We start from the raw sequence: 135,588 nt of genomic DNA on the forward strand, positions 1-135,588 counted from the left end.
AACTCACCCTGTGGTCAACACAACCTCACCATCTTACCAACATTTGGGCCTGTCTGCCCCCAATTCTTCACATGCTTCAGCTGCAAACCTCTCCTCTGTCCTATCATGTTCTAATCCCAAAGCAGGGCCAAAATTAGACCCAAACCATTCGTGTTGCTGTAGATTTATTAGCCAGTGATAGAAACCCAGCTGGACCCATACAGAACACATATGTAACTGGCACACATCTGGAGGAAACCTCCCACCCCTCGCCCCCTCCCCTGGCACTCAGAGCAGTTCATTCCCAGAGCTGGCCCACTGTGAGCTGTCTCGGTGGATCTGCCCCTCTGGGCCCCCTCTCCTGAGGCATGGCAGGACATGAAAATGTTGACCAGAGGGCAACAGAAAGTCTAGGACTGATTCTCCCCTCCTGCAGAGAGAGGTCTGGGGCCAAGGAAGCATCCTATGCATTATGAAGGACATCTTTCACCCTTGCACCCATAGGCTTCCCCAAATCCAAGAATTCCCCACATACTTTCATCTCTAGGAAATTCCTGGAGGTTTTTGGACAAAGCCAGATTTCTGAATGTCAGATGACGGGGCATTTATAAGGCTAAGGGCCAACAGTCATTCCTTCAACACACATCTAGAAAGGACCAACTATGTGAAAGTTCATGCTGGGCACTGGGTAGGGTAGAGAGTTTAGCATCTGGTCAGAAGCTTGGCAGGTAGGCTGATGATCCAACCTTGATCTACATGGACCACACCTCCTTTCCTCTGGGGGAAGCTGTGTGTAGACTCTCTCCTGGGTAGAGGGATCTGACTTTAAGGCTGTTCCCCTGCAGAGTGAGAGGCAATCAGACCCAAGCAGAATTGTGGGTCCTTCCTCCATTAGGACACACAGGCCAAGATGGCAGATGAGACACATGGTTGTTTCTAGACCCCAAAGTAAATTCAATCCCAAACAGAGGATTTGGGGGTGGGAAGGGGGGAGTTTGGAGGAATCCCCATGGGTCATGTTGATCCTCATGAGAGGCCACAAGAAGTGAGGTCTTTCTTCTTGGGAGGCCAACAAGAATCAAGTCTGAGAACCAAATGGGTTGCAAGTGAGATATGAACACTTCTAGGGAAAAGGCTTCTGAGAGAGACAGTCCCCCTCAATGTGCTATCTGGAACCTTGGGGTCTCTTGATGCTTCTTGTTCAGCACCGGCCCATGCCCCACCCCAGGGGGAGAGGATGAGGGGGACCGGCTCAGGGCACCATGCGCCACCACTTGAAGGAGAAGGGCTGCCGGCGCACGTTGGTGCCGCAGTGCACCTCCCCGTGCAGCGTGTGGTACGGCGTGAAGTCGTCGATGAAGGTGCAGTGGAGGCCCAGCGGCTCCAGCAGGGACCGCACCTTCTCCTCCAGGCAGCACTGGCCATCGATGATGGGTCCGAAGGGCTTGGGGATGCCCAGGTGCTTCCCCAGCACCAGCATGTTCACCTGCAAAGAAGCGGGGTCCCAGCTCAGGGGCAGCACTTCATCATCAGGTCCGCCTCAACACCTGCACCACACCTGGCAGGACCTGCGTCCGTCTTGCGGGCAGCCCCGAAAACAGCTCCTCATACTTGCACGCAGGGGGAGAGGCACCTGGGCTGGTGAGACTCTAGCCAGCTGTGCCATCCCATGGGAGCAACCACAGAGCTCCTAGGGGCAGCTAATTTCTCTGGTGACACCCTCCTTACGGGCGGACTCTGGTGGCTGCCATGTTTGTGCGGCAGAATCCCAACTTCCTCGGTTGTAGTTGATTGGACCAGCGCAGACATCTGACCCAAGCTGGACCAAGCAGATTCTCTCTCCCTGCAGTATTGGAAGTTGACAGAGTGGGCCGGTCCAGTGGATCTCTGCCTGTGTCTGTACGTGTGGGGGGTGATGCTGCATTAAACCTCCTGCTCGGGCTAAGCTGGCTGGGGTGGCCCTGTTTTCTGCAAACACTGGAGGCACTTACATAACTGCAGATCCGCCTTAAAATGCAGGAAGGAAATCGAGTTTTGCAAATGGGGAAATCAAGGAGGACAAAAGGTTAGCCAGACAGGGGATGGGAAATGGGGGGATGAAGCAATGGTGGGTGTGGACAGGCCCCCTGTAAGGCTCTGATGATGGGCGAGTTGAGTTCCTCTGCCGGGTGGAGGTGAAGAGGGGCTGGAGGAGGGGAAGGGTGGGGAGGAGAGTTGGGTCATCTACAGTAGTGCTACTCAAAGTGTAGTCCTCCGAGAGCAGCCTCTGCACCACCTGCTGAATCAGAACCCATGGGATGGGGCCCCAGCAGTCCAGATGTTCCGGAGGCAAAGCCCTCAGGCCTCAACCAAAGGCCACCTCTTCCACGAAGCCTTCGTGGATCTCCAGGCCTACCTCTCAGGCTGGAAGTGCTTTGTCCCACCTCTCAACTAGCACATGACTTTATTATACGAAAGAGACCCTTGAGTGGGACACACCCTAAGGGAGGTGAAGAGAGTTTCCCTCCCACTAGATTAGAGTGGAAACTCCTTGAAAGCAGGGAGCAGCCTTAATCGTTTCTCTGACAGTGTACCCTGAATATATGGGGGATGGGTGAACAGCTATGAGCTGGGACAGAGGGAGCACAAGGGGTGTCTGAGCTCCCAGCTGATACTGCGTGCTGTGCACACATGACCTTATGTGGTCATTGCTTCACTCCACAAATATCAAGTGGGTCCCTGGGGGAAGGGAAGGGCCCTTCCCTGATGGCCCTTGAGTAAGGGGCTTGGCCAATGAGCCTTCTGTAGTGACCAGGACAGTCAGCCAACTAGAAGCCCATCTGCTGGCCATCATGGGACCCCTGATTCTCTCTGCCACCCCCACCAGCCACCACAATCCCAAACATGGCAGTGACCAAACGTCTTGCCCTGCTAGGGAGCAAAAGCTTGGAGCCTAATTTGATGAAACAGATTTAAGTCACGAAAGGTGGCCTCACCAAGTCAGGGAAGAAGGCCACCGCCTTTCTCCTCTCAGTCTTGAAGAGCTGGGGGATGTCGATGATGTCCTGCTCAGTCAAGCCCAGCTCCCGCTTCAGCACCTCCCGGTTCCAGTCGATGCAGCTCTAGGGGGGTGGGTTGAGTTGGAGAGACCTTTCCAGTGGATTTTGGGGGGATCCAGGAGGTCATGTCTAGTTAAGGAGACAGGCTGCCCAACTGCCCATGGGCCAACTCTCCACACAAACCTTACCTCTGTGTCCCTTTGTCAAAACACACCTGTTCTGGGTCCCACCTCTCACAGTCCTATACCACTAACCGGGCTAGTTCCAGAGTGTTCCACAACATTCTGTTTTTGTGAGTGTTCCAGAATGTTCCATCTTTCACCCTCTTCCCTTCTTCACATCCTTCACGCCTTAGGGGGCTCTCCTTCAGTCTCATGGTTTAAAACACCATCTACACACAGACAACTCCCACATTTCTATTTCCCAACTGCTTTGTAGACCCACCCTCTTTCCTGATCTCAGATTTGCACATACAACCACCACTTTGCCTCTTCACCTGGATGGCTAATTGGCACATCAGATATAACATGTCCAAAGACAAACTCTTTGTTTCTACACGCGCCCCCCCACCTCCCCGCCCCGCCAGGGTCCTTCAGCTCTATGAACGCAGCTAGCTGCTCGAGCCTAAAGCCTTGCTGTGGGGCCCGTGCCTCCTTCCCTCTCACTTCACACCCATCTTCAGCAAGTGCCGTGGGCTCTACCTCTAAAACATATCCCCAGTCTGAATTTCTTCCCACCACCTCCACTGCTCCCACCTGGTGGACAACCATCCCCTGCCCACGCCCCAGCCTGGTTGACAACTTCCTAACCAGTCTCCTTGCTTCTTCTGCTTCCATGCCCTGTGGCAGCCAGCATCACATTCCTCGTGGACCTCCAGCTATGGGGATAGACTCGACCAAGGGCCTTGCTGCCTGGCTCTGGTTCTGAAATCCCAGGGCCACACCTCCCACCAGTTGCTAAGAGCCAACGGTGAGTGCAACAAGGATACTAAGGCAGACCTATGGCCATCTTTGGCTTGCGGAATCTCCCACAGCCTTGCTGAACCTGTCTGAGACTGCATGATGGTATGGGATGCTTCCCTCAGCCTTCCTTCCCTCTCGCCCACTGAGGGTCCGCTCTCCCAGTACCCTCCAGCTCCCTTCCTCTTCCTCACAGCTTCCCTGATGGGGCGTGCGCACTGGACTGGGAGTCTGGAGCCCTACCTTCTAGTCCCTTCTCTTCTGGACCTCAGTTTCCCTGGAGTGAAGTGAGGCATGGGTTCAGGTGCCTCTAACTTTCACTCATCTGAGCGTTTACACACACTGACTCCTTTAATCTTCTCCACTTTATAGACAGAGACACAGAGGCAGAGGGAGGCCAAGTGTCTCTCTCAAGGTCACACACCTAGTGGGTGGTAGGGCTGGGATTTGAACCCAGCCTGCCGGGGCCCAGCACCCACAGGCTTAACCCCCTCACCTCAGCTCCAAGGTGTTGCCCCTCCTGATCAAGAACCTTCGCTGGCTCCCCATCACAGCCTGAGTTTACTCTTGACCTCCTAAGGCTCCCCTGTGAAAATGCCTTCCCCTCAGACATGTCTCCTTGTCCTTGGTTCCCAGGCACTGTCCCTAATAGGATCCCTTCATGTTTAACTCTGTCTTGGCATTTACTTCTTAGATGACAGCATGCTGGGTATTCTGTTTGCCCTTCTGGACCCTCCGTATACCTCCTCCTCTGCTCTGTGCCTTGGGAGCCTGGTCCTTGGGAATCAGGGGCTCCTGTGCCCACTGACTTCTGGCCAGGTGCAGCCAATGGGGCACTGCCAGGAGGTGGGGGGGTAGCAGAGTGCAGTTTGGGTATTTATTCCTATAGCTCCTTCACTGCCAAGTTACTGTGGGCTGGCCAGGAAGGTCACAGCTCCTGTCTCCAAGCCCTCTTTCCATGGTGACCTGTCCAGGTTCCAGTAACATGTCCCCTCCAGTAACATGTCAGGTCTAGGGATGGTAACGACTCCCCTCTCCCTAACCTTACTGCACAGCCCCCTGTTGATTTCCTCAGATCCTGCCTGCGCCTTTGTAAATATTCCCTCGATTAAACTATTCCAGTTATCCAGCTTGAGGTCCCACGTGTTTCTTGCCGGGGCCTAATGTCACTACCCCCACCCCCTGCTATGAAATATTGATATATTCTCAACACAGCCGCAGAGCGATCCTTTCAGAGAATAAATCAGATCGGGTCCCCCCTCTGCCCACCTCCCCTAGTGGCCTCCAGTGTCAAAGTCCTTGCAATGCCCTCCATCACTTGATGGCCCAGCCTCCCCTCACCTCCCCAGAACCCCCTGGCTCGTCCTCAAATATCCCATGCCCCTTCATTCTACCTCAGGGCCATCGTCTGTGCTCTTCCCTCTGCCTGGATGTATGTCCTCCTCACATGCACACGGCTTACCCCTCATTTCTCCTGGATCAGAGGAGGGGTTGGAGCCTCTCTGTCTGGGCCACTTCCAGCCTGGGCTTTCACGGACCCCGAGCCTCAGACTCCGTCCCCATCGCCGTCCCCAGCCATGCCCACCTTCCCCTCACAGCCCATGGCCTGTACCTGCACGAACTTATTGTAACTGATGAGGTTTACGTTGGAGAGGACCTGGTTGATGGAGACAGTGTTGACTGGCTTATCCCCTGTGAGGGAGAGAGAGACGTTAGAGGAGGGGCAGGAACAACACCAGAGGTGAGGGTCACCACCGGCTCTGGGAGGCAGCCAGGCAGAGGTCAAGTTCACAGCTACTGGTCTTGTGAGTCAGTAGCTCTCTGGCCTTTCTAGACATGGCGTAGGCACCACCCAGCAGAGCTCGGCCTGGCCATGGCGCAAGCCTGGGGGTGGGAGGGGAGGGACGGACGGGTGGCTGAGCACCACACACCTTAGACCTCTATTTGAGTGCATTGGAAGTGGGGTGATGCTTTTCACTGGAAGCATCTGCCCCTTCTAGGACACTGGCTGCTGATCCCTCTTCTTTCCAGCTAGCGGTGGTAATGGGGCTGGTTCACCCACCCGTCCATCAGCCCTGATGGACACCACTGGATCCTGTCCCTGCCCTCCACGAGGGGACTGCATGGCCAAGGGGCTCCCTGGAAGCCTGTTTCCGATGGGCTGGACCGGGAAAGGGAGGTTAGGCTCATAGTCCTCACAGCTGCCGGCAAGCTCTTGCCAGGGGCAGGCCCTGAGTTCGGTTCTCCCCATTCAACACCTCATTTAACCTCCCTGTAACCCCACAAGGTGTGCATTCTCACCCTATTTTACGGACGGGCACATTCAGGCTCAGGGAGGCAAAAAGATTCACCTAGGACCTTACAGCTGGGAAACAGGGGGCTTGTGATTCAAACCCAAGCCCAGTGTTCACAAAGGGCTGCAAACCTTGACCAAGGGGTAAGACAGGGCTCCCTGGACTCACGTGCCCATCTGCAGGCTCGGCATCCCCTCCGCCCCAGCTGGGGTCAGCCAGCTGGGGTCTAGTTCCAGCTCCATCGTGTTCTTGCTGAGCCCTCTGGGCCAGTGACTCGCCCGACTTCCCTGTGTTCTTGGGTATGTAGGGGAGAGGAGAGTAAGTGGGGCCTGGCACACCGTGTCACTAGTGAGATATGCTGGCCTCCCCACGCACGTGGCTGCTTGTGGCCTGACAGCTGTGATTCCCACATTCTCCTTCCCAGCTGGGCGGCGAGAAAACCCACTCAGCCTGTTCCTGGGTCTTGTTCACTGTCAGTGTGGTCCTTCCAGGAAAGGTGACAATGGCTTTCCTTCCACCTGGTACATAACATCTGTATTTGAGGCTTTTTCAGGTTTGCTCTGGACCCAGAGGGTGTTTAGCCACAGTCCTTACGGGAGCAAGGGGGTTGGGAAGACTGTATTTCTTACACCTTACAGCTGGGGCTCCAGGGTGGTGCCGGGAAGGGGGTGAGGATCGTAAATGGGGAGAAAGGGACTGCAAAGTTCTACTTCAGAACTTCTGAGTTCTGCAGAAGCTTTTCCCTTGGAGGTCTGGTCCAGGACATTATTTACCTCCCGTGAGGCCAAGAAAAGCTGCGATCCCAGCAGCCAAAGGTTTTTGGCCTGAGAGCACCAGGGTCCCTGTCAGAGAGGACCAGACCTCTCGGATTCACAGTCTTGGTGGGGACGGGAAGGGAGCCATTCCAGCAAGCTTGCCCCGCACGCCCCCCCCCCCCCAGCTCCAGGCACAATGGCTCTCAGAATACCTTCCAAGCAAAATGAGAATGTGGGACCCTTTGTTCAAAGAGCGGGAAACAAAAAGTATCACTAAAGGTACTAAAATGTAAGGTTTGTTCTTTCCTCCATGGTCTCTCTCCTGCCCTGTCCTGTTTGCCCTGTCCTGTTGGTTTTTTACTTGCTATTTGATGTCATGCTCCCTCGGTCATGGGACACCGGCATAGTGAGCACAGACCCCCGCAGCGCTGGGAGCCCCAGCTGAAACTTGACGCGTGCGCACAGCCCACCGGCTGCCAGGCGTCCCAGCCCACGAGCCGCGGGACCCACGTCGAGCCAGACGTCTCCCCTTCCCCCAGGCCCGCCATCCCGAGCCCATGGCAAACAGGCCGACTCCTCCGGGTACTGCGGCCTCCACACAGCGGGGTGCTAGCTGCTTGGATCGGGGGTGGGCGAGAGGCTCACCCCTTGTGAGCCGCCCACCGCCAGTCCAGGACAAGGACAGTTAATGTCAGGTGCCCCCCCCCGAGATGCTGAGAGGTACACAGGCCTCCCCACGTCCAGGCTCCTGCTGCCACAATCACTGCCTGGGGGGGGCAGAGAAAGGAGGCCCCGCCAGCCCCCACTGCCCATGGCTGAGGCCCCAGGGAATGAGGGGTGTACAGGGGATCTCATCCCCGGGAGGCAGCAAGAGGATTCACTCACGAAGCACAAATGGTTAAGAATTTCAAGACGGTGATAGCAGAGCATTAAACTTCCTGAGGTGAGGGCCCTGTCTGAGGATACTGGTCACGGGCCCATGCAGCTCGCCACGTCTCTGCCCCAGCCACTGGTGGGCAGTGGGGGCTGGTGGGGCAAGGCGTGCAGCGGCAGTGAGGCTCTTGAGTTTGGGGGGACCACCCTGCTATATAGACTTCATGATCCCTCTCTCAAGCCATGATGCATCCTGCTTTAGGGGAGGGGGCAGGAAAGCTGGGGTGAGGGACACAGCGGGGGTACCCACCAACAACCCCTTTGAACAGGAGGGCACTGCCGTGGCCCCACTTCTGCTTTGCCTGGAAGAGCTTGAAGCAGGCGCTAGGGCTGGCCAGGAGCATCCGGAAGCCCTGTGTGGAGAGGGCAGACCCGCCTGAGCTCCCTGGCCCCAGCACGGCCCCCCTGGAGCTCATCCTCTGACCCAGACCCCGGGGACAGGCATGTCACCGCTGTCCTTACCTTCCCATCGGGGGCAGGGACGAAGCTCAGAAACTCATCCACGTGGCCCACGGCCAGCCAGTCCACAAAGAGCTCCACGGGGGGCTGCACCCTCTGCGCATAGAGGAAGTCCCGCACCACCTGGGTGACCCGGCGGCCGCTGGACCTGGGGTTAAAAGAATTTCTTAGCTTAAAAAAGTCCATGCAGAAATGGAATAACAAGAGTTCAAGATTTCTGCAGTATCTGATTTTTTTAAACAACAAAAAAACATGCACTGTGTCTTTTAAATTCTGCTCACGCTGAGCTCTTGAGCAGATGCAGGACAGCTCAATCCCACCTGGTCAGTGACCCCCAGGTCTTGCCATCCAGGCAAATGCTCAGAGCTGCCCTCGGACCCATCCTCACATTCTCCAAGAGACTGATTCACCACCCTATTCCATCCCTGGGGCCAGGCGGCTCTTCTTGGAGTTTAACTTGTGTCTCTCTTCCTGTGGCCTCACCTTCTGTACATCAGTGGGGAGAGAGGTGGACAAGATCACCCCCAAGGGGCCGCACAGCCCCAGCATTTTATGCTCATGAACTCAAGCCCCATTCTTCTTTGGCCTTCTGCATAGTATCTAATGGCGTGACCCAAACTTCCTCTTTCTTTAAGTAGGATCCATACCCAGCATGGAGCCCAACGTAGGGCTTGAACTTGGGACCCTGGGATCAAGACCTGAGCTGAGATCAAGAGTCAGACGCTTAACTGACTGAGCCACCCAGGCACCTTGAACTTCCTCTTTCTGTGGGATCGCGTGTTGAGGGCAGTTAGCTCCCTCCAAAGCCCCTTGATTCACCTGTTTTTTGACTGCAAGTCTGTCCTAACTGCTTTGTTGAATTTGGTTGGCTCAAAGTCTTGGTCTATTCCACAGCATAAAACCATAACTATATAATTCCTTTTCTTTTGCATCAGTATCTCGTGTCACATGTTGAACAAATAATCTGTTATTGTGTGTGTGTGCGTGTGTGCGTGCGTGTGTGTGCGTGTGTGTGTGTTATGACATCTCATTTTTCATGTCCTATACCTTCCTTCTCCTGTTGTCAGGAAAACATTTCATAGTAGTCATTTACATCATAGTAAGAACAAGCTCTTGAAATGTAATTGCTCTAGGGCTGTTGAGACTTGAAGCTTTTTCCTCTAGAACTATTAATTAATAGTATGTTATTAGCAATATCATTTCTTTTTGGAATCAGAAGACCTTAGTCACGATTTTGCATTCTGTGTGACCTGTACCAGGTCACTCACCCTCTCTGGGCTCACTTGTGAAATGGAAAGGCGGGACTGAATGATTGATCTCTTAGGTCTCTGCTGACTTTGGCCTTCTCAAACTCATCAAGGTAAGCATGGACAGTGTCTGGTGATCAGCGCACTGCCTCCCCTCACCCCATCTAGAACTAGGAATTTATCACTCCTCACTGGTTCTCTCCCAGGAGTGGAATTGTCCCTCACCACCACCACCCCAGCCACCATCACCACCTTCCACCCCAGGAACACCTCTCCCTGCTCCTTTCTCACCCAGGCAGGTTGCCCCCGATGAGGATCCTCCCCAAGGGGTACTCTTTCCCATTGGCCACCACTGGGGGGCTGACCTCCAGGTTCCCAAAGGAGTCCAGGCCACTCACAGAGCTGTCTTGTGGTTCCCGAGTCACATAGCCGAAATCTGGACCCTGGCAAGGGAAACTGAGTCAGGCTAGGGGTGGGGGTCACCAGAAAGAACTTGAACCAACTTGCTGGGCTCTGAGTTCCTTAAGGATGGGGCAGGAGTGGCTGCCCATTCTTCAGATGGAAATACTGAGTCAAAGACAGGGATATGACCTATTCAATATTTCACGCATGCATAGAGGCCAAAGTAGGGAAATACACAGGCACTCTGGCCCTGCTGCCACATTAGAGCTCCATGGTCACAGGGAGACAGTGGAAAGGGCCCTGGTTGCCTATACTCCCCATTAGACATGGAGCCCGAGGCTATGGCCCCCACCCCTTACCCTCCGAACAGCCTTCCTGCCAAGTGCAGCCCAAGGGCAAGTATCTGGCTGTTCTAGAGTAGCCTGTTCCTGGGGACCAAGGGACTGAGGATGGAGCCTCAGTCTTTCCACCCTGAAAAAGGGGAGAGCTCCCCAGGGCCATCTCTTAAAAGGAACTCAATCAACATTGAGGCCCAGGTGAGAGCTCCTACCACCTCTGGTGGGGGGCGGGGGGCGGTGGTTGGAAGGGCCTCACGGTCTCTACAGTACCAAGGGAGTCTCCCCTCTCTCTTCTAGGAGGTCCCCAACCACCATCTTCACAGTATTCCTTATTACCAATATTAACCTCAGCTAACAGTGCTGTGGGCTCCCTCTGCCCAGTACAGAGAAGCCTCACAAACACTTGTGAGGCCAGGGCTATGATATCATTTTTGCTGATGAAGAAACTGAGGCTCAGAGAGGGCAGGTGACTCAGGCCAGGTCACACAGCATCTGAATAACAGCCGGGTGGTTCTGATTCCAAAGCCTGTGTTCTTAACAGCGGCACTGCCCCGCCCCCAAAATCACCCTTACCTAGGGCTGCCAAATTTAGAAAATAAAAATACAGGATGCATAGTTAACTTTGAATTTCAGATAAACCACAAATATATTTTTAGTATAACTGTGTCCCGTGCAAGGCTTGGAACATACTTATACCAAACAGTTCCTCATTGCCGATCTGAAATTCAAATGTAACTAGGCATCTCCCATGTTCTATCTGGTCACTCCTGTCCCTAGAACATGGTCCCCGTGCTGCGCCCTAGACTCTACACCCTGGTGGGGCTTCAGGAAACGTTCCTCGGCCCTCAGAGTCAGGCTGCAGCCTGTGGCCCGGACCACTCACCAGGATTCTTTTGTAAGGGAAATCCTGCAGTTCCCCATTCCGGGGGGAGTCAAAGACCACCGGGAAGGTCTTGTGTGGGGCCTGAACATAGCCCAGCTCCATCTCGTCCTGCGAATGAGAGAGACAGCCTGTGGAAAATCAACACTTGTTTGTCACTGAGCGCTTTGGGCAAGACTGTTCTTGGGGGTTCTTTGTCTCAGGCCTGCTTTGCCCTTTGGGGTGAAGAAGGCAGGGGTTCATGATGCTTGCTGGCTGGAGGAGGGGCTGGAGGCTCAGAGAGGGGGCGCTCTTGCCTAAGGTCACACAGCAAGACAGGTGGGGAATGAACGAGAACATGGACGTGACCCTGGGTGGGTCCCCATGCCAGATCAGGGCAAAGTGGCCACAGAGAGGGGCACAGGGTGGCCTGAGTTGGACAAACAAGTCACTGGACATTAGCCAGCACCTCTGGCCTCCACATGTGGTCATGGACAGGGCTGAGGTGACCAAAGGAGGTATAGGTCTGCCTCCTCAGATCTCTCAACATTTAGCCCAGCTCAATCCTGATCCCTCTGGTCCTGGAGGCAAAGAGGGCCCAGCACCGATGAACTCTATACCCAATGAGAAGCTCACTGTTATGTGCCTGGCCCTGCTCTCAGCCCTTTATAAATAGTAACTCCATGAACCCTCATCACACACACACAGTCATGCAGAGGCACTATGATTACCTACGTTACAGATGAGGAAAGTGAGAAACAGAGAGGTCTAATTGTTCGTCCAAGGACACAGAGCTAGTCAGTGGCACCGCCAGGATCCTCACCCAGCCCATCTTGCTCCAGGGTCCTGCCCCGAACATCTGCTTCATCGGATGAACCGCCAGCCATGAAAGCTTCTCAGCTTGGCATGCACGGTCTCCCACTTCAGCTCCTTCACGGAACCTTGGCCGTGGCCAACAAGAGCCCAAGGCGAGCTTTCTCATGCCTCCCCTCTCAGGGCCTTTGCACATGCTGGTCCTCTGTGAGGCCCACCATCCACTGAGCCCCAGCATGGCCCTTATCATCTCTGTGGCCCTGGGCATGGGCCCCCTGCGAGCACATCGCCTACTTGGTCCTGCCCCGATGCCCTTCCTCCTGGAGGTCTTTATTCATCCCCCAGACAGAGGCGATGCCACCCTCCTCCAAACCCTGCTGGCACGTTGCTGGTAGCCCTACTACATCTTCAACTGCAGGAGCGGGGTGAGGGGGGCTGTTGCAATAATTCACCACACCGGTGTTTCTCAGCCTTGGCACACATGACACTTGGGGCCAGCTAATTCTTTGCTGTGGGGCCACCCTGTGCATTCATTATAGGACGCTTAGCAGCATCCCCACTAGAAGCCAGTAGCACCACCAGCCTCGGGGTGACAGCCAAACCTTTCTCCAGATACTGCCAAATGTCCCTTGGAGGACAAAGTTGCCTTCCGTGGGGAACCACAGGGCCAGGCTGCTGAGGGCAGAGAGTGTGTCCCATACCTCGGCCATTCCCTTCGGGGCCAGCCCCATGCCTAGCCCAGATCCTGTGGGTGAATGTGGGTTAAATCCAGTGTCAGTGTGTGCCTGTGTCTCTAGAAAGTTCTGGAGAGAGGGAGGGAGCTCTAGGTCTAGACTGAGAAAAAAGAGTGTGCTGGGAAGGACAGTCACAGCCCCCAGGTCCTTCTAGATATTCACAGCAACCTCCCCTCCCTGCCCTGGGTCAGGATGGACCAGCCTCTCCCTCCAAGATGCCGTCCTGGCTGGATGCTGCCCAGCGGCCATGGTACCTGGATCCAGCGGTCATTGCGGTTCTCATTCTGCGGGCAGATGGTCAGCTTGCAGCCGGCCTTCGTGGCCAGCTCCGCCACGGCATCCACAAAATATGTGTTGTTCCTCACACTGTGGACAAGCCCAGGGAGTGTGGCTCAGAACAGAGCCAGGTATGGAGACCAGAGGGGCCACCAGGGTCTGAAGGACACCCATGCCCCCCCTCCCACACTCACCGGCACACGTATACCTCCAGGGGCGGTAGGGTGCTGGGCGTCATAATCCAGGGTGCCACACGAAACACCACGGTGTCGGTGAAGATTGGGGACTCAGAGAAATCCTACAGGGGAAGATGGGCAGAAGGACAAGAGCACTGGCCTTGGAGTCCAGAGGCCCGGCTGAGCCCGCTGACATCTCGTTTCTAGAAGGGCAGCAACGGGGTGGTCGAAAGGTCTGGGGTCCTCCACGCTGGTGGTGCCCCTCTCTCCCAGGGAGGGAGCCCTCTCTTACCCTCTTTGCCCCGGCCACCCCTCACCTCGTTGGAGTCGTCCAGCAGGGTGACATGGAAGGAGACGAGCCCCGTGAAGCTGGCATCAGGGAACGAGAGACCCTCCACAAAGAAGCGTTCCTCGTCCCCATGGAAGCGGGGCACCTCGTAGGACACCTTGTCCTGGCCCAGCACGTGCCTGTAGGACTTGCATGAGTCTTCAGGACCTGGGAGGGGATGGGATGGGACGGCTGTGACCCCCAAGTGGGCCCGCAGAGCATGAGGGTGCAAGAGGAGCTGGGCCAACCTCACCAAAACCCCTCAAGACAGACAGGCAGCCCCAGCCTCTGCCCTCCCACCAGTGAAGGAGAGAAGATGCTTGATGCCCAGTGTGGGCAAGGCCAGGGGAAAGGCCCTTCCTTTCTAAGATGGCTGTTCAGACCTGCTGGGGACAACTCGGCAGCATCTCACAAAGTAAGGTCTACTCCTAATGAGCAATCCCGCTTCTAGATGTCTTTGCTGCGAATACACGTACGAGGGTGTTCACTGGCTGTTCATTCATTGAACAAGTATTTACTGAGCACCTGCTCTGCACCTGGGAGGCCTGGTTCTAGGCTCAGGATGCAGCCGTGAGTAATGCCCCTGCCCTCAAGGAAGCTATACTGTGATCAGACCAGAGCACTGCAAACAGCTGCATGCTCAGGGGAGTGGATAAGTTACAGCACACCCGTGCTTTGGGATACCACACCGCGGTGGAAGAGAATGAGGCAGAGCTGCATAAATACAGGAAGGAATGTCAGGTATCATTCAACAGAAGAAAGTGTTTGGAAAGCAGGATATGTGCACACACACGTGCATGCACATTTAATGCATCCAGAGAAAAGTCGGGAAGGACCCGTAGCAAATCGTTAACAGTGAACTCATTTTAAAGAGTCAGGTTTAGGGGTAGGGAGGGGGAACTCTCATTTTTTACCTTATATACTTCTATGTTGTTTGATCTTTTTTTTTTTTAATGTTTTTAAAAGATTTATTTTAGAGAGAGGGCACGTGTGAGTGGGGGTGGGGCAGAGAGCAGAGGGAGAGAGAGAATCCCAAGCAAACTCCCTGCTGAGCGTGGAGCCCAATGTGGGGCTCGATCTCAGGACCCTGAGATCACGACCTGAGCTGAAACCAAGAGTCAGATGCCCAATCCACTGCGCCACCCAGATGCCCCTTGTTTGAGCTTTTTTAAAATGAGCATTTTATCACTTATGTGCATTTGTATCTTTAAGATTTTTTTTATTTATTTATTTGAGACAGAGAGAATGAGAGAGAGAGAGCACATGAGAGGGGGGAGGGTCAGAGGCAGAAGCAGGCTCCCCGCCGAGCGGGGATCCCGATGCGGGACTCGATCCAGGGACTCCAGGATCATGACCTGAGCCGAAGGCAGTCGCTTAACCAACTGAGCCACCCAGGCGCCCCATTTGTATCTTTAAAAGGGATTTTATGTTAGGGGCGCCTGGGTGGCTCAGTCTGTTAAGCATCTGCTCAGGTCACGATTCTGGGGTCCTGGGATCGAGCCCCATATTGGGCTCCCTGCTGGGTGGGAAGCCTGCTTCTCCCTCTCCCACTCCCCCTGCTTGTGTTCCCTCTCTCACTGTGTCTCCCTCTGTCAAATAAATAAATAACATCTTGAAAAAAAAAGGGGATTTTATGTCCTTGCTCATACTATGGTTCTGTGGAGCAATAGTCCGTGGTTTTGGGGGGTGATGCACGCTGAATTCTACAGGGGCACTAAGCCCCATGTCTGGGAGTGGTTTTACAATACTTGAACAAACAACAGATGAAGCAAGAGAAGCAAAACAGTGGTCATTGTTGAATCTGAGTGCCTGGCATACAGGGGTTTGTCACTATTCTCTCTACTTTTGTGTGTGTTTGAAAGTTTTGATAATAAGAATTTCTGAACATTCTTAAAATATATTTTTAAATATATTGTTTAAAGATTTTATTTATTTGAGAGAGAGAGAGAGCACGAGCAGGGGGAGGGGTAGAGGGAGAGGAAGAAGCAGACTCCCCGCTGAGCAGGGAGCCTGACACGGAGATCAATTCCAGGACCCTGAGAAAACGACCTGAGCTGAAGGCAGCCGCTTAACTGACGGAGCCACCCAGGCGCCCCTAGATATATTTTAATTCATCCAATCAAACAGCCTTGGGTCATGGCTGTGCGGGGATGCCAGCCCGCCTGTTTCAGAGTTCCCCCAGCTGACCCTGCTTCCTCTGACCCCCCAGGCAGGCTGGAAGCCAGAGCAGAGCCTGCCCTCCGGCCCAAGATGGGGAAACTGAGGCCCCCCAGCAGTGGGAGCAGGGGGAGGGGATGAGCATGAACTCACCACAGGCGTGGAAGACCCGTGCCCACTTGGCGTCATAGCTGGAAGTGTGGAGGATAAGTTTGTGGTCATCAAAGAGGGCAGCGGGGCCTTGGGTCTTCAGGACCATGACAGACATGTCTTCCAGGTCTGTGGAGCCAGGCAGGGGTGGCAGCTCAGGGGGCCCGCGACACTCCGCGTCTTCTCCTCCTGCCCACCACACCACCCCCCTCTCCAAGGGCAGAGGGCGCCAAGACCCGGGTCTCTGAGCCCCAGCTCTGCCCACCCTGTGAAAACACTGGAAACCGTCAAGAGCAAAGCATAAGGACGTCCGTAAGCGTGTGCCACGTGAATACGTCATACCCTCTCCCGCCTCCACTCCCTCACCTGCCCAGAGCAATGGGAAATACAGAGCAGCCAGCCCCGTGCCTGGGGACAGGTGAGAAGTGTGGGGCCGCACGGGCGGCGTGCTGGGGAGAGTCTGCTCTCAGGGCAAGCGTCACTCTCTGTTGACATCGGGCAGGCCCCTCCCTCCCTGAGCCTCAGCGCTCCCCAATCTGAAACGAGGGACAGATGTGCCCCCTTTCGGAGCAGCTGTGCCCACCCACGCATAAAGCCCCCGGCCCGCACCCCGGGATATTACTGCGGCCTCCCTCACGGGGCTGTTGCATGCAGTGTGGGACTGACTTAGAACATGGGGCGTCCTGAAATGAGTCACGGGTGCCTGGTGGGAGGCTGGATCTGGGGTGCAGATAGGAAGCTTTGGATCTTCCACAGACAGGCTGGGAGGGGTTAGCTGCCAGCCTGAGGCAGGTTTTGAGCAACATCAAAGTGTGTCCAGGAGCTGGAACTTTGGCCCCCGATGCTCCCTTCAATGCTACCTGCAGGGTGGCTGAGTGGTGACCCTGGGCACCCCCTCACCTTGCAGGCAGTGCACATGCCGGTCACGGTTGTCCTGGTCATTGCAGTTCAGATCATCCCTATCGCAGTTCACCAGCAGGATGGCTCCATACCCGCCAGGCCCCCAGACCCAATCCCGCTGCCAATGGCAAAGCATAGCTGGTGATGGGGCTCGGACCCGTCCTGTGCCCCCGCCCAGCAACCTCCTGGCCAGCCTCCTGACCCCGTCTCTTCCTCTTCGCCCTCCCTGTGAGGACAAGTCCACTCTCACGGAAGCACTTCCTGCACCAGATACTGCAGTGGCTCCCGATTGCCCACACCAGCAAGTCGAAACTACACCGAGGTCTCTCATGGCCAACTGCAATGAGTCTCCAGCCAATGTCCTATTTCTCAATGGGCAGCTTCCTGATTATAGATCCATTCCCAGCTCCAGGCCTTGTCTCCCACTCTTCCCTCCACCTGGAATGCCTTCCCTCTTGCATTGCTTTAGAACCTAGCTCAAGTGGACTTCAAAGGAAGTCTTCCTTGCTCATGCAGCCCATCTTGACCTTCTGCTCTGAACTCCCAATGCGTTCAGTGCCACCACAGTTCAGCCCAAAGTTCTTTAAAAGTCTCATACTTGGTAGAGTTCCCCTTTCACCTAGATCAGAAGGTTGGCACACCAGGGCCAGGGGCCACTTCTGGCCCACTGCCTGTTTTTGTAAATAAAGTTTTATTGGAATAGTCACATCCATTGTATTGACCATAGCTCTTTCACACTACAATGGCAGAATTGAATAGTTGCAACAGAAACACTTTGCAATGCCTAAAATATTTACTATCTCACTTTTACAGAAAAAGTTTCCTGACCCCTGACCTAGACTGAAATTCCAGAAGGACTTTTCCCCACAAAGCAAGGCCTAGCCCAGGCCTGGGGATGTATATATTTGATAATTCTTGGTAATAATTTTTCTCCTGGTGAAAGAAGATCCCCAGCCATGCCGGGCTCCCATTTGGCTCTCCTGACCTCAGCAGCAGCTAGGAGGCAGGGGCATTCCTGTAATGTCTTTGCCCCTCTTAACCCAGCCTAGGTCAACTCCAAACTCCATGCCCCTTTCTGGGCCCAGGTTGAATCGCCCTACCTTGTCCACAAAGCTGCTATTCTGCCTGCCCTCACAGTTCAGGTCACAATCCAGAGCAATGTCTGCAAGGGGAGGATAGAGAGTAAGTCATTATGGGGTTCCCAGGAGTCCAGCACAAGTCCAACAATGTACATTTTGCCTCTAACAATGCCTTCTACAGACAGAGCATCTTCAACTTTCTTGCTAAGTGCTCTGCAGGTGTTTGTACCCATGCAAACTCCCACCCACCATCAAGGAGCTCCCCAGTTCCACATCCTTGGCAATGCTGAGTTAAGCATCTTTCCATTTAGGTTCTGATCACTGGGGCTTTCTCTTCTGTGAATTGCTTGTTCATATTTTTTGCCTATTTCCGTTAGTTTGTCTTTTTTTCCTATTGATTGGAGTTCTCCATAACCTTTATGTACTGAGTCAGCCATATACATTGCAAATTTCTTCTCCCAGTTCATATTTTGACTTTTTCTTCCCTTTTTGTTTAAAGTAAGCTCTGTGCCCAATGTGGGGCTTGAACTCATGACCCTGAGATCAAGATTCATTTGCTCTGTGGACTGAGCCAGCCAGGCGGCCCCATAGTTTGACCTTTTACTTGTCCTCTGTTGTATAAAAGTTCTAAAATTTAATACAGTTGAATTTATCATTGCCCTATCTTCAAGTTCACTGATCCTCTCTCTAGCTGTGCCAAGTCTACCAAGACAACCCACTAAGAACATTTTTTTTTTACCTGTTACCATGATTTTTAGTTCTAGCATTTCCATTTGACACCTTATAGTTTTCAGCTCTCTGTTGAAATTCCCCATCTGTTAATTCATGTTATCTACCTTTTCCTTTAATGTACTAATCAATCTGAGTTATAGTGCATGGAATTTATATACAATTTGTGGACAATTGGCACAAAAAACTTAAGGTGGAAAAAGCAAGGTCCAGTTCCAGGCCTAGAGTATGTCTCCCTTTCGCTTACAAAAGGGGAGTATACAGGTATTCCTGTGTCCACCTGCACAAGCATAGTAGATCTCTAGAAGAATGCTAGGCTTGGGGAACTGGAAGTCTTCGGTTGGGAGAAAGGGAGGTTTACTTTTCAATATATACTCCTTTATACCACTTGAATTTTTTAAATGTACGCTTATTTTAATTTTTAAAATAAAATGAATTGATGTTTATAAAAAGACTCTTGTTCCTTGTCATTCCCAACCACCCCCCACCCTTGGCCCAAGCCCTAGCATGACCCCCAACTTACCAACACAGGTGAGGTAGAGCACCGCATAGGCCAGGGGCAGGGGCTCATGGCTGGAGTGGTAGGAAATCTGCACCTGTAGAGAAATGGGGCCAGAGTCAAGCCAGCTGAAGCCAATAGCCCCCACCCCAAAGGACAGGTCTTGGGGGATCTGGCAGGAAAGAGAAAGGGTCTCAGGAATCTCTGTTCACTGCAATTGAGTTTACCAACCCAGCTCCTCCATTAGTCTCTGTGCCATTTATTTTTCCATGCCCTGCTTGGCCCATCTGTAAAATGGGAACAATTTGTGAGGGATTCCCTAGAGACTTGGGTCCCAGGGCTGCCAATGATTACCATGTGATTTGGACAAACCCCTGCTCCCCTTTGGATCTCTGCTTTGCCACTTGTTAAAAAAGGTCTCTTGGCCACAGAGCTTTGCCACTTGACGGGGCAGGGTTTAGGGACCTTCTCTTATCTGTGGGATTCAGCCAGGCCTGGACTTGAGGCCAGCACCTCTGGGTTCTGTGACCTTGGCCAAGGTCCCTCACCTTTCTGACCTGATCTGGTTTCCTCATCTGCAGAACAGAAAACATACAAAACCCTATGGCCCACAGAGGATTTTAGTGCTGCTTAGAAACAATGCATGTACAAGACTGACCCCATGGGCAGGGCCCCAGACACGCTGGCTATTGCTAACAGAGGGCAGAGCTGGTGCTGCTCTGGGGTCCTGTTCCAGATCTACCACTTGTGATATCCTGGGAAGAGTCACTTGTCCTCTCCGGGCCTCAATATCCCCTGCTATAGAGGGATAATAATAGTCCCTACCCCAAAGGGTTGATTGTAGGCTGTGACCATCAAAGAAGGAAGGCGGGTGACATGCTCAGCGCTGTCCTTGGCTACAGCAAGCCCCAGTAGCTGTTAAAGGCTGGGCTGACTGTGACTGATGAGAATACAGTTCAAGGCCCATGGATCAAAGCCCCTTTGGCCCACGGCCCTCCCCTTACATGTTCCCTCTTGATGGGGGTCCCTCAGCTCTGCCAGAAGGCTCAGGATCTTATAGAGGCCATTCACTCCTCAGTGCTGGGAGCCCCTATATCCTGCAATCACTGACACCCAACTGTCAAGCCTGAGCAATGATGCTGGCCTCAGGCATACAGTTACCCGGATCTAGGCCAAAGGTGGGGGAAGGGCAGACACCCCGACCCTCCTCAATCCCTCTGGTCTTTGGCATCCACACAGCCCTGACTTGGCAGGGCACCCAGGAGGGGTCCCTTACTCGCTGGCTGGTCCTCTTGCCCTGTCCCGGGGACTCTGTCCTGAACCTTACCGACTCTGCTACTCACTAGATGGGGTGACTTCGGGTAAGCCACCCCCCTTCTCGTTCTCAGTTTCCTTCTCTGTAAAATGAGTTCATTTACCTGTCCACCTGCGTCACAGAGCTCAGTGGAGGGGCTCATCTCAGACACACGGATGGGAAAAGACGAGGGGGTGATGAAGGGAAACTGCCGCCCAGGTGTCAGCCCGGTCTGTGTAGAATTCTAGCTCTCTAACTCATTGGCTCTGTGGCCTGGACACAGTTACTCTGAACCTTGGTGGCCCCACCTATGGAATGGGGATCAGACCCCGCCTCTCTGAGCTGTTGCGAGGGCTGTATGAGGTCATGGCTGCCCAGGGCGTGGCGTATGATCGGTGGTCCTTAAAAGGTCAGTTTCCTACAACACTGCTCCTGGCATGAAGCGGGAACCTGCCCATACGACAAGGCCTGCTTCCCCTCACCCCTTTAAGGGGGCATCACCTGGGCCAAGCTCCAGGGCCACCCCATTTCGCCCTCTTGTAATGCCCCCTTGCTCTAAGGTCAGAACCCTGCCTACAGCTGGGGCTTGTTAAACTCACCCTTGGTGGCTGAATGAGCAGAGAGGTGAGGAGGGGGAGTTACGTGCCTCTGAGAAGGGAAGGGGGTCAGGGAGAGAGTGGATTAGGAGGTGAGGCACCCAGTACAAGGGGGTCTCCCAGGCACTGGCATCCCCCCATCTCTGCTTTCTGTCCATTCGGAGTGGCAGAGATCACTTAATCAACCCTCAGCCTGCAGAAAAGTGGGGACACCTCCCTTCACTGGGGTCTTGGGAAACAAGAAAAGCAGCAAATGTTGGCTCATGTTCCACCCCACACCAACACCAAGAGGAAAGGTGCTGTGATCACCCGCATTTTACAGATGGGGAAACCGAGGCCCAGAGGGCTGATGTGATTTGCCAGCAGACACACAGTTTATGTCTGTAAGTTGCAGGGCTGGCCGGTTCCGGGAGCGGGTACTTACCCAACATGCTACCCTGCCATCTGGGTAAATAGAGGGTGCCGGACCTTGTGGAGTTAGATCACTGCCCCACAAGCCCCCCCCCCCCCCCCCCCCCCCGCCCAGACCAGGGGACCTGCTCACATGACTGTCATTGAGGTCGTTGCTGGGAGAGTTCATGACCACGATGATCTCCAACCCCGTATCAAAGTGCCACCGCCTGGTGTCCGCGCGCTCCCGGCCCCTCTCCACACTAGGAGAGATGTAGATGTCCACGCCAGGGGTCCCATAGACCTCGAACATCTCTGTGCCCTCAGGTACCGATCTGGGAAGGACAAGAAGCCATGGGAAGTGCTAGAGGGGGGCAATACTTGTTCAGATGCTTGAGCTTTGGCTCAAACTCTTGCTTCCTCCAGGAAGCCTTCCCTGACCACCCCAAGCCTCTCAGATCCCCCACAGCAAGCTCCTGGGAGTGAAGCCTGGACCCTACCCAAATGCATACACAGTCTCACATTCCAAGGTTCTGTGTTTATTAACACTTCCCTTTTGAGTTATTTTAACTCCCCACAAAACTGCAAGCTCTTTGCAAGTTAGGACCCAGTTGAGTGCTTTATAACCCCCTGGTGCCGAGCTGGGCACAAGGAGCTCAGTGGACATCAGCCTGCAAATGGACCCCACTGCAGTTCTGAGCATGGCTTTAAGAAGAGCAGTCTCCCCTCAAAGTCCCAGGGCATCCTTCTTTAGCGGGCGAGATGTTCTTGGGGTCTTCCCTAGGGAGGGGTAGTAAATATTGTGGAGGGCCTACTATGTGCCAGGCGCCTTGTATTTCCCAGCTCCTTTTATTCTTATCAGTCTGCAAAGCAAGTGGTATGTATCATCTCCATCGCAAAGGTGAGAAACTGAGGCTCAGAGAGATCAAGTATCAAGCCCGAGGTCACACGGCATGTGACACAGAGCCCATGCTTCTCTGTGGCACTGCAGTGTCACCTGGGAAACTGGGCCAGATTCAGTCAAACAACCGTGCATTATTTAGACGGTGAAAAAGCCTATGTCATTCAGCCCTGGGACTGCGTTTCCCCATCCCCTCCGGTTAGTCTGGGAGTCATGTTTGAAGTCAGTCTGTTCACACCTCTGATTGTCTGTGGGGTGCCCAGGGTGCCCACTGTGCCCAGAAGCATTCCCAGACTGAGGCAGATACACCCCACTGCTCTTTCCACTGCCCCAGAACCTTCCATCCCACCAGGGAGTTAAAAACAGCCCTGCCCAGGGCAGCCTGATGGGACTTACGGTCAGGAAGTCAGTGGTCAGTGGAATCCCATGTAGGGAGAAGCCACTGTGAGCCAGAGGGACCAGAAGGCTTCCTGGAGGAAGCAGCACACACGTGTGCCTGGGGGATAACAGGAGCTGACATTTGTCGAGCTTTTGCTATATGCCAGTCCTGTGTGCAGTTCTTAGGTCCTATTACATCATGTAACCCTCTCAATAAACCTAGGAGACGCAGACTACCATTGTCTCCCTTTTTACAGATGGGGAAACTGAGATTAATTAAACTGTCCAAGGTCACGGAGCTAGTAAGTGGCAGGACTGGGATCCCAACCCAGGCCTTCTGGTTCCTGAGTCCATATTCTCACCTACCACCTCCCCAAGAGTAATCACAATAATCAGAGCCCCCCAGGTCCCCATCCCCTGCACGCTCACCAGGGCAGGCCTGGCTAAGCCCTTCCAACCAGCATTCATTTCATCCTCCCTGTGGCCCTGGGAGGAGGGGATTATTACTCCCACTTACACATGGGGAAACAGAGGCTCAGGATGGGCAAGAGACTTCCCCAAGGTTGCACAGCAGGCAATTCGACTCCCAGCCCTTTTCCTTTCCCTGCTCCACTTGGAGGAGAGCAGACCTCCTTCAATACACCCTCTTCACTCCTCCACCAGCAGGGTTCTGATACTTCTCAAAGTGGCTTTTTTTTTATAAATAAAGAAATAAGCCAAACCCAAGCGCCACATCATTAGGCGGGTCCCAGTCCTGGGCGTGGCCCTCCCAGGCGTCCTCACCAGCGGGGAGGGGCCGACCCACCTGCTTCTCCTCCCAAGCAGGGCTGCTAGATTTAGCAAACAAAAATAGAGAACACCTAGTTGGACTCGGACTTCAGATAAACAACAAATAATTATTTTAGTCTAAGGATGTCCCATGTGATATTTGGGACATGCTTACACTAAAAATATATATATATATATATTAATTGTTTATCTGGATTTCAAATTTAACTAGGCATCCTGGATTTTATCTGGCAACCCTATTCCCAAAACCTGTAATTTCCAGGGCTGGTGGTGCCCTCTGTCCTGTTGTGCTCTGGGTGTGTGGGCCAGCCCATCATGGGACATAAAGAACCTGGACAGAGAGGTATGCGGGCCCAGTGACAGAGAAAGACAGAGACATGGGGCGCCTGGGTGGCTCAGTCGTTAAGCGTCTGCCTTCGGCTCAGGTCATGATCCCAGAGTCCTGGGATCGAGCCCCGCATCGGGCTCCCTGCTCGGCGGGAGGCCTGCTTCTCCCTCTCCCTCTCCCCCCGCTTGTGTTCCCTCGCTTGCTGTATCGCTCTCTGTCAAATAAATAAATAAAATCTTTAAAAAAAAAAAAAGAAAAGAAAGAAAGAGACAGAGAGAGACAAAGAGATATAGAAAAACCCAGAGAGATGGAGAGCCAGAAAGACACATGGAAATCGACTGGGTATGAAGAGCCCCCCTCCACCCCAGGGAGCACCCTCAGCCCCACTCCCTGAGTTATCTGGCCTCCAGCTCCCCAGGAAGTTTATAAACTTCTCATGAAACTCCCCCCAACCCCAAGTTGCTGCTTGGATCCCGGGTGCCCACGAGCTGGAGGTGAGCAACTTGATGGTCCTCCCGGTATGGAACCCCACCCAGCTCCCCAGCCCCAGCCCCAGCCCCTGCGTTTGGGGTATCTCAGCCCAGTTCCCTTGCATCTCCCTGTTTGGGGCGCCAGGGATCTCTGATGAAGATCCCTTCAGGCCCGGGGGGAAGAAGCCAAGATCTCAGTGGTGCCAGGACCAGAGTCAAGAGTCAGGTTCTAGACTGGGTTGGGTCGCACATTAGACAGGTGACAGTGAATAAATCACCTAGCCTCCCTACAAAGTGGAATGATGACACTCACCTGGTCAACCTCATGGGCAATTGTAAGGCTCAGATGTAATAATGGGAAAGGCTTGGAAAACCACCCAACCAAGATGGGGGAAGGGGGTTCTTCAAGTAAATTAGGAAGCAGGAAATGGGCAGACGGGGGCAGGTTGAGAGGATGGGCTGAGGGGGCTGGGGGCAGCTTCCTGGAGGGAGGCAGGGGAACCAAGGACAAGGAGATACGTCCGAGGGGAAGGCATTTTCATAGGGGAGCCTTAGGAGGTCAAGGGTAAACTCAGGCTGTGATGGGGAGCCAGCGAAGGTTCTTGATCAGGAGGGGCAACACCTTGGAGATGAGGTGAGGGGGTTAAGCCTGTGGGTGCTGGGCCCCGGCAGGCTGGGTTCAAATCCCAGCCCTACCACCCACTAGGTGTGTGACCTTGAGAGAGACACTTGGCCTCCCTCTGCCTCTGTGTCTCTGCTTATAAAGTGGAGAAGATTAAAGGAGACAGTGTGTGTAAACGTTGCAGATGAGTGAAAGTTAGAGGCACCTGAACCCATGCCTCACTTCACTCCAGGGAAACTGAGGCCCAGAAGAGAAGGGACTAGAAGGTAGGGCTCCAGACTCCCGGTCCAGTGCTCATGCCCCATCAGGGAAGCTGTGAGGAAGATCAAAAGGTGGCTGCTGGGAGAAGAGCCTGCATCAGGTACAGGAGGGTCTGGATTTCCCATCCTGTGGAGAGCAGGGGAAGAAGCCAGAGGCTCAGAGTTCAAAGTTTCCTCCAGCCAGGCCACTCTGAGCTGCCAGCATGCTGCTCTAGACCATGCCCCAGCCCTGGGGACTTTGGGCTTTCCCCCACTGAGGCTGTCCATGCACGGGACAGTCCGAGGCCCTTCTCCGCACTGAGCAGCTCTGGCCAGCCTGGGGGCCCAGCTGCTCTGGAGGCCCTACCAGCCTAGATGATGAAGGGGCGTAAAGCATGCTACGGTGACCAACAGTTCTGTTTTGCCGGAGACGGGGTGTGTCCTGGGGTATAGGACTTCCAGTGCTAAAAACCCAGCAGGTCTTGGGCAAACCAGGACAGCTAGGCACCCTCACGGTGGCCAACCTCAGACCTGCCGATTGAAAATGCAGAGTCCAGATCGAGCTGTGCTGCCGGCAGGGTCCCCGGAACCTGTCCTTCAAGCCACACTGATGCCCAGTGACGTCTGAGAGCCATGGCTAAGGGTGGGCTGTCTCCCCAGGCAGCGTGGGAAGGACTCAGGGTGAGCCAAGCCTCTCCTAGGAATCAACACAAGTCAGGTCTTCCTTTATGCTCTGTGTCACCCCTTCAATGGTGAGGATGATGACAGTGACAATGGTGACAAAGTATCCCCACAGCTACACAGTGTCGGTCCTATTATCTCTGCTGTACAGATGAGGGAGCAGGCCCAGAGATGACAGGTGATTTGCCCAGAGTCACACAGCTGGCCAGTGACAGAGCTGGGACTCACAGCCCCCTCTGTCCCCTGCTCCCCTGCAAACCCAAACCCATCCTCTCCTTTCATGGGCTCAGGGCCTTGGCCTCTGGGAAAACGAAACCAGACATTCCAGAGCCGAAAAACTGATGGGAAAGCCCTTTGTAGCTGAAAACAGACAGGTTGACAAGATGACCACCATGGTCCCCACCCACGTGGCCCACGAGGACAGAGCAGACCAAGGCCCAGACAGCTCAGGCTCTGGGTGGCAGTACCGGCTGCCCCTCCCTGTCCATCGAGGTCCCCAGATCCCAAGTCCTCTGGCCTCACCATCACCAGGCTCAGAAGATCACTGTCCCTCCTCAGTCTCACATTCTTTCTGCCCCTGAGAAACGGTGGCCCCATGAACCCTTTTCCTAAAGCCCAGATCATTAGGAGAGTTGATGATGCATCAGCCTCCCAGGGCCCCGTCTGCCCAGGCAGGTCAACATACATGGCACAAGCTGGTGGAGGCAGGCAGAGAGCCCTGCAACCCGCTGGTCTATGCCAGCCTCTTCAGGCCACATGAGGGGAAACTGAGGCCCAGGAAGGAGCAGAAAATGGCTCAAGACGAGATAGAAAAGGACGGCAGAGCTAGGACTAAAACTCAGGGATCCTAGCCCCCAGGTGCCCTCTGCCTTTTCACTCCATTGACCTGCCGCCACTGAGCAAGAGGTGACAGGAGTTGTTGGCCTGTCCAACTAGGGCAGTGGTTTTCAACCCTGGCTGCGCATCCATCCCCAGGGTATGACTCAGCACACCCATGTGTCTCCCTTCCTACCCTTTCCCCCTACAAACCCCTGCTCAGGAAAGCAAAGCCCCCTTACCAAGTCAGGGCTGTCTCCAACTCAACGGAAGGCAAGAAGACAGGGTTTAGTCCATCGCCACAGACAGTGCCCCAGTGGTCTGGTTGGTGTCCTTCCCCCAGAAAACCTGTCCCGACTGCTCAGCTTATGTTAATTTCTCTGTTCTCATCGCCTCCTTCTCCCAGTGGGGTTCAGAGGTTGTGCCCATCTTGTGGATGGCAGGTTTGGGGACACTTGAGGCTGTCCAAAGGGCCAGGACAGAGCCTTAAAATGATGATGATGATGATGATGATGGTGGTGGTGGTGGTGGCAGTTACCATGATGGAATGTCCGCCACGTGCCAGGTATGGCCTATGTGCTCTACACACACACAATCTCATTCAATCCTCCTCAGGGTCCCCTGAAGTGAAGGTCAAAGTGTTTGGGTTGCAGCCTGGCTCCGCCGCTCCTCATGGGCTGTGACATGGGGCAAGCTACTCAACCTCTCTGTTCCTCCGTTTTCTCATCTATAAATGGGGATGATGATAGTTCCCCCCCCATCATAGAATTGTGAGAATTAGTTACTAAACATCAAGGTTTCGGGCGGCACCTGCTATGGAGCAGTCTCTAAATATCATTGCTGATAGGACTGTGTCCATCCCACAGGTGAAGGAACAGACTCCAAGAAGTTAAATGACTTTCCCGAAGTCTGACGGCGGCTAAGTCACGGCGCCAGGACTGAGCCAACACATTCATTCTCTTTTCCCTTGTTGGCCCACAGCGTGAGCACCTAGGATTGCGGAGTCACGACATCTCCAAGCTGGAAGGGACCATAGAGCTAACCCGGTCCCTCTCCCCTCGCAAGACAGGAATCCTTCCACAAAAGGTGAGGTAGTCCAGCCTCTGATAGAACTCTGAAGGGACAGGATTCTCAGAGAGTGGGGACCAGGCGTCCCTGTTCACCATTGTGTCCCCATGCCCGGTCCACACTAGACCCCAAAGAAATACTTGATGAACGTGTGAACGGATGAACTAGCAGCCCCCCCCTCCCCCAAGGTGGTCCGGTCATAGAGGCCCAAGAATCCTTCATTTGAGGGTGCCTGAGGCTCTGCTCTGCACCCTGTGCCTGTCCCCCCAACAGCCTCCTCTGCGAACCCCAACACGGCACATCCATTCACATAACCCCAAGACACTGCTGCCTTTGCCTCTGGTGGCCCCAGTTTGTCCTCCATCCTCTAAGGAAGCTCTGCAGGGGAGGACCCGGCCCTGAGTTTCCTGGGGCAGGTCAAACTGGAAGCACATCTGCCCGACGGGCATGAGGCAGCTGACGCAGGTGAGTCACGGCCATGGGCACGCAGCACTGAAGGAGGGGGTGGCGCCAGGCAGCATGGACACCTTCCTCCCTTGTCACTCCTCCTGGCACAGCCTCCGTGCCCCCTCCTCCAAATCTCCTTCCTACTTCTCACTGCCCACCCACCGTCAACCAGGCTTTAGCTACCAGTGCCTAGCTGGGCTAGGCCTGCTCCAGACTTGGTTCCCTCCCATGACCAGCCCCTCACCTCTTCTTATCTAATGCTCTGGGACCAACCCCATCTCTGCTTCCGACTAAGTTCACTCCAGTTTTTAAAGTCTTAGTCTGGGATACTGGTCCTCAACTGGGAGTGATTTTTTCCCCCCACAGGGCACGTTTGGCAATGTCTGGAGACATTTTTGGCTGTCACAAGTGGGTGTGTGCCACAGGCATCTGGTGAGTAGAAGCCAAGGCTCTGCTCAGCATCTCGCAGTGCACAACCTCCGCAACGGGGAATTATCATCAGTAGTGCTGAGGTTTTGAAACCCGGTCTGAGGAGAGGGTGGGAGACCAGTGACGAGGGTGACGAGGGAATGGTGACACAGTTCTGCCTTCTCTTGTCCCTGTCCCCTGACTACCTGTATCCTCAGCTCAGCCTTGGAGCTGGGTCCCCTGGAGACTCCCCAAAAAGCTAATTAGCCAGCTCCCCAGTGGTTCCCAGAGCCCAGTTCCTAAAACCCTGCCTAAACTCTCCTTTTCTTCCTGGGAGAGAGAGAGAGAGAAGGTGGGGCCTTACCTCCAGCCACTGGCTTTAAGGATATGGTCATGGCACACAATAGGGCCATATCACGTGGGCTCTGAATGGCTGGAGGAAACCGAATCCTTCCTCTTTAAGGGGCAGACAACTAAAAGCATAAGACCCTTGACCATGGGGCGCCTGGGTGGCTCAGTCGTTAAGCGTCTGCCTTCAGCTCAGGTCATGATCCCAGGATCCGGGGATCGAGCCCCACATCGGGATCCCTGCTCCACGGGAAGCCTGCTTCTCCCTCTCCCACTCCCCCTGCTTGTGTTTCCTCTCTCACTGTGTCTCTCTGTCAAATAAATAAATAAAAAATCTTTAAAAAAAAAACAAAAAAAGACCCTTGACCATGAATGGGTTTGAATCCTGGCATTGACACTTAGTTACTGTGTGACCTGAGCAAATGGCTTGCCCTCTCTGTGCCAGTTTCCTCATCCATCAAATGAGATGAAGCTGACAACAAACTTAGCTCATAGGTTGTTGTGAAGGTTAAATTGGAGCGTTAAAGTTCAAGGATTAAATTCAAGAAGCTTGCCACGCTGTTCTTAGAACAGTGTCTGGCACATAGGAAGTGCTACATAAACATAAATGATTTCTAAAGAAATGATTGATGCTCTTCGCAGAGTTCATAAGCTGGGGACCAGGGCTGGGGGTACACACCTCTTTCTATTCTTGTGTACCCAGCCTGCAGGGTCCTCCAGTGTGCCCAAGCCCCCATGACACCAGCACCCTCGAAGGCCCTGGACCAGAGCTCAACCACTGCAAGTCCCCTGGCTTGGGGGAGGGCAACCGGGCCAGGCCTGAGCCCCAAGGAAGCCCTGCACAGCTGGAGACCTCTAGGCCTCTGGCTCTTACCCATAAATGTCCACGAGGGTCTCCACGCCAGCCACACACACAGCGCTGGTGGCATGCTCCAGGGACACACGCACGATCCTCTGCAGTGACATGCTGGCCTTGGTCTGGGCTGGGGCCACCAAACCCAACACTGCCCCGCAGATCCCTTGAGGTGTGGTTTAAAAGACCCCGGCCCCGCCTCTCCAGCCCGGGGTGCTAGCTCATTGGCTCCAGTCCTGGAAGCCCAGCCCCTTCCCAGAGCGGGGAGCTAAGCCAATCATTTGCATATGAACCTGTTGCTCCGCCCCCAGCACGGAGGGAAGTAGGTTCTCCCTCTAAGGGAGCAAGTCCCCACAGGCACCTGGCTGGGGCATCAGGGCTTTGGGGGCGTGGGGGAGGCAAAGATGTGGGGTATTGACCTGGGCGCCTTCCTCACTTTCCACACTCCTCCTCCTCACCCCCTTTCCTGCATTTTCAGAGATGATATAGTTTAGTGGGGAGCTTCTCTACCCTGCTGGGGGAGCTGGTGAAAATGCAGATTCCCAGGTCCCACCTCCAGTCTGATGCAGCCGGTTAGAGGGTGCCGCCTGGCACGTGGATTTTTTTTTATAAGCACCCCAAAGCATTTTGAGAAACTTTGAGAAATACCAGCCTTTCTCTTAAGAGCATGGAGTGTAGAAGCGGGACTGGTTTTAGCCCAGCCTCAACCACATCCTGGCTGTGTGGTTGTGGACGAGCCACTCCATTGCTCTGTGCCTCACGTGGCGCTTCCGAAAATGCTGTTGCAGGGCTTACATGGGACGACGTGGGCAGATCTCTAGTGTGGAGCTCAGCATTATTCTATTACTGGCCTTGTCATTATTATCACATGGCAAAAGCCTGTGAAAGGGGTGGGTGGTTCGAGTTAAACCCTCTCTGGCCAGGAAGAGCTTAGAACATCGGGGTAGGAAGGCTCACTTGTCAGATGGGGAAACTGAGACCAGAGGGGGCGTTCAGCCACCTGAAGCGACGGGAGCAAGGGCTCTGGGGAGAGGGGTCTTGGGCCCGGATCCCGACTCCACCGTGCACCAGCTATGTGGCCTTGGGTGGTTATGTTCCCTCTCTCTGAGCCTTGGTTTTCTCATCTGTAGAAAATGTGGCTAATCACCAGCCCAGCAGAGATAATGGCGGGGACACACCCTACCCAGCCAGCCCCTAAAGGTGCTGAATAGAAGCTTCCTCCCTTCTCTCTGGGGATGCTGCCTGTCTGAGGCAGGTGGGGGACTAGGACCTGTTCCCCAGAGTCCCCAGTGTGTGTACTCCCAGCAGTTCAAGGATCTCAGCAGGACTCTGAGACTGGTGCTCTTCTATCCCAGGGTCTGAGAAGGATGTTCTCAAGGAGAGCTGCTGGGCTGCTGGATTCAATGACAGTCTTTACTTTTTTGGCTAGAAAATGGCTTGATGGCCAGCTCAGCTCTGGGTAAGAGTCAGGACTCAGAAGGAAGCCCCAGATAGTCTCCCTACCTGCTTATGAGCACAGCTGGGGAATCGGTGCAGAAAGTGGGGGCTTCCCCCTGGGCACTGGCCTCCTGTGCTAGGGGCAGGACCAGCTTCCAGCTTAGAGCCCTGCATCTCCCTTTGGAATTAGACCCAGGTCTTCACCTCTCCCTGGTTAATACCAGAAACACATCTGTGGTTCATTCAGCCTAAAGGGTCAACGACTGATAGGCAGCAACTTTTTGCCTTTTAGTCCAGAACAAAAGGTAAAATAAAGTGAATAAGTGAGTGAGTGTCAAAGGGCACAATCCAAGGCAGAACCAGTGTGTAGGATGAGAGGGGTGTTATTTTCAGGCTCCTGAAATCAGAACACTGAGGCTGGGTAACCTGGTAGCTTTAGAGGTAGGAATAAAAGGGAATCATCTGCTGGCCCCGGGCATGAGTCCCACTGGAGAATCTCCTACCTCTGCCAATAGGGCCCAGCCCACCTGCATCTGAGAGATGGAAGAGATAGATAGCCCAGGGAAGGAAGAGGTAGGACCTACCTATCCCCTGATATCCATCTCAGCGGGGCAGAGCTGTGGGTCCGTGCCAGCCATCCTGCTGAATCAGCTGCCTGCCTGCCTGGCACTGGCCCTGGGGGCTCTCCCAGCCAGGTAGGAGCTGCCCACGGCCAGCAGAAGTTGAGCCAAGGAGCTGGGGCATGGTGGGTGGAACTGGAAGGAGGGCCCCCCTCACTCCTCCCCTCCTCCCTACAGCCCAACAAACAGAAGCTAAGGAGGCAGCCACTTGAAGAAATGCATGTTGACATTTTTATTAATCAGGTAGGTGATCAGTCATCCGGAACATCCTCAGAGGGGACATCAGGGCCCTCTGACAACTCTAGCAGCAATTCCAGAGCTTCCCACACTCAGGGCAGCTCTAGATGGCCTGCTCCCCACCCTCCTTATCCCTCTGCAACGCCCATTGCCCTCCCCGCATAGCCTTTCCCTGGGGAATCTCAACACTGGCTGCAGGCCCTTGGCCCCCGAAGAGCTTCCCTTCTCGCCTTGGCTCGGTCTAGGCTGGGTCGTGGTTATGAGCAGAAAGTGCAAAGTTTAGACCAGGGGCTTGCAAATGGGGTCCCCAGAGTCTTCTGGAAGGGGAGAACCCAGATACACAACCCCCGCCATCTTAAACCAGAGCAGTTCTGTTTTGTCTGCTTCAGACGTCCAGTTTCCATGGAAGTTTCTGACTGCCAAGTGTTCCGTGGTTCACAGAGTTTTAACAGTGGCTGGCTGGCCCAGTCGCAGTCTTACCAGGGGCCACTGAAAACCCCACTGGTGGAGGCCGGGGGCTGAGAGCCACCAGGATGGCCCCAGAGGCAGTGGCGGGGAGGGGGCAGGCTGGCTCCCTCATGCCCGTGCCTGCCTGAGGCAGAGACCACCTCTCACCCGGCACTGGCCAAGCCTGCCTGCCCGTGCCCGTCCCGGTGGCCTCACCCGGGGCCGGCCTAAACCAGCCTCCAGCCCCCCTGGCAGGTCTCTTCTCCCCTCTGGGGGGGTGGGGGGGCAGGAGGGGGACAGGCCTGCCACAGGGTTAACTCTACAGGGGAAACCCAGGCTACGTGCAGGGTCTCCGGGCTGCCGAGAGGGACTGGGCGAGCCTTCCCTTCCACTGCCTGCAGGGCCAAGGGGAATAATTAAAGACAATTAAAGGAAATTAAACCCCACCTTCAGAGATAACCTAATGCCCCCCTCCCTCTCCTAACATCTGGGCCCCTGCCCCCTGTGACATCTGGAACGGCCAGCCCCCCCCTTCGCATCCAGAGTCCAAAATCCGAAGTGGGGACACCTAGGACACGGAGGCCAGGCCCCACGGCTCATCCTCAGGCCTCGGCTTCCTCCACCACCCTGGCCTCCTGCCAGCCTGCCTCTGTGTGCCCCCCTGAGGCCTCTCTCTGGCTTCACAGCGTTTGGGGGCCGGAAGCAGCCAGCACTCATAATTAAAGGCTTTCTAACCAGGTAACAAGCACCCTTCTGAGGATGGAGTCAGGTATTACAGGGGTTTTGTTGCTTTTTCTTTTTAAAACAGGCCCTCGGATGCTGGGTTTTCCTGTCCTTATCTGCCTCTATAAATGTGGCTGAGGGGCACCAGGAGGTCACACTTGAGGGTCGCCTGCAGGAGAGGACAGCTGGTAGAGAAAAGAGGCTGCCTCACCTCCCTGCTCCCGCTCTTCTGAGAACCACAGGTGCCCTAGGCCCAGGCCCCCACCCCGGAGCCCAGGCCCTCTGGGCCCCATTCCTGGTGCCGACACGAAAGGAGTATCAGAACAGAGGGGAAGCTACTCAAAGTGGGGCGTCTGCTGTGACCACGCACGGCCGGCCGTGAACAGGTTAAGACTGTTGCCCTTTTCCAGAACCTCTGGGAGTGTCGGGTCAGGAAGAAGGAGGGAGGAGTGAAGACAGTCCTCCTTGGGCCGGGGAGGCCACTCCAGAGGTGAGGGTGTGTGATGCCCACCGCCGTATCCCCGGGCCTGCGGTGGCCAGCACGTTTGCAGGCCCTCGGGAAGAAGCGCCCGAGGCTCCCCTAAGAGGATGGAGGCCGGGTGGAGGTTCCTCGCCCTCACCCTGGCGGGGCTCCCTGGCAGGTGGGAAGAGGGGATGGCGGGTGGAGGCAGGCTCAGGGCACCATGTGCCACCACTTGAAGGAGAAGGGCTTCCGGCGCACATTGGTGCCGCAGTGGATCTCCCCGAGCAGCTTGTGGTAGGACAAATAGTCATCGATGAAGATACAGTGGAGGCCCAACGGCTGCAGCAGGGACCGCACCTTCTCCTCCAGGCAGCAGTGGCCATTGATGATGGGTCCGAAGGGCTTGGGGATGCCCAGGTACTTGCCTAAGACCACCATGTTGACCTGTAGAAGAGAGAAGGCAAGAGGGAAGACTTGCTGCCCCGGGGATGCTCTACACATTTCAGGGGCCCTGTCTGCAGGTCTGTCCCATCCTCGTCAGCATCCCTGGGCCGCTAGGACTGGCACTTGCTCAAAAACTAGGGTCTATGGTGAGAAGAAATGGATTCGTGGTTGGAAGAGAGAATTAATACCAAGTAGGGCTGCCAGGAACATACATGCTCTTTTATATGAATGAAAGTATTCCTCCAATACTTTCTTCCATCTATCAGAATATTGTCATATTCTAACAATTTAGTTAGAGCAAGATTTTGCCATCAGCTGCCAGAAACTTTGTACAACAAATATCTACAAGGTCTATGGTGTGAATGTCCTTATAGGTGTGGTGCCCTTGTGCAGTGCACAGCTTGCTCAACTATCCCTGGAAGCCCCTAATAAGTGTTACGGTTTATTGAACATCCCCTGTCTGCCAGATACATCATCACTAAACCTCACAGCCTCCCTCTGAGTCAGTGGCTGGGGAAGGTTAAATAACATAATCCAGGCCACACAATCAGAGAACAGAGAGACGAGGGTGCCTGGGTGGCTCAGTAGGTTAAGCGTCTGCCTTCGGCTCAGGTCGTGATCCTGGGTTCCTGGGATCGAGTCCCACATTGGGCTCCCTGCTCCTCGGGGAGCCTGCTTCTCCCTCTGCCTCTCTCTCTCTGTCTCTCATGAATAAATAAATAAAAGCTTTAAAAAAAGAGAGCGAGAGAGAGAATGGAGAGACTAAAATTTGACGTGGATCTAACTCATGCCCAAAGTCATGCTCTTTATATCCTACTGGAGTTTGTAGCCCTGCCTCCGCAGTGGGGAGCTGGGGAGTTGGGGGAGGGGGCTAGGAGCCCTTGGGGGCATCTTACTCTCCAGAGGCACTTCTGCTCCCCTGGCTGAGAGCCCTAACCCTGGGGAAGGAAAGTTTCCCCAGGGCAGGGTATGGAAGGGTCTCAGAGAAAACCTCGGCCCCATATTGATGGCCAGAGGAGCTGTCCTTGGTGTTCAAAGGGGACTCTCTGGACCTGCTGTCCTGAGGGTGGTGCTGGGTCATCTCAACGTGGGGTGGACTGCCCCAGACTCCACGCTCTCACATTCTCCATGCTGTGGCCCCTCATCCTCAAGTCTGCCTGCAGGGCCATGCGCTGCTGGGACCAACATGAAGCTGGTGGGTCCTCTGGGGTCAGTCCCATGGCCTTGGCCCTGAGCTACCCCATTGCCCACTAGTGGGCCAGAATGTGCTGGGTGGAAGGGGGGCAGGTGGAGGGACAGAGGGCCGGGAGAGGAGACGAGAACTCAGGAGACTGGAGGCTCTGCATTTGCTGGGTGACTTCAGGCAAGTCAACCACTCTGCTCAGAGGTCCTATTTCCCCAACTGACAAATGAGGGGGTTAAGTGAGTGTTCCCTATGGGGCTCTTCCAGTTAGGACATCCTGGGCTCCTTTAGCGGGGTCTGGACCGAAGCTTAGAGATTCTCACAGAGGGGTGTGTGTTGGGGTGGGGCTTCCAAAAAAGGGCTGGCCAAAGTCATGGGACTTCAGCCAGAACCAGAGCCTGGGTGCCCCTTAGTGCTTCCCTGACCAATATGGCAGCCACTGGCCACATGTGGCTGTTGAAAATTAATTAAATTAGAGTATAAGGTTCATTCCTCAGCCACGCTAGCCACATTTTAAGTGCTCAGTAGCCCATGTGGCTTGGTGACTCCCATGCTGTGCAGACACAGAACATTTCCACCATCCGAGAAAGTTCTAACAGACAGCCCGCCTCAGAACAGTGGTTCTCAGCCAGGGTGATTTTGCCCCCAGGACATTCTGGTTGGCGAGGTGAGAGGAGTGGTACTTACAGGGGCATCTCGTGGGCAGGAGACAGGGATGCTGCAGCCACCCACAAAGCACAGCATGGCCCCCACGACAAAGGATTCAGGCCCAAACATCAGTAGAGCCAAGGTCATGAAGCCCTGCCTTAGAGGTCTCTGCCAGGACCCCTCAGTGAAGCATCAGGTGTGAGTGCAAATCCTGGCAGGGAAGCCCTGCCCCACACACAGGTCCCCAGGCAGGCCCTCAGGATTCACTCCCACCCCTTGGCTTGTCCAGTGACAGGGATGCGAGTGAAAGGCCCCGGGCTGAAAAGGGAAGGTCCCCCATCCTGGGGAGTCCCTCCACAAGCCGCCAACACCCTGTCATCCTTTCCCAAGGTGTTAATGGTTCAGCCAGCGCTGTGCTCATAACATCACCCAGCCCCTCCCAGGGGCCACCCCGGTGAGATCACATCTGGGCATCTGCTTGTCAGCTGCCTGACTTAATGACAGCCGGGGAGGCAGCCACCGCGGGCCCGCCTGCTCGCCCGGGGAGCCACACTGGGGAGCAGCCCGTGGGGGGCCAGGGTGCAGGCCACAGCAGACAGCCAAGGCCCCAAAAAGGAAGCCTGAGACACTGAAACCAAAAGACTCTTCCTTTTTCCACTTGGGAGAAAAAAAAAAAAAAAACGCCCTTAGTTGCGGGGCTGCCCCGTGCAAGGAAGGAGGTTCAGCAGCACCCCAGCCCACATCCATGAGATGCCAGCAGTTCCCCCATCCTTGTAGCAGTAAGAAAATGCCCTCGGGGGGCAAAATCGCCCTGGTTGAGAACCACTGATGGGGATGCTCTATACCTGCACAAAAAGCAAACACGCGCTAAAGAGGTCCACAAGCCCTCCCCACCCCAGTCTCTGTGCCCAGCTGCCCTCGGACGACAGGAAGTGCTTCTCCTCTGGAACCCCAACTGACACCCCCTCCAGACCCTGCCGGGCCCCAGGGACAGGAAATGACCTTCTTCTGCGCTCTCACCATGTCAGGGAAGAAGGCTTCTGCATAGGAGCCCTTCAGGAAGAAGAGCTGGGGGATGTCCACGATGTCCCGCTCGGTCAGGCCCAGCTCCCGCTTCAGCACCTCCCGGTTCCAGTCGATGCATTTCTGGGGGCAGGGGGAGAGGCAGCGGGCGCACCCAGGGAGCCAGGGGGCTCTACCGCTTGCTGAATGCCGACTGCGTGTCAGGCCCTGCGCACAGCCCCCTGCACCCTTGCGCTCCTTTGATCCTCCCAACAGCTGTGGGCCACCGCCACTCCCAGATAGGGAAACTGAGGCTCAAGGGACCTGCCCAAGGGCACAGAGCTAGGAAGCAGCAGAGCTGGGATTTGGACCCAGTTTCTGTTTCCAAAAGTGCCTGCCCCTACAACACACTGCCCCAGCCATGGGGTGACCTGTACCCTTCCCCACCTCTGCAGGTCAAGAGACAGTGCCAGGCTCCACTCAGGAGAAGGGAAGGGCCTCCTCCATTTACTGAGCACAGCTCCGCACAAGGCCCTGCACCCTGCACGAGGTGGGCATTAGCCCTGCCCCTTCCAGAGACCTCTTCCCGCCCCTGCCCCCCCTGTCCTCCTTGTCCGATCCCCTTGACTCCCACCTGCCCTACCCCTCTCCCCCACGGGGCTCCATTTCTCCACCACATGTCTCTCCTCTCACTCTGCTTCCCCAGAAACTCATCCTTTCCTCAGAGCTAGATCTCCCTCATCAGACTGGGAGCTCCCTGAGAGTACTGCTGTGTCTCCTCCATCAGACTGTGGGTTCCCACTGCAGAGGCCCTACCCTACCCACAGGTTTCGGCAGCCCCCAGGACAGTCAGAGGCCCGGGGCTGAGCCCCTGCCCCCTGCCCCAGCAATTCCTGGGGCTCTTTCTCCTGGGAGCTGGGGGACCCCCCCAAGAGTCCTCACCTGTACATAGAGACTGTCCCTCCTGAGACTACGGTCCGCCAGCATCTCATTAATGCTTCTATTCACCTGGTGACTTAACCCTGCGAGGGAACAAAGGCAGGACGGCGGCTCAGGGCGGACTGCCCAGGGCCATCTTGGGCCTGGAGCGGCAGAATCTGGGCCAGGATTTTTCTCCCACCTCAGTGCCAGGGGCTGAAGCTAGGCCCAGACAGAGAAAGCCAGAGACTGGAGACCCCGTGGGACCCAGGCTCTGGCTGCAAGGACATCCCGAGGATGGAGCACAGGCTCCTCGGGAAGGGACTCTTGGCTCAGTGCTGTATAATTACAGGGCAGCTACCATTACTGAACACCCACCATGCTCTGGCACCCTACTAAATTTATGATTAATCTTTAAAACAATGATGGGTGGGTTAATTATCACCCCCAACTCAGAGAAGACGAAACTGAGGCACTGAGCGGTTTGGAACGCAACCTTGATTGGAACCTAGGTCTTGAAGCTCTGCCACATCCCTTCCAGTGCTCCATTTCTCAGGTGAGAACACTGAGATCTACGGTGGAAAGGGAGAGGTAGGTGCTCAAGGCGGCCAGCCAGGCCCTTGGATGGTCTGTCAATTCCCAGAGGCAGGTCCACAGAGGGGGCCTGACCACCCATCTGGCTTCTCACCCACCGCCCCCCCCACTCTTGAGCCCCAAGCCCTGCCGCATCCTGGGGATAGCCCTGGGCCAGGCACTCCTCTCTGAGCTTCTGGGGAAAGGGATAAGGGGGAGGGTACAAGATCAGTAGGGTGCACATTGTTTCCGGTGGCTTTCCTCTCCTGGGATGTGGCCAGGAGCCGCCCACTCTTACTGCGGAGGTCACCCCCTGCGTGTGCCTGGGACAATCCACTGGCCTCTTGGCTTCCCTGCCTGGACCCAATAAAGGGACAGCCTGACAGCTCCCAGGAGAGTGTGTTGGGAGAATTAGTGATGTCCACCTCTGAGCGGAGGGATCTGAGCAAGGCAAAGGGCCTATAAATAGAGCATTAGCCACGAAAGGCATCCCTGGAGCCCAGGGCTGGCAGTGAGAGCGCAGGGTCCCCACAGGGGGACTGGGTCATTGGCACTCACCATCAAACTGGGCGGCCTCCCCATACCCCTCCTCTTTCTTCTCTTGGAATAGTCTGAGGCAAGCGCTGGGGCTCGCCAAGAGCAGCCGGAAGCCCTAGCAGAGGGAGGGAGAATATTTCAGTGGATGGGTTCCCCCTAGATGCAGGAGACCCCAAACTTCAGGAGGGGCCCGAGTTCAGAGGCCAGACCACACGTGGGTCCCACCTACCAGCCACAGAGAACTCTCCGCAATTCCCCTAAACCACCAAGCTGGTTCACACCCCCAGGCCTTTGTCCAAGACATTCTCCGCCTGGATGCCCTTGTCTACCAGGGAACTCAGCCACTGGTCACTGGTCGGCCTCCCTTCCCAGGCTGCTTGCTCTCTGAGCAAGAGGCCCTCCCTGCAAAGCGGTGGAGCTGAGTGGTTAAGATGTTGGTCCCGAGTCCTCTGTCTGGGTTTGAATCTTACCTGTAATTGCCCTTCTGGACCTCAGTTTTCCCATCCGTAAAATGGGGACAATGATAATAGTACCCACCTCATGGAATTGTTGGAAGATTAAATGAATTAAAACACATGCATATCGTAGGTGCTCGCTAAATGTTACCAATTATTATTATCAGTGTCATTCCTGGGTCTAGGCTGAGAGGTTTGGATCAAAGCAAACACCCAGCAAGTGTGAGAATGAGCGTATGAGTAGTGGAGCCAATCAGTACCCTCCTGACCTGAGCTCTGACCTCCTCCAGGAAGCCCCCCCGCCGGTTAACACCATCTGGTTCCCAGAGTGCCCTGACTCCGAGCTCCCTACAGACAAAGGCAGTGAGCTGGTTCCAGGCGGCTTTGCTCTAACCATTCCCATCAGGTTGGGGAGGGGCAGGGGTGGCTCAGGCAGGAGGCGAGGGGACACACCTTTTGGTCAGAGGTGGGCACAAAGCTCAGGAACTCATCCACGTGGCCCACAGAGAGCCAATCGGAGTAGAGCTCCACGGGCGCCTGCACCTGCTGGGCCTTCAGGAAGTCCCGTACGACCTTGGCCATTCGCCTCCCACCGGACCTGGCCCAGGAGGGAGAGAACAGGGTCACTTCATGCCTACTGTCAGCTGGCATCCCGCCCCTGTCCAAGCCTCATGACATTCCTCTGAATGGGTCTCCTTTTGTCCCCACTTCCGGGCCCCAGCCCCCAGTTACCTCTAGGAACTCACTGTCCATCCTGACTATCACCCCAAGGAGTCCATCCCCTCCTCACGCAAAGCATCCTCCCCCAGACCGGGAAGGCCCTGCTTGCTCCTCCTCGCTAAAAAGAGTCAAACAAGAGAGCTCCACTTGCCAAAGGGAACTAAAGACCCTCACCTCACATCCCGGGACTCAGAGAGGTTAAATCTCCACCGAAGATGCCTAGCCTCAGGTTCCAAATATGACCAAGAGCTGGCCAGCCCCTCCCTCAGCCCAGTGTTTCCCGAAGTGTGGGGCCTGGACCACCTGGGAGTCAGACTCTTGTGGGGGCAGGTGCTTGTTTAAACACAGGGCTCCTGGGCCCTGACCTCCTCCACATCTCAGAGTCTTTGAGAACGTGGCACCTCTGAAGATGTGGGATCTGCATTTCAACAAGCGCCTCGGCTGCTTCGTGCGCCAGAGAACCACTGCCCCAGTCACCTCGTGCTCAACACGGACTGTCTAATCCTCAGCAGGTCCTAAAATGAGCTCTGGGCATTTTCAAACCACCCCATACTAGCAGAGGGAGGGGCTGAGGTGGCCCAAACTAGGGAGCAGGTCTCGGGAGCTGGAGTCCCAGAGCTGTGGGAGGAGACATTACCATAAGCTGCCTGTGCCTGTGGGGATTTCGACGCTGTCTCAGGCATGGCCATGGCCCCATTTCACAGATGGGGCAGCTGAGGCCTAGCAAGTTCAATGCGGGGGGACTTGTCCAAAGTCAGAACGATGTCTTATATACTCTGGGCACTTTCCACCTTTCCCTTGCATGGGTAACCATGTGCAAACACACACACAGAGAGAAAGAGACTTCTTTTTTCAATATGTTATACAAAAAAGAGATCACATTTCTTGACCTTCCTTGCCTGGCTTAAGGATGTATCAGGGACAAGCTCCCCAGCCTGCATCGAATCTGGTGCTTCTACCTTAAGCAGAACACAATCCAGCCCTTCCCTCCTCCTCTTCTGCCACCATCTGGCCCACACACCTCCCTCATCTATAATTCTAATGGCAGGGGCCCCTGGGTGGCTTAGTCAGTTAAACCTCTGCCTTCAGCTCAGGTCATGATCCCAGAGTCCTGGGATCAGTGGGCTCCCTGCTCAGCAGGAAGTCTGCTTTTCACTTTGCCCCTCCCCCCGCTCTCTCTCTCAAATAAATAAATAAAATCTTAAAAAAGAAAGAAAAAGAGAGAGAGAAAGAGGGAGGGAGAAAGAGAGAAAGAGAAAGAAAGAAAGAAAGAAAGAAAGAAAGAAAGAAAGAAAGAAAGAAAGAAAGAAAGAAAGAGAGAGAGAAAGAGAGAAAGAAAAAGAAAGAGAGAGAAAGAAAGAAAAGGAGGGAGGGAGGGAAGGAAGGCAGGAAGGAAGAAAGCAAGAAAGCAAAAGAAAGCAAGAAAGCAAGAAAGGAAGGAAGGAAAAGAAAGAAAGAGAAAGAAAGAAAGGAAGGAAGGAAGGAAGGAAGGAAGGAAGGAATGAAGGAAGGAAAAGAAAGAAAGAGAAAGAAAGAAAGAAAGAAAGAAAGAAAAAGAAAAGGAATTCTAGTGGCTTGCCTCTTTCCCTGGTCTCTCTGCTTTCACCCTTGCTCCCCTGCAGTCTAACCAGACGGAGGTTTTTAAATATGTCAGATCACCTCCCTCCTCCAGACAAAACCCTCCCACCACCCCTGTCTCCCTCGCTGTACATGCAAAGTCCGCACCACAATGACCCGCATAGCCCCTACCAATCCTGACAACTCCCTCCTTCCACTCTCCTCTTCATCTGCTCAGTTCTGGCCATGCTGGCATCCTGCTGCCCCTTGAACATACCAGGTACAGTCCTGCCTCAGGACCTTTGCACATGCTGTTCTCTGTACCAAGAATTATTGCCCACTCCCCATCTCCCCATGGCTCACTTCCATCTTCAGATTTAACTCAAATGTCATCTTCTTTCTCTATGAGGCCTTTGAACAATCCCTCAATCCTCTTCCCAGATTTATGTTTCTTTACAGCATTTGGTACTATTTGGCATACTTGCTATCTCGTGTATTGCCTGGCATCCCACCAGAATGTAAGCTCCAGGAGGGCTGAGATTTTGTCCACGTTCACTTCTGGGCTCCTAGCACCTCTTACATACCAGATGCTCAAAAACCATTTGTGAATGATATGCTTTTGAACAGCCGTGTAATAGTCCATGGTCTCTACCACTCAAATATGCCGTAGACTCAACAAGCAATGATAAATGACAACACTGATTTGATCTGGGGGATAGGACTGTGGAAAATATTTTTCTTGTATTTCTGTTATTTTATGACAGTGCTGGCAATTTAAAAAGACTTCCTAAAGTGAGATCCTAAAGTGGAGAAGAGCGAGACCCCAGAACATGTTCATGAGCAGAATCAGGAACACGTGAGGTTGAGGAAGGGGCCCCGCCAGCCCAAGCCAGCCTGGGAAGCATCAGACCTGTGCTGGGAGGCACATCAAAACCACCACCAGGGGGCAGAATTGCTTAAAGATGATTTTTAAATATGGGGCGCAGAGCGGGGAGAACCCAAGCAGAGAATGGACAGGACACTTACTGAGCACCTAGCATGTGCCTGCCTGAGGCTCCTAATACTAAGTATCTTGCTTAATGTCCACGATTCCCCTATGATGTACGTACAAATAACAGGCGCTGGTCATGATCTGAACTCTGCCCTGCTAAGCTCTGACCATCCCCGACCGTGCCCCTCCTTGCTCACTCAGCTCCAGCTCATGGACCTCCTTGCTGCTCCTCTAATGTCTCCAACACACTCCTGCCTCAGGGCCTTTGCACTGACCATTTCCACTCCTTTGCACGTTTTCTTCCCAAATACCCACATCTTCAACTCCCTCATTTCCTTCAGGGCCTTGTTTAACTGTCAGCTTCTCCCCAGGGTTTCCTTTATCTAACACCCTATATTATCTACTTATGTATTAGTTTTGCTTATTGTCTGTTTCTCCCTGCTAGAATGAATATAGGTTGGCTGTTTGTTCACTGCTGAGGTCAGAAAGAAGCCAAGACAGGAACACAGGACCTCAGCCTGAGTGTTAAATTTTAGTTTGGGGTCCAAGGGGGAGATCTGGATTCTGACTCTACTGCTAACTTGCTGTGTGATCCTGGGCAGTAGCTGTACCTCTCTGAGCCTCAGGGACCCCTTCTGTTTACCAAGGACCTTGCTCCTGGTTATCTATACAATGGTCAGTGGACTGGGTCACAGCTGCACTGGAGGTCCCCACCTTCCTATCCCCAGGCCTTGCTCTGAACCTGGGAGCTTCCAGAACATTTCTTTTATCCAGGGTCGCAGACCTGGCATATGGGAAGTCTCAATAAATATTTACAGAGTCAGGTAAATGAATGCATAAATGAGTGCACTCCCTTCCCCTTTCTGAGCCTCAGCTTCCTCATCTGTGAAATGGGGATAATCATCATCCCAACCTCATAGGGCTGTTTCTAAGAATTACATGAGGCTTGGGCGCCTGGGTGGCTCAGTTGGTTAAGCGACTGCCTTCGGCTCAGGTCATGATCCTGGAGTCCCAGGATCGAGTCCCGCATCGGGCTCCCTGCTCGGCGGGGAGTCTGCTTCTCCCTCTGACCCTCCTCCCTCTCATGCTCTCTGTCTCTCATTCTCTCTGTCTCAAATAAATAAATAAAAAATCTTTAAAAAAAGAAAAAAGAATTACATGAGGCTAATCCTTAAATTAAATGAGGGTAAATCCTTATGTTCGTGGCACATAGTAGGTGGTTAATAACTTTTGTCCAATGAGTTCCAACCTGCTTCATAGGAGACCCACTGCTGGGGGCCCAGCTAAACAATACTTAAACATTCAGAAGACAGTTAACATGAATTCTTTATCCCCACTAGTGCTGATTATATAGCTAGCACAGAGATTTTTAATAGACCCATTTCACAGACAGGAAACTGAGGCATGGAGTATAAAATAATTTGTTCATTTCATAATGTATCTGTTGCGTACTGATATATCCCTAGCATCTTCAGCCATGCCTGGCACATAGTAGGCATAAAATAAATAGCTTCAAATGAGTTAATTGAGCGCCTACTATGTGCCAGGCACTATAGTAAGTGCTGCTTAGGTGGTATACCCCAAAACACATGACTAGTATATGGCAGAGGTAGGACTCAAACCCAAGCCCATCTGTGCTCCCAAGCCTGTGCTCCTTCCTCCTGGGTCCCTCCCTGAAGCACAGGTGCACTACCCGGAGGCCCCCAGGTCCTTCCGTCTCCGGGGCTGTGGGCGAAATCAGGTCCCCGAGTAGTGTCGGAGCGTGAGTCACCAGCTAGGTGAGCGCTCCTTTCGCTCTAGCCAACCTCAGCCCCGGGCATCCAGCTACGTGCCTGGGGTTGGTGCCAGGAAACCTCGCCTCGCCCGATCCACAACCTCAAGGTTGCCAGGGTCACCACTCGAGGCTGGGTGACCTTCCTATGACTGCCCGGCTGCTCTAGATGTCAGTCAGGCCTTGGGGTTTTCACCTGGTTTCCAGGCCACCCCCACACACAAAGGAGAAGGTGGCCTCTGGTGCCCTTGGCGGGCTTAATCTCCAGACAGGAAGCCAAGGACCCTGCCAGGATCCCTGGATGGCGCACCCCATTCTTCGGTTGCCTGCAGGCAGGGTGGGGACCCACTCAGCAGGATTTAGCAGATACTGTCACCTGTCTAAGCACTAACCCCTATATACCTTGTTTCCTGCCTGATGACAGCTGTCCAGGGTGGGACCCACCAAGTCACCTCTGCCACCCTGGTGTCCTGCCCAGCCACTCATTCACCGGTAGCCACCTGGTGACCCCTGGGCCCTTTAAGCTGTTGCTAGAACAGCAGCTATTCTGACCTACTGGGAGAGGTCACCAGGTCCATCTCCTGCCTCTGCGCCACATCGTGCATCACCTCCCCGACAATTCTCATGTTTCAAAAGAAGCTGGAAATCTGGCTTTTTATGTCAGGCCTCCCCTTATATATGTAGTTGGTGACTAATGAAGCTCATGAGATACTAGGCAGGCCCAAAGACCGTGGGTTTCTAGTTCATGAGTTTTCTCCAAAGAGAAATGAGACTTTAAATCTAAGTTTCTAGGGGCGCCTGGATGGCTCAGTCGTTAAGCGTCTGCCTTCGGCTCAGGTCATGATCCCAGGGTCCTGGGATCGAGCCCCGCATCGGGCTCCTTGCTCCACGGGGAGCCTGCTTCTCCCTCTCCCACTCCCCCTGCTTGTCTCTCTCTGTCAAATAAATAAATAAAATCTTTAAAAATAATAATAATAAATCTAAGTTTCTAGGACTCAAAGTCTTTGACTCCAGGACCACGAGCAGGAATGAAGACCGCTTCTCAGACTGGAGACCTGTGTTTGGGGTGAGGGAGGGTGCATGCTGCAGGGATCCCCACGCCCTCCCGCCTCCAGCCAGGCCTCTCACTTGGGGAAGCTGCTGCCGATGAGGATCCGGCCCAGGGGATACTCCTTGCCGCCCACTGTGACGGGCGGGCTGACATCCAGGTTGCCGAAAGAGTCAAGGCTGGAGGCACCAGCGGACAGGATCTCCCGGGTTACATATCCAAAGTCGGGACCCTAGGGGAGGACCAGCAAGCCCCCCCACCCCAGAAGGAGGGGTCAGTTAGGACAGGAAGTGACACCTCTTGGGCGGGGAGGTGGGGGGATGCAATTAAAGTCCAAGTCTGCAACAGGACGATAACAAGAAAATCCCCAAATGCTGGGAAATCAGGCAATACACTTCTGAAGAATCCTTAGGTCAAAGAAGAAATCCAAGTGGAAACTAGACAATATTTTGAAGTGTAAGGTGATAAGCATGCAGCCCACCAGAACTTGTGGGGTGCTCTCGAGGCTCCGGCTAGGAACGGCTGTAGCTCTGAACACACGTATTAGGAAGAGAGAGGGTTGAAAAATCTTGCTTCCATTCCCAGCTAGGAAAAGAACAGCAAATTAGACACAGGGCAAGTGGAAGGGAGGACAGAGTAAAGATGAGAGCAGAGATGAACAGGGAACGCCCCGGCCAGGTCAGGCCCAGGCTTGGGGTCAGGCCCTTGGTTGATGCGGACTCACCCTGCAGGCTCACTGTCACCTGCACTGGGACCTGGCCCCGGCCTCTCCAGGCTGAGGTAAATGCCCTGCTCCGCGTTCCCGTGAGCTCCCAGACTTCCCCCTCCCAGCCCCGACCTGGACGCGGGCACTGTCCCTGCGCCGGGGCTGTGGGAGCTGGGAACCAGGCAGAGATGGTGAGCTGTAGGCCTCAGGCCCACCTCCAAAGGCAGTTCAGTACAGTGGTAGGGCTGTGTGGACAGTCCCTCTGGTTTTACCTCTTGGTGCCCCTAGCTGCTTGGCCTAGGGTAAGTTACTTCACCTCTCTGAGCCTCCGGAAAGAGGGGCTGAACACAGCAGCTATCCACAGGACTGTGGATTCGAGAAGTGACTGTGCAAAACTAGGGCCGGGTGCCTAGAACACAGCACATGCGTGCTGGGACTGCTCTTGTCCCCATCCTGTGCGTGAGAGGCAGCATGGGGCCTGGCCCGCAGCAGGTGTTCAGAAAACATTTGTTACTTGAAAACAGGCCCCACCTCATAAAGGCAAGAGTCATGAGGGCTCACTAACGGCGCGTTCCCCCACGATGCAGTTTGGTCTCCCCAGGGCTGACCCTTCTGTTGACTTCCACCCACATGGGAGAGAAGGGCTCCCCAGGAGGACTTTACTGGCCTGCACTTCCCAGAACAGGGGGGATTTGCATGTTGTTTGCATGTCATTTGCATGTTCTATCCCAACTCCCCATTTCCCCACCATTTGTGTCCTTTAGCCCCCCTAAAGGATAAGGACCAGGACCAGCGAAATCCTATAGGAGGAGCCCCCCAAGGGACCTCCACTCCACCCTTTGCCACATACCAGGATCCGCTTATAGGGGAAATGCTTCAGACCTCTGTTTCGGGGAGAGTCAAAGACCACTGGGAAAGACTTGTGAGGGGCCTCGGTGTAGCCAAACTCCATCTCATCCTAGGAGGGGAAAAGAAGAGATCACAGTGGTGTCCCCAAGTGTGATTTTCCAAACGGGGTGATCCCCTCATACCTGGACCAGGGTGGGGCCACAGATGCTCCCTAAGACCTGGGTGTGCATGGGTCAGGGTTACAGGTGAGGCCTCTTGGGACCCCAACTGGGAGAGGACTCTCTCTGGGACCCAAGCATGTGGGGGAAACGGGAGAGACTAGGATGATAGGGGCAGTGGGAACGTGTTTCCCTAAGCTGCCTGTGCCTCGCCCCCCCGCCACCCCGACCGAGTCCTGGCTTTTCTTGGGAGGCCAGGCTGCTTAGGAACCTGTGCAGGACCCATTTCCCAAAGTCAGGGTAAAGGATGGGGACCCAGGCGTCCTGGGCCACCCTCCTTGCTCCTGCGCCCACCTGGATCCAGCGGTCATTTCGATTTTCAATCTGAGGGCAGATGATCAGCTTGCAGTTGGTTTTCAATGCTAGGTCAGACATGTCTTCCAGAAATTTCTTATTTGGGCCGTGAGAGTCTGCCACACTGCAAAACACAGGGACAGGGGAACATAATAGTGACCTCTGACTACCTTGGTCCCGTCCACCAGCGACCCCACTCCTGTGACCACCAGCTGCTTCACCAGAGCCTAGCCTCGCTGCCCAGACTCGATCCGAGCTGTCCCACAGGCAGGACATGGTAGAGGCAGGGACACTGACGCCGGAGCCAGTGATCACAGCCGGGGCCTCAGCTGCTCAGCACAGGATGGGGCCAACCAGCCCAAGCCAGCCTGCTGCTCTCCCCTGTCCAGCCTGCACCCATGGGTGACCTCAACGCACCCGTCCAGGGAGTGAGGGCCCAACGGCGGACACAGTTTTCTGCTCCTATCTCTACCAGTCCAGAGATGGTGGAGTTCCTGCAGGAGGGGTGAGGCCTCACCTGCATGCATACAGCTCCAGGGGGGGCTGGGTGTTGGGGGTCATGATCCAGGGGGCCATGCGGAAGGCCACGGTGTCTGTGAAGAGGGGCACCTCAGGCAGGGTCTGGGGGGGAAATGAGGACTAAGTGGGCCCTGCAGGGAGCCCCATCAGGCCTCAAGTTCCCCCAGTCCCCCCGCCTGCCCAGCCCCAGAGACTCCAAACTGGTCCCCCAAACCCTCAGCTGCCACCCCAGCCCCCAACACTGTACATACCTCCCTGTCCACCAGGCTGACACTGAGGGAGACCAGCCCCAAGAAATCAACGTCAGGGAAGGTGAGTCCCTCCACAAAGAAGCTGATCTTCCGCTCCCCCTGCTGCCGCTTAACTTCGTAGGACAGGTGCCCAGGCCCCAGCACCTGCTTGTAGTCTTTCAGGGAATTCCCGCCTAGGGGAAACCAGAGTCAAGGGCCGGCGCTGGGACGAGGGATGGCAGGGAGGAAACCAGAGTCCAGGGATCTGGGGCAGAGCCACCCTCGTTTTAGATCTGCTGGGGCTCCCCTCAAGCCCCACTGCATGCAAGCTGTGTGATCCTGGCTCAGTGACTCAGTGTCTCTCAGATAAAGAGATAAAAGCAGCCCGCACAAAAGGCGGAAAATACCCAAACGTCCATCAACGGACGAATGGATAAACAAACTGTGGTTCGTCCATATAATGGAACATTTTCCACCCGTCAAAAGGAATGAGGTGCTGACACATGCTACAATGTGGATGAACCTTGAAAATCATTCGCGAACTGACACAGAAGACTACATATTGCATGATTCCATTTACAGGGAAGTATCCAACACAGGTAAATCCATAGGGACAGAAAGATTACGGGATACCTAGGATTGGGGGGTGGGGGGAGAGGGTTTGTGGAGTGGCCGGTGATGCATACAAGGTTTTACGTGGGGGTGAGGAAACGGTCTTGCAACTAGATAGAGGTGGTGGTTGCAGAGCATCATCAAGGAAGAACTAAGTGCCGGGGAGCTGTCCACTTTCAAATGGTTAATTTCCTATTATGTGAATTTCACCTCAATTTCTTTTTTAAAGCGCCTGGCCTGTAGTATTTCTGCGCTGCCCCCTTCCCTTCTGCCCTGAGGCTTGTCTGGGAAAGGTCACCCTGGCACACTCTCATTCCGTGCGAAAGGTTATCCGTTCACTGATTGAGACTTTGCTTACGTTCTGGCGTCCCAGTAAGTGTTTCCAAGCGGGGCTCTGTGCCTAAATTTACGCCAGTAAGTTACCTGGCTCCTGCCAGGTTTAAGTGGCCAGAACAAGTTCTGGGTCAGTTTGAACAGAAGAAGGTAAGGGGGGAAGAAACAAAGGGGCAGGAAAAGCCTCTTTCTATTTATAAAAACGAGTAAAGGCAGCTCAGGGTTAAGGATGGGTATATTTTCTTTAAGCCACAGATTTTGATATATAAAATCTGAACATAAGAGTTCTAAGGGCTGGCCTGGGCCTCAGCTTTGCTAGTTCTTGCTCCCACCTCACCCAGTCTGGACAGAGCCGGGGGTGCATCCAGAGCTCATCCCATGCTGCCTGACTGGGATGGGGCGGGGGGGCAGGCAGTGGAAAGAGGAGGGGTTTGGTGCTTAAGAGATCTGGGCTTGAATGCCTGTTCCACTCTCCGTTGGTTGTGTGACTTAGAGACAGTGGATTCCTGCATCTGAACCTCAGTGGCCTCCTCTATAAAATGGGACTCGTTTTCGAACCTCCTTCTTAGGTAGTATGCTGTGAGCGGCTGGGGTGGCTGTTCATCAGAGGTAGAGGGAGGTATAGAAGATGCTGGAGGGGAGGGGGGGATATGTATAAGAGAAAAAAGAGTTTGGGAAGCAGAGAATGAGCAGAGCAGGGAGGAAAGCGGCCCCAGCAGGCCACTCACCCCTAGCACAGAAGACCCCCACTCGTTTGGAATCCGAGAAGGGCACGTTCAGGACCAGCTTGTGGCTGTCGAAGAGCTTGTCTGGGCCGTCACAGCTCAGTACCATGGGGGACATGTCCTGTAGGTCTGCAGAGAATGGCGCCCTTGAGACAGCCCTCCCTGCACCCCGCTGACAGTCAACCCCCCCCACTTCCCCCAGCCTCTACTGCCCCAGGCCACTGCCCTGGACATCCCCACGTACCCCTCTGTCACATACCATCCAGTGATGCCAGCTGGCTGTTGGTGAGGTCAGGCCCTCTGGATGTGACACTGTCCCGGTCACAGTTCACCAGTAGGACGGCCCCATAGCCCTCGGGGCCCCAGCGCCAGGTTTTCTGTGGCAAAACAAGAGGCTTTGGGGTCAGTGGGACCCAGAGGGCTGGAAAGGGGCTCTGGAGCTGGCTAGGCTGGCTGCTTTGTTAACATGGAGACTTCTGTTTTCTGGGTTTGCTTCAAGATCTAAAGAGGGATCATAGATTTGGGGACTGGAGTTCCAGGTCTCTAGACCCAGAATCCACCCCGCACTTGTGCAGTGAACAACCTATGCAGCCATACATGGTGGCCCCACCCAGGCATGGCACTGGAGGAGGAAGGGTGGTATCACTCCTTCAAGAGGAAGGGTGTTCCAGAAACAACCTTCACCAACCCACTGAGCTTTGGCCCTGCTTGGGGGACAGAGGTTTTGCCTGTCAACCCTGCCAGCCTAGGGTGGCCAGGAGAGTGTCACCTTGTCGCCGTGGCTCCTCTTCACCTTGCCCGTGCGATGCGTGTCGACATCAAGGGAGAGGTCTGTAAAGGAGTGGAGAGGGGCACCAGAGGCTCACCCAGTCCCGCCTCCATGCCCATGATGTCCAGGCTGAGGCGAGCTTCGCCCACGAGACCCAGGAAGACCCGTCCTGGGGACCACACCCAATGCCCGGGAGGCCATGCGGCCGCCCCCTGTGGTCTGGATGTTGGAGGGACCCGGTCTCCGGCTCGTGAATTTATTGCCCATCTATGTGTGCTGAATTGCTAGCTCTTGGTGGCCCTTGGGAACGAGCTGAGGCTCTAGGTGCTGGTTCCACTGTTGTCAGAGCCAGCGGCCAGGGCTCTGGCTGAAGGCGGCTCGCGGATCTCTGAGGTTTAGCGAGGAATCCTGGAGTTCCAGTGGTGTGACAGGTGGGCCTCCGGAGGAAGGAGGCCTAAGGTGGGTCTAGCTGTCGGCCATGGGCCGTGCAGTTTCTAGATTCTGGTGGCCCTAAGTATTGCTGGGTCTCCATCCCTGACTGAACTAAAGGCCTCTGAAGAAGTTCCTCGAGGTGGAAGAAGATGGCCATGGGCCTTGCACTCAGGGGTTCCCCTAAGACCTTCAAGAGGCAACATGGAGGGGCGGGGGGGTATACGGGGAGCCAGGGAGGTGGTACTTACCAACGCCAGTGAGGTAGAGCACGCTGTGGCCCAGGGCGCCGCCCTCATGCCCCCCGAAGTAGGACACCTTCACCTGTGGGGACATCATTAGCCCTAAGCCAGCACGACCACCCCTGAGAGATGGCAGTGGCAGGGGGCGTGGGGGCACACCCCGACAGTCCTGCTTCAAGGCAGGGGAGGCCTGGCCATCCCGAGGTGCTCCCCGCTGCAGAAGGTCCAAGATTCCCGGGCTCCTGGCTTGGACTCAGAGCTGCCTTCCCCAGCTAGAGAGGCTGTGGATGCCTCCCAGGCTCCAGGGCCGGGCTGAGGAGCAAGGAGGGCTGAGTAGGGTGGGGCGGGTCCCAGAGGGAGCAGCTGGACCCTCAGGAATCCATGGAGATGTCAGAGAGGAGGAATGAGGGGAGGGACGGCTGACGCCATTGACATCAGCCAGTTACTCAGCCTCTGTTTCTTCTTCTGTAAAATGGGAATAATGACCACACGCCCCCACCCCCACTCCCATTAAAAACCAATGGTCACAGAGCTTTTCCCATGGTCCCGAACCCATGCCAAGGGCTCTACCCAGGCCATCTCAGTGAGCTCCCAGGATGGCCCCAGGAGACCAGGCCTATTCCCAGTGAGGCCACTCCCGGCCCTCCCTGCAGGCATGCAGCTAGTGAGCCGGGGAGGTGGGGTTTGAATCCATGGCAGGCTCCAGGACCCCCGCTCTCAATAGCTAAACAGTCTCTGCTTCTCCCCTGTCGGGGGAGAAAGGGCCATGTCAGTGAACCAGTGGGTCACTGTGTGTGTGGTGGGCGTCTGGGGGTGAGTGATGAGGGGGCTGTCCAGGAAAGAGAAGTCTTTCTCCTTCCTTAGATATGAGGACAGGTGCACATCCCGGTGGACACCTGCATCTCTGTGCATGCGCGCATGCGTGTGCACGGCCGCCGCTACAGGGTCCTGCCCGCTACGGGGCTTGTTTGGGGGTCTGTGCGGAGGTTGAACACAGGCGTTCACGTGAGGGTGCCTGTGAACTGAGGGGGTGAGTAGGCAGGCTGTGTTTATGGGGGGACTCATTCGTGTGTGTATGGGTGACGTTGCAGCCTTGGGGTGCGCGTGCGTGTCCGGGGTGTCTGCAGCTTCAAGATGTGCTGTGTGGACGCTGCTCTCAGAGCCTCGTGGGGTTTGGCGGCGCAGGGGTGATGTGATGGGGTTATGCTTGCGTGCAGGGGGTGGGAGACGTGGCCCCTGACTGTGGGGACGTGGCCTCTTACCTTGAGATCATGTAAGTCCTTACTGGCTGCATCCACGGATACGGTCACCTCCACATTGGTGCCCAGGGGCCAGCGGGACTTGCCTGTGGGCACTGTCACTCGAGCTGGGTCGTAGACCATGAAAACCTCCACTCCGGAGCTCCCAGAGACCCCGAAGGTCTCGGCCCCCTTGGGCACATCACTGACAGGAAGGAGAGAGGCAAGTCTCCAGGGGGCTCAGGAGAGAGACCACGGCGGGGTAGCGGGTGGGGGCTGCCAAGCCACACAAACAGCACCCCTAACAGCTGGACTGGGGAGCGGCAGGGGACTGCCACTGGCCAGGAGCCCAGCCCGACTGGGCGCCAGGCAGCCTGGGCTCCGTCCCAGCTCTCCACTGATTCCCACGTGACCCACCCTGGGCACCTCGTCTTGTCCTCTGGCCTCAGCCTCCCTATCTGTAACATGGGGCTTTACTCTAGTGGCAGGGCCCTTTCGGCGGACTCCGTGCAGAACCTAGGACCTAAGACAGACACAGGGGAGCGGGGTATGGGGCCAAACCATAGCATTTAACACCCCCCCTCTAACAGCGGTCCCCGAGGCTCCAGAGAGCAAAGACAGCAAACCCCTGGATAACCTCCGACCCCCACACCAAGGCTCCCCATTCTGATACCTCCAAATTCTCCAATCCAATAGGAAACCCACTTGGTCATCCACCTCTCACCACCTCCACCGTCACCACATGATTGCTGGGCAGCCTCCTCACTGGTCTCTGCAGACCCACCTGTGCCCCCCCCACCCCGCCCGTCTGTTCTGCACACGACACACTAAAGCAGATTGTGTTGTTCCTTTGCCCAAAAGTAGCAGTACCCGTTACACTCAGTAAAAGGCAGTCCTCACAGCGGCTTACAAGGCCCCCTGTGATCTGCCCCCTGCCACCTCCCTGACCTCTCCTCCCCATGATGCTCCCCCTCGCCCACTCTGCTCCCACCACACTGACCTTCCTGCTGTTCCATGAAGCTGCCCGTCTGTCGTGCCTCAGGGCCTTTGCACTGGCTGTTCCCTCTGCATAGAATGCTCTTCCCCCAGGTGTCCACAAGGCTCATTCACTTACCCTCTTCAAGGCTCTGCTTAAATGTCACCTTCTCAGTGAGCCCCCATCACCCCATTTAATGCTGCACCTTGCCCCGACCGTCTCCCCCTCCTCCCTATCCCTCTCACTCTGCTCTGAGAGCTAGGCCCCCCCATGTGGAGCCCATACCCTAGAGGGGAAGTTGTGTCAGTGTTTCTCCCTCCCCTGCATGTCAGGGCTCTCCCCTGCTGTTCCCCAGGACAGAGCCATCAGCCTCAAGGTCACCACTTAAGGTCAAGTCCACTTACTAGACATCCACCTGACTGCAAAGATGCTGGGCCAGAGGGGTCCTTTGATGTATCCTCCGGCCTCTATCCTTTCCTGGACCCCTGAGAACCCACCCAGATACTAAACCCTCTGGAGAAACCAGACACCCCTCCACAGCCCCCACCACGGTCACCTGTGCCCATCAAACTGCCCCCAGTGACAATGGTTGACGGTGGTCATAGTTACAACCCCAAGTCCTACTCAGTGCTTGGCTCTCTGATGCTCGGCAAGGCAGTTTTCACTCTCCTCACTTTACAGACGCGGCTGGGGTGGAGAAGGGCCCTGGGGCCCTGCAGGCTGCCGACAAGACCCACCCGTGCCACCCCACCCTCGTGGCCCCACATCCCCGTGAGCCGTGGTACCTTCAGGAAGCCCCATCCTGCATGCCCTTCATCCTTGTTTAATCAGTTACCATAGGAACCCAGGTACCCCAGACACTCATCCTCTAATCAGACCCCATCTCCCATCCGCCCCCGCTCCCAGATAATCCCACGCACCATCACCCGCCCGGTGGCCTCAATCACATCTCAGACTGTGTCCCTGACCTTCACACTACCACAGAAACCTGTTCCCCGCAGTGGGCAGGGCCCCCCCCCCGCAGCCCTCTCAATGGTGGCCACTCCCCTCCCCCACTCCCCCTACCCCCGGGCCCAGAGGTGGGCAGGGGTCCTGCGTGCTCCTCCCCTGTCATTGCCACATCATTGTCGCTCTGCCCCCATTCCTGGAGGGGGTCAGCTCCTGCCACTCCCCTGCATTGCTGCCCCCGCTTACTATCTCAGCAGCCCCGTGGGTGATGGGCCAGCACCCTGGCGCCTCAGCGCCTGACCTCCTCTTCCAGCGAGCCTGGCCCCCGCCCTCAGCCACCCGCGCCCCGGGCAGACCCCGGACTTTGTCATTACCAAGAACTGCACCCACCACACACTCCCCTATCCACAGCCCGCCGATACCACCAGCTAACCAGCCAGCTCACTTCTCTGACGCGCCAACCCCATCAAGCCCCCAGCGCCACCAGGACCCATAGCCACTGAGGGTGGAGACCTCTCTAGCCCCTCTGGGCAGCCCTGGCCCCTCCTGGTCACAGGCTCAGAGTCCCCAGCCCGCCTCACAGTCACTCCCTGGCACCGCTCAACATTTCTGCACACCTTCCCCTCCCTCAGACTGCCTAAGCACCGCCCCAGCCCCCAGAAAGCCCCCTCCCTCCTCCCCACTCTGCCCCTGCACACCCTGAGGCTGACTGCGTCCCACTCAGATTCCCGCCCGCCGACCTTAGATGACCCTTGCCAATGCCCGCAGCCTGACAACATTTCTGGGGGCTGGAGAGCCTGGGAGGGAGGGGCTAGGGTATCAGGCCCGTCTTGGGGCTCCGTCTCCTGGGCCCTGGGGTCAGGTCTTTGGTCTCAAGCCTGCCCATAAGGGCTCCAGCTCTGAGCCCCAAGGGGCATCTGACCCAGATGATCAGCTGTCCTCCTTGAAACACTTCCCGCTTGGCCTCTGGGACACCCAGCTCTCCTCTCCTCCCCAGGCTGCTCCTTGCTGCCCTGCCCTCCTAACCGCAGAGCGCCCCGGGCGGCGGGCTGGCCCCCATTAACCACCAGCAGTTGTCGGGGGAGGGCACAGTTAAGCTGATTATTAGTTTTACTGATACCAATGATGTGTAGCGCACAACATACTAACAAGAGTACAATATATGTTACTCCTCATCATAAAATTACTATAAATCCCCCCAGTTCTTACAGAATGCCTCTCGAAACCACAGCCAAACCATGCTGGCCATTCAACCACAACTCCACAAATGGAGTTGCATCCCAGTCTGCTCATTCTTTCCCCCCAAAATTTGTCGTCATGAAATTTGATGCGTGACGTAAACGCGGACTGATACTTTCATTTGTGTTCAAGGATAAAATGAAAGCGAAGCCGTGGAGATAAACCTCACTCCATCGGTGATATGAGCAACTTCTTTGCTGAGCCAGCTAATGCTGGATGAACACTTCCCTCACTTTTTGTGCTAATCACAACGTAACATACTTCTAAATTTAATCTGTGTTCGTCTCCTTTTTCTTCATCAATAAAACAATAAATGGGAGTCCTGATTGTAGACTTTGCCAATTTCCATGGTCTAGAGACTTCCACCAATGGCCAATTTCAAGTTACCAGTGAAACATCATTGAACTCAGAGTTGCAAAGAAATACAATAGCACCCCGTATATAACTATTTCTACCATACAGAGGTGAATGATCATGGAGCATAGATCTTGGTAGAGTGTAATAAAATAGTAAGGAAGCGGTGCATTCTGATTATTATCTTTTTTTTTCAATATAATTTATTTACTTGTAAGCGTATAGAGTTTAATTTTAAATACTGTCATGGCGGGATACCTGGGTGGCACAGTCAGTTGAGTGACCGACTCTTGATTTTGGCTCAGGTTGTGATCTCGGGATCATGAGATTGAGCCCTGCATAGGGCTCTGCATTCAGTACAGAGTCTGCTTGAGACTCTCTCCCCCTCTGCCCCTTCCCCTTACATGCACGTGCATGCGCATGTTCTCTTTCTCTCTCTTAAAAATAAATGAATAATTTTTTAAATAAAAAATTTAATAAATACTATCATGGCTGTGTTTGGCAATAGGCTCATAAACTTCCTAAAAAATGGACAATCAGGTCCTCCTGCAGAAGGACCCTACTATACTGCTAAAAATGTGTCCTATTCACCTCTCTCCCAGACTTCTCCAAAGGAATTCACAGCCTTTAACCAGGTGAATGTACACTGGGGAAAAGGAAATAATCAGACTTTTCCAGCTTTATTGGACACTGGCTCCGAACTGAGGCTAATTTCAGGAGATCCACATGTCATGTCCACCTGTGAGTCAGAGTAGAGGATTTTAGTGGTCAGGTAACCAATGGGTTTAGCTCAGGTCCGGCTCCCAGTGGGTTCAGTGGATCTCCGAACCCATTCTGTGGCTTCCCCCACCCCCTCAGTTTCAGAATGCATAATTGGAATAGCACTCAGCAATAGGCAGGCATTCCTATGAGTGTGTCCCTGCCGGCTCCTACCCACCTGGCCCCAGGGCTTGGTGCTCAGTCCTCTTGTCTGGTGACACTCACCCCCTTGATGATCTCCACCTGCCACACTGATATGCTTAGAACCCCTACTTTCTATCTCCAGACCCTGATAGCTAATTGCTTTTTGAACATCTCCCTTGGGTGTCTAACAGGCACTTTAAATTTAATGTGTCCATATATACTCATAAAGGGAACAATCTAACAAGAAGATATAACAATTGTAAATATTTATGCACCCAACATGGGAGCACCCAAATACATAAAGCAGCTAATAACAAACATAAAGGAAGTAATTGGTGGTAATACAATAATTGTATGGAACTTTAACATCCCACTTACACCAATGGATAGATCATCCAAACAGAAAATCAACAAGGAAACAGTGGCTTTGAATGACACATTGGGCCAGATGGATATAAAAGACATATTCAGAACATTCCATCCTAAGACAGCAGAATATACATTCTTTTCAAGTGCACACAGAACATTCTCCAGAACAGATCACATGTTAGGCCACAAAACAAGTTTCAACAAATTCAAAAAGATTGAAGTCATACCATGCATCTTTTCTGACTACAACACTAGGAAACTGGAAGTCAACCACAAGAAAAAATCTGGAAAGAACACAGATACATGGAGGTTAAATAACATGCTACTAAACAATGAATGTTTCAATTAATGAAACAAGAAATCAAAGAGGAAGTAAAAAGGAAATGGAGACAAATGAAAATGAAAATGGTCCAAAATCTTTGGGATGCAGCAAAAGTTGTTTTAAGAGGGAAGTTTATGTCCATATAGGCCTAGCTCAAAAAGCAAGAAAATCTCAAACAACCTAACCTTACACCTAAAGGAGCTAAAAAAAAGAACAACAAACAAAACTCAAAACCAGTAGAAGGAAGGAAATGATAAAGATCAGAGCAGAAATAAATGAAATAGAAACTAAAAAAAAAAAAAAAAACAGAACAGATCAATGAAACCAGGAGCTGGTTCTTGAAAAAGATCAACAAAATTGATAAACCTCTAGCCAGACCCAGAGAGAGAGAGAGAGAGAGAGGACTCAAATAAACAAAATCAGAAACGAAAGAGGAGAAATAACAACAGACTCAACAGAAATACAAAGAAGTGTAAGAGAATAATATGAAAAATCACATGCCAACAAATTGGACAACCTAGAAGAAATGGATAAATTCCTAGAAACATATAAGCTACCAAAGCTGAATCAGAAAGAAATAGAAAACTTGAACAGACTGATTACCAGCAATAAAATTGTATCAGTAATAAAAAAAACTCCCAAAAAACAAAAGTCCAGGACCAGATGACTCCACAGATGAATTCTACCAAATATTTAAAGAAGAGTTAATACCTATTCTTCTCAAACTATTCCAAAAAGAAGAAGAGGAAAGCTTCCAAATTAATTCTATGAGGCCAGCATGACCCTGATACCAAAACCAGATAAAGACACTACAAAAAAAAAAAGAGAACTACAGGCCAATAGCTCTCATGAACACAGGTACAAAAATTCTCAACAAAATATTAGCAAACTGAGTCTGACAATCCATTAAAAAGAATCATTCACCACAATCAAGTGGGATTTATTCCTGGGATACAAGGGTGGTTCAATATTCGCAAATCAATCCTCATGATACATCACATCAACAAGAGAAAGGATAAAACCATATGATCATTTCAGTAGATGCAGAAAAAGCATTCAACAAAGTACAACATCACTTTATGATAAAAATCCTTAACAAAGTAGGTTCAGAGGGAACACACCTCAACATAATAAAGGCCTTAAATAAAAACCCACAGCACATCTTACTCAATGATAAAAAACTGAGAACTTTTCCCTTAAGATCAGGAACAAGACAAGGATGTCCACTCTCACCACTTTTATTCAACATAGCACTGGAAGTCCTAGCCATAGCAATCAGACAAGAAAAATAAACAAAAGGCATCCAAATTGGTAAGAAGAAATAAAACATGATACTAACAAAAACTAAATAAAAAATAAAAACATACTATATATAAAAAACCCTAAAGACTCCACCAAAAAAACTATTAGAACTGATAAATGAATTCAGTAAGGCCACAGGATACAAAATCAATGTACAGAAATCTGTTGCATTTCTATACACAAAAATCAAGTAGCAGAAAGAGAAATTAAGAAAATAATCCCATTTACAATTACACCATAAATAATAAAACATCTAGGAATAAACTTAACCAAGGAGGTGAAAGACCTGTATGCTGAAAACTATAAAACATGAAAGAAATTGAAAATGACACAAACAAATGGAAAGATAGTCCATGCTCACGGATTAGAAGAACAAATATTGTTAAAACGTACTACCCATACTACCCAAAACAACCTACAGATTTAATGCAATCTCTATCAAAATACCAACAGCATTTTTCACAGAACTATAACAAATAATCCTAAAATTTGTATGGACTACAAAAGACCCTGAATACCCAAAGCAATCTTGAAAAAGAAGAACAAAACTGGAGATATCACAATTCCAGATAGCAAGATATACTACCAAGCTATAGTAATCAAAACAGTATGGTACTGGCACAAAAAGAGGTACATAGATCAATGGAATAGAAGAGAAAACCCAGGAATAAACCCACAATTATATGGTCAATTAATCTTCAACAAAGGAGGCAAAAATATGCACTGGGTAGACAGTCTCTTCATCAAATGGCATTGGGAAAACTGGACAACTACCTGCAAAAGAATGAAACTGGACCACTTTCTTACACCATACACAAAAATAAACTCAAAATGAATTAAGGACCTAAATGTGGGACCTGAAACCATAAAAACCCTAGAAGAGACCATAGGCATCAATCTCTCTGACATCAGCCGTAGCAACATTTTTCTAAATATGTCTCCTGAGGCAAGAGAAACAAATGCAAAAATAAACTATTGGGACTACATGAAAATAGAAAGCTTCTGCACAGTGAAGGAAACAAGCAACAAAACTAAAAGGCAGCCTACAGGATGGGAGAAGATATTTGCAAATGACATATCCAATAAAGGGTTATATCCAAAGTATATAAAAAACTGATACAACTCAACACTGCCCCCACCAAAAAAATAATTCAATTAAAAACGGGAAGGAGACATGAACAGACATTTCTCCAGAGAAGACATACAGATGGCCAACAAACACATGAAAAGATACTCAACATCACTCATCATCAGGGAAATGCAAATCAAAACCACAATGAGATATCACCTCACACCTGTCAGAACGGCTAAAATCAAAAACCCAAGAAAAAACAAGTGTTGGTGAGGATATGGAGAAAAACGAACCCTCATGCACTGTTGCTGGGAATGCAAACTGGTGCAGCCACTCTGGAAAACAGTACAGGGGTTCCTCAAAAAATTAAAAATAGAACTACCCTATGATCCAGTAATTCCACTACTGAATACTTACCCAAGCCACACAAAAACACTAATTTGAAAAGATACATGCACCCCTAAGTTTATTGCAGCTTATCAACAATAGCCAAATTATGGAAGCAGCCCAAGTGTCCATCGATAGATAAATGGGTAAAAAAGATGTGGTATATGTATGCATATAATATTCCATTCCATATGCAATGGAATATTATACAGCCATTAAAAAAGAATAAATCTTGCCATGGATGGATCTAGAAGGTATAACGGTAAGTGAAAGTCAGAGAAAGACAAATACCGTATGATTTTAGTCATACATGGAATTCAAGAAACAAAACAAACGAACAAGAAAAAAAGAGACAAACTAAAAAACAGATTTTTTACTGTAGAGAACAAACTGGTGGTTAACAGAGGGAAGGTAGGCAGGGGGGATGAGGGAAATAGGTGATGGGGATTCATGAGTACACTTACCATGATGAGGACTGAATAATGTATAGAATTGTTGAATCACTATATTGTGTACCTGAACCTAGTATAACACTGTATGTTAACTATACTGGAATAATTTTTTATAAGAAGTTCTATGCTAAAAAACAACAATATAAATTAATTACTTAACTAATTAATTTACAGTGTCCAAAACCAAACTCCTACCTCTCCACCCCTGCCCCGTCCAGGCCTGCCCAAGACCTTCCCCGGCCGCCCCATCCTCGGGTTCACTCTGGGGTCCCCTCTCTCCCTCGCACTCACACCCAGCGCCCCAGCAAACCCTAACGACTCCACCTTCATGTCATGTCCAGAGCGGATACTCTCGCTTCCCCAACGGCTAACATCCGGGGGCAGACCACCAATTGTTTTCACGTGGATTTTTACAACAGGTTGGTCTCCTGCCTCCTCTCCTGCCGCCCTCAGTCTGTTCTGGACATAACAGCAAAAGGGTCCTCTTTAAAAAAAAAAAAAAAAAAAAAAAAAAAGCCCTCTGGTGTCCCTCCTGCTTGTAACCCTTCCACATGGTCAAAATGGCTTCCTGACCACATGGCTCCCCTTTCCCCCTCCCCACAGACCCAGCTCCTTGCTCTCCTCCTAGCACGCCCAGCTCACTCCCACCTCAGACCCTTTGCATCTGCAGTTCTTGCTTAGAATGTTCAGCTCGCAGGTATCTGCTGGGTCCTCACCCCTCATTTCCTTCTCAGCGAGGTCTTCTTTGCCCAAGTCAGGACAGTGTTATAGGAAGACACCATGGACCCCACACTCCCTGACTCTGTGAGCCAGCTTCATTGCCCCTGACATATTCTGCTTATTTTGACATATTTGCTTATTGCCTGTCCCTCTTGTTTCTCCCTCTAGAATGCAGGGATTTTTTTTTCCACTTTGCTCTCTCTAACGCTACTGTCACCTGAGCGCCCAGGTCAGTGCCTGGCACCAACCAGGAGCTCAACAAACCCTTGTATTAGGGATGAGACAGGGAAACCCAGAAACCCAGGACTGCCCAGCTGGGAGGTGGCTGCACTAGACTTGAATCCAGCCTGCCTGGCCGCAGAACCTTTGCCCACAGAGCAAGTAGGCACGAGTCCCAGGCACCCAGCTGGTGGCAGGAAGGTTCCCAGCTCCTGGGAGATGCCTGCCCCACCCCGGCCAGGGACTGCCAACTCCAGACGCAGCCCTTTCAAGGGGAGCAGGGCTCCATGGAGCCAATCCCCTGCATTGGGCAAAAGTTGACGGCCCTAGCACACAACTCCCTATTTAGGGTAAGTCCAAGCCACGTCCCTGGCACACAACTTCCTATTTGGGGTAAGAAATAATAGTAACAGTAATAACAACAATGATGGTAAAAGAAGAGGGAGAAAGAGAGGGGACAAATGCTTGGGGCTGTCCGGCCCTTCCAAGCCCAGCCTGCTTCTCGCCCCCAACCTTGCTCTGTCACTGCTGCCTCTGGATGCTGGGAGTACGGTCTCGGCTGCTTTCTCCCCGGCAGGTGCCAGATGAGTCCCTCCAAGGCCGGGCCTCGGGGAGAGGTGGCGATGTGCAGGAGGCACGCGATGGGCAGTGCTGCCACCCAGGACCGCTGCCTCCACCTCTGCAGGTCCCACCTGCCCTCCGGCCCCCACTGCCTTCCCCGTTCCATCACCCCCATCCAGGCGGTTTCCCTCGGGCTGCCTCTCAGGGTGGAAACGGTGCCGAAGAGCTGAGGCTATCCCAGCAGGAGCTTTGCAGACTGGGAGGAAGAGGGAGAGGGAGGGGGCCGCGGGAGGGGACCGGGGCTTGCCACGGGTGCCCACGCTTGGCAGGTTATGCCCGACAGGTACTTGCTGCCTCAGATTCTCATTCCCTTGGGGTCCTCCCCCTGACCCATGCCCAGGCCTCAAAGAGGGGGTTCGCACTGCCTTTCCTCATCTCTCAGGCTCCCAGATCTGTGGGTGGGGCCGTGGATGAAGAGTTGCTCTTGGGGGGTGTAACAGGCAGGGGTGGGAGGCTGAGGGCTGCTCGGTAGGAGCCTCCATCTGACACCTGCGGGCCGGCTGCCCTTCGGTGGGGTCTCACGGAGCAGCCCCCAGACCCAACCCAAACTCACAGTCAGATGAAATAATGGATTTGAAAGCACTCTTCAGATGAGAGGGTCTAAGCCATTACCATACTGTGTCTTTATCATCACGTCCACGTTGATGTTGATGAGCCGGTGCCCTCTCCTTGCCCTCTGCTTCCCAGTGCCCTTCTCCTACCTCTGCAGGGGTGCGGGGTGCGGATGGGGAGGGGGGAGGCGGAATCTTCTGTATTCTTGAAGACCCACTTCAAATGCCACCTCTCTACAGAGGGAAGTGTGGGTTCTATGTGGAGTGTGGGCTCAAAGCCGGTCACTCAACTGCTCTGAGCCTCTATTTCCCTCCTCTGTGAAATGGGTATAATCCAAAGAGCTACTTCCTAGGGCTGTTGGGGGGATTCTGTGAGATGATGCATTTAAAGTAGGTCCTTGATAGGCATTCGGTGCCACTGCCCCCGTTACTATCACTCACCCCAGAGCCCCCCAACAGCCCAGCCCACTCGGGCCAGCTCCCCGTGTCCTTTCCTCTGTGTTCCCACAGCACTGGCTCAGACCTTCCTCGGGGCCCCGTCGCAGTCCGTCTGTGTCACCCAGAGCAGCACCCTGCCTGACTCGTGCACATCCCCACACCCCATGCCCAAACCTGGACCTGGGTACCAGGTTCATAAAGAGGCTGCAAAGAGAACAGAGTCAATTCTTAGAGGATCTCATAGAAGGAGGTGCAGAGCGTGAGGTGGGGAATTTCAAGTCATCAGGTAGTTCCCAGCCACCTGATAAGGCATGAGGACAGTGTGTTCTGTGGGTAACAGTGGGGAGGGGTACGCTGGGGTGGCTCTTTCCAGCACCTACCATGCGCCAGGCACCTACAATGCGCCTACCATTTTGACAGACACGATCTCATCTACACTCACAACTACCCTTCCGGGTATGCATTGCTGTCCTCATTTAGCCCATGAAGAAATCTCAGAGAGGTTAAGTAACTTTCGTAGGGTCACACTGCTGACAAAGGGAGGAGGGAGCAGCAGGTTTGTCTCCTATCTTATGCTGTCCTGGCTGACATGAAAATGAACGTGTGTTCCCTGAGCATGCCACCAGCAGATACCGGAAGGATGAGTTAGTTGGGGAAAACGTAGGAAGGGAAAAGGAAAATGTTGAAACTTTGCAACACAGCCTCCTCAACACGATTCCTTGGGAATGGAGGAGGGGGGCGTGGAGCGCAAGACAGCATGGGGGGCACTGAGTCAGGAAAACCATGTCCCCTCTTCCCCACATGAGCTCCTGAACTTTGCAGGGGTGAGGTTGGTGCAGGCCAAGAGGGCAGCACCCATGACCTCCTGGCTCCCGCTTGCCCTAAAACAATGCATCTGTGGAGTATCTGCACAGGCCCTGGGTCAGAAAAGGGTCTCAAAGATCATCTTGGCCTGCTTCCTGCCCATCGCAAGACTCTGCCTGCCCGCAGGATGGGCAGACAACTCACTACCCCACATCCCTTTGTGCTTTGACAGCTCAGGTAATTAGAAAGCTTTTCCTTTTGCTTAGCTGCACCCTGGCTCCGAGAAGCTTCCTCCCACTGGGGTTCAGAAGGCCACACCTCACCTCCACTACTCAGAAACTTACCACCTGGTCTCTAAGGAGAAACACAACAGCCCTGGAGAAGTCCCTTCCGTGCCCTCCATCATAGCTGCTGCTTGATGAGTTCACCAGCCCCCCAGGGATAGAGTTCGGGGTTTGGGGCCCCTCTTCCCAGCCTAGGGCCTGGGCAGGGAGGGCAGAATGGTGCTGACCCAGCCTCCAGCTAGTGGGTGGGGATGGGGGTATAGTGGCAAAGGATCAGTGTGCCCTGGAGGGTGGCCCAGGGCACTGTGCAGGGGAGAGGCAAAGGCAGGAGGGGAGAATAATGCAGAATTGGATGGAAAGGCTGAGGAGAAAGCCAGTGGGCAGCTCTCGAGCAGACGGGGCTGGCCAAGCCTACAGCTGCCCTCACACCTGGCCAGACACCTGCCCACTGGGTGCCCCCAAGGTTCCACCTTCCAGATGTCCTCGACTTGACGTTTTCTGGACCGAAGCCACAAGAAATGCCATAGGGCCAGCCAGCGGGATCCAGCAAGTCCTCTCTGGTGCGGCCAGCCCTGTGGGTGCTTCCGCTGGATGCCGAGGCCCGCCACGGCTGACGGTCCCACAGAGCCGGCCAGCCCCCTCCAGGCCCCCATCCTAAAGAAAGCCGCTCCCCAGGGGTCCATGGAGCTTCCAGTTAGGGCTGTGGGTTGCTATGCCTCAACACGCACTCCCCAAGCACCTGCTGTGCGTCAGGCACCACGCTAGGCTCGGGGCAGGCAGAGGTGAATCACCCTGGCCCTGCCGTCGAGGGGTCCACACGGGGCAGGTGTACCATGGTCTGCACCTCACTTTTATTCCGTTCTAATTCCATCCCCTTGGCCCCTGCCTGCTGGGAAGTTAGGATTCCTCTCCCCATTTTACAGAAGACGGATTGAAATTCAAAGGGGGGGTCACACACGGGGACACAGTGGCTGAGCTGGGATGTGACCCCACTTGGGACTGACTCCAAAGCTCAACCTCTGCCTTGACCCCACTCCATCCCTCGAGCTGACCCAGCAACATAGAAGATTCCCAGACAGTGAGGTCTTTGGGGGTTGAACTCACAGAATTTGGGATCAGGTAGACCTGGGTTCTACCTGATCTAGCATTTTGTGGGCTGTGTGACTTGGGGCTCTAGCATTTTGTGGGCTGTGTGACTTGGGGCAAGTCTCTCGACCTCTCTGTGTCTCCGTGTCTTTGTCTGCAAAGTGGAGATCAGAGTTGTCCGTATCTCACGGGGTTGTTGTGACACTTCGTTGAGATAGGGCCACGATCCCTTGCTACAGTACCACCCACTGTCATTATGGTCAGAAAGGACATGGGGAGCGAGCAGGTCCTGGAGAGAGGGCTGGTGGATAAGAGGATCCTTGTACCTCCCTTCACTACCCCGCTTGACCAAAAATGCGGATGGTTAACATCCACCTCCTGAAGTTCTTTTCGCTCCCAGATGAAGACAGGAGTCCCTCACGGGCTGCTATGGGCCGTATCACCCCCAAGTGCCAAGCCCAGCATGGACCTGGACACAGGGCAGGTGTTCAATACCATTGGTTAAATGGCTGCCGTGGGGCAAAGGCCCCAGAGGCTCCCCAGCTTCCCCACCCCAGTGTGGCTTTCCCCTTAGACCTTCCCCGGGTGCTGAATGTGGTCGGCGGAGGGCGATGGCTGGGCCCTTGCAGACCCCACATCACGGGCAGACATTTCCTCCTAAATCTAAAAGGGTGCAGGGTGCGGCTGTGTTCTCTCTCTTTCTTTCCTTCCTTCCCAGAGATAACAATCATGGGTAACTTACGCCCTGTCATTGCTCAGGGAGGGGCACACCCAGGGCCTGGAAGGAGGGCCCAGGCTAGGCAGACCTTCTTTCAAGCGGATCCCTGCTCTTCCTGGGAGTGGGGGCTGGAGAGGAGGGGCGGCAGCTCTCAGCCACAGACCTCCCGAGCAGAGGCACACGGGGGCCGGGGACCAGAACCTCCCTGCACGAGGAGCCAAGAGCTGTGGATGGGAAGTCACCTGTGAGTCACTTCTTCCCTCTCACCCACAGGCTCCCCATCCGTAGAAAGAAAAGCATGCCTGTGCATGTGCATTTCGTGGGTGATGAAACTCCTCATCTGTAAAATGGGGGCCAAGGCCACAGGTGGAAACAATAAACAATGCTATCCCCAACTTGCAGGGGCGGAACAGGCACAGAGAGGCTAAGCGATTGGCCCAAGGTCACACAGCCTGCAGGGACAAGCCTGACCCCCAGCGAGAGGTCATGATTACCAGCCACCCTGTTCTCAGCAGTCAGTGCGTTGACTCTCAGGTGGCCCCAACCCCACAGGGCTTCCTCCTCAGGGGCCCAGTGAGGATGGTGCCCAGCCTTCCATCCCAGGTGAGCAACCTGGGCCCGCAGCCCTGGCTCAGCTCAGCTTAGGCCGCACCAGCTGCACCCTCTGCAGGGTACGACTGTGGATTTTTCAACCCTGCCTCAGCCCACCTCTGCCAGCACGGTGCCCATGACCCAGCTGGGGGTAGACGGGGTCATCAGTGGGGCTGGAGCACTTTCAAGGCTTCAAGTGGCCTTGGACTCCAATGCAGGGTGACTGGCTTCTCCGGGGCATTTGGAGGGCCGAACCCAGCTCCGAGGGCCGGGCGCCCACACACGGTCTGGACGGCACCTGTCCAGGCCCACAGCTGAGGCCCCCCTCCTGGGCTCCCCTGGTAGCTGACGTCCTCGGCTGGGTGGGCATTTGCCGGTTCCTTCTAGCCCCACAGCCCACCCACAACATCTTCGAGCCTCAGGACCACTTGGCAGAGCTAAACAACTGCTTAGCAGCCACCGAGAAGAGAATAGAAGCTTCTCTGGACGGAGCAAAGCTGAGGACAACATGTCACGCGGAGAGCATCTTGGGGTCGGGAGGAATCTACCTCACCTGTGAGCAACCCTCCCATTCCCAGCGCCTCAAGTGCTCTCCCGGGGTCCCCAGCTGGTGGGCCCACCGAGCGAGGAAGGGCAGGGACTGGGAGGAGAAGGGACAGCTGGAAGTTGGCAGTGATGGGAGCTGGAAGGGAAACCAAAGGTGAAGAATGAGGATCGGTTCCAAGACTGGAAATGATGGGAGGGGTAGGGAGGGGAGGACGGAGCAACTGGCTGGGAGGGGCCCATGGTCTCAAATGGCAGGTGGCCAGGGGGACCAGGGAGGCAGGGACACCTGTAGGATTAAAGAGTGGCTGACCTCAGAGGTCTGCCCTGATGCCAACATTTTCTGTCCCAAGAACACACACTGCACCGTTCCATGTCCAGACCCCACTGCGTGTGGGGAGGACCGTGGCCCCATAGTCTCCAAGCACCTCACATTTACACTGTAACATTACTTCTAATGAAGGAATGCGGTGCGGCCCAGGACGGAGCCAGGAAGAGAGATGGTCCTCACTCGGCTTTTAAACCCAGGTCCAGCCCGGCTCTCGGAGTCTATCAGTCATTACGAATTAATATCTGCAGCAACCCTGTAATTATCCCGTGAGCAGCACCATTATGCTTCATTGTACTTCTGCGCACGTTAAAAGCATCAATTTACTCAATGTAAACATTAAGAATATATATACCACAGGTCTTATAACTCTGTTTTGGCATTTTCCTTGTTTGAAATACACAGAACCCCAGGAAAAAGAAGCAGTCTGGGGCCTCTCTCTGGCTCCTCAGAGAAGCCCCCCAGAGTCCCTCCTCCCTGGACACCCCAAATGCTACCCGTCTGATCGGAAGAGTCTGTTTTGCTCTGATGCTTTTGCAGAGCTGGGGGAGGCTTGGGAGAGATCCAGGAGGATGTCTCTGTCCCCCACCCAGCCAGCCTTCTCCTCCGTGCCAGAGAATAAACATTCATTATGGCCTCTATCCTGGGGCTCTGATTCAGGCCTCTGGGCAAAGGGGACCAGACTGCACCATGAGTGGATTCCCCACACTGCTCACACCCCCTTTTTTTGGCATGCATCCTCTGGGGGCCACCTCCAAGCAAGGACAGGGAAAACCAGGGCGGTGTGACTGGACCCGGAGGGTCAGGATGGAGACCAAGTCTGCTAGGGTGACGGGTCAGGGTGGGGAGCTAGTCCATCGGAGTCAGGGGAGCAGGGAATCTATAGCACAGCCTGGGTTAGGGGATTTCTAAGGGTTCCCTGGGCTGGGGCACACAATTACCCCACACACAAATATTTCTCTACACAGTCCACACAGCACCTGGGGGAAATTCATCACCCCGCATGCCCACCCCCACTGGCTCTCCTGGGGGCACTTAACCTCCTGGCAGCTCAGATACTGGCAAACCTCCTCTTTGGGGGGGTGCTTTGCCCTTCTATCAGCAAGGTTAAGTAGAAACCCACTGCTTGACACCTGGCAATGGGGGTAGAGGAGCCCCAAGTTCATCATCCTAGCCATCCCAGGCCCTGGGTGACCTTCAGGCCCCTCTTCAAACCTTCCCAGGCTGATAATTCCATGACCCCTTCTCTACCTATCACAGACTGGACGGACGGGAAGTTCTTCCTTACGTCTACTTCTAAACCAACTTGCTGCAGAATAAACTTCTGTTTTCTAGTTTAGAGACCCTCAGTAGTTACGTCCCTCATCAAGACCAATGCCCAGGATGAAGGCTCCCAAAGGGCTGTTGAGTGGGGGTCTCTCAAAATGCTCACTCAGGGAGCACCTGGGTGGCTCAGTTGGCTAAGTGTGTGGCTCTTCATCTCTGCTCAGGTCTTGATCTCATGGTCATGGGTCCGAGCCCCACATTTAAAATAAAATAATTAAAAATGCTCACTCAGGACCCCAAAGTGGCACCCCCTCCCAGAGTCAACCAGAGCACCCGAGCTGTGGCCAACCCAGGCAGCTTCCTCGTGCTCCCCAGCTGGGCCAGGGCCAGAATCGGAGGATGCTGAGGTGCTTGGTGATCCCAAAGGGGATTCCCAGACAGCACTGCCCTCCGCTCCCACCACACACACAGCCTCATCTGTCCTCTGTTCGTCTCACCCACTGAGACGTGACGGGAGGAACAAGTACTGGAGAAAAGGGGGCCCGCAAAGCTGTCGGAGCTGTGAGCACCTACCTCCTCCACCTTCCAGGGCCCTACACACACAGGGTCTCATTTATCCCCCCCACCCCATTAAGCTGGGTGCTATTGTCAGATGAGGATGCCAGGGCCCAGAGAAGGACAGTGGCTTGCCCAGGGTCACACAAACGTCCAGTTCCAGAATCTGGGCACTTGACCCCCACACTGAACTCAAGACGGGACTCAGCTCACCCTGTCGAGGCTCAGGTAAGGAATGAGGCCCAGCAAGGGCCAGTGACTCGGCCGATGCCGGACAGCAAGTCAACTGCAGAGCTGGGATCAGAACCTGTAGGGTTTCGTGGCTCCCAGGAAAATGCTTCTGGCCTTAGTCAGCAGCACCGTGTAGGGTCTAAGTTTCTGAAATGACCTTCCAGAAACAACCACCTCCCGGGATAAGAGCAGAGGTCTGGAATCGGGACAGTGGGAGCCCACCAGTGACCCCTCCCCTGCCCTTGGTGTTAAAACTGGGTGGCCAGATATAGTAAAAAGTCCAGCTAAATTTGAATTTCAGCTAAGCAGTGGTTTTTAAAAACTAAGTATGTCCCATACAATATACTAAAAATCATTATTTGCTCTTTACCTGAAATGCATACTTAACTGGGTATCCTGTTTTCCCATTTGCTAAGCCTGGGAAACACTATGTTAAAAGGGCAGGAGAAAATGGGATCTCAGCTGGCCACCCAGATCCGAGAGAACCAGCCCCACGCCGGGGCTCCCGATAGGACTCAGAGCCAATGTCTGGCTACTAAGCATCCTGGTTCCCCCTCCTCAGCCCTGTCACTGGGGCCCCAGGCCACTCAACCAGACTGGAACAGCACAGGAACTGAGACCCAAGAGGCAGTGGGAGCTCAGATCCCACCTTGTTGACAGACTCCCCAGCCCCCACCTCCTCTGAGAGGGGGATCCCACCCTGAGCCCCTCATCTGCTGGGGCTCCAGCACCCTCTGATCCAGCAGGAATGGAGTCCCTAGACAGTTCCAGACAGGATGGAGTCCAGAGACAGTATCAGAACTGGAAAAGCCCCCCGAGATCCCCAAGTCCAGCTCCCTCCGTGGCCAGGTGGGGAAAATGAGACCAGGCCAGGGCCCTGGGCCCGCGTCTGGGCAGAGCCAGGACAGGTCAGAGACTTGGGCCAACAGGGGAAGCTGATTCTTCTGGGGCCCCTCAGATGTCACCATGGCTCCCCTCACCGCTGACCATCATCATTGTGGCAAAAACAAGCCCGGGTCTTGTTCTAGGTTCCTGTCCTTTATTAACTCCTTGAATCATCCCTCTGAGACTCCCTCCTGATCCCAATCACCCTGGCCTGCCTCCAAGGATCGAGCTGTCATTCACCCCACACCTCTACCTCAGACAGAAGGGTTGTTGGCAAGAAACGGAGGGAGAAATTCAGGGCGGCCCGGTCCTGCTCCCCGTCCTGAGCACCAGTTCATCCTGATGTCACATACCAGTTCCTCTCTACATCAGAACGCAGAGCCCGGGGCTCAGAGCTAGAACCCTTACCAGGGACTTGAGGCCAAAGACCTGACCCCGGGTACCCAGGAGAGACGGAACCCCAAGACGGGCCTGATACCCTAGCTCCCCCCTGATGCCCATGCTCTCCATCCCACTCCACCTGCTCTGCTCTCAGAACACCTGCCTACCAGCACCCTCCGTGTTCGATTTATCCACCGGGCACCCCCCCCATGGCCTCAGGGTCCTCCGGTGTGGCCCAGCCCTTGGCAGCCAGGTGGGTACCTCTCAATTCTCACCTGTGAATGTCCACAGACGTCTCAACCCCCACCACACACACGGCATAAGTGGGCTTCTTCAGCGACAGCCGCACAGCTCTCTGCAGGGCCATCCCGTGCCCCTGGCTCCCGGGCTCTGCACTTCCTATCTCCCCGGCTCCTCTCCTGGGCACCAGGTCTCCAGGAAGGAGTGTGCGTTCTGATGGGTCGGTGCTTTCCTCCTCCCTTTTAATTTCACCCTGTGACCTGATTAGCTGCCTAAGCCGAGTCCCCACCTCCTGGCTGCACGCCCAGCCCTCTCACTCAGGCCTGCCAATCCAGGAGGCCAGGGGAGGAGGCACCCAGGTCTCTCAGAGAGTTGGGAAGTGGGGGCTTCAGTCGGGGGCCCCAGTGGAGCAGGGCTCAGCTGCCACCAGAAGCTCCCCGTGGGCCCTATCTCTCCTTCCCTACCTTTGACTCCATCCTCAGACTCTTGGTGCATGAACCCTCACTGTCATGATGTCAGCACTTTCTGAGGGCTGATAAAGTGCCTGGTGCAGATCTGATCTCATGCATCCAAAGCACAGGGCAGTCAGACCTCCGGGGTTCAAATCCTGGCTCGGCCTCTCACAACCTATGACCTTGGGCTTCCTGTGGCTCCCCTTCCCGGCCATGAGTTGGCAGTTGTACCCGTTCCATTGGACTGATGTGGGGATGCGTGAGCTACGCGTAAGAGGTTTAGAACAGTGCCCGACACCTAGCATCGGCTAAAAGAAATGCTCACCACTCTTCCTAGTATCCTCATTTTACAGGGAAGAGGATCCACTGTCAGTAAGTGGGACAGCCATGGCGGACACCCAGGTCCTCCTGACTCACTAAACCACCCCCAGAAGGTGAGGGTACAGCCTTGCACCCCAACTCCAGAGATGGCAGCAGAAGCCCCCCCAGGGGAACACCCCTAGCCAGCCAGGGGGGAGGGCAGCTCTGAAGGAGCTCAGAGCAAGGGGCTGGGGGAGGGCTGATTCCTTCCTCAAAATCCCTTCTTTGCAGCCCCGCCTGTTCTCAGGGTGTCCTGGAATCCCGGTCGCTCACTTGACAAGCGGTAGGCACTCCTTTAGGCGATGGGGACGCAGCCAAGCAGCAAACAGACCACAGTCCCTGCTCTGACGGCGTTGACATTCTGGGAGGCACCCTAAGAGTTGAGACGATGGTGGCTTGGTCCTGGAGGCAACCGTGAGCATGGGGAGGAGCGCCTGGATTCAGAACATCTCCAGAGGTCCAAGCTGGGAAGGGTGGTGGGCAGGCTGGGTGTGGGGGCTCAAGAGAAAGAGGGGAGTCGGGGATGATGGGAGTGCTTGGGCCTGTGACAGCTGGAAGGATAGAGCTGTCATCAGAGAGACGGGGAAGGCTGGGGGTGGGCAGGGTGGGCAGGGGCCTCCCAGCTAGACAGAAAGTGTCTAGTAAGCCTGCAAGGACAGCAACCTTTTACAGGGGCCTGGCTCCCTTCACAGTGGGCGTCGAGGATGAGGAGGACGGGCGTTCCCTCAGTGTCCCCTGGGCCACAGGGCCCTCTCGTTCGCGAGCAGCCATTGCACGGGGCAGAATCGGGATGCGCAACCAGGCCTGCCGCCATCCACGGGTCTGGGGTGGGAAGGACGGCAAAGAGAGAGGGGGAAAGGAGTACCCTTGCCTGGGAATCTGCCAGTCTGACGGGGCGGGAGGGGGACACCGTCCCTGCTCCGGAAACCTCCCACCCGAGGAGGAAGACAGGAAACATAAAAATGGTATAAGCATTTATGTGGTTACTTTTCACTTGGAAGATCTTCCTGAAACATCTTCTTTATGGCCAACACATCCAATGGCGGATGTTCTCCATCTGCAAAGCTCTTTACACCCAATGGCACCTATGCAAAGTCTAGGTTTACCCCCCATGGACACAGAGCCTAGCAACACAACGCTCTGGGGGTGCACAGCGGTTTCCACCCCAGTAACCAGAACCTGAGCCATTTGGTTCATATGTAATTAATGCGGAGTGTAAGAAGCAGGCTCGCAGAGAGCACATGGGAATATTCCCATTAGAGAAGGATGGATGGATGGAAGGATGGATGGATGGATGCAAGGGAAAGGGAGGAAGGGAAGAGGGCAGGTTGGTGATGAAGAGCTTTCTGCAAAAATGACGGTGATGAGGGTGACAATGGTGAGGAGACGCTAGCAGGCACCTGTCTAGCGCTGACCATGTGCCAGGCACTGTTCTCAGCCCCTTCCGTGTCATCACCCACCTAATCCTCACCACAATATTAGGTGGCAGGTACCAACTAAGCCGGGAACCCAAGTTCAAATAGGATGTGCCTTTTGCGGGTTGTGGGTGGGGCACGGGCCCGGGCAGGTCATGGTGGCTTAAGGGAAATGTTCTCAGGGCCGGAGGAAAAAGGGAGGGTGTCGCAGAGAGTGGGCAGAGAACCTAGGAGGAACCTCGTGCATCCCCATTTTACAGACAAAGAGAGGCACAGAGAAGCTAAGGGACCCCCTTGAAATCTGACCCCGGAAAGTGAGTGAGCCAGGATTTGAACCCAGGCCCTCTGACCCTGGACTGGCTCTTAATTGTTGACTGGATCCCTGAGGGACAGCATATCAGGGTTTTTGTTGTTGCTGTTTTGTTTTGTTTGTACCTTCTTCCTTATGCTTTTGTGTATTGTTTGAAAGTTTTGGTAAGCAAATGTTTTTACTATTGGAGAAAATATGAAGTCTCTCTTTAAGAAAAAAATGAGGAGACTGGGCACCTGGGTGGCTCAGTTGGTTAAACATCTGCCTTCAACTCAGGTCATGATCCCAGGGTCTTGGGATCAAGTCCCCCATCGGGCTCCCTGCTCAAGTGGGAAGTCTGCTTCTCCCTTTCCCTCTCCTTCTGTGTGCACCCGCGTGCTCTCTCTCTCTCTCTCTCTCTCTCTCAAATAAATAAATCTTAAAAAAAAAAAAAAAAGAAGATTTTCCTGCTCTGGGCTTCCCTGCCCCCATCCCTCTTTCCTCCGGCTCTGAGAACATGTCCCTTCAGACACCATGACCTGCCCGGCTCCCTGTCCCGGGCACAACCCACAAAAAGGCACATCCAGTACACCCATGCTGTCGTCTATTTGAACTTGGAATCTCAGGCTTGATTGGTCAAATTTGGGAGGAGCGGGGGTGGGGGACCTGAATGACGTCATTACCCCCTCCCCTCTGGCAGGTAGAACCTTCAGCTGGGAGGACCTGCCCGGGGTAGTCTCAAACACGGCCCCTCGCAAGGGGAGAGGCCTGTCAGCCACTGGGTGACCCTGGGACCCTAGCACGACTCCAGGATGCCCCCGGAACAGCCCGGGGCACTGCAGCAGGGAGGATGTCCAGTGTTGTTGCTACCAGGCCCGGGGACTCATTTTCCCCATTCTCCAACAATCATTTTGAGCACCTGCCATGCGCCAGACATTATTCTTGGCCCTGGTGATACAGCGGTGAGTAAGACCAAGTCCCTGCCCTCATGGGACATACAGAGTAGCAAGAGAGACAGGAAAGACACTGCAGGACAGAGACTGGGACGTCAGGAGTAATGAGACCCAGTGAAGCAGGGTAGAGGGGCAGAGGGAGTGGGGTGCTGTTTGCGTCGGCGGATCGGGGAAGGCCTCGCTGGGGAAATGATATTGGAGCAGAGATCAGAAGGGCAGACCTCAGGGACCTCAGGACTCTTCCAACCTCAGGTAACCTAGCATCCCGTGAACCCAGGAGACCCCACCTCCCGTCTTCCCCATTCACAAGACGGGACCGTGGGGCTAGCGCAGAGCTTCCAGACTGAGATGCCTCCAGGGCTTGGGCAAATAATAAATGTGCGAAGCTGCCGGGTGCAGCGCAGGGGGAGGGGTACCAGCTGCGGCAAAGGGAGTAAAACCTGCTTTGCCTGATGCATTAAAATTGGGTATTTCTTAAAAACAACATGATAGGTCAAGCCTATAGTGTAAGCAGATCTGGCCCTCGGGCCATTGTTTGAGACCCCAACATAGACTATTTAAAAACTAGTGGATGGGGTGGGGGGGGGATGGAAGGAATAACTCAGGTTGGGGAAGTCATTTGATAGACGTTTGGTAGAGTCATGGGAAGCCGAGTGTGGGTCCAAGGTTCTCAGTCATTCGTTGAAGAAAACATGTCCCGGGTGCTTTTGCATACAGGTGCAGTTCTGGGCATCAGAGTGCTCACTGCCCATCAAGCCCTCTCAGCTCCTTACATTGACTCATCCCTCTGGGATCTCCCAGGGCGCCCCGGGCACCCAGGGCAGAATCCTGGACCCTCTGTGGGCCTCAGGGGCTCTGACTCAACTATCTCGAGCAGGCAGGGGACCCACCGATTCCCTCAGGGCCAGAGGGCCTAGGGCCAGTGGTTCTAATAGCAGGAAGTGGCAAGCGCCATGAGTCACCCAACTCAATGGGCACATCCCGAGAGCCGGAAAGCCAGACCCAGGTCTCTGATGGGCACCACGGGCCTTCAGGGATCACTGACTCCCTCCTCGGCTCTGGGACGTCCCAGGCTCCACGTGGCAGTTAATGGCATCCGGTGCAGGGCTGGGCTGGGCACAGAGGGGCCCAGGGGGCTTGTGGTCAGGTGCGGCCAGCCCCACGCCCACAAGTGGCCGATTCAGCAGCCCCCCAGGCACACCACCTCCTTACCTGCCCCCCACTGGCTATCTCAGCAAATGGCACAGCCTCCACCCCAGGTACCAAGCCAGAGACCCAGGCAACCTCTTCCATCTTCCCCCTCCCTCATCCCCAGCATTCAGTCACCCCACCTGACTCATCAGCTCCACCTCCCAATCCTCTCCAGCCCGTCCCTTCCCCTCCACCCTCACCCCCCACCCTAGTCCCAGCCAGGACCTAAGCCACCTCCTGCTCTCCCAGCCCCCAGGCTCACTTCATTCCCCACTGCAGGCAGTAGCGATCTGTCTGAAACATGCATCCAATCTGCCATCCCCATAAGACGGCTCCAGCATCCTGCGGCCCCCGGATAAAGGAGGGCAGCTGGATGGGAAAAGTCTAGACCCTGGAGCCCTACTATCTGTGGTTCCAGTCTGGGCTCAGTCATTTCTCAGATTTCAGAGCCCTGGGCAAATGATTTAACTTTTTTGAGACTGAGTCTCCTAATCTGTAAGATCTGGAATAACGTAGAAGTTTAAAGTGTAAAGTGTCTGGGTTATAGGCGATCCTCAAAAACTAGAAACTTCGCCTGACATTCAAGGCCCCCCAGACCAGGCCCCTGACAACCACTTCTTCACTCTGTGCTTGACCCCTGTTCTTGTCTTGTTTCTCTAGCCGCTCCCCCGCACTTCTCCCCCGGGGATTTGTCCCCTGACCTGGCGGTCTCCATAAAGCTCTGCCTTCCTGCCTTCCCCTACACCCTTTTCCACCTCCCTTCCTCCAGTGCCCACTCCAGGCAAGATTCAACATTTCTGCTTCTTGCATGGATTTTTATCCCACATCCTAATAGAAAGAATTTGAGACAGCTTACAAAATACACCCTGGGTAAAATTATTTTTCAAATGAGAAAATTAGATCAAAGAGTGGGAAAAGGAAATAAAAGATAAGGATGAACTTCTGTCTGGTTGGTAGATCTAGCAGTGAGTTCCCTGGTGGCCCACAAGAAAAGGGAAATATAATCAATTTCATGAATCATGGTGCCCACAGGATACAACTAAACCAGCTGAAGAAGAGAAGCTGAACTCTTCTGGGCCCTGAAAACTAAAGGGCATTCCCCCTTCCCATTCCCAAGTGGAGTTTACTAAATAGGGCAAGTGTGGGATTTTGAACTAAATGATCCACAGCATCCTTATGGTTGGGTCTGGCTTGATCCACGGGTGTATTTTGGGGTGGGGTGTCATAGAAAAATGTGTTTCGTATCCTTCAGACCCTCCTCAATGAATATTCTTCATTTTATCTGAGCCTTTGATTAAATGGGGAGTGGCAGGGAATTTGGAGTTTCCCTCCCTAATGATGGCTCTTCCTCATAGATGCTAGAGTAGAGATCCAGTATAGTCCAGTGTCAGCCAACCTGGCTGCAGTTGAGGTCCCACCATGAGAATCAGAGTCTAGCACCTTCTACTGGCTCACTCAGAGCTGGGGAATCATTCCCGGAAAGGGGGTGAGGGACGGTACCTCTGCTGGGCATCGCCCAACGCTTCACGTCTTGGCAGACACTCCCAGATAACTTGGTCCACCTGCCTCATCAAACACATGGAGACACAGAGGCCCAGAGAGGGAGAGCAACTTGCCTCAAAATACACAGCCTCCTAGGGGCAATGTGAAGTAGAAGACAGGGAGTCAACCTCAGAGTGAGAAACTTGGGTTCTCAGGCCTCCTGAGAGAGGTCCTTGAAAAACTCTTCTTCCCTGTAGGGCAGCCCTGGCCACCAGGGACACTGCATCTAGATCTGGCCTGCCCAGCCGCTGTAAGATACCATCTCCCCAGACCCCCGGTGGACAAACCATTGTACAGAAGAGCCCAGCATCTCGTATTTATGCGACCAAGATTTCTTGGGCAGCTCCACCACGGGCCAGGCCGTGAGTAGAGAACAAGACCTAGCCGCAGACTGCCTTCTCGGGGAGCACGGCTAATGGGGAATGCGGGTATGTGAACGTGTTGCTCTGAGGACAAGAGTCACAACAGGGAAATGTGCTGAGGCCCGGGGACGCCGGGTAATGGTGGGAGCCAGAGTTTATTGAGCACCTACAGGGCGCCGGCTCCGGGCGTAGGACCTCTCAGGCACCGTCTTGGATTCTTGGAGCGGACTGAGGAGGCAGAGGAGGAAATGTAGTCTGAGGTCTCCCGTGAACGAAGATGGAAACAGAGCTGCGGCCCCGTCCGTGGGACTCCGAGCTTGTGGGCTCATTGCCACATTCTACCGTCCTTGGTGCTCACGGGCTGCAGGGGCCACTGGCCTCGCCCCTCCTGCAGCATCTCACACACACACCCCCCACCTTCTGCCCTGGGGAGGCGAGACCATCCTGTGTCTGGCACAGAGGCCAGATGGCAGGACTCAAGAGACCCCCCAGTCCTCGATGCCTCACACCATTAAGACCATTTGGGTCCTAGCCGCCCAACTCTGTGTGTCTGGCGCCTTCAAACCCTGGAGGCTTCCACAACATGAGCCCCGGCCATCTGGCCCCTGCTGGCCTTGGCCTGGCCTGAGCCCTGGGCTTGGGGGCGAGCCCAGGGGCAGACACTCACCTCAGAGAGAGCCCTGATGGCTGGGGCCGGGGGGGGGTGGCGGGGGTGCGCACATACTCTCCTAAAATGCAGGGAAAGAGGAGGTTTTCGAGATAAGCCAGACGTTCAGAGGTTTACACTGAAAACAGCAGAGTAGACACTCAGGACCAAGCACCATAGGGGTGCAAAGCCCACCTGCTCACCCTCCCCCCTCCGGCAGTACCTGCAGCCCTTGATCAGGAGCCTGGGGCTCTGCAGATCTTCTCAGAAAGCCACTGGCCTGATTTGTCACCACTAATAAGCCCAGAGAGGGCCAGCAATTTGTCCAAGGACACACAGCCCATTCTGTTTCCCCCAGACAGGGAAGGAAGAAGGAGCATTAGGGGTGTGGGGAGGGGGGTCAACAGCTGGACAAGTTGTATGAACAGTGGACAGAGCAGGTCCAGGTGGCAGGTCCAGCCCTGGCCCATCATTCATTGGCTAGGTGACCATGGGCAGCAATTTAACTCCTCCAAGACCCCTGTTCCTCACTTCTGTCCCTTTGTTCTCTGAGTTGGACTTTCTTTGTCTCCGTCTCTCTCCATTTCTTCCTGTCTCTGTGCATCTCTCTGTCCCCTCTCCCCCCACTTCTCTCTGGAAGAGCATTAGGGGTGTCGGGGAGTCAGCTTTGGCCTCACCTGCAAAATTATTATGTGCACGTTTGGTCCAAGTGCTGGACTTTGCAACACGTCCCCGGTGACACCTCCCAGGTGGTGGTTGTGCTTATCCCCACTCTGCAGATGAAGACACTGAGGTCATGTTTACAAAGCACTCGGCATGGACCAGGCCCCTGGTGGCCCCCCGCAGTCCACTTCCTCCAGGAAGCCGTCCCACACGCCTGCCTCTGGCCTCTGGCTCCCACGGAATGTTCTGTTCTCTAAGTAGCCCCCCCCCCCAAGGCTCTGTCCTGGGGAAACCACCTGTTTTAACACCATTCCCCCATCACTCTGGCAAGGCTGCATATTTCAGAGGGTCAGGAACAGGGAGTGGCCAGGTCTTCAGCTCTGGGAGATCGGGAAGCTGGCTTTGAATGAAAAACAATCAAGACACGGTGGAACAGGCGTTCTCGGCCACCAACCCACAGCCGGGCAGCAACCCCAAGTTGTCCAGGCAGGGATTCCAGCCACCCCTTGATGGAGCCCCTGGGGCTCCATCACCCCGACCGTGGGGCTGGGTCGGGCAGCCTCGGGGAGCACAGTGTGGTCTGGGAGCCGAGCTCCAGCTTTTTCCCTACCCCGGCCTGGCCCTGTGGCTCAGTGAAGCCAGTGGGGCCTCCAGAGAGAAGTGGGGGGAGAGGGGACAGAGAGATGCACAGAGACAGGAAGAAATGGAGAGAAATGGAGACGAAGAGAGTCCAACCCTGAGAACAAAGGGATAGAAGTGAGGAAGAGAGGCACAGAGAGCAGCAGGAACAGAGAAAGACAAAGGTGGGGTGAAAAGAAAGGTTTCCCTGTGTTTGTTTTCTGGGCTGGGTCTTTGCATTCTTTGCAGTGAACACTGCTTCTAGAAATGTCCTTGACTCCACAAGTCCCAGTGGGTAAACATGTGCTCACCTGCTGACCTCTCCCCTGGTTTCTGCCCTGGTTTTGCATGTGTTCCTCTGAAAGACAGAGGAAGGGACAGAAATCAGAGAAAATAAGAGAGACTGAGATGGGGGAACAGGAAAGAGGCCCCGGGGCAATGCAGATGAGAACCCAGGAGCTCCATTGAGTGCTAGAGCCCAGGCGGTCCCCTCTTGAGCCCCCGCTTCCCCCGGGGCCTCCCTTTCCTCAAGCCCCCTGCTCCTGCCCTCGGACATGGAGGGATCACCTACTTTGCACCTGCCCTGGGTCCTGGGGACACTCACCCCTACACCTCCCACGTCATGGCTGTGTGTATCCCCACTGTGCAGATGAGGAAACTGAGGCTAGGAGTCATCAGGTTAGTCAGACAATCAAACTGGATGCACCACTTCGAGGGTACAGGAGGAAGGGCAAGGGACAGAGAGACTGAGGCCCAGAGAGGGGAAGTGACTGGCTCTGGGTCACACAGCAGCCAGCCACAGAGCCAAAGCTAGAAGCCAGGTCCTCTGGCACTTGGCCTGGCTGCAAAGAAAACAAAGTCAATCATATTAAGTCTTTAGCAAGCAGGTTCCAGGTCTTCCCAGATGGCCTCCCAACACCCTAAAAGCTGTTGACACCCTCTGCGTATCCTTCTTGCTTACCTCTTGCTATCTTTTCTGGGAAGGGCAGCTCAGGAACCTCCCAAACTTGTCCTCTCTCCTAGGAACCAGGCCTCAGTCGGGGCATCTCCACCTCCCCAGTCCCTGCCTTCCAGCCTGTGCTCCCATGCAGAACTAAGTGACAAGAGAAAGGGTGGCTGGCGGACACCCCTAACTTTCACTGACATCAGCTAAGCACGAGCTTAGGCTCACCACCATGTCCTGATGGGTCCAGCCACAACATGCAAAACCAGGGCAGAAACCAGGGGAGAGGTCAGCAGGTGAGCACATGTTTACCCACTGGGACTTGTGGAGTCAAGGAAATTTCTAGAAGCAGTGTTCACTGCAAAGAATGCAAAGACCCAGCCCAGAAAACAAACACACGGAAACCTTTCTTTTCACCCCACCTGAGTTCTGAAGAAATTCTGAAGAAGAAATTCTCCTTGATAAAACATTTCCAAAGAAAATCACATTAGCGTGGTGAAAGGAACGGGCTTCTCACCAACTGCATTCTCTCTCATTCTGAATGTCTGTCTCCTCCACCAGAGGGAAGCTCTCTTGAGGGCAGGGGCACATCACAGGCCCCAGCACCAGCAGGGCCTGGCCAGTCATCCCTGAGGCTCCTGGAATGACCAGTGCCTACATGAACCACATTTCCATGGAGAGGAGACAATACTCATAATCTATATATCTAACAAAGGACTCACGTCCGGAATGTATGAAAAATGCCTATAAATCAACACGAGAAAGAGAGACCACCAGCCCTGTGTAGTAAGGAGAGTGGGACACAAAATTCACATGCCACCGACGTTAAGCAGGGGACCTCAAGGAGAGTCTGTGCTCACCACTGGCTTCCCCGGCTGGGCCCCCTGGGCCCCTCCGAGGCAGGCATCCCCCTGGGCCTTTACTCAGGGCTCAGTCTTGGAAAGCCTCACGTAAAGAGGGGCAGGGCTGCAGAGCCAGGGAACAGGGGAAAGAGGAGGAGTATGGATGAGGCCAGGAGCAAAGGTAGGAGGCGCGGGCAGTCTTCCCAGGCCGGCCCCACTCTCGCCCCTGAGTTATCCAGGCTTGGTGCTAACCGTGCGGGGTGTGGGGAGGGGGGTTCTGTTCACCCTCGGATTGGAGGGCAGGCTCCCTAAGACCACGGCTGCAAGAAGCAGGCAGGCAGGGTGGAAGGGGCACTGGGCCAGGAGTCAGGAGCCCCGAGATCTGGTGCTAATGCACCGTATGCCGAGCGGTATTGGGCACCAACTCCATAACCTTGGTCTTTACATCTGGAGGAGAGGATTGGGTAGCTGATCCTCAGAGCACTGCCAGTGCCCACTCTGGGAGCAGATGAGGCACACCCCTCTTGCTACCCCTCCCCCACCCACTCCCCAATAGCATCCCAGGGCCCCCAGCCCCAGTGACGCCCCCAGGCAAACCACAGTGAGGCCAGTCAGGGTTTGGCCGAGTTGGAGAGCCAACCGGCCCCAACGCGGGCCCGAAGGACCCAGCCCGACCCTGGACCTCTGCCCTGGGAGCGCCCAGCAACAGCGTGGCCGGGCAGGGTGGGCACCTCGTCCTGGGCCGCTGCACATCCCCATGGGCCAGCCACACACACAGCGGCCGCCCACAACACGGTCCTCCTGGGACAGTGGGAGCCCCCAGTCTGAAGGGGTAGGCACAGACCATGCTCTGCAGGATCCCCAGACTGAGCCTGCCTGTCCCTCAGGAGTTTTCTCTCTGATGGGGGAGGCACAGCCCCTACCCCCGCAAAGCTTCCAATCTGATGGGGGAGGCACAGCCTCTGACCACGTGGATCAGCTAGTCTGATGGGGGAAACACAGCTCCTACCTTATAGGAGCTAAGGGTTAGGCAAAGCCCCTCTCTCCCTCTTTATCAAACCTTCTGATCTAACGGGGGAAGCACAGCTCTGTCCTGGAGGAATCTATAGTTTGATGGAGGAGCCCAGGGAAACTCTGTTCCTGTCTGTGGAAGGGACCCACTCTACCGTCAGGGTCGTTCTTAAATCCCACATCCGCTCACTACTGGCAAAAACTGTCATGTACTATCTTCCTTGAGCATCATCACCATCCAGAAGCAAGGCCAGCCAAGGATTGGCCTCCCTGTTGGACAGATGAAAAAACTGAGGCCCAGAAGGAAAAGTGGCAGGGCCAAGGCCACACAGGGAGGCAGGACTAGAGCCCAAGTTTATCTCCCAAGGGAAGGAGGGGAGGAAGAAGGCAGGAAAGAGTGATGGGTGACTGAAGGAACTGGTTTCCCATACACTTGGCCCAGAAAGCCAGACAGTCAAACAGCCCAGAACCAGTGCCCCTGTGATGGCCCAGAGCCTGCCTTTCTCAATCCTGTTTGGGATACAGTATTTATTTGAGAGAGGCCTGCTGCCGTGCCAGGCATTTATGAACCTGGTTTATTGGTCTGGCCCGGGGAGCCTGGGGCACAGCTTCTGTGTGAGCCAAGGCTGGGCAGGAGTTGGAAACCTCCAACCGTCAGAGCCAGAGGGAGCCCGGGGCTGAGTCAGCCCAACCCCTGCCTTGTACAGAAAGGAACAGTGAGGACCCGAGGAAGGGCAATGACTTGTCCAAGGTCACACAGGACCTCGGCAGCACAGCTTGGCCCCCTGGCCCTTGTCTGGGACTCTCCCGGCACTGGGGCCAAGTAGAACAGCTCTGTACCTCAACCTGTCCTTGTGGGAACAACCCAGGTGTCAGAAAGATCTGTATTGGGGATATTCGGGGATTTGCCTTGGGGCTGAACCCCCTTCCCCACTCCTGGCTCTGTACTCCCCCAAAGCATCCTGGAGGAGGCCACCCAGCTTCTGGCCATGGTAGGGATTTGCCGAGACGGGGGCGGTGTGGGGGGAGGGGAGGGCATGGAGGCTCATATCACCCCTCCCTCCAGGCCCTCATCATCAGCCAGCAGGATCCCCTAAGGGGGGAAGAGAAAACTAGGGGAAGGAGAGGAACATACTATTTATTGAGCACTTCCTGTGTGCCAGCCCAGCAAGAGCCCTAGAACATGAGCTCATCACAACTGCTGTGGGACCAGGCACCTTTACGAGAGGAAACGGAGGTTCAAAGATGTTGAGACACTTCACCCAAGGTCACGTGGCCCCTATGTGGGGAGCTGGAATGCCAGCCTGACTGTCTGCCTCCGAAGCCCACGCTTTATTTCTCCTTTGTACCCTCAGCCTCCAGAAGGGTCCCAGGGGTTTCCTGCCTCCTTTGGGGAGTGCTCAGAGCATGCGGCCTTCACAGGAGAGAGGTCCTGTCTCCACAGGGCTCTGGCCATGGCTCAGAGCTGGACTTGCTGCCTCCTGCCCCCACTGTAGCCTTGGCGTGGGGCTTCTGGGGCTCCCTGCAGGAAACAATGGGGCATGTATAGCCACACCTGACCTCAGGGTATGCTCAACCCCATGGGGATCCCCAGGCCAGTGCAAGGCAGCACGGGGGGCCCAGCCGAAGAGGGTTTGTGGGCCACACCCAAGTTTGTACAGTTCCAAGGCTGGGATGGGAGTCCGGAGGCTAAGGTCCCAGATGAACTCTACCATGTCCTGCTGTGTGACCTTGGGCATGTTGCTGGCCCTCTCTGAGCCTCAGTTTCCAGAAGCTGGTCACTGACATTCTGTGATGTGTGAGTCTACACATGCCTGGTGAGGTTCGAAGGTTCAGGCCAGACCATTGCTCGGCAACGGTTCTCAGAAAGGGAGCTGGGCCACCAATGGGGGTGAGCTCCCTGGCGGGACTCTGCCGATGTCATCCCTCACTAGCCGCAGCATCAGTGACTCTACCAGGGTGGAGGGTGGCTTGGTGAGACCTCACGTGCAGGAAGATACAGCAGGTGTCTATTTCTTGTCATAGCTCAGCAGAGTGGACAGTGTGCATCTCTTCCCACCTCTGCACTCAGCGATGTCACACTGGTAGCTTGAAACTGGTCACGGTGGGAATAGTCACACCATGGAAACGGGCAAACGCTACCAACAGAGGGGGTTTTGTGTGTGTGCATGTGTGTTTTATTGGTTTGGGAAGCCAATCGTAAAGCATTTACCAGCACACCACGGGTTGTATGGTTAAGTTATATTTTTCTAGAAATTTGTCCATTACATCTGAGTTTTCACACTTGTTGGGCATATATTTTTCGTTTCATTTAAATTTAATTTTAGCATCTAAAGAAAGATACATTGGGCTTCGTCAAAATTTAAAAATTTGTGCTTCAGGCGCCTGGGTGGCTCAGTCGGTTAAGCGTCTGCCTTCGGCTCAGGTCATGATCCCAGGGTCCTGGGATCGAGTCCCGCATCGGGCTCCCTGCTCCTTGGGAGCCTGCTTCTCCCTCTGCCTCTCTCTCTCTGTCTCTCATGAATAAATAAATAAAATCTTTAAAAAAATAAATAAATAAAAATAAAAATTTGTGCTTCAAAGGACAATATTCAGAAAGTGAAAGACATTTGAGAGAATGGGGTCGGGGGAGGAATATTTGCAAGCTGCAATCTGACAAGGGTCTAATCTTCAGACTATATCGAGAATTCTTACAACTTAACAGCAAAAAGGCAACCCGGTTACAAAATGGACAAAGGCTTTTGTTTGTATGTTTTTTTTGTTTGTTTGTTTGTTTGTTTTAAAGATTTTATTTATTTATTTATTTGAGAGAGCGAGAATGAGAGAGAGAGAGAGAGAGAGCACATGAGAGGGGGGAGGGCCAGAGGGAGAAGCAGACTCCCCACCGAGCAGGGAGCCCGATGCGGGACTCGATCCCGGGACTCCAGGATCATGACCTGAGCCGAAGGCAGTCGCTTAACCAACTGAGCCACCCAGGCACCCTGTTTGTATGGTTTTGTTTTTGTTTTTGTTTTTGTTTTTTCTTGTTTTTCTTAATTTCTCTTTGGTTTTAGAGGCTTGCCAATTCTCGGTTGTGTTGAAAAGGAAATTTCATGCACCCAGTCGACAGTTTAAGATTTTTTTTTTTTGCAATTTTATTTATTTATTTATTTATTTATTTTTATTCTTATGTTAATCCCTATACATTACATCATTAGTTTTAGATGAAGTGTTCCATGATTCATTGTTTGTGCACAACACCCAGTGCTCCATGCAGAATGTGCCCTCCTCCAGGCTAACCCATCCTCCCACCCCCCTCCCCTCTAGAACCCTCAGTTTGTTTTTCAGAGTCTATCGTCTCTCATGGTTCATCTACCCCTCTGATTTCCCCCGCTTCATTCTTCCCCTCCCGCTACCTTCTTCTTTTTTTTTTTTCTTAACATATATTGCATTATTTGTTTCAGATGTTTGTATGTTTTTGAGAGAGAGAAAGAGTGTGTGGATGGGGCAGAGGGAGAGGGAGAGAGAGAATCTTAAGCAGGCTCCACACCCAGCACAGAGCCCCACTCAGGGCTCCATCTCATGACCTGCGATCGTGACCTGAGCCAAAATCGAAAGTTGGATGCTTAACCGACTACACTACCAGGTGCCCCTGGATTTAAATAGACATTTCTCCAAAGAAGACATCTAGACAGCCAAGAGACACATGAAAAGATGCTCAGTATTGGGAGTCAGTAGGGAAATGCAAATCAAAACCATAATGAGAGACCACCTCACATCAGATAATGACAAGTGTTGGCGAACATGTAGAGAAACTGGAACGCTCATCCAGTTAGTGGGGATGGTGTAACTGCTTTGGGAATCAGCGGGCAGCTGTATGGTAATCTGACAGTTTGCTAACATTCAAGGAAGGGGCTCCTGCCCTGGGGACTTCCATCAGACAGGAAGCAGGCTCCTGCATATTTGCAAGTGGGACTGTAAAGCTCCCAGAGGGGCAAGATTGACTCCTCCAAAAGACGGCAGGATGTGGGTGACCCCCCCCGTTCTAGGGGTCCTTCCAAGACCAGTAGATCTGAGGTGGTGCCTGTCCCCTCCAGGCACTGAGATGGCTTCCTTGGGTCACTTACTCTACATCATCAGACTCTCTGGTGCCTCTTTCATTAAGTTCCTTTATTTATGCATTTATCTTTTTATCCCGGTGATTCTTGCCAAAAGTTTATCAATTTAGTTAATCTTTTCCAAGAACCAAATTTTTTTTTAATCCTAATTTTTTCACCAATTCTCACATTTCTACTTATCATTCCTTTGTTTGGGTTAATCTTGTTATTTTCCTGACTTCTCAATTCGGGCGCCTAATTCATTAATTTTCTGCCTTTCTTATTTTCCGCCATAAACATTTCAGACTGCATATTGTTCTTTTTTTTTTTTTTTAAGATTTTATTTATTTATTTGACAAAGAGATAGAGAGAGCCAGAGAGGACGGGGATGGTGGCGGGGGGGGGGGGTTGCGGAAATCAGAAGGAGAGGGAGAAGCAGGCTCCCCACTGAGCAGGGAACCCGATGCGGGGTTGATCCCAGGACCCTGGGATCATGATCTGAGCCAAAGGCAGACACTTAACCGACTGAGCCACCCAGGCGCCCCTCTGCATCTTGTTCTAAAAATCATTGTAGCTGAACCTACTGGTTTCCAAACGTTTTTTTCACTATTGTTCTATTCATAATTTCCATTTGACTGACAAGTTAGTTAAAAGGGCCATTTTAGTTAAAATTTCCAAACAAGGGGCACCTGGGTGGCTCCGTCAGTTAAGTGTCTGATTCTTGGCTTCAGCTCAGGTCATGATCTCATGGGTCATGGGATTGAGCCCCAAATCGGGCTCAGCGCTCAGTGGGAGGTCTGCTTGAAGATTTTCTTCCTCTGTCCCTCCCCCTCCCCAACCCTAAAATAAATAAATAAATCTTTTTTTTTTTAATTTCCAAACAAACAGGTTTTTCTTACTATCCGTACTGAGTTCTAAGTTAATTACATGAGAGTCAGATGTGGTCTGAAGGATGCAATTTATTTCCATTTTGATGAGACTTGCTTTCTGGACAGGATTCACATGGTCAGTTTTCACTTACATTCCCCGTGCTCAAGAAGAATGTGTATCTGTCCGTGATCAATGCACAGGGCTACATGTCTGTTGAGTGGATGGCCTGCTATTTGTGCTTCTCAAACCTTCTATTAACTACTGATTTTCTTGTCTGCCTCATCAATTAGTGAGATGTGTCAAAATCCCCCCCATCCAGTGCTCAGAGTTCAATCCATTTTACCTTTGTATATTTTTGTGATTTTTTTTTTTTGGTATTTTTATATGTGTAATATTTTTATTGTTTTCTATTTTTATGTGTGATTCAGGCTTCATAAAATGAATCGAGAAATGACCACTCCTGTTTTCTGGAAGAGACTGTGCAGAATTGGTGTTAATTCTCTCAACGCATGGTAGAATTCTCCAGCAAAAGCATCTGGACCAGATTTCTTATTTTAGGAGTTTTTATTTATGTATGTATTTTAAGTTTTACTTATTTAAGTAATCTGTACACCAATGTGGGGCTCAAACCCACGACCCTGAGATCAAGAGTTGCACGGTCTTGAGGAGTTTTTAAATTATGAATTCAATTCCTTTAATAGGTACAGGGCCAAATTACCGATTTCATACTGGCTGAATTTTGGTTGGTTGTGTTTTCTGAGAAAGTGGTCCATTTCAACTAAGTTGTCAAACTTACACATGTAGAGTTGTCTGTAGTATTCCCTTCTTAATCTTTTGATATCCTCAGGGTCCGTATGGATATCCTTGGCTTCATTCCTGATATTGACAATCCGTGCCTTCTCTCTTTTTTCTTTGTCAACCTCACTAGACACTTGTCAATTTTATGATCTTCTCAAAGAACCAGCTTTTTGTTTCATTGATTTTCTCTGTTGTTCTTCTGTTTTTGACTGCATTGATTTTTGCTCTTAGCTTGATTATTTTCTTTCCTCTGCCTGCTTTGTGTTTCTCTCACTCTTGTAGCTTCTTACAGCAGGAGCTTGGAATATTGATTTGAGACTTCTACATTACCTTTCTATGTGAGCATTTAGTGTAGATTTCTCTCTTGGCTCAGCTTCCTCTGTGTCCCATACATTTTGATATGATGTATTCCGATTTTCATTCAGTTGGATGTATTTTCTTACTTCTCTTGGAGGCTTCCTCTTTGACCCATGGATCATTGACCAGTGTATTTTTTAGTTGTCAGGAGTTTGAAATTATTCATATTTATTTTAATTCCATTATGGCCAGAAAGCACCCTGTATATGATCTCAATTTTTTAAAATTTTGTTGGTGGGGTGATACTGGAGACAGTTCTTTCTGGGGTGTGTGGCTGGGGCAGAGCAGTTTATTGTCTAAGAGGGTCCTTTGTTGTTCAACTGCCTCTTTTCTCATTCTTTGGCTCGAGAAACCAGACTTTTGTGGGGCTTTTTTGGGGTCAGCTCTGCCTGTTGATGTTTCTGGGTTGTTACTTTCTCTGGTACCCAGCCCGGGATATACAAAAGAAAGGCAAAAAGAAAAGCCAGGAAACTAACTTTACATATTTTGAACTCATGTCATTAGATCATACAAGTTCAGAATTGTTCTGGATTTCCAATGTACTGACCCTTTTGACATTATGTGGTGAACCCCTTAATTATACATTTATTTATTTATAATTATTCTATGTTATTAGAAATAATAACATTATTGTTATTAAAAACTAAAAACATTAAAAATCATATAGCCATGATTTTTCTTCTTTTTTTTTTTAAGCAGGCTCCTTGCCCAGCGTGGAGCCCAGTGCAGGGCTTGAACTCACAACCCTGAGATCAAGACCTAAGCTGAGATCAAGAGTCAGGTGCGTAACCAAATGAGCCGCCTAGTCGCCCCTCTGATAATGTTTTACCCGTGATTATTAAAGCCATACCAGTTTCCTTTTGGTTGGAATTTCTTTTCCTCTATCTTTTTTCCATTCTACGCTTCAAACTTCCTGTGATTTAATATTTGGGGAGCTTCTTTAGTACGAAGTTGTACTTCTTCATCTACGCGGACTACCTTTGTCTTTAAAGTAGATAATATAGTCCATTTCCAATTATTGTCATTGCTGATTCATCGCTTTTGGGCATTCGAATATTCAGGTCCCTACTCTGTGCCAGGCACTGTTCTCGAGGCTGAGATATGGCAGTGAACCAAAGAGCCAAAATCCAAGCCCTAGGAGTTAAGTCTGGTCGGGGGACACAGACAACAAACACATGACTCACACAGATACTGTCCATGGAAGAGAATTCAAACAGCTTACGTAGCTACTCTCCCCTCAAGGAGGTGGAGCTTAATGATGAGCTGCACAGGACTTTCTTCCAATGCACAGAGTGTGGAAAGGGGGAAGAAAGAGCGACTTCACGGTGGTGTACATGTTTGCTAGGGCTGCAGTAGCAAAGTACCTCAAACTGAGTGGTTCAAACGACAGAAATCGACTGTCTTAAGTTCTGGAGACTGGAAGTCCAAGATGGACATAGCGGCGGACATTTCCTGGCCACTTTCTTGGCTTGTAAATGGCTGCTTCCTCACTCACATGGCGTTCTCTCTGCGTGTCTGTCTCCAGATCGCCCCTTTTATTATGAGGACACCAGTCATATTGGGTTCGGGCCCACCTAACCACCTCATTTTTTAGTTGCTTCCTTCTGTAAAGACCCTATCTCCAGATAAGGTCGTATTCTGAGGTGCTAGGGATTAGGACTTCAGCATATGGATTTAGGGAATGGGCTGGTCTACAATCCAACCCATAACAAGTGGAGGAAACTGACCAACACGCCCTCAGCCAGGTGATCAAGGTTCACGCCAACAGTGGTAAGACGAGGTGCTCGATGCCACAGAGCAGGGCAAGGTGGCTGGTTTGTTTTTGTTTTTGTTTTTAGAGAGGGACAGAGAGGGGGAGAGGCAGAGGGAGAGAAAGAGAGAATCTTAAGCAGGCTCCACCCCCAGTGCAGAGCCCGATGGGGGACTCAATCTCACGACCCTGAGATCATGACCTGAGCTGAAATCAAGAGTCAAAAGCTTAACTGACTGAGCCATCCAGGCACCCCAAGGCCGCTGTTTTGTACAGGGGCCAGGAAGCCTCCCTGGCAGAGTGACACTTGAGTAGGGACCTAAGGAAGCAAGGGAACAAGCAGTGGGGATATGGGGGGGGGAGGGGATCTGAGTGCTGGGAAAGGGAACAGAATGTACAAAGCCCTGAGACCCATCCAAGGACCTGCTGGGAGGCCAGTGTGGCCAGGGGGTGGAGGGAAAGGGACAGGGTGCTAGGAGATGAGGTCAGAAAAGTGGAAGGTGGATTCGTGTTGACCTTGAAGACAGAAGGAAGGGTCTCACGCATCTGCATGAGGTGAGGAACCATGGAAAGGGTTTAAGCAGAAGAGACACGAACTTGACCCAGGTTCTAACAGAATCCCTTTGGCCACCTTGCTGACCGCAGCTCATAGGAGGCCAGGGTGAAGCAGAGAGACCCGAGACAGCGATAATAACCCCGAAAAGAAACCAGCAGTGGAACAGGTAAAAAGTCGTCAGACTGAAACTGTTTTTTGGAGGCAGATCCTATGGATCAAATGTGGGCTGTGAGAGAAGAGGAGCCAAAGGTGATTCCACGGTTGGGCATGGGCCACCAGAAGCCTGGGGCTGCCACTGACTGAAATGGGGACCCTGGGCGAGGGGCAGACTTGTGGGGCTGGAAATAAGGAGGTTGGTTTTGCGGGTGTTGAGACTGAGGTGCCAGCTAGGCTTCCACGAGGTGATGCGTTGGGGGGGGCTCAGCCATAGGGAGGTTCTGGTCACCTAGACCAGAGCTGGGACAGGGGGCCACGGGGACGAGTGCCTCGCTGGAGAGTGTTGGGGAGAGAGGAGAGGCGAGAGGTGGAGACGGTGCATACGGCCACCTCTGCAGGGGCCTCTTGTTGAAATGGCAGCAGAGAATCAGGCAGCGGCTAGAAGGATCCGCACTTACTTCCACCATCCTGCTTTGTACTATCTATTATCTTGATTTTTTAAAATCTTTCTTTTTTCTTCTTTTTTTCTTTTGATTTGAATTTTCTCCTCATTCTATTTCCCCCCTCGGTTTAAATGCAGTAGCTATCCTAAAGTAGGCATCAGCAAACGTGTCCTACCAAGTGCCCAGTGGTAAATATTTTAGGCTTTGCGGACCATACCGTCTGGGTAGCAACCACTCAACTCTGCTGCGGTAGGCAGCATGAAAACAGCCATAAATGATACCTAAAGGAACGGGCATGGCTGTGTTCCAGTAAAGCTTTATGCATAAGAACAGGCACTGGGCCTAATTTGGCCCAAGGGCCATAGTCTGCCGATGTCTGTCCGAAAGCACTCGTCCATAAATCACTACAGGGACTTTCCTCCAAAACAGGACAGCAGCCTTAGAAAACTTCAAAGCCCGTCACCCCCTCGTGACTTAACATGTTACTGTTGTCTGGTATTTTCACTCTATTTTTTTAAGCCCTCAAAGAAGACATTATTATGGCTAATTATAGATTTGGTGTTTAATTAGATTTAGCCACATGTCTGGCATGTTTATTACTCACAATTCCATCTGTGGCTCAGACTTCCTTCTGAGATCATGTTCCTTCTTTCTGAAGCACATCCTTGACGATCTCCTCTAAATGTGTCTCATCTGGAACTACACTCTCAGCTTTTCCGGATCTGAAACTGCCTTAAACTCCCTCTGACTCCACAAAGATAGCTTCGCGAAGCATCAGCTCTGGTTGAGGGCTGTTTTTCCCTCTGCGCTTTCCTGCTGGCGTGGCCTCTGGCTTCCGCTGTCTCTGACCAAAAGTTGCCTATCAGCCTTGTCGCTGTCCCTTTGCCGGCAATGGGACTGCCCATACTGCTCTTAGGGTCTTCCCTTTATCCTTGGTATTCCGAAATTTCAATCTAATTGTCAAATTGTGTATTTCTTTTTATTTTTCCTGCTGGGGTTTCTGAATTTGAGGATTCATCTGTCCTTAGTTCTGGAAAATTCTCAGCCTTTATCCCTTTGAAAAACGTTGCCCCATTATTGCCCCAATGTCCCTTTCTAGAAAGCTGAGTCCATTTGTTTCAGAGGCTTTCAGGCCATCCTTCACATCTCTTCACCATTTCCACCTCATTGTCCTTCTGCACTGGGATCTGGGTGTTTATTTACCAACCTCCTGGTTCATCGATTCTCTTCTCAGCTTTTTTTGTCTTTAATCTACTACTCAACCTATCTGTCATATTTTCTATTTCAATTTTATATATCTCATCTCTAGAAGCTCAGATTAAGTCTTTTTCAAACTGCTTATTCCTTTTTTTTTTTTTTTTTTTTTGAGAGTGTGTGCATGTGAGCAGTGGGGGAGGAGCGGAGGGAGAGGGAGAGAGAGAATCTCAAGCAGGTTCCACACCCAGCGCAGAGCCCAACTCAGGGCTCAATCTCACGACCCTGAGATCATGACCTGAGCGGAAATCAAGAGTCGGATGCTTCCCCGACTAAGCCATCCAGGCACCCCAATTTATTGCTTTTTTTAAATTAACTTTACTGAAGTATAATTTCCCCAGGTGTAGTTATGTTGTATAATTTGCACCCAGTAAAAGCATCTATTTGAAGTGTACAGTTTGATGAGTTTTGACACTCATGGAACCACCTCCACAATCAGGATGTAGAATATTTCCATTATCCAAAGAAAGGTGCCTCGTGTCCTTTTGCCCCTTTACTCTCTGCACCAAGCAACCGCTAATCTGCATTCTGTCACTAGAGATTAGCTCTTGCCTCTGAAAAGTTCATAAAAATGAAATCATACCATGTGTCATATCTAGCTTCTCTCTCTCTCCACATGGTGTTTTTGAGATGAATTTAGGGAATCAAAATTATCTGTAGTTTATTCCCTTTTATTGCTAGGTAGCATTCCACTATATACTGCCATTTGTTTCTCCATCCGCCTGTTGATGGACATTTGTGTTGTTCAGTTTGGGGCTATCAGAAAGTGTCATGAGCATTCATGCAAACATCTTTTCCAGGACATATGTTTTCATTTCTCTTTGGCAAATACCTAGGTGTGGAATTGCTAGCTCATACAGTAAGTATATGTTTAATTTTATAAGAAAACTTGCCTGGTCATTCTTGATAGTCCCTTGTTCCTTGTTCATACTTTCAATACTTTCTTTTATTTGTTGAAATGATCGAGCACCTTTATTTCCTAAGATGAATGCTCTAATTACCATACCTGAGGTGTTTGCAGATCTGATTCTGCTGCTTCTTGTTTCTATTAAAACTTGTTCATGGAGGGCACCTGGGTGGCTCAGTCATTAAGCGTCTGCCTTTGGCTCAGGTCATGATCCCAGGGTCCTGGGATCGAGCCCCACATCAGACTCCCTGCTCTGCGGGAAGCCTGCTTCTCCCTCTCCCACTCCCCCTGCTTGTGTTCCCTCTCTCGCTGTCTCTCTCTCTCTGTTGAAAAATAAATAAAATCTTTAAAAAAAAAAAAAAACTTGTTCATGGAATCTTGGTCTTTGTATGTTTTTAAAATTTTTCATTGTGGGCTCATGATCATTAGGACTCTATCTGTGGGAATTTTATAAGGCTTTGATTGATATGTTTTCCTCCAGAAAGGATTTTAATTTGTGGGGGAGAGTTGTTTTTGTTTTTGTTTTTTGCTGGAGACCTGGGAGTATTATTCACCAGGAACAACTTGAAATTCTCAGCTGGAGTTTTCTGGACCAGGCGAGAAGTAGGAATTTGGACTCTGGTCTCACCTGATGGCTGGCTCAGGGAAGAGTTTATTTCTCCCTCCATCCTGAGTCAAAGCCAGGACCAACATTTTTCTTACATGTCCTTTTGGAAGACAAATACTTTTCAAGTTTACTCTTTCACTGAAGATGTTGTCTGCAGAGGTTCTGACCATATGGGGAATCTCAGATCCCCCTTTCTACCTGGTCAGGTCTTAGGCTATGTGTCTTGTCTCATGTGCATCTATTAAAAGCAAAACTCCAGGGGCGCCTGGGTGGCTCAGTTGGTTAAGTGTCCAACTCTTGATTTCAGCTCAGGTCATGATCTCGGGGTCGTGGGATCAAGCCCCGCATCGTGCTCCATGCTCAGTTCAGAGTCTGCTTGTCCCTCTCCCTCTACTCCTCCCCCAACTCACGCATGCTCGCTCTCTTGCTGTCTCTCAAATAAATAAATAAAACCTTAAAATATAAATAAATAAATAAAAGCAAAGCTGCACATTGTTGGTCACAGAGGGGGAACAAAGTAGCACAGCCACTTTGGAAAACAGTTAGGCAGGGCAGTCCCTTATAAAGTCTAGCCTGTACATGCCATCCAACCCCGTGATCTCACCCCTAGCTATTTACCCGAATGAAATGAAAACCTACATTCACACCGTACCCTGTACATGAAGGTATATAATAGCTTTATTCATAATCACTGAAAACTGCAAACAACCCAGATGTCCCTCAACAAGCAAATGGATAAGCAAAATGTGGTACGTCCATACAATGACATAAACTACAGGGGCACCCAACTACACGATCAGTCTCGAATGCTTTATGCTAAAAAGGAGCCAGCCACAGAAGGTGGCATACTATAGGATTCCATTTCTATGACATCCCTCAAAAGGCAAAACATAGGGACAGAAATCAGATCAGTGTTTGCCAAGGGCCAGAGATGAGAAAATAGGTTGACTACGGAGGGACACAGGGAGATTTGAGAGGAGAGGAAATGTGTGGATCTTGACCCTGGTGATGGGGTCGCAACTACAGCTGACCCTTGAAGGACACGGTTTGAACTGCGTGGGTACACTTATACTTGGATTTCTTTTTGATGAATACAGAACAGTACTGCAAATGTATTTTCTATTCCATACAATTTTCATAGCATTTTCGTTTCTCTAGCTTACTTTACTGTAGGAATGCAGTATTCAGGACATAGAACATACAAGATGTGTGTTAATTGACTGTTATGTTACCAGTAAGGCTTTTGGTCAACAGTAGGCCGTTAGTAGTTAAGTTTGGGGAGTCAAAAGTTATATGGGGATTTTCGACTGCACGATGGGGTGACGCCCAAGGGTCAACTGTCTTTGCATTTGTCAAAATTCAAAAACCTTTACACTAAAGGGGGCGAACTGTACTCTGTAAATTTGGCTTCCATTGAAAAACTAGCAAAGTTCTAGTTTACAGGCATCTCTTAGTGGAGGCCGCCAGTGGGGGGCTCACTTTCCGCTCTTGATTTGTGTACACATCCTTTCTTTCTTCATCTTTAATTTTTTTAAACTTATTTTTGGCTCTTGAATAGCTTCTTTTACTTTCTTGCCAGCTCAGTCGTGCATTTTAAAACATTCTATCAGATCCTTTGTCCAGAGCTCCAGCTTCATGAGGGAGATACCCTCTTCATCTTCAAAGGGCTCCTTGTCCGATGGAGGAAGACAGAACTGGCTGGAAGGAGGAGCCTCCTCCTGAGCAGCCCCGGAGAGGAGCTCCCCCGGGGGGCATTTTGGGGCTTCCTGGACCAGCACAATCACGTAACTTTTTCATAATGGTAGTAATGGCTGTAATTAACTGACATCAAAACGTGATGCACAGTAGGTAGCTGGCCAGGCTCACAGCCAGGGAGGCGGCACTGCGTGACTCATGCCACTGCTGGGGGGACAGCAAGGCAGACCAGAGAGGCCGGTGGCCTGACCAGCCTCCAGAGACAGATCTGGCATGCGCCGACGTCCCCTCGTGCCGGCGGGCAGCAAGGTCCAGAAGTCGGAGGATGGGCCTGACTCAGTCCTAGTCAACATCCGGAGGGTCCTAGGGCCTGTGCTCTCTCTGCAAGGGAAATAAATTTCCTTCGATGTCACCAGCAACTCTTCTTTCTTTTTTTATGCAGATTTAACCTTTTTTTTTTTTTAAGTAAGCTCTAGGCCCAACGTGGGGTTTGAACTTACCACCCTGAGATCAAGAGTTGCACGCTCTACCAACTGAGCCAGCCAGGCGCCCCTCAGTGGCAGCTCTTAGAGCAGAGTGCTCCCCAGGCAGGGCCAGATGTGGAGCCAAACCCTTCACCAGTGTTACTACGTGGACACCTTCTGTGTCTCCATTTCAATGGCACCTGTCCCGCGGGGTGGCTCTGAGGATTCAATTAGCCACCATGTGTAAAGCGTTTATGACGGGGGCTGCCACTCACTGAATGCTGGTCATGGTTATCACCACCCCCATTAAAGAGAGCAGGCAACTGAGGCCCCACGCTGGTAAGGGACTTGCCCAAGGCCACACAGCTACTAGTTTGCAGAGCTGGTTATGCCTGGGTCTAAAGCCTCACAGGATAGGCCTCCTGGAGCAAGGTCACAGCTTAGACAGAAGTTTCCAAGCCTCGAGGGGGGCTAACTTTAAAATATTCCAAGGAGGGGGTGCCTGGGTCAGACTCTTGGTTTCAGCTCAGGTCGTGGGATCGAGCCCCACGTCGGACTCTGTACTCCGCGTGGAGTCTGCTTGTTCCTCTCCCTCTGCCTCTCCTGCTCGCGCTCCCTCTCTCTCTCAATCTAAAATAATTAGATAAATCTTAAAAATATATATATTCCAAGGAGGGCAAAATGGCTCCCCTGAGCCCTCTCCACCCAGCTCTGAGTGTCTCCTACCCTGTCCTCGCTGCCACTTAACACACTTCCTGAGCACCTACTATGTGACAGGTTCAGAACTGGCCACTGGGATCAAAGACGGCCAGGTCCTGGCAGTGCCTCGGGGGCTCTGTGTGGGGGAGGCAGATGCCGAATGATGACGGCGATGGTGGGGATGGCAGTGACAATGGGGAGGACAGGTCCAATTTGTTAAGGGCTCCCTAGGTGCCCAGGACCGTGCTGAGCACTTGACATGCATTAACTCACTAATCCTTGTAACAGCCCTATGAGGCAACAGTAATTATTTTAATCATGGGTAACATTTACTACTTACTAGATGCCAGGCACTGTTCTACATGCTTTACAAGTGTTAACCCATTCGAGGCGGGTATTATTATTATTTCACTGGGGAGGACACTGAGGCACTGAGACATTGAATGACTTGCCCAGGGTCACGCGGCCACTAATTGGCAGAGGGCCACTAATTGGCAAAATGCATTTGCTATGGTGAATGAAGGCAGGGGGTGCTGTGGGGCACAGAGGAGAAAGGAGTCCCTTCCTCCTGGGCAAATCCAGGAAGACTTCACAGAGGAGGTGACTTTGAAGCCAAGTCTTAAAGGGATTAGCAGGGGTTTGCCAGGTGGGCATGGGGGAAAGGGAATTCGGGGCCAAGGACAGTAGAGCAAAGGCCTCGAAAGCAGGGCGTGGTTTAGGGATAGGCATGGTTCAGAAGGGCCAGAGGGTTGGGTGGGGCTGCTCAGGTGGGAGAGATGGGAAGAGGCCAGGTCACCGAGGAACCCAGTTGGGCAGCCAGGCTGAGGGGCTTGGAATGATCGTGAGGATGTCGGAGGCTGCGGCCCCCATGTCTCTCCCCCGAACTGCTAAAACTAACTCTTAACCCTGTGAGGTGTGAAAGAGAAAAACTTTCTTTAAAGAGATACACTCAGCAACCTCCTCCTGCTCTCAGGAGACTGTGGGCCCTGCCTCCCACCTAATTCCTGTTACACCCTACAAGCGTCCTTGGCAGCCCTCAGCCACACCCCTGCTACCCCACCAGCATGACCCCTACACCTTGTTCCCCTGCCCAAATGCCCTCGATTCTCCCATCCACCTGCCCACAGCCTGTTTCTTCTCCCTGGGGCTTTGCTCAGGGACCCCTTCTCCAGAAAGCCCTCCCGGATCACTCTAACCCAGGTGAGTCTCCACCTTTGAGGCCAAGGTGCTTATCCCTTGGGACCCACATCATAGTTGAAATTATGGACTCCCAGCTTGCTTCTTACCCGTCCTGTCTCCTCAGCTGGAATACAAGATCCTTGAGAGCCAAGACCATAAGCTGTAATTAAACGTACAAGGTAGGTGCTGTTTCTGGAATGCTCTGTGCTGCGCCCGGCAGCGTGACATCTGAGCCCATGCTCTGTGCTCACTCAGTCCTCAGTGCGAGCTTGCAGCTTGAGGATGGAGGCTCAGACAGGTGAGGGGATTTCTCCATGGCCGCTCCATTCTGACTTGACCCCAAGTATACCTGACTCCAAGCTCCCTCTTAGCAGCTGCCTCCCACATCTCACCCAGATCACACCTCCCCAGGTGGAGGCACACGGCAGGTGCACAGTAGAGAGAGACTGATCTAAAGGCTGGTCCAACCTCAAGAGTCACCCTCTGTGCAGGGTCCTGCCTCGCCTCTGTTCTCTCAGATGGGGTCCTCCTAAAGGGTCTCTGGCTGCCCTCCCAGTCACTGCTATGGGCACTGGCCCATAATGACACTGAGGTCTGAGTGGCCCACAAGTCCCCAGGAGTTGGAGGCTGAGACTCAGCACTGCTGAGCTCCTCTATCAGATATTGGCCTAGACTCGCTCTAAAGAACCATGGGCAGGAATCTAAATTGAGGCCTAAAAGAAACAGAGTGGCAAGTGCAAGTTCCTATCACTTCGTCCTGCCAAATTACAGCAAGATAATAATTGTCACAGTCAACATGCACTGGGCACTTCCTATGAGCCCGGTGCTTGGCAGAGCCCCCCACAGCGTTTCTCATTTCTCCTCCCAGATACCTAAAGAAGCCAGTCCTGTAACCATTCCCACCATACAGATGACGAAACCTTCATGCATTTACTCCACCATCCAGTCACCACATTTATTTGAAAAACAACAACAACGACCATTTATTGAACACCTACTACATGCCAGGGCTCGAGTCCAGAACCGGGGTAGGAAAACACGCAGCATATACACAATCCCAGCTCTATAACGCACACCGTCTGAGGGGTACCCGGTTTTGGGTACCGGGCACAAACCCTCCTGAGGGGGTGGGGTGTGAAGGCCTCACTGACTGTGAGTGTGGGGAAGGGAAAGAGAGCAGCCCATCGAGAACAGAGCCTGGGGAATGGCTGTGAGCCTCGCGATCATTTCTCCTGTCAGGTGGCACTGGGGACACCCCCCCGGGAGCCCCTGGGGCAGCTGGACACGCACCCCGGGAGTCGCTCCCACAGAGAGAGCGCTGAGCGTTGCTGAGTGTCCTCCATCCCCTGCACCCTGCCAAGGGCGGGGGGCGGTGGGGAAAGGAGGTGACCGAGCTGCAGGAGAGGAATATGGGGAACCTGCCCCATCACCCAACCCGGGGAGAGAGCAGGTTATATGCAGCTAAGGACTCCCTCGGAAGGGGCTCTGTGGAGGGCTTCGAGAGCTGCGGAGGTGTGCGAAATGGAGCTGGCCGGAAGGGGAACCCAGCGGTGGAGGCGTCTTCAGCACCACGGTCCCCAGACAGAGGTGGCTGAGCCATGGAAGGCCTCCCCCCACCCCTGGCAGATAGGGAAACTGAGGCCCCGAGAGGAGAGAAGTGGCCCAGGGCCCCTGAGCCCGTGGGGGCAGGGAGCAGCCCAGGGAGATGGTGGAGCCGGCCTGAGCACAACCCGACACAGGGCAGCTCCCGAGTCAGCAGATTCCACCCCAGGTCATGTGGCTTCTTCCTGAGGCCCCATCATGCCCTCATGACTGGTGCCCAGGTGCTGGGCAGTTACTCATGGGCTTGCTACTGAGGCCCGAGCAGACGGGTGATGGGCAAGACAGGAGAAACTGGCCTGGGCCTTGGCCTCGAGCCAGCTTCCTGCTTCAGCCCCTTTCCACCACTGCTCTCCTTCCCCGTGGAGAGCAAGGGCTGGGCCTGAGCCTCCCTCATTAGACTGGGGTCTCCTCTAAGGCAGGGCCTGTGTCTTCTCTGCCTCACCAGCAGCTCCCCCAGGACCTCCCCTCTCAGACTAGCGGTTCTGCCCGGAGAGAAGCCAAGCCTGCCCATCTAAGTAGGGGCTTCTCGGGGGTGGCCCTGGGAACTCCTTGGACCTCCTGCTCTGGGACACTGGCCAGCTGTGGTAGACTTATCCTCTCTGTTTGGGGTCTGTTTGAGGGCAGTCACTTCAGAGCTTCATCCTGACGAAGGTCTCATGGTGAGGGACAACCTTCCAGACTCACACTGACCCAGGTTGGCGACCCACATTGCCACCTCCCAGCCCTGGGACCGAGGCAATTTACTTAACCTCCCCGAACCTCTGTTGTCTCATTTAGAAAACAGACAGAAACAGCCGCCTGCCTTGTGGGGTGGGTGAGAAGTACATGACATAATGCTTGTCAAGTGTTTAACGCGGGCCGGGCACACGGTGAGTGCTGCGCAAATGGGCGCCGTCATCATCGTAATAAGAATCACGGGAGATGAGCACAGCTCCACGGTGCCCGGCGCACTCCCGTTCACAAAGCACCTCCATCCTTGGTGGCATGGGAGGGAGCCTTGAAGGAACCCCTGAGGTGACACGCAGAGGCTCCTTGTGTGGAGTCACTGAGGCTGTCCTCCTGGCTCTGGCTTTGTAATCCTGACCCATCACTTAACAGGTGTCAGCGCCGTGTCTGAGCATTCACAAGCTGGGTGCCTGGAGCAGGTTACTTGACCTCTCTGAGCCTGTTTGCTCATCTGTAAAATGGGAAACATCATGGTACCTCTCTCACAGGCTCATCGTGAAGAATAAATGGTATCACACGTGCATAGGATAGAAAGCACCGTCTGGCAGAGTCAGTCCTATCCATTTAAGTGTTCGCTAAGGTTATCATTTACTGAGCAACTACTATGTGCTGGGCAGTTTCACTTAAAACATCATAGCAATATTGTTTCAAGTTTACAGATCCAGGGAACTGACTTAGAGTCACTCCCGGGGAAGCAGACTCTGGGATGGGGATTTGCACACAGGGAGTTAACTGAGGGGTGCTCTCAGGATCGATTCCTGTGTGGTGGTAGTGGGGGGAAGAGAGCCAGGTTGGGTGGAGGAAGAAGCCGGGCTGGAGTGCATCCCCAAGAGACCTCAGCTAACCCCACCGGAGGCTCTGCAGCTGGAATGTCCTTCAGAAATGTCCTCCACTGAGGTGAGGGGTGGGCTCTGTACCCCCACACTGGTGAGTCGCTGTATGTGGGCTGCCCCAGGAAAGGGGCATGGCCTTGGGCAAGGTAGCTCCCTCTGGCTAAGGGCAATTCCTGGAGAGGGACTCACCGGAGAGCTCTGAGCCGCCCAATAGTCCTCACAGCTGGGACACGTGTGTTTCAGGGTTTTGTTTTGTTTTGCGGGGAGGGGGAGCATCTGGGCAACACATAACAGCATCCCCCACAGGGAGTTTAAATGACTTGTCCTAAGTTTCCCAGCCAGAAAGTGGCAAAGTTAAACCCAGGATTTAAACCCTCATTCCTCCTTCTACATCACACTGCCTCCCATCAGACAGGGAAGGAAGAAACAGGTAAAAATGGAATCAGAAGTACGGGGCAGGATGATTTCACTAACTATGGAAGATAAAAAGGAACACGGAAAGCCATGCGTGCGGCAGACTGCTAGACGTCCCTCTCCCAGATCCACTGTCTCTTTTGAAAAGTAGACACCAGGCTGGAGAGGGAAGACTTCGTTTCTCAGCATCCCCTGCAGCTGCCATGACCATGTGCCCAGGGTATGTCCAAGTCATGTGACAGGAAGCGATGAGTGCAACTTTTGGATGGTGCCCTTAAAAAAAAGAAGAAAGAAAGAAATCTGTCCTCCCTTTCCCGTTCTTCTTTCCCACCAGATAGAATGCAGATGTGAGGGAAGGATCTGGGCAGCCAGATCAGATCATAAGGTGGAAGCCAAATATTGAGGAGGGTGGAGCAACAAGTCAGAAGGAGCCTGGGACCTAAAATATCAGTCAGCCCCCACATCAGTCCTAGACTGTGCATGTCCTGCCCCATTGAAGAAACCTGTATCAACCTTGGATGTCTCTCCTTTGAATCTTTTTCCTGCCTATATCAATATAGTCATGAACACTCATCTGCATATGTAGGCATGTGGGTTTGAATATGCAATGAGTGTGGATTTCCCAGGACACAAACTCACATACGCAAAAAAACATTTTGTTTTTCTGCAACTGAATGTAGTTTATGTCTCAAGCTCCTTGTTCCCTGCTGGTGGAAGCCTAAACCAGCCAGTGGGTAACCTTGGTCATTTCAGATCAATTTCAGCCAATTAGGATTTATCTGCTTTCACCAAATCAGGGTGAGTTCTATCAATTTGGGGTTCTTCCTCCCCATTCCTCACCCCTTCCTCTTTTTTCAGTAGCATTTAAATTCCAGTTAATAACTTAAATATAGCATTATAGGGGCACCAGGGTGGCTCAGTCGGTTGAGTGTCTGCCTTCAGCTCAGGTCATGATCCCAGGGTCCTGGGATCAAGCCCCATGTCAGGCTCCCTGCTCAGCGGGGAGTCTGCCTCTCCCTGTCCCTTTGCCCCACCCCCACTCGTGCTCTCTCTTATGCTCTCTCTTGCTCTCACTGTCTCTCTCAAATGAATAAATTTTTTTAAAAAAAAATAACTTAAATAGGGGCGCCTGGGTGGCTCAGTTGTTAAGCGTCTGCCTTCGGCTCAGGTCATGATCCCAGGGTCCTGGGATCGAGCCCCGCATCGGGCTCCCTGCTCGGCAGAGAGCCTGCTTCTCCCTCTCCCACTCCCCCTGCTTGTGTTCCCTCTCTCGCTGTGTCTCTCTCTGTCAAATAAATAAATAAAATCTTTGAAATTAAAAAAATAAAAATTAAAAAATAAAAAATAACTTAAATATAGCATTATAATATTGCTGACCAGAGCTGGGGCCATCCGGCACTTGGGTAGAATCAGAGGTGGACATCATGCCATGTGGCTCCTGACCATCCTGACGAGTCTGCATCCCTGCCTGGTCTCCAGCTGTGAGGTCTCAGTTGCCCTGGGCCAGGGTTACCTTGTCATGACCCCACAGTGTTACTGCACACCTTCCTTAGAAGTGACAACTGCTCTGCATCCCGTCTGACATCAGAGAACTCGGGGTGCTGCCTGGAAGCCCTCCCCTGATCACTGTTTCCCAATTCATGTCCTGCCTGTTCTCGGGTTCCCAAACTTCTGTAGTCTGCATGCCCTCCGAACCCCTGTCAGTCAGGGTGGCAAAGGGGCTGCAACCTGTCACCTTTCCTCTGAATCTCTCTGCCTCTTACAGTGGCACAGTTTTAGGGCAAAGGGCTCCCCAGAATGCAGGAAGGTCAAGGGGTTGAAAGGAAGTACACTGCAGAACAAGCTCTCTCTCTCTCTCATGCACACTTCTGCTGACACGGAGGACAAAATCTTAGGAAAACCGTTCCCTGGCAAGTCTGAGTTGAAAAGTGATTCTGAAAAGTTGGACTGGAAAAGTCTGAATATGAAGATGCTTGAGGAAAATCTTAACCAATGTACTTATATTTCATTTATATTTTCCTTGCAATGTATCCACAAGACCAACTTATGATAAAAAGTGTTGGCGAAAAGAGCTCTTCCAGTAAGAATAAACTATAACCTCGTGTAAGGAAGCACTGTGTCCTGGCTGGTCACCTTCCTTCTTTACTTAGGGGACATAAAATACTGGTGTTGGGCAATTGATGGAAGTTTTACACGTGATGAACTTTGGTCGCTCCCGATACTGTCCCCATTTTGCAGATGAGGAAGCGGGCCAACAGAGGTGAAGTCAAGGGTATGCAGCTAATAAAGAGGGGAGCTGGGACTTGAACAGAAGCAGTCTGCATCATTATGGGGAGTCCTTCCCTTTCCCCCAGCCAGTTTTGGCCTCATGGTCTTATGTGTTTTCACAAAGATCTGCTAAGGAAGACAAGGACCACGGCGAAGATCACTCCCATTTTACAGTTAAGGAGACTGAGGCCAGCTGGGGAAAAGTAACTTGGCCCCGGTGACCCAACTAGGGACGAGTGGAACAAGGTCTCCTGTGGGGAGGCCCCAACCCTGCCCCGTGATACTTCTGACACTCACAGACCCCCTGGCATGCGCGCGCACACACACACACACACACAATGCATACCCGAATGTGCCCGCACACATATGTACCCACTGAGCAGAGCTGGCCTGACCTCCTCCCAGTGGTTTCATCCCAGAACACAAAAATCATTACCCGATGCTGGCACTCCGCCTCCCTCTCTGGGCAGAAATGCAGGGCTGCCGGAGGGGAAAGTGGAACCTCAAAGCTGTGATTAATTCTCCACCCCAATTACCAGCGGTAATTTGAGGAGGGCCTATAAGCTCCTGGAGCCAGGCTGAGCAACATCAAACGTGGCTCTGAAATGCACCAGAAGGAAGTCTGGCCCATTAACCAGAAGGTAGCTACTGTGGGGAGGGAGAGACCTGGGGTCATATTGGAGAAGGCTGGAGGCTCCACGTTTAATTCCCAGCTCCACCACGTGTGGCCTTGGGAAAGTCCCTACCCACCCGTGGCTCTTTGGGGAGGCTCCTCTGACATTAGGATCTTTAAATAATGGTAACAACAACTTCTTACACTTGGAAAACTCTGGGCCCTTTGGGTTAGGGACCACATCTGGCTTCCCCATCATTAGATCCCCAGCAAGGTACCTGGCACATACAGGTGCTTAATAAAATGATTGCTGAATGACTGGGTGGCCACCCCTTTCTAGTTACATGCTTTTACAAACCGCCTCTTACTTAATTTCATGATGCTGGGATTAATATCCCCATTTTATAGATGAGGAAACTGAGGCCCACAGAGGCTGGGACAAAGTACGAGCTTGCGACATTAATTTCCATGTGCTAATTCTCCCTGGCTCTATCCTATTTGACCATCATTTTCTCTTCTCAATTTCTTTCTGATTTGAACCCCACCCTCCCAACCCACACACATAGAAGAGTCATTGTATCCAGGGACACCTGGGTGGCTCAGTCAATTAAGCATCTGACACCTGATTTCGGCTCAGGTCGTGATCTCAGGTTGTGAGACTGAGCCTCATGTTGGGCTCCATGCTGGGCGTGGAGCCTGCTTAAGATTCTCTCTCTTCCTCTCCTTCTGCATCTCTCTCCTTCTCTCTCTCTCTCAAGAAAAAGAGTCATGGTATCCATAGGTACAAATGTGCCCATTACTGTGAAAGAGCAAAGGGATGTGTCCTCACAAAGAGGACATAATAATGATCGGAAGGGCCATACCATAGATTCCCCAATATCCATTTTCCCTTCCTATTGGAACCCCAAATTTGCCAATCTGGTGCTTTAAGAGAAACTCGCCTCCAGCTTCAGAGGCAGGTGTCCAAGTCAATCAACATGTCCCATCTTTCTGACCATAGTTATTGACTGGGAGATGGACAGATGACCCAAGACAGGTCAACTGGGGCCAACAAACCCATTCCAGAACTTTTTTCTACTACTGAATTTAAATCTAGAGACACAGAGTCCCAGAAACTTCTCGAGCCATCTTAGGAACACAAGGGGAGAATCCGGCTGAGAACAGAGCTACAGAACTGAGCATGTATGAGCTGCTGGATCAAGCTCTACTTGAAGGTTAATCTACTTCTGGTTTTTTAGTATCATGAGCCAATAAATTCCCTTTATTAATTGAGTTTTCTACAAACCCAACTGTAGCTGCTGAAAAATATCCTAACAAATATAAACAGTTTTAGGAATATCCCCACAATAAATACATTGTTTTCATAGGGCTCTTATGACCCCGCCTGTTATTAACTTAGATGGTAGGAGAGTGGGAAAGGGGACATGGCCACTCATCTTCCAGCTCCATTTGTATTGCCACTTCTCTCCACAGTTTTTGCTCAATGAAACCTCATGGTTATACTCCAAGATGCAAATCTAGGGTGAAGTCCTAGAGGCAGCTGGATAAGCACGGAGGCAGGGCTAAAGCACCACAGAGGAGTCTGACTCTTCGAGGGCAGCAGTGACACTGGGGGTGGGTGGTCCAATTCCTCCATCCTACCTTTGGCATTTCTGTCCTCCAACTAATGGTATCTACTGAGCACCAGTCTACTGAGACAGCTTCATTTATAAAGTGATTTATTAATTTAGAAGTCTCTTGAAAACTTTGAGTAAACCTTCACCCAGTCAACAGAAGTTAGAACCAGAGCAGCAGAAGAGCATGGTAGGAGAGGTCACCAGGATTTGGGGCTTGGGGTTTGGGGGCTCAAGTCCTAGCTCTGCCACTCCTGGGCTGTGTGGCTTTGGACAGATCACTTGACCCCTCTGTTCTAGGCAAAATAATGCTCCCCACCCCAAACAGGTCCACATCCTAATCCCTGGAACTCAGGAAAATGGCAGAAGGGACTTTGCAGATATGATTCAAATTAAGGATTTTTTTAAAAGATTTTATTTATTTATTTGAGAGAGAGAGAGAGGGTGAGAAACAGCATGAGAGGGGAGAGGGTCAGAGGGAGAAGCAGGCTCCCCGCTGAGCAGGGAGTCCGATGCAGGGCTCGATCCCAGGACCCTGTGATCATGACTTAAGCCGAAGGCAGTTGCTTAACCAATTGAGCCACCCAGGTGCCCTTAAATTAAGGATTTTGAGATAAGGAGATAACCCTGGATTATCCAGGTGGGCCAATCTAATCACAAGAATCCTTAGGAGAGGAGAACCTTTCCTAGCTGTGGTTGGGAGGTGTAGCGAGATGCAACCCTGCTGACTTTGGAGCTGGAGGAAGGGGGCTAGGCACCAAGGAATGGAAACTAGAAAAAGCAGGGAAATGATTCTTTTTTAGAGCTTCAGGAATGCAGCCCTGTTGACACTGATTTTGCCCAGTGAGACTCACGTCGGAATTCTGACCTCCAGAACTATAAAATAATAAATGTGTATGGCTCGGTCACCAACTTTGTGGCAGTTTGTTACAGTAGCCATAGAAAACAAATACAGACGCTCAGCCTCAGTTTCCCCATTTGGGAAATACGTGACAGCAACAACCTCCCTGGAATCCTGGGAGGACTCGAGTTTGAGAGCCCAGCCCTAAAATCACAAAGTCCAGGGTTCGAAGCCAGACTTACATGGGGTCTCCCTCCTCTCTAGCGGGCAGGGCAAGGGGCTCACCCTCTGCTGGGAAGCTTGTCTCCCCAACTGAGTGAGGCATGTTTGCCGAACACCACCCCACACTCTCCTCTGGACCTTTGATCTTGAGCTACCTCACCTGGTCAGGCCAAAGCAGAAAGGATTAAGGGAGAGTCTTGGGAGGGGCCGGAAGAAACAGGGGCAGGGCCTATGTTCTGGCCCAGATGCTGGGTGCAGCCAGAGTGTTGGGGGAGGGAAACAGGCCCTTGGAGGCTCAGCTTCCAACCGTGGGACTCCCAGAAAGGCAGTTAGCCTCACTCACCCCATCTGGAAAATGGGGAAGAAGAGTTCTAGAAAGAGCTAGCTCCCATTCATAGGCATCCTCTTTTTTCTCTCCCCCTCCCCTCCCTCTCCTTCGTTCCCTCCCTCCTTCCACCCCACACCATGGCTAATACTCTCTCCAGGGAGCAGGCAAAGGAGAACCTCTGACCCCGCTTCAATCCAGACCCAGGTTAGACTCCCCTTCTCCCAGTTCTTTCACTGTTCTTTGTCCCCAGAGACTTAATAAAGAGGACAGCGTCACACAGCAGGGCAGAAAGATAAAGCCAAATCCCAGGTCAGCCACCTGACCTGACTTGAACTTGGGATGGGAACTTGAACCAATGAGTTCATTTCCCTGAGCCTTCACTTCCTCATCAGAAAAATGGTCATAATAAGAGAGCCAACCTCACTCAGAGCTGTTTATTGAGCACTAAATGAATAACCACGGAAAGTATGTAGCAAGGATTAGAAACCTAGCAAGTACTTAATAAAGGCTATCATTAAATTCCCTTTAAGCCCCCTTCCGTTCCCCACACACACGCACACAGAGCAACAAGGGCGGGTCAGCGTATTAATGACCTCCTGTGTGTAAAGCCCTAAGAGTGGTGGAAATCGGAGGGCACATGTCCTTTCCCTGCTGGGGGACATGGAGAGAGGGAAACAGGGGTCTCTGGAAGGAGGGAGGAGGGCAGACACTAGGGCTGGGGGCTGCTTTCTGGGAAAGAGGAGAAGTAAAGGCCAGATGTGAGAGCCCCTTATGTTGGACTGTCCTTGATGGAGTCTTTCTCTGTACCAGGCACTGTTCTGCTGTGGGGTGGTTTTTGGGGGGAGGGGGAGGGTTCATTTTTCAGTTGTTTAATCCTCAGGACCACTCTCTAAACGCACACTATTACACACTATTATTCTCTACATTTACAGAGGAGGAAACTGAGCCCCAGAATAACCTGCCCAAACTTAGCAGGTGGTAGGAGGCAGACAGGGTCTGCCGGCAGGTCTTGGGTCTCCCAGCTCCCCCGGGCAGGTTACTCTTCACAGCTCTTGGGAATCTCCTGCGGATCTTGTTAAAACGCAGGCTGGGGGCGCCTGGGTGGCTCAGTCGGCTGAGCCTCTGATTCTTGATTTCGGAAGGCTGGGCGGGACTGGGGGTCCGAGCCGAGGGTCAACCGCCCGCCCCCAGCCGACACAGGCAGACGGGGCGGGGTGGGAGGGGGGGCTTGCTCAAAGGCTTGGCGGAGGGCCGCCGCCAGCCAATGGGCTCCGGCGTTGCTCCAGCGCCGCGGCGGCCGGCTGAGACGGAGTCCGTGATTGGAGGAGGGCGCGGCCCGTCCCTGGGAGCCCCGGCGCCTAGGGCGGGGGTCGGGCTGCGAACCCGCCGCTTAGTCACCGAAGAGCTGGCCGTCCGCCCTAGTCTCCAGCTAATACCTCGCTAAACCCTCGCTGCGGGTTCGCTCCCGGGCGGGGCCGGGCGGTGAGAGGTCAGGGCCCGGCCGGGAGCTCTTCTCTCGCCCTGCGCACGCCACGCGGTTCGTCCTTTCCCACCCCGGACCCCCAACAGCAACAGCCAACCACCCCCCTGCCCCACACGTAGGCTGGAGCAGGGTGAACCCCCGCAGTTCCTCTGGTCACGCCCATATCCCCGTGTCACAGATGGGGAAACTGAGGCCCAGCAGGAAGGAACTTGGAGCCAGCAGAGCTGGACTTCCCGGTCACCGACTGTCATCACCTGTTCCCATCTACACTAACCTGGGGCCCTAGCGCTTAGGCCGGGCCGTGGCACATAGTAGGTGCTGAGTGAACCTGGGGTCTTTGGGGTCATTCCAGAACTCCACACTGAACTGGTGAAAAAGACAAGACTGTGGCCTGGAGACTTAGTGGGAGAAGTGGAGGGATGGCATATTCTGGCAGGTGTGGAAGACCAGTGAATGTGCCTATTTTATATGAATATTTGCTAAAATATGGACACTAGTCTCTTTGGAACCTGAATTCGCTGGGTTTTCTTTCATTTTTTTTCTTCCACTTTGTAAAATGGAGACTCTTATTTTCAGTGCCAAGCACCTGGCTGGCAACTTGCTTGCATATTTCATTTAAACCTTTGAGCTGGAGGTTATATTCTTCTTCTTTTACAGATGAGGAAACTGAATGGAATCAGAGAGGTTAGGTCACTTTCCCAAGGTCACACAGCTAGAAAGAGAGCTGATGTTTGAGCCCAGGTCTGTGCTTCCCCCCCCCCCCCCCCCCCCCCCCCCGCCCAGCCGCTGAACTAGAATAAAACTCTGTCGAGGGCTTTCAGAGGTTGTTGAGGTGCCATGATTCTACTGTTATATTTAATATTTTTGAATTGATCTTTTTGGAAAGGGCAAAGTCAGTTCTCCTGCAGCCTGGTCAGCCCACAGCTGCCAGGAGAAGGCACCACTCCAGTTCCTCCTCTGGGGCCTGTCCCTTTGCAGAAAAACTCCCAGGGAATGTGCAAGACGCCATGCACCAAACGGCCACTTGTCCAGTTTTAATAGAACACAAAATTGAGGCTCGAGGACTGGGTTATTGGTCTCATGCAAGGCAGTTCCACAGACTTTTGCTGACACTGTGTGACAGATATTGTCCTAGGACTGGAGATAGAACAACAAATAAGATACGTCCAGTCTCTGTTCCTCAGTCTCCCCAACTGTAAAAGGAGAGCATTTGACTAGGTCAGAGATGGCAAGAAATACAGTATGCAGGCCCCTTCTCTGCCCTTCAGCATCCATAGCAGACATTGCTAATTGATTACAGTGCACTTTCCTGCTGAAACACATCTCAGCCTCAAATCCTTCACTCCCAGCGGCCACCACGCACCAAGGATAGAGGTCCCAGGAAAGACGAAATACTTTGCCCTCCCTGGACTAAGGTAGCTCAGACTCTCCCCAGCTCTGCCTTTCAGCTCAGTATCTTCCAGTTCCCCCCAGAGTCCCCATCCCTGTGGCTTCTCTGCTCCCGGAAAGGATCCTCCCCTAGGAGAGGTGAGACTGCTGGGCCAAGCGAGAGAGCCATGGGACAGAGCCTCCTTCTGTCTCTTTCCCTGTGGTGCAGAGAAAGGAGATTTGACAAGCCCCCTAAAGACCTGCTCCCCCCAAGCAGCACCTCATAAGAGGACTGCTTCCCAGCCCTCCCCAAGGAGGCTGGGCACTCCTGCAGTCATGCGTCAGCCACCTCCCCACCAAGAACCCCTTGGCTCAGGCCAAAGTCGGGAAAGGCAAGAAGCAGAGGAAGTGTTGGGCCAGCCAGAGAGGAATCCCACAGATGGCAGTGTCCCCATCTCCACTGTGTTATGGCGAGCCTCCAAGCCCCTGCACCTGCACGTCCCTCTCTCCGCCTTGCCTGCTGTCTGTCTGACAAACTTCTATTTATTCCCTCAACCCTTTCGGATGTCCTTTCCTTTGGGAAGCCTTTCTTGCCCTCCCTCTAGGCAGCCACCCACTTCGTGGGTATGATGTCTGTGGCTCTTCACACACACACACACCATTTCCCGGAGCCACTAGACTGATTTGCATACTCGTCTCTCTCCCTGTGTGGACGTTAAGCTCCTCAAAGGCAGATGATGTCTTATTCTATCAGGGCCATGGCAGAGGGAACTCACTCAAAATTTGAGGACCTGTTGATCCAACACCAAACCCTTCTACCTGAAAAGTTTAAAACACCCCCAAGCTGATGAGCTAGGAATAAACATCATTATCCCCAATTTGCGAGTGACTCAGCTCAGGCAAAGAGACATGCCAAAAAGTCACCTGCTTGTGCCACTAGCTAAGTCGGGGCAAGGATCTGGGAGTCCAAGCTCCTCAGCATTCCGAGGAGGGGAAGTGGTCCCTCCCTTTGATTCTGCACGTGAGTTGGCAAACCCTAAGTGTCCATTAGTGGGGGTTTTTTTCCTCTGTATATTCTGAGGCTGGAGCAGTTAATCCAAGTAGTTAGAGCTCATGCAACCATAGTCAAAAGTTTGCACCATTTTCAGCAAACACCTTCTGAGAGATCAAAAGACAGAGTGCTAATATCCTTCATAAACAAATAGCTCTTACAAATAAATAACAACTCAGTAGAAAAACAGTAAAAGTCACCAAGAGGCGAACCACATAATTTCAAATCAATTCAACAATTATTCGTTGAGCAACTACTGTATGTCAGGCACTGTGGTAGACATCGGAGGTACAGGGTGAACAAGACAAGGTCCCCCACTCTTGGAATGATCTAGGGAAGGGAGACAAGCAATAATGAACAAACAAACACACATACCTCATACAGCAGGCAGGGAGAAGGACTATGCAGCAAAGCAAAACAGGAAGATATGATCGAGATGGCAGAGCCACTCTAGGCAGGCTGTTCTGGAAAGATCTCTCAGGAAGGTGCTGAAACCTGAATGACAAGAATATACCACTCCTAGAAGGTAGGAGGGACAGTAAAGTATCCCCCAAACTGAGAAGGCTCTTTGAGACTAGAAAACAAAGCAGGTGGCCCCATACAATTTACACAGAGCTTTATTCTGGGTAACTTACTGGCGGGGGCATCCGGCAGAGGACGGTCCATGGCATCGGCCTAGTTATTCTCCACAAAGTCCAGATCTTAGTCCACAGATTTTATAGAGTGAGGGGCCACACAGAAGGGCGCTGTGGTGAGATCAAAGGATCCGCACACACCTCAAAGCGTTTGCATGCCCCTAATTGACAGCTAACCTCTCATTAGATTTCGTGGCACCAGCTGTATGTCAGGAAAGGGAAAGACTGTTCTCTCTAACAGATTCACGGGAGGCCAAAACAAGCTTCCCCGATCCCAGCCTTGACGGGCATTTCTAAGGTATGTACGTTACTCTCCAAGGGGCCCAGAACATGGAGCCCCAAGAGAGGTCATCCAGCGAACCGGAACAAGATGGAGGGCCAAAGATGGAGTCAGTATCGTCCGCACTCCTACACCAGCCACACAATGGTCAGGGGCGGGAAGCACTCCAGGGGAGGGGCCAATGAGGTGGGGCAAGGTCTCCAAGTAGGAATGAGCTTGAATGTTCAAGAAACCAAAAGAAAGCCAGTATGACTAGAGAGCAGTGGGCAAGGAGAGTGTAGAATATGGGAGGGGCCGGAGTGCACAGAGTTCTGTAAGCAGGGGAGAGAGTTGAGGTCTGAGTACCCTGGGCAGCCGTCGGAAGGTTTTAAGCCGGAAAGTGTTGTGATCTGGTTGCATTTTTAAAAGATTACACTGGCTGCTGTGTGGAGAGTTGGCAAGAGTGGGGCCAGGGTGGGGGCCGGGAGTCCAGTCAGGAGGTGTCCATGCTGCAGGGGAGGACTGATGAAGACTTTCAGAATGAGGTGGGGGCGCTGGGGGCAGGGGAGGTGTAAGGATGCAGCGCGGGTGGGGAGTAATTGACAGGATTTGCTAATAAGGAACTGGACTTGGGGATGCAGGGGAAAGAGGAGTCAAGGATGCTGTGGACACTGGGTAGATGGTGGTACTTTTTTTTAGAAGGGAAAAAATGGCAGAAGGTGGGAGCAGAAGCTGGTTCAGACAGAAGTTTGTTTCTTTTAAGATTTTATTTTTTTAAGTAATCTCTGTACCCTATGTGGGGCTCGACCCACCACCCCAAGACCAAGAGTCACACGCTCTACCATCTACCAACTGAGCCAGCTGGACACCCTAGAAGGGCACCCTAGAAGATTTTTGTTTTTGTTTTGTTTTGTTTTGTTTTTAGAAAGAGAGAGAGAGCACGAGTGAGCAGGGGGAGGGGGGAGAGGGAGAGAGAGAATCCCAAGCAGACTCCCCACTGAGTGCAGAGCCTGACACAAGGCTTGATTCCACAACCCTGAGATCATGACCTGAGCCAAAATCAAGAGTCAGATGCTTAAGCGACTGAGCCACCCAGGCGCCCCAAAGTCATGAGTTCTTTGGCCAAGTTGGGCTTGAGTACCCACTCGGCCATCTGTGGAGAGATATCAATCAGGCAGGTGTATGGCCACAACTGGGGCTCAGGGAAGCAGTTAGGGTGAAGAAAGGGGCTACCATTGGGAGTCACTGGTGACTGGCTGGGATTTACGCCAGGGGACTGGAGGAGGTCACCAAAGGAGAATGTAACATCCTCTCTCTTTTGATGCACGTTACTCCTGCTATCTCTGCCCACTCCTGTGCCACCACAGGATGTGAATATCCCCATGAGCAAATACAAGGAGTGTCACCCTCCTTCTCCCTCCCCTCCTGCTCCGGCCCCATTTCTCCACTCCCCTTGCTAGCAATATTCCTAAAAGAGTGGGGATGGTCTGCCTCTCCAAAACATCACCTCCCATTCTCCCCTCCACCCGCTGTGATTAGGCTTCCATCCCAACATGCCACTGAGACTGTGGCCTCCAGGCCACCAACCCCAGCGGCCGCTCCTCTGTTCTCATTTTATTGGCCCTCTCAGCAGCCTTGGACATAGCTGGCCTCCCTCCTTCCAGAAGCACTTTGTTTCCCCGGCTTTCTCAACACCATGCTCTCTGGACTTCCTTCAACTTCTCTGTTCCTCCTCCAAAGGGCCCCAGGGTCTGGTCACGGACCCCCTTCGCTTCCCTACTTACACAGAAGGAAAATGGGCAGCCCACAAAGAAAAAGGTGCTCAGCCCCAAGTATAAGAGGTGCCCAATAAAACAAATGAGATATATTTTTAATCTATCACAATGCCAGAGATTCAAAAGATTACTAATGTTCACTGTTAGCGTGGGTATGGGGGGACCAGTGGTGAGAAAGATAAAGGGTATGGTCTTTTTTTTGGAAGGGAACTTCTCAATATCTATCAATATATAGATAAAATGGAATAGAATGATCAACCCTATACTTTGTCCGAAGCTTTTCTTATCGACATAATTTCTGATTTACAGAAAAATTGTCAAAATAATACAAAGAATTTCCAGATACGCGCTGTCTAGATCAATTAGATTCCCCAAATATTAACATCTTACTACATTAATGTTCTCCCTCTCTATATATATTTGTATTTTATAGATATTATGTATATACTTTTCCCCAAACTGCTTCATAGTAAGCTACAGGCATGATGTCCTTTTACCATAAATACGTATTTGTTTATGTGTTTCCTAAAAGTGTGGAATTCTCTTACTTAAGCACAGGACAATTATCAAAATCAGGAAGCTAACACTGACGCGATGCTTTTACCTAATCCATGCATCTTACTGGGATTTCACCAACTGTCAAAATAATGTCCGTTTCAGCAAAACAAAATCCAAGATCATCTGTTGCATCCGGTCATCATGTCTCTTTAGGTCCCTTTCATCTGAAACAGCTCCTCAGACTTGCTTTGCATTTCATGACAATGACATTCTTGAAGTTTTTCATACGTTGTCCCTCGGTTTTATCTGATGCTTCCTGGTGACTAGACTCAGGTGATGCACTTTGGCATAAACTTTTGTGCTTCTCTTCCCTCTGCCCAAAGCTGGTTTCCTGGCTTTTCAGTTGCTTTCTACCTGCTCCTCCTTTGAGTCTCACTTCAAATGTCACCTCCTCCAAGGAGCCTTCCCTGACCACCCTACTAAATAGGTCTCTTCTATTTTCTCTGTGACAGCATTGTGCTTATTTCCTTTACAGCACTTCTAATACCCTGTAATTATTTATACATTTGTTTGCTTGTTTATCATTCATCTCTGTATAAAGTAAGCTCAACCTGAGCGATGACCTTGCCTGACCTGATCTTTGCTTTCATTCCAGAGTGGACTAACACTGCCTGGAATACAGTAGATGTTCAGTAAATATTTGTTGAGCAAATAAATAAGGATCGTGCATAAAAGCATGTTGCAGAATAAGATATATATTAGTATGATCCCATTTTTGTTGGAAAAATTTCATACAATATGGTTATATATGTTAGGGATGTTCTAGAAAGATCAACATCGAATGGCTAAAAGTGGTTACGTCTGGGAAAAAGGACTGTGGGAGAGAGCAAGCTTTCACTTTACTTTATATAATTCAGTATTGTTTGATTTTTTTTTTACAAAAAATATGCATTGTCTATGCAATAATAATTTTTAAAATAGTTCTTAAAATAAAGTGACTCACTCCTTCTGGGAAGTGTTCCCTAACCATTTCTCCCTCTTCCGGCCCCTCCCTGGCAACAGTTCATGTTGTGCTGGGCAGAACTCAGGCATCCTCAAGGTCGGGGGCTTCCAACCCTCTCTGCTGGGGGGGGGGGTCTCTCCTGCCCCACAGGTGCTGTAGCTGAGTAAGAAAGTGGCTAAATGAGGAGGATTCTGGATCCAAGACCAACAGGCCAGACCCATTCTTTGGAACATTCTGGACTGCTCACATCTCCAGACTGCACAGCCCACCCCCCTGCCAGTAACAACACCCTTCTCTATCCTCTGCCTGGCAAACTCATGCTTGTCCTTCAGGACCCAGTTCAAACACCACCTCCTCTGGGAAGCCTTCTCCAGTTCCCACCTGTTGCTCCTTCCACGGTACTTCCTGCTCTAGCAGGTACTGGGTTGAAACCTGTATCAGTGTCCCCACTGAGAGCTCCTTGTGGCCAAACCTGCCCCTATGTATCCCCAAATCCCAGGCTCCAGCACAAGGTAGGGGTCTCAGGTCTTCTGCCAGCGTCCATGGAACTGTAACAGGTGGCGTATTAGCTTAAAGGGAGGGTAAGATCTCAGACCCTTCACAGGGTCCACACAATGGCCAGCGCATAGCAGGTGCATCTCCAGGGTCAGTGCAGTGCCCAGCAGATAGCAGATACTCGGTCCTTCAGCAACGGAAGGAACAAGTGTGTTTTGATAAGGATGATTAGCTGTATCCTGAAAGGCATAGGGAGTGAAAGTAACCCTGGAAAGCAGACTTGAAATGCTCCTATAGCTCAAGAGCAAGATGAAGCTCCCTTGTGGAAAAAGCCTCTTCCCTCCTCCCGTCCCCAGGGAGATCTACACCCACCCATGTCACTCTTAGGAGAGGCAGTTGGTCACGAGCCCTAAGCATCTCTGTGCCTTCTTGCTGGTTCTGCCAAAACTGCAGCATCCTGACTGCTCCCTACTCAGGCCATGTCTCAGGCTCCTGTTTGCAGCAAGCACCTGGAGGAGTGAGGGGATAGCAGCCCCTAGGATGAAGCCGGCTTCCTTCTTCTTGCTGTAAAAGCAGCAGATCCCCCAAACTCAGTGTTTCTTTACCAATGCATTGCCCCCCTTCCTTTGAGCCCTATCTCCAGCCCTCCTACCCAGTGACTGCCCCCTAACCTGTTCCTGCTACCACCCACCTCTCCTCCTCCCTTCATCCAATCAGCAACCGTGGGGAAGGAACCAACAGAACCATTTACCCTTAAGTATCCTGTTCTGATAATGCTCTCCGAGTAACCGAGCCCTGGAGTAACTAACACATTAAGGCAGGCCAGTGACTTACTCTCTTGTTCCCCGATGTATCAAAAATGTCACTAGTGGTCCCCCAGATGCTTTTCAGGAGGTGCAGGGAAATGAACACAGCATTAAGTAGCACTGAATTCCCCTGAAGCAAGTAATTCCTTTTAGAATTCTCTTTGTTCCTTCTGGTCATCTCAAGGAGAGAATCTCAGGTGGGTGCTAGTCTTGTCTTTAACACTTGCCAATCTCCCTCTCAGGCAAGAAGAGATCAGGTCTCAGGCTCTCCAAACCTATGCCAAGCTAATGTCTCTGGCTTGACCTTAATAAAAATGATTTCAATTTCCTTAGATGTATTTTATAGGAATCTACTGAGGGCAAGCCATGCTGGTTTTCCACTTATGATATTGATATAAACTGTCCTTAAGTTTATGTTGAAAAACTGAGTTAAAAAAAAAAAAGAAAAAGTGAGTTAACGACAACAGATCAAGTAAATAATTGTTCAAGTAGGCAATAATATAAGTAGCAATCGTGTCATAATTCATGGACATGGCGGAACTTGCAGAGTTAGGAAACATGCCACAATTGGGGGGATCGTGTCACTGATGGTGGAATCCAGGTCTTCGGTGATGTAGGTAGGAGCTATCTGGGCAGTGAGTGCTCCAGGCCCCTCCAGTCTGCCCCACCCCAGCCCTTAGCTACATTCAGACCCACCTGGTACCTGCTGCTTGCTCAGTGCACACCTTGACCTCCACATAGGAGGCTCTCTGCTTGAACAATGAAGATAGTAACACCCACAGTGGACATCCCTCTTACCCCATTTCACAGAGAAGGTAACTGAGAATGGAGCCAAGAGACCCAAAGCTACCACATTGGTGGAGGGCACCAATGAGCCTTCTGCCCCCAATATCCAAGAGCATAATGGTGGAGGGGCTCCTCTCTGGGACACAGCCTTGAAACCCTGTCCTGCCCCTGATCCCCTGAGTTTCTCCCCCAGGAAGCTGACCTGGACCACAGTATCCCAGCCAGATGTTTAGAGCACCAGGAGTCTCTCTCTTCCGAGAAAGGGCTGTCAGGCAAAGTGGCGCCCAAGCAGTCTGAATTCCTCCCTGCCCGTGGAGGCAGAACGACAGACTCAGAGCAAACAGACCAAAAGTCAGTCCGCCATATTACCAATCCTCCAAGGAAGCCACTGGCCATATTATCAAGAAACCTTGATGTTTTAGACCAGAGGCTGACCAAGTACAACTCACAAATCAAATCCAGCCCATGGCTGATTTCCCTACAGCCCACGAGCGAAGAATGATTTTAACAATTTTTAACATTGATTCTGGGGCGGGGGGGGGGGATCAAAAGAAGAATATTCCATGACACATGAAAACTAAATGAAATTGTGTTTCCATGTCCATAAATAAAGTTTCAGGGGAACACAGGGTGCCTGTTCGCTACACACTGTCCCTGGTGATCTCACCCCCAGCCACTGAGCTTAGTAGTTCCAGACTCATCGCTCTGCTCACCGTGCGTGGCCGCTCAGGGCACGACAAATCACAGTGACACAGCTGAGGTGACAGCGTGCAGATCACCACAGGATATTCTTTTTTTTTTTTTAAACTGGTGCATTCCGATCATGTCAAAACATAGAAAAAAGTAGACTTTGAATGTTGCAATTTTTTTTATTGTGGTAAAATACACCCCACATAAATTTAACTCTCTTAACCCTTTTCAAAGGGTACAGTTCAGTGGCACTAAATACGTTCATACTGTTGTGCAACCACCTCCACCCATCTCTAGAACTTTCCATCTTGCAAAATGGAAGCTCTGCACCCATTAAACACTAACTCCCCATGCCCTCCTCCCCAAACCCCTGGCACCCACCATTCTCCTTTCTGTCTCTATGGATTTGACTACTCTAGGGACCTCGTAGAAGTGGAATCATATGGTATTTGTCCTTCTGTGACTGGCTTGTTTCACTTGGATGAATGTCCTCGAGGTCCATCCATGTTGTAGCAGACGTCGTAATTCCCTTCCTTTTCAAGGCTGAATAATATTCCATCATATGTATTTACTACAATATGTTTATCCCTCCATCTGTTGATGGTCAGACGTCACACTTAAGGCACAGGGGAGTGTGTGTATTGTTATTGAATTTAGTGGCAAAGCATTGTACTTCTACAATGACGCTGTATCTGTGCTAAGAGAAAACAATACGTATCTTGGTCCAAAGCACCTAAAATATTTACTAGCTGGCCATCTATGAAAAAGGCTGGTCCACCTCCATTTGGGGTTTATCTTGGCTTCACAGCAGCCAGGGGGCTGCACTGCAAATCTGACTTCGCGGCATGCCACGTCGTCCCAACGTCAAATACGAGCTCAAATGCTCAACCCTTATCTGCAAATTCCTGCGGACTTCCCACAAATGCATTTGACCCTTTCCTCCTAATTGTGCCAACGCCAGCCCTGCACCTGGCCCAGAACCACCCCAGCCCCCATCCCCAAGCTGGCCTTGTCCTTCCTCACCCTAACATTCATTCTGTAAATATTTCCTGATTCCTCTTCTGTACCCAGCCCTTGGAAACTTGACACTCAAGGAGGGGGATGCTTATGCACAAGCCTTGTCCCTGCCTTCCCCACCCACCTGCTTAGCATCTTCCTGAAATTAATCATAGAATCTGCAAATCACAGGATCTGAGACGCAAAGGGCTCTTCAGCGGGTGTGAATTATAGAACCTCTGAGTTAGTAAGTTCTTGCTTTAGTAGAAGCTTAGATGGAAGAAACACATGACCTTAGACCATTAAAATGTCAGGATTAGGGAATCTTAGGACACTACTTGTTCAAAGTAACAAACATGAAAACGGTAGACTCATTTAGCCCAGGTATGTGAGAACTGCAGACTTCTAGCACAGTGGAATATCAGAGTGTTCTGGGTGGAAGTGACCTCCTAGATGGTCAGGACCCACTTCTTACCTGGGACATGACTCCCTTCCCGACCTCAGCAACCTTCCTCCCTCTGCCTGATTTCAGTCCCAGGGTCTCACTGTCTGGTCACGCTGTGAGCCCCCACCACCCACCCTACTTACCACCCACTCCTCCATCCACTCTGAAAACACCCAGAGCTGCTCGTGTCTTCAAGTCTTGCTCACATGGTCTCCTCTACCTGGCTCATCTTCTCCTCTCTTCTCACCTCCCTACCCCTGCCTGTTGACAGGCCAGCCCCTTGTCAAGGCCCCCCCCCCCAAACATCACCTCCGCCAGGATGTGCCCCTTCATTCCCCTGGGCAGAGGTCACAGCCCCCTCCATTCTCAGGTTCACCTCAACCCTGAAAGTCACTTTAATTCTGAAAGCCTCAGTCTCAACAACTGCAAAATAGAATAGAATAAAAGTATTCCCTCTCGAAGGGTTGCTATGGGAACAAAATTAGAGAACACAGAAAACACTTAGCCCAGTGCCCCACACATGACATTAGCTGATGATCTCGGGGAGCACTCTGGCTCCAGAGCCCCACTGAGCACTGCAGGCACACGACCTCTGTGGGCAAATGCAGAACCAGTTGAACTTGGTGTTGAACCTGAGCCCAGGAAGAAGGGGAGTGTGCACCTGGCAGGGAGGTGCCCATCCAGGAAGACTCCTTGAGACAAGATGGTCTGCCTTTGCCAGAAAGCATTTAGACGATGATGAAGGACGAGGGTCAAGTTTGGGTGAGGCCAGCACCTGATCTCACCCCAGCACTGGAGTAACAGGTCAGAGGGAGGGGCTGGGGTAGGAATGGGGGAGTCATTTGTCTAGACTAGTGAGATTTTAGCTGAGAAGTCACCGCAGGAACAAGGAGAGAGAGTGCATTTATTGAGCACTTACTGTGTGCCTGGTGCCATGCTGAGCACTTACCCTGGGCTGGTTTGTTCCTCACCAAGGCCCAGCATTGACATTTAACAGAGGAGCCAGGTGGGCCTGGGTCCAAATCCCAGCTCTGCTGCTCCATGGCTGTGTGATCTCGGGCAGGTCTTGTCCCCCCTCTGAGTCTCCATCTCCTCACCTGTAACACAGGGATGCTAATATCAGGCTATACTAAATACATCTGTCAGCATTTGACTATTTTTGACCTATAAAAATGGCAATTTCACATGGTTTGTCCTAAAATCTAACCTGGCAGGTTACTGAGAGGATCAAATAAATTAACCCATCTAATCACCTTGACCCAGTGTCTGGCACATAGTAAGGGTTAACTCATCTTATTTAATTGTCCTCTTTGTCCTCGCGTAACAGATGAAAATACTGAAGCTCAGAGAGGTTAACTCATCCAAGGCCATCCAGCTGGCAGGCAGCAGACGAAGATTCGAACCCAGAAGCAAGTGCAGGGTCCTGGGCTCCTCCTCCCTGGGGCAGAGGTTCCGCTCAGACGGGAGGGACAGGGAGCTCGCCTCGATGTGTGCAGCTCAGGCCTTCCTTCTCCACCGGCCAGCCAGATCCTGAGCGCTGGGGCCCACGTTACCCCAGCTCCATTAGCCAGCGACTGGATCCTCCACCCCCTTGCGCTCTGTCCTTGCAGGGGCCTGAATCACACCCCGTGGAGAGTAGCAGTGCCATCAGCCTGGCGGGCGCCCCAGGAGAGCTCGCGCGTGGGCTTGGGATCAGGAGATCCCGGCAGGCAGCGGAGGGATGCGGGTGCGTCGACCCACAATCAAACCTGCTACAAGCTTTTCCACAGACTCACCTTCCTTTCCCGGCACAAAGACCAGCACTGCTGTGCGGGGGGGAGGGGGAGAGTTGAGTGTGTGCGCGTGCACGAGGGGAGGTACACCTGTGTGAGGATGAGCGCGTGCACACGTGAGCATGGGGGGCACGCCTGTGTGAGGATGAGCACATGCGCACGTGCACATGGGGGCACGCCTGTGTGAGGATGAGCACGTGCACACGTGAGCATGGGGGAGGTACACCTGTGTGAGGAGCGCGCGCACACGCGCACATGGGGGCACGCCTGTGTGAGGATGAGCACGTGCACACGTGAGCATGGGGGAGGTACACCTGTGTGAGGATGAGCGCGCGCACACGTGCACATGGGGGCACGCCTGTGTGAGGATGAGCGCATGCACACGTGAACATGGGGGAGGTACGCCTGTGTGAGGATGAGCGCATGCGCACGTGTGCATGGGGGGGAGGCACGCCTGTGTGAGGATGAGCACGTGCACACGTGGGCATGGGGGGCACGCCTGTGTGAGGACGAGCACATGCGCACGTGCACATGGGGGGCACGCCTGTGAGGATGAGCACGTGCACACGTGAGCATGGGGGAGGTACACCTGTGTGAGGATGAGCGCGCGCACACGTGCACATGGGGGCACGCCTGTGTGAGGACGAGCACATGCGCACGTGCACATGGGGGGCACGCCTGTGAGGATGAGCACGTGCACACGTGAACATGGGGGAGGTACGCCTGTGTGAGGATGAGCGCATGCGCACGTGTGCATGGGGGAGGCACACCTGTGTGAGGATGAGCGCGCGCACACGTGCACATGGGGGCACGCCTGTGTGAGGATGAGCGTATGCGCACGTGTGCATGGGGGGGGCACGCCTGTGAGGATGAGCGCATGCGTGAGCCCCACCCCCACCCCCCCGTGCACGAGAAGTGCGGCGGAGGTGCGCGTTCCGCAGGGGTGTCTGCACGTGGTTGCGGAGGTGTGGAGGGCGCAGGGGCCACGACGGGCCAGTGAGCAGAGCACCTGGAGCCCAGCCCCCGGAGCCGAAGGCCTGGGTCCGAACCTGCTCTGCTGCTTGCTAGCCGTGTGAACTTGGGCAAGTTGCTGCCAAATACATCCTGGCAACCCCCGACTTTGTAGGGAAAGAACGGCTTCATTCACACGGATTGTTGCGGGGGAGGAAGGACGATTTCAGCGGGTGGAGAGGGAGAGGCCTCTGGCAATAGGGAGAGCTCTGACCGTACATTCTGCAGGTATCTCTAGAGGCAGGCTAAAAGGGCTTTTCTTTTATAAAAAGGAGTGAATGAGGCAAGAGGAACCAGGTGTGGTTAAGTGGAAGGGAACATGGGTGATGGGGAGGTAGACTAGTTCTCCCCCATGGCAATACTATTTCCAGGGGGGCTGTAGCTGGCGCATGCTGAGGGTGGGCCAGATACCCGGGGAGGAAGGAAGGTAGCTTGGTTAATAAGCACCTTGTTCTGACGGATCTGTGGGGACAAGCACTTCAGCTAATCATTTATCCGGTAAAGAATGGAAGTTTGGAAACCAGGGGACATAGGGAAACCAGGGGATATCTATGAGCCTTAACTAAGTCATGTGGCTAAGGGGAGTTATGTTGGGGGGGGGGAGTGTCTCTTAACCTTCACTGTTGTCAGGCTCACAGGGCTCAAATGAATTCACCACTGTCATCACTGAATCTCTGTGCCTCAGTTTCCCCTTCAGTAACATGAGGGTAATGGTAGTCCCTACCTCCTAAGCTTACTGAGAGCACTCTGTGAGTTCTAAGCTCTAAGCTAAAGAGCTTAGAGCAGTACCTGGCGTGAAGCAGGGCTCGATGCTTAATTTCGTTGCTGTGTGGGGACAAGGTCTCTGCTCGTACCCTTCAGTAAATGGTTATTGATGAATTAGAGGCCCCTGAGCGCCAGGAGCTCAGTGCCAGGGATGGGGGCAGACTTCCCAGCCCCTCATTGCCCCTCAGGATGAGGCATGCCCTCCAAGAGGGGACTGGATCCCAGGAAGGCTCCTGGGGAGCTTACAGGGTCCATGGGATCAAAGCAGGATATGCTCATGTGCGTGTTTGAGCACACACATGTGCAGGTCTGGGCCTGAGTGTGAGGTTTGGCGTATCTGTGCACTCAGAGTTTGGTTCACGGGCACAGAGGCTGAGGCTTCGACCCCTCCCTGGCTGGAGTGAGGGTAGTTCCATGCAGCCCAGCTCCACATGGGGATGCCAGGGCCCCTCCTGGGAGGCTGCAAGGGCCTATGAGGGCAGGAAGGTCCCCACCAGGCCCAGGAGAGCACATTCCCTGCAGGTCACATGTGGGACCCCTGCTCTCTCTCGGGTACATGTAGGGGGCCCTGGGAAGGTGACAGGTGGGACTAGTGAGTGGCTCACCACTCCACTCGGCTTTGCTGTGGGTGGCCACGTACTGGCCTCAGATTGTTGGAGCAGGTGCAACATCAGGGCTCAGAGGCACCTCAGAGGCCCCTGGGCCAGGCTCCCCGACTGGTCCCAACCATGAGGAGCAGCAGGAAACGCTGACCCCCAGCTCCAAATTCCGTCACAAGACACTGGAACAACACACTCAAAAAATTTGCCTAGGATAGGATGCCTAGGTGGCTCAGGTCAATTAAGCACCTGCCTTCAGCTCAGGTCATGATCCCAGGGTCCTGGAATCGAGGCCCTCATCGGGCTCCTTGCTCAGTGGGAAGCCTGCTTCTCCCTCTGCCTGCCGCTCCCCCTGCTTGTGCTCACTCTCTCTCTCTCCCTCTCTCTGACAAATAAACTCTTTAGGGGCACCTGGGTGGCTCAGTCGTTAAGCGTCTGCCTTCAGCTCAGGTCATGATCCCAGGGTCCTGGGATCGAGCCCTGCATCGGGCTCCCTGCTTGGCAGGAAGCCTGCTTCTCCCTCTCCCACTCCCCCTGCTTGTATTCCCTCTCTCGCTGTCTCTTTCTCTGTCAAATAAATAAATAAAATCTTTAAAAAATAAACTCTTTAAAAAAAAAAAATTGTCTAGGATGAACCCAGCCAGGCCCAGGCGGCTCCAAGAAGAAAACCTGGTGTTGAACTCAGCCTGGAGGCTCGATCTGATTGATCAAGAGATCACCAAGGGCAACCGCCCCAAAAAAGGGATACCATGAGTCCAGTCCGGTGCTGGGCACCAGGAATACCGCAGTGAACAAGGCAGAGAGACTGAACCTTCACAGGCTTACAGTGTTAGCTGGGGAGAGGGTGTAGGACAGGCGCTTAGCACCACAAAGAAGTAGGGTAGGCTTGCTAGATGAACTACAGGGTGCCTAGGTAAATTGGAATTTTAGATGAACAACAATAGTTTTCAATGCACCATGCAATATTCGGAACCTGGGATCATTATCCATTGTTCATCTGGAATTCAAATTTAACTGGGTGTCTTGTGTTTTTATTTGCTTGCACAAGATATTTTCAGCTGGTGACAAATCATCTGAGGAAAATAAGCGAGGGTGATCAGCATCATAGACCTGGGTGGGGAGTGGGGGGTTTTGGCCAGAGAAGCTGAGACCAGAATGAAGAGGAAGCCCCACCCCAGACTCCACCTCTGCCCCCTACCCGCACCCCGTTTCTTCAGCTACATGCAGGTTTCTTAAGCTTCAACTTAAGACCTGAGTTGTCAATTCTTAGGTTGTCACTATAAACACCTTAGAATTTTCCCTAGGAACCAAACAAAAGCAGAAAGATTCAGTTGAGTGTCATTTCAATATCTGTAACTGGGTGGCCCCAAAATGAAGTCCTTGAACGGGGTTCAAGATAGATTCAAGCAGTAAATCCAGTTGAACGAAAACCCAAACACTTAACCTCAAATATGACTTGAGAAATAGGGAATCCACAGGTGGAACCCACAGGAACCAGGCTACACAACCACTCCCTGTCAGGTGATGGGAAATCCTGTTCAAGTGACATACATAGGACTCATGTCCCATCAAGGTCATGGGCAAAAACCTACATCTAAGCCTGCGGTTTCTGTGGCTATTAAGAAATCTTAGGGCGCCTGGGTGGCTCAGTTGGTTGGGCGACTGCCTTCGGCTCAGGTCATGATCCTGGAGTCCCGGGATCGAGTCCCACATCAGGCTCCCTGCTCGGCAGGGAGTCTGCTTCTCCCTCTGAACTTCCTCCCTCTCATGCTCTCTCTCATTCTCTCTCTCAAATAAATAAATAAAATCTTTAAAAAAAAAAAAAAAGAAATCTTAGAGGAGATAACCCCAAAATGGCTTGGGAAGTTAACCCCAACATTTGCTTGGAGTGGCAAAATCGTAGCCTCCATGAACCCACTTTTCTTAAGCTTGATAAGAATCAAGTGCAAAGGTACTTAAGAGAAACATATAGCAGTTACGTAGTGACATTAAAAAATAATGGGTGCGTGTTTAGAATTTTGAGTATTTATAATATTTAAGAGAATATGCTCCAAGGATGTAACAGACCAGCCTTAAGGTTCTAATTGAAAATGCACACACGAATCATTGATTGATTTAGACTTAGGATTTTTAAATTGAAATCTAACCAAGTTTGTCAACAGCATCAGAGTAGTTTTGAGAATTTAAATTCACTATATTTATCAACATAAATTATTAGATTTCTAAGAACTGTTTAAGTGCTTGAGAAAGTTTTGTTTGTCATTAAGGCAAGTGAAGTATTTTAAACAGAAACTGAATATGTTAAATTTATATATTCCGTTTAAAGTGTTTACACATGTTTAACCAAGATCGTAAACAAACCATCATCATTTTTAAATGATATTTTTTAAAACTTATTTTAAAAGTTGCTCTATTCATGGAAGACTCAAACGCTGAAGTGGGGTTATTGAATTTATAACTGTAAGAAATTGAATGTTAATTCTGGAAAACCAAAGGAGACTGAATAATCTTCTCTAGGCAGAAAAGCCACCTAAAGGGCACCAAGAACCCACAGTGACACTCAGGTAGCATTAGCCATGGAAATGAAAACCAGGTCACCCGCTCCCGCTTCCCCAGTGACTTTAGGGTCCGCCAACTGTGCAGGTGGACTAGCATCCTCGGGCAAGGTCCTGGTCTCTGGACGGCTCCGGTCACTTGGCTTCAGCCCTCATGGCTAGTGGCCATTTCCAGAACTTGCCCACCATTTTCTGAGCACCTAGTATGTACCAGGGGCTTTAATGTGCTTTATTTCATTTCATCCTTGTAACAATCCTCTGGAGAAGATACTTTCATCACCTACATTTCACGGATGGGAAATGTAGATTTAAATCCAGGCCCACCCAACTCCTGGCTGCTGGCTGTGTCTTGCTAGGGCTCAAGCCCTCCCCTAAAGAGTGGAATGCATCCAATTCACTCACTCCGAGCGGGAGGAGGGGGCCCTTCTTTCTTGGTTTGTGAGGGCTGAGAAGCTGAGGGTTTCTGTACCAGTGGCGTCTCCTGCTGGAAGGTGGGCATATGGCACAGCCAAGCACGGCAGCACAGAAAGCTCACCCAAGGTTTCCGCCCCTGGGAGGGACAGAAAGGGCTCCAGGCTCCAAGATTTCTAGGACCTGTCCCCAGAAAGTTCTTTAACCTCCACTCCGCCTCTCTCTAAGCTCAGTCCCACTGGCCCAGCTGAGCCCTCATCACGTGTCACCTCTAGCAGGGCCTCCCACCTGCTCTTAGGAGGCCCTCCTGCCCACCTTCACCAGCAGCCAGAGATCCTACCTTCCATGGCTCCCTAGTGCCCAAAGAATCCAGTCAGAAGTCTCTCTGGCCCGGCACTCAAAGCCTCCATGGCCCGGCCCCAGACTTTTCTTGGCCCTGTCCCCCAAACATCTCCCCACCATGTACCCTCACTCCCTGAGCTTCCACGCTCACCTTCCTTGGCTGTGCCCTGTCTCCTGCCAGCAATGCCCTCGTCAAACTCTCACTCATCCCTCCAAGGTGAATTCCAGTGCCACCTCTTCCAGAAAGCCTTCCCTTTTTTCCTTAGCTTGACTTAACTTTTCCCTCCTCTGTGAAGCACAGGTTGTGTGTCCTGACTTTCAAGAGTACCTGCATCTCTTCGCCGGGCAGAAGGCTCTCTACCGCAGACCACAGGCCAGGAGTGCTAAGGAATCACCCCGCCCCCACCCAGGTGCAGCCCTCCACCACTGATTCAGTTGAAGGACCAACACCCCAGCTCCGTCACCCCTCTCGGTGACAACTCTGAGTTCATGCTCCACGCTGCCTCCCAGAGACCCCCCAAACTGCAGTTGCCTACAGCGGGAAACTCGGCACTACTCCCCCGGTTGACTCCCTAGCGTCTCCTGCCTCAATTCCTCACCCCTCCTGGTGCTTCCTGGGGCAGCCTCTCAAATAAACAACTTGCACTGAATTTCTATGGCAGGATCTGCTTCCAGGGAATCCACCCCAGGCCTGTGCGTTCCCTCCACGGTACTTAGCTGGAGCACTGGCCAGCAGAGGCCTTGCGTGATGCCCACTAAAACAAGCAAGATGAATCGAGCACTTTCAACGTGCCCGGTCCTTTTTATGTCTTCTCTCATTTCGACCTCACAACCTGGGAAGTGGGTGCCATGGTTACCCTCATTTCACAGTTGAGAAAACCAAGACTCGTGCAAAACGATTTGTCCAAGGTCTCCTAAGCCAACACGTGGCAGGGCTGGGATTTAAATCCAGGCGGACCGATTCTAGAGATGGAGAACTTAACCACTTGTGGGATGTAGCAGGAATAATCACAGCGCCTGCCTCCAGGTAGTTGTGAATGCCCGAGACGTAGTCTTATAAAAAGGGTTGTTGGGGGCGGGGGGTGCCTGTGTCACCCCTGCTAGATTGCTAGGATGGACTGTGTCTGTGGACTCACGCCCCTCCTCCTGCCCAGGTCAGTGATGATGCATGCTCAGGGATGATTTATTAAGTGCTTATTAGAATGAATCAATAGCCCAGGCTCACAGGACCAAGGCCGTAAGACAACAGGACAGGCACAAAGGATGAGGCTCAGAGCACCTGGCAGACTGTGTGACCTTGGGCAGGTCGCTGTCCCTCTCTGGGCTTCACTCCCCCTTCTCGGGGCTGCTGTTGTCCCTCTATCCAGGGAGAGGGTCCCACTCCAAGGGACCTGCCACTGACCTCACACAAATGGAGTCCCTAAGCCTTGACTCCAGCCATCCGGTGGGAGGAGAAGGTACCAAAAGCTAAAGGAAGGCGCTAAGACAAAGAAAGGCGCCTTCCTTCCGTGATCTGGCTGGTACCATGCCTCACGTGAGAAAAACCTCCCTCCTCCCTGCTTCTAAGATGGAGATCTGGCTCCACCTAGTGGTCATCCCTTCCTCGTCCGCCGCCTTGTCCTTTCCGTACCTCTCGCCAGGGAGCCCACTGATGCCTTCTGGGAATTCCAAGGCATTCCACTCTTTTCCCCAAATATTTACTATGTCTAGGCAAGAAGGCTCAATCCGGAAGTGGCAATCATGAGCAAGGGGGCCACAGCTCCTGCCTAACCGTTTAGAAGAGGCTAGACCAGCACTTCCAACAGAAGTATGCAAGCCGCAAATGCACATCTCATATGCAAAGTAAAACTTTCCCATAGCTGCATTTTAAAAATCAAAATAAATAGGTGCAAATCATTTTAATAATATATTTTATTTAATCCAATATATACAAAATATCATTTGCACATGTAGTCAATTTTTTTTTTTTAAGATTTTATTTATTTGCGAGAGAGACAATGAGAGACAGCACGAGAGGGAGGAGGGTCAGAGGGAGAAGCAGACCCCCCGCCAAGCAGGGAGCCTGATGCGGGACTCGATCCCGGGACTCCAGGATCATGACGTGAGCCGAAGGCAGTCGCTTAACCAACTGAGCCACCCAGGCGCCCTGTAGTCAATTTTTTAAATTACCTTTTTTTGCATATTAAGTCTCCAAAATCGGTGTGTATTTTACACTCACCATACATCTCAATTCAGACTAGCCCCAGTTCAAATGCTCAGTGGCCAGTGGCTGCCCTCCACATTGCACACATCGCAACAAATAGACTGAGTCCGTTTACTCTGGCCCCTTGGCAACTTTTCAGAGATTTGGCCCTTTACGTACATTTTCTTTAGGATTTACCTTTGCAGCTTTGTTTTCAGGGTGTGGAGGGGTTCATCCAAGTTCTGTCCTCCCACTGAGCTGGGTTTGAATCTTAATGACTGGGGATAAGATGCTGTGCAAGTCATTTTACCCTTTGAAATGTAAAATGAGGGTAATAAAAGTACTTACCTCTGAGGTTGTAGCAAGAATACCTGGCAGGAAATCAATGCCCCATAGTTGGTGACCTAAAGCACCAAATTAGTTAATTAATGCCCCATCCCACCAAAGCACCTAATTAATTAATTAACCCCACTTTTTGGCACCTGTGATGGTTAATTTTATGTGTCCATTTGGCTAGGCTGTGGTGCCCAATTGTTTAGTCAAACACCAGACTAGATGTTGCTGTGAAGGTATTCTTTTTAGATGTGATTAACATTTCAATCAGCAGACTGAGAAAAGCAGATCACCTCCACACTGCAGGTGGGCCTCATTCAATCAGTTGAAGACCTTAAGAAACACAGGTTTCTCGGAAGAAGTAAATCTGCTTCAAGATTGCAACATAGAAATTCTGCCTGGGTTTCCATCCTGCAGATTTCAGACTCAAGACAGTAACATCAAGTCTTCCTGAATTTCCAGCTAGCCTGCGGTCCTGCTCTACAAATTTCAGAATTGCCAGCCCCAATAATAGCATGAAGCAAATCCTTAAAATAGGTATCTCTCGGGGCACCTGGGTAGGTCAGCTGGTTAAGTGTCTGACTCTTGGTTTTGACTTAAGTCATGATCTCAGGGTCGTGAGATGGGGCCCCACATCAGGCTCTGAGCTCAGTGGGGAGTCTGCTTAAGATTCTCTCTCTCGGGGCACCTGGGTGGCGAAGTCATTAAGCGTCTGCCTTCGGCTCGGGTCATGTTCCCAGGGTCCTGGGATCAAGCCCCGCATCGGGCTCCCTGCTCCGCGGGAAGCCTCCTTCTCCCTCTCCCGCTCCCCCTGCTCGTGTTCCCTCTCTTGCTGTGTCTCTCTGTCAAATAAATAAAATCTTAAAAAAAAAAAATTCTCTCTCTCCCTCTGTCCCTCCCCCCCAAAAAAACCAATCAAACAATCTCTCCCTCTCCCTCTCCCTCTCTACCCACACACACACACACACACACACACATCTCCGTGGGTGATAGTAGTCCTGGAAAGCTTTCAAGGGTGAGTACAGAGCAGGACACACCTCTCTCACTCTGAATACCTATGGTATTAGAGGTCAAATGACTGCATTGTTCAAGCCACTTTGTAAATGTAGTAACATCCCAGCCCTTTCCTTCTCCTGAGTAGAATGGCTTACAGGACTGAGGGCTGAGGCAGAAGTGGAATTAATGCCCCATCCCTCCTTCACTGGCTGGCCAGAGACCCCTTCCAAGTAGGGTGGGCTTTGCTGGGGAAAAGGGGATGTGAGGGAACAAGGAAAGACCCCGGGTGCAGGGAGCTGCTCTTGAGGGCAGGGTGGGCACAGAGGAGCTGCCTTGGGGATGGATGGCCCATCACCTCCCCACTCTGGCCTCCTATCAGAATTCCTGTCAAATTCAGCTCCACATGGCCATCAGAGTGATTTTCCTAAAGCACCCCTCATGACATTTGCCATGTTTCAAGTTCCTTGCAAGGCTTTCCTGTGACCTTAAGATAAAGCCAAATGTCCTTCCTATGACTTACAAGGCACTGTGTGACCTGGTCGTGGCCAGGCCAGCCCCTGCCCTACGCAAACCTTGGCCAGATGGAACTCACTAGACCCTAGTATGTGTGCTTGCCTGTGTCTGGAACACTCCTTATCTCCTTCTCCCCTGCAGCACACCCTTCAAGTCTCACCTGGGCTAATGGCTCCCTCCCCCCATCTACAAAGCAGCCCTGCACCCCTCCTCTGGGTCCCCAAGCCCTGGCTCAGTGACCCCTCCAGAACTTCTGTAGAGAAGGGCCTTAGACTCAGGCATGTGCTTGGGTGGCTTTAGGGGGCCTAATGGTGAAGTACAGGAGCAAATTTTGCCATCCCAAAATATGCCTTTTTGGCATATTGCTTATTTTAAACTGGTTATTTTTAAGAACCTGCAGACAAAAGAGAAGTTCTGAAAACCAATAGAAGTTACCATTTTGTAAGAGACATTTAATGTGTATAAGGGAAACTCCATTTGTAAGAGTGTCTCCCTCTCTGTACCAGGAAGAGGGGGATGACTCTAAATCTCTAGAAACTCCATCAATGGAGAAGGCTTGGACTTAAATCTGCCACAACCTGACCCTTGTTGACTGCGCTTTTCCTGGTCACCTCCCATAACTGACTCCCTACCCCAACACCTTTTGTCTTTAGTTGGAGATGGTATCTAAGGTGATGACTTCAGCCACTTCAGGAGCTACTCCATTTCCCTGGGTCTCCCCCATGTACAGAGAAGATATACATGCTGTTAAACATTGTTTGATTTTCTCTTGTTAGTCTGTCTCATGTCAGTTTGATTCTTAGACCAGCTAGAAGAATCTCAAAGGGTAGAGAAAATCCACCACCACCCCCCCAGCAGTGATCAAGGGCTGATCACAGAGGACTGCTCCCGCCCTCCCCTTCCCAAGAATGGCCACAGCTACCTGTTTTTACATCTCACACCACCTGGTGCCTGGTACAGCCCGGCACACAGCGACGCTCACTAAATATCACCACTCCCTGCTCTGCATTCTTCCATTTGCTGTCTGGCTGGGTGACCTCTCTCCAATCTCTTCCCCTCTCTGAGTCTCCTTGGCTAATCAGAGCCTTGCTTTCATCTGCAAACTCTGAAGTTCCGGACAACATAAAGGGGGATGATGATAGCACCCTAGGAATGCATGTTCGTGATAAATTGCAGAGGATTTTTGAAGTGTTATAGAACAGCATGTACAGTCCAAAGTGTGCATCTAGAAAATAATTACCATCTATTGGACTTAGTCGGAGCTGGGCTCTGACGCACTAAGAATGGCACTGTGTGTACCACCTCATTAATCCTTACCACCTTGCCGGCTGGGTACCGCCAGCAGGCCCTGTAAGGAAGAAGCAGCTGAGGTCCAGAGCAGCCCCCTAGCTAGCGAGGGGCAGAACTGGACTTGACCCCAGCTTTGCCAAGTCCAAAGGCCATGCATGCTCTTCACCGCCTGGCCAGTTGGTACCTCTGTGCAAATTGGGAATAATAATAGCTCCCGCCTCATAGGGTTGTTGGAGGATTAAATGAGCTAAGAGGTGCAAAGCCCTCAGGGTGGCTCCTGGCAGAGCCTAAGGGCTCAGCCAGCACCATCACCCACAGCCGCACCGGACTGCCTCCGGGCGGGCCCTGCAAGACCGTACTCAGAAAAAGTTAACGGTGGTGTCTCTCTGGCCCTGAAGTCCTGGGTGATCATAGTTTTTTTTCTTTTTCTATACTAATCAGGTATTCATTGTATATTTCTTTCTTTTTAAATTCTTGCATGAATGATGCCCTCAGTGAGCAGTCACTCTTCTCAAAGCAGGCCCGTGAGATGTCTGAGTCACCTCCCCAAGGCCTGGCACAGGGAGACCCCCGGGGAAAGGATCATAGCACGGGAATAGCTCAGAGGAGCCCTCCCGGCCCAGGCTCTCCAGCCACACGCTTGGCAGGAGCCAGAGTTGGGGGTGAGGGGTGCGGATCAGTACCAGGAACTGGCCCAAGCTAAGCCTCTTCTTTGTTGGCATTCCCCAAAAGGCACAATGAGATGCCTTGTGGCCCTTCCGGGCCCCAGGGGAGCGGTGGGAGCAGCCGTGATGCGTGAGACCTCCGGCCCTGAATCCACCAACAGCTGTGACCACTTCAGCTATTTTAAACCCTTGGGCACCGGGAGGCTCCCCTCACACCGACCAGGCGCTGCGACCCAACACCCATCGCAGGCCTTGAGCCAGGGGCAGGAACCCAAATGTGGGTCCACTGGGTCCAGGAGAAGGGGTTTCATCTCTGAGTGCTTGCTTTGTACCAGGCACTGTGCTACTGTTTCCCACACATTGTCTCATTTAATGCCATCCTCACATCTATGCTGAGAGATCAGTCGTTCACAGAAGACAAAAACGAGCTGCCAAACGGCAGGGTGAATTGCCCAGGGCTCCACAACGGCAGTCACCACAAAGGAACTAGAACTTGGGTTTCTTCATCTACCAACTAAGAGACAGTTCCTTCTCTGCCCTTCCCTGCCCTTCCCCCACCTTACCCGTTCCCCACGGCCACGCAAGTTCCTACCCCGGCCCCACCACTCTCGGGAGCCGGGAGACTGAGGGCAAATTCCTCAACCTTTGTGCGGCTCGCTTTCTTCATCTGGAAGGTGGCAGGGTTATTGGGAGGGCACCATGATCTAATTCGAATACATGAAAAGTGCCGCTGGACCAGTGCCTGGCACCTAAGAAGAATGCATTAAGGGCCCGCTCATTCCTTCTCTCCTGGCAATCACCACCCCTTGCCTGACGTTATCACTATCCTGCTCCCCACCGTGACCTGCCAGGCCCCCGGGTGGGGGTGCAGCATTCCCCCCCCAACTCCGGGGCCCTAGTTCCCCAGTGGGTGAGATGAGGGTATCATGCTTTGTGACCCCAAGAAGGGGGGGACCTCTGGCATATGCGACCTCTGGCCACATAGTAGGAGCTCAACGGTAATTCCAGTGGAGGGGTGCCCAGACAAGAGCCCACCTGGGAGGAGCCTCAAAGTCAGCTCCCAGATGCACAATCTTTCTCCTCTTCGGCAGGTAGCTGCCCTCGAGCTGTCTCCTGAGTCTCATTCCTATCAAAAGTTACCAGGGTCTCCCTGGCTCTGTGAGCCTCTGGGGGCAGGTGCCCCCCCCCCAGCCCAACTCAGGCCTTTCCCTTTGTCCACCCACATTCCTCCCAGATCCTGGCTACCCACGAGCCACCGGGCTAGTCACCATCTCCTAATTTGGGCCGCCTCAAAAAGGCCGCTGGGGTCAGAAGCTGGGTGTATCTCAGCTCTGGGCGCTTGTGAGCCTCCATCCTCTCATTCAGGTGCACCCCCTCCCAGGGCTCCCATTCTCCCAGCAACACTACCCCCTCCTCAAACATGTACCCCCTCCAGCCTGCCCCCTCCGTCTTGTAACCTCTGTCTACTCCGGCCCCTTCTCGCTGAAGAAGCCACCCCGGGCCTCCCAACTGCACACCCAGCCAGCAATGCCTTCGCTTGGCATTCTGACCCTGTAGGCTGATGGGTTCCCCTGCCAACCGCTCCCCATTCTCCCCGATCCGTGGGGGTGGAGGGGATGTCAGCTTGTGTCCGGCTTCCTGGCTTTGCTCCCAGGACTCCCCCTCCTCCCTTCCCCCTAGTTTGCAAACGCCTCCTTTAGGAAGGCTCAGGTCCGGACCCCAAGCTGGGCTAGGGCGCCCACTCCCTCTGGGCTGCCACCACTTCCTGTCGTCACCCCTAGGACGCTCCACAGCTGCATTATCTGCCCTGAGAAGCTGGGGGCGCCCGGAGGGGAGGCTGGCCCTGCGTCC

At 52.5% G+C, this 135,588-nt stretch overlaps 2 protein-coding genes across 2 annotated transcripts; both read right to left on the minus strand.

Moving 5' to 3' along the window:
• Positions 1–266: 266 nt before the first annotated feature.
• PADI3 (peptidyl arginine deiminase 3) lies at positions 267–29,845 on the minus strand. The gene is made up of 16 exons (XM_064589854.1): positions 29,754–29,845; positions 21,539–21,719; positions 19,129–19,201; positions 17,898–17,959; positions 16,798–16,915; positions 15,901–16,026; positions 13,580–13,758; positions 13,281–13,384; positions 13,065–13,176; positions 11,288–11,395; positions 9,956–10,107; positions 8,421–8,565; positions 8,209–8,311; positions 5,589–5,668; positions 2,955–3,080; positions 267–1,465 (listed from the first exon to the last, which is right to left on the minus strand). Exons 1-16 carry the CDS (start codon positions 29,843–29,845, stop codon positions 1,232–1,234), a joined length of 1,995 nt encoding a protein of 664 aa, XP_064445924.1. The 3' UTR covers positions 267–1,231.
• A 4,024-nt stretch (positions 29,846–33,869) lies between these two features.
• LOC123858461 (protein-arginine deiminase type-1) lies at positions 33,870–71,582 on the minus strand. The gene is made up of 16 exons (XM_045895508.1): positions 71,491–71,582; positions 52,695–52,875; positions 51,442–51,514; positions 50,762–50,823; positions 50,252–50,369; positions 49,996–50,121; positions 48,344–48,516; positions 48,091–48,194; positions 47,574–47,697; positions 47,063–47,170; positions 45,587–45,738; positions 39,873–40,017; positions 38,986–39,079; positions 37,879–37,958; positions 36,955–37,080; positions 33,870–34,103 (listed from the first exon to the last, which is right to left on the minus strand). The coding sequence occupies exons 1-16, from the start codon at positions 71,580–71,582 to the stop codon at positions 33,870–33,872; spliced, it is 1,992 nt and encodes a 663-aa protein (XP_045751464.1).
• Positions 71,583–135,588: the final 64,006 nt, after the last annotated feature.

Source organism: Mirounga angustirostris, unplaced genomic scaffold (assembly GCF_029215605.1).
Source record: "Mirounga angustirostris isolate CCGP_5_RB_7025 unplaced genomic scaffold, mMirAng1.0.hap1 SCAF_4, whole genome shotgun sequence".
NCBI classification, from domain to species: domain Eukaryota; kingdom Metazoa; phylum Chordata; class Mammalia; order Carnivora; family Phocidae; genus Mirounga; species Mirounga angustirostris.

Coding starts and splice junctions, on each gene's coding strand:
- PADI3 (XM_064589854.1), bottom strand. CDS start 29,845: ATGTCACTGCAGAGGATCGTGCGTGTGTCCCTGGAGCATGCCACCAGC. Junction 21,720..29,753: donor ACCCTCGTGGACATTTATGG/GTAAGAGCCAGA, acceptor TGTCCTTCCCAG/ATCGGTACCTGAGGGCACAG. Junction 8,566..9,955: donor ATCGGGGGCAACCTGCCTGG/GTGAGAAAGGAG, acceptor TTTTAACCCCAG/GTCCAGCGGCCGCCGGGTCA.
- LOC123858461 (XM_045895508.1), bottom strand. CDS start 71,582: ATGGCCCTGCAGAGAGCTGTGCGGCTGTCGCTGAAGAAGCCCACTTAT. Junction 48,517..49,995: donor GGGGGTCTTCTGTGCTAGGG/GTGAGTGGCCTG, acceptor GGTTTCCCCTAG/GCGGGAATTCCCTGAAAGAC. Junction 40,018..45,586: donor ATCGGCAGCAGCTTCCCCAA/GTGAGAGGCCTG, acceptor CTCCTGGGCCAG/GTCCGGTGGGAGGCGAATGG.